This window comes from Phalacrocorax carbo, chromosome 2 (genome assembly GCF_963921805.1).
Source record: "Phalacrocorax carbo chromosome 2, bPhaCar2.1, whole genome shotgun sequence".
NCBI lineage: Eukaryota > Metazoa > Chordata > Aves > Suliformes > Phalacrocoracidae > Phalacrocorax > Phalacrocorax carbo.
The window spans coordinates 25,730,003-25,872,824 of record NC_087514.1 but is presented as its reverse complement, the minus strand read 5'-3'; the positions used below and the strand labels follow the sequence as shown (position 1 = coordinate 25,872,824).

At 44.9% G+C, this 142,822-nt stretch overlaps 4 protein-coding genes across 6 annotated transcripts; 1 reads left to right on the top strand and 3 right to left on the bottom strand.

The window, feature by feature from the left end:
• Window positions 1-30,591: 30,591 nt before the first annotated feature.
• GDF6 (growth differentiation factor 6) lies at window positions 30,592-42,366 on the bottom strand. Its single transcript, XM_064442358.1, has 2 exons — window positions 41,896-42,366; window positions 30,592-32,143 (listed from the first exon to the last, which is right to left on the bottom strand). Exons 1-2 carry the CDS (start codon window positions 42,215-42,217, stop codon window positions 31,266-31,268), a joined length of 1,200 nt encoding a protein of 399 aa, XP_064298428.1. The 5' UTR covers window positions 42,218-42,366; the 3' UTR covers window positions 30,592-31,265.
• A 35,179-nt stretch (window positions 42,367-77,545) lies between these two features.
• Window positions 77,546-82,272, bottom strand: LOC104040517 (cytochrome b-c1 complex subunit 7). The gene is made up of 4 exons (XM_064442357.1): window positions 82,173-82,272; window positions 80,816-80,887; window positions 78,911-79,077; window positions 77,546-77,777 (listed from the first exon to the last, which is right to left on the bottom strand). Exons 1-4 carry the CDS (start codon window positions 82,189-82,191, stop codon window positions 77,700-77,702), a joined length of 336 nt encoding a protein of 111 aa, XP_064298427.1. The 5' UTR covers window positions 82,192-82,272; the 3' UTR covers window positions 77,546-77,699.
• A 2,754-nt stretch (window positions 82,273-85,026) lies between these two features.
• Window positions 85,027-101,250, bottom strand: MTERF3 (mitochondrial transcription termination factor 3). 2 transcript variants are annotated; one of them, XM_064442354.1, is made up of 8 exons: window positions 101,140-101,250; window positions 100,368-100,799; window positions 98,079-98,231; window positions 96,872-97,061; window positions 91,886-92,033; window positions 90,565-90,636; window positions 87,572-87,733; window positions 85,027-85,281 (listed from the first exon to the last, which is right to left on the bottom strand). In XM_064442354.1, the coding sequence occupies exons 2-8, from the start codon at window positions 100,693-100,695 to the stop codon at window positions 85,087-85,089; spliced, it is 1,248 nt and encodes a 415-aa protein (XP_064298424.1). In that variant the 5' UTR covers window positions 100,696-100,799; window positions 101,140-101,250; the 3' UTR covers window positions 85,027-85,086. The 2 variants fall into 2 exon arrangements, with proteins under 2 accessions (XP_064298424.1, XP_064298425.1); XM_064442355.1 differs by lacking the exons at window positions 90,565-90,636; window positions 101,140-101,250 and having other exon boundaries at window positions 100,368-101,132.
• Window positions 101,251-101,351: 101 nt separating this feature from the next.
• On the top strand, window positions 101,352-134,999 carry PTDSS1 (phosphatidylserine synthase 1). 2 transcript variants are annotated; one of them, XM_064442353.1, is made up of 13 exons: window positions 101,352-101,699; window positions 106,811-106,902; window positions 108,480-108,524; window positions 110,813-110,937; window positions 115,419-115,577; window positions 119,084-119,235; window positions 121,263-121,404; window positions 122,361-122,473; window positions 124,023-124,088; window positions 128,310-128,409; window positions 129,616-129,684; window positions 130,210-130,279; window positions 131,615-134,999. In XM_064442353.1, the coding sequence occupies exons 1-13, from the start codon at window positions 101,521-101,523 to the stop codon at window positions 131,722-131,724; spliced, it is 1,422 nt and encodes a 473-aa protein (XP_064298423.1). In that variant the 5' UTR covers window positions 101,352-101,520; the 3' UTR covers window positions 131,725-134,999. The 2 variants fall into 2 exon arrangements, with proteins under 2 accessions (XP_064298423.1, XP_064298422.1); XM_064442352.1 differs by having other exon boundaries at window positions 101,353-101,699; window positions 131,612-134,999.
• The last annotated feature ends 7,823 nt before the right edge of the window (window positions 135,000-142,822 follow it).

Below are 142,822 nucleotides of genomic sequence, written 5' to 3'. Positions count from 1 at the left end.
AGTGTGATTTCCCCAGTGAGGAGGCGGCAGCAGCGTGGCTGGGGGCGATTCCCGAGGTTGCAGCAGGGACAGAGCCACCTCTCCTGGCGCTGGGTGTCCCCAGGGCCCAGCCTGTCCCCCAGCGGTGCCTCGGGGAGACCAGTGAGGCCGATAGGTGCCTTTCCCAGAACCTGAAATACCAGAACCCCTCCCAGGAGGGGGGCAAAGGGGCAGAGGAGAAAGGCTTGTCAATGAGAAGGTAGAAACAGGTCACTTTTCATTATATTTCTGCTCCTGCAGGAGTATCTAGTGAAAAATACTGGGTTACACTAAGTGCTCACCTTTCCTGTAACTAATAACAACAGAAAAAGCAAATTCTTGGGGTTTGCTTGTAAACCAAAGTGAGTTCTTGTACACTGCACATTTTTGACAAGTCAGGAAAATGTAGCTTTTATCTAATGAACACCCACTGCCCCCCTCGCCCTGTGCACCGTACATACTTTCTGAATCCCAGACAACTCACGGATACCTGTACAAAGATGAAGGTAAAATAGTCATTACCTACATGGCTAGGGGGCATCTGGTGTAAAGTGCATTCCCTGGGTTTTGGCTTATGGTTTGTGAAGGAGTGCAGAACACTTTCATCTCCCCTTTCAGCCCATCTGTGGCTTCAGCTGACAGGACAAAATGTGGCACAACAGAGCCAGACAATAAACTATTGTACAGTGGAGCAGGAAGCAACAGGTAATGTTTAGAGGAATTAAATTATTTTTGGATCTGATACTGATAATCAGTTTAGGCGAGGGGTATCCAGTGCAAATTTATCCAACATTTTTAAAAGACTGGGAGCACTCAAGAGGCAGATAAGTTAAAGTGCAGTATAAATGAGCCATTCATTAACTCTGAGACTTCCTTGCCTGCATACAAAGTACATGAGAGCAAACCTTCTTGCCTGTCATCCTGGACTTTTTTTTTTTAATTAACAGTTGTGAGACATTGTTGTGCCGTTTGTCTGATACTTGGGAGAGAGCTTTATGCCTTTACAGAGGAACAGAGAGCATATTAACATGAAATTCCCAGAAATACAGAAAAGCACTGGATATCATTCTATCTTCAAATATCTGAATTTCATCCAAATGATAATGTGAAACCTTCACATGATATTCATCTATTAAAAACTGAGGCACTGGAAGTCAGGCTGATGTACAGCTATTTAAAACAGCTGCTAGAGCTATGCTTATTTAATTAATCTAAGCTTTGTGTCATCCTAGATGTCTGTGGACTGCTTCCCATCCAAAGCCATGCCACTTTTCAAGAGTGGCTACTGTTGTGATCCAAACACAGACCAGGGTCCACATCACCTGTTCTAGGCAAAAACCTTCTGGAATAACGGTGGTGTCAGTCAGTGCAGCTCTCTGCTCTCATAGTGTATGTTTATTTACAAAATACCTGGGTCTGCAGCCCTCTCTGCAGGTCTGCTTGGCTGGAGCCCTCCTCTGCAAGGCTGTGCCGGGCACTGTCACTGGCCAGGCAGCCACAGGGGAAGCAGCATTGATGCCTCCTTTCCAACAGGGCAGGGGAGAAGAAAGAAAGCAGGCTCCCCCAGTTATCTGGTAGAAGCAATAAAGTGCTTTCTACAGCTGTCAGGACGACCCAGGGAGATCTACCAGACAGCATCAGCTTGACCCTGTTTTCTGTCCCAAAGCCAAACAGTTGACACGTCAAAACCTTGCTGCCAATGCCTGCACCAGCTCAGGTCTCCACAGGGGAAGATCCTGCAAGGTGCTGAGCACCCCTGAGCAAATGCCTAGAAACCTTTTTGTCCTGACAGCAAAATGCATTAGAAAGTATCATTTGCAGTCAACGGGGCACAAAATGAACTGTTTCTTCTATCACCCCTATTTTCACTGTCACTCTGTGGTGTTTGCATTTTATGTACGTATATTTTCTATGGGGGATGTTTATCTGAGGCACCCTGTCATCCACACAAGGTAAAGCATTAACCTGGGACTATGTAACCAGACATTTGCTGAGCAAGGAGCAGCTTCAGCATTTATTCCTCTCATAGCTCCAAACCACTATTGCAAATTAGGGGAATATTTGTTTGTGCATGTTGTTTTCAGCTGGCCTGGCCCTAAGATATTATCAGTACACGTGTGTGGACAAAGTTTGTTAGGACTGAGGTTGTTCTGTTGGGGAACCTGAGAAATGTGAGGGGAAATAAAGGAAAATTCTTAACAGACGCAGCCTGAAAACAGAGCATTTTTTTAAAAGAATGCAGAGAAAAGATAAATTATTTTCTGAGGATCTGTTCTGCCTTGTCTGAAGATGTCAAAGTGTAAAACAAAGACTTTTAATTCAATTTCAAGTGAAAATTTTGACTCAAACTTTAACACAGAGCTGCTACCAACATCTTCATTTTGTAACATGTAAAGCACACATGCAACCACAGAGTTATTAATTTCCATGCACAGAAACTTTTGAAGGCACAACACCAGCTGCTTAAATATGTCTATAATTATTCACACATTAACACCTACTGAATTAGCAGCATTAGCACCTACTGAATCATCTTGTACGCATTTAAATAAATTGAGGCTGGGATTCGGTCCCTCTGGCCCGGGAGGCTGTTGTTGCTGTGTTACGGATGCAGTGCTGCTTGACCTGCCAGGCCTGCAAAGTGGGTGAAAGAAGTTACAAATGCCTTTTTAAAAAATCCTGCCCACAGATGACGGTGGTTGGCACTGGAATTTATTCCTTCTGATTCCTTGTTTTTGTTTCAGCTGAGGAAGATTCTTGTTGCCTTTTTCTTTTCCTTCTGTGCTCTTTTTACTAGGCCCCATTAGGAAACTCTCATTTCTCCATCTGTCTCAGAGCTTATTTTATGTGGAAATATTTCAAAACTCACGCAGTTCTTGCTCAACCCCATGCAATTGAAAGAAGTTCAAAGTTGGGCAGGGCACCAAGTCAGCAGACATTAATAACATTACCTTGCAACCATTCAAAACCTGTCATTTGTTAAGTCTGTCCCTCTCATCCCAGCAGGCATAAATCATATGTATAAATGAGCTCCTACCCACAAAGGAGAGCTGATTTTAACATCTAAGGCTGTGCTGTCACCATCAGGAATTCTTTTTTTTTTTTTCACTGTCTTTATTTTTGAGTCCAAAACCAGAAGGGAGGCAACTCAATGCAAATACACCCGAGGAATGTTTTAGGACAAGGAGATAAGCAACTTTTGCATGAAAACCTCAGCCCTCCCCAGCCCTTCCCACTCAGATCCCACAGACATATCCAGCATGGCAGAAGTATCCTCCACATCCCACCGTCAGCACCTGCACCAGCTGGGTAGGGAGAGGGGCTGCCTGAGGCAGGTCAGTGGCTGTCTGCACTGCCCCAGCAACGATGGGGCTCTGGAGGGACCGTCCTCCCCCACAACCTCTCCTGCTCTTGGCAACTGCTCTTCTAGCACTGCAACGTCTGTGTCCAGTGGTGTACTTCTGCAAAAGACTTGCCAAATCTGAAGAGAAAGTAAAACTTCACATCACCACATGAAATTTTCATGGGGCTGAGGGTTGTGTATTGCAGGAGAGGTTCCCACCCACCAGGCAGCCCCTTGTCCCTTCTCTTGCCCCTCTCCCGCAGGCACCAACCTGCTGCTTCCTATGAGATAGCCCCCCAGGCTCTGTGGACTGATCCCACAAATTGAAACACAAGAAATTCTACTTAAAACATAAGAAAAATCGTTTTTATGGTAATAGTGGCCAAGCACTGGCACAGGCTGACCAGAGAGGTTGTGGAGTCTCCATCCTTGGAGATACTCAAAGCCTGACTGCACACGGGCCTAGGCAACCTGCTGCAGCTGACCTTGTTTGAGCAGGGGTTGGACCAGATGATCTCCAGAGGTGCCTGCCAGCCTCAGTTTTTTTGCCATACTGTGACTCTGTGACTGTGCCTCCCAGCAACCCTCAGACACCGTATTCCTGCTGTGTGCCTCCCACCTCTAATGCAATGTTTCATCTCTAGGCCAAACCACCCTGCTGTGGTGAGAAAATGTCCTCTACTGTACTGTGAAGCAACAGCCCTGAGAGCACATTCCCCTTGGGTGGGAGTGCCTACTGTCCTGCAGGTCATGGGAAGAGAGGAGGCATCCTTCCCTTTTTATGCGTTTGTGTATACACCAACTCCTCGCTCACCTCTGGTGCCCGCAACTAGACCCTGGAGACCAGGCTCCACAATGATCTGGTGCCCAGGGTTGTGCACAGCTGCACCATTTTCCCACACAGCCTCTAAGCAGCACATATGGTTGCAGATGATCATGGCAAGTGCTGTCCTAACCACAGGCTTCCTGCCATAAGAAGTTGTAATGATTGGGAAATCATAGCATTCTGGGACAAACCATTGCAAAGCAGTTCTTTAGAGCCTACTTGAGTCGTTTACCCACCAGCAGGTCTGAATCACTCTGGCTGGCCACTTGAAAGCTACTTCAGCTACCCTTTGCTGTTCATTTGAATTTGATGTAATCTGCAAAAACACCTAAGGATGATTTTTGCTTCAGCAAGCATTGTGGGGTCTCCTTCCTTAGACATATTCTTTTTTATATCACTGGAGCTAGGTAAGCTGACTCCTCGGGACTCTAGTTTATGAGTAAGTTAAGAAAGTGCTAAAAACCATCCTATTTATCACAGTAAAATCCAGGTACTATATGACCGCTGTGACCTCCATCATCCTTCCCAGAGCCCTGATGCACCCTCTGAAGTCCTCACTTCAGCCTGTTTCTGTCAACAAGTTTCAAACCAGTTACAAGTTTCATTCAGTAACAAGTTGCTTGGGCTCCTTCCTTTTAGTGGAAAATCTTCTATGGAGTATAACAATCAGGTTAGCAAGAACCTCAGCAAAACCTTTGCAGACTAAAAACGAGGCAACTGGGCAGCTTCCCAAAGCGGGGTTATGCTTTGTAGGTGCTGCCTTCAACAGTTTCCTATCTAAGGCTTCTCCTTTTGCCGTTTTGGGAAACTTCCAGGTATGGCTCTCATTTTTTTTGCAAAGCCTCCAGCTCATATGTCCTCTTTTAATTCCCTCTCTGAAGTCTCCAACTGCTTCAAGTCTTAATTCCTACTGCAAAATCTACAGGTTTTGTTTTATATCTTGTTGTAATTTCTTCAGGTCTTTTCCTAATTCCAGACAGGCCATTTTGATACCTCCATCATTTGGTTCTTCTCAGTTCAACAAGACCATCAACTCAAGTCCTTTGCCAGGACTGCTTTTCTGCCCGACTCCACGGTTGTGCTTCCTGACCCAGGCAGCGCTGGGAGTTCTCCTGCTCGTTTCTGTTAAGAAAAGTGGATGGCTGCATCAGGGATTTCATTGATGTGAACCCATTCAGTTACAAAAATAGAAAGAGAAAACACCTTCTACAAACATGTTTGGACTCAAAGGAGCAAGATATGATTTCTTAGCTATTTCTATTCCCTTTTCCCAGGCAGTACTCTACTGCAGTCGCTCTAAGGATCACATTACAAATGCTTCCCTCTGGCTGTCTTTATCTGAACGCTGCCCTTTTTCCCTATTTTTCTGGTGATCTGGCTTCATTTTTCATGTCATGGTTCTACCACAGGTAACATCAGGTCACTGGTTACCTACCCCCAGTGAAACCTCTCTGCCTGCACAGCTTCCCTCCCACCCCTGCCTGCTGTCCACTGTTTGATCAATGGATTTTCTTGTTTTGCTTGTCTTATACCTACAACAAGCTTCACCATTTCTTAGAAGTAATCCATAGGATGATTCATGTTGTTCTGCGTTATGAGTAATCCTGGAGTTTTCCAGCCCTAGGAAATGTCCCTGGGTGAGCAGCACCTTTGCCATCAAACAGCTGTACCCAACATGCTCTCTTTCCTATCACATCAAAAAGGGAGAACTGAAAGATACTCTTACCCAAAGATAGAAGTTGTCTCCCTGCCTTTTCTCAGCTATCCTGGCAGATTTTCTGGAAAAAAAAAACTTGTAAAAAAAATGTAAAATGAAAATGCAAGGAAATGTAAAAATGGAAATAATCTATGGCCAGAAGTAACAGAGAAGAGGTATGGAGATACAGAGGAGAGGAAGAGTGGGGATGAATTCACCATTTGTTGCTTGTGACACCCATAACAGCTTTCAGGGAAATCTTGTATCATGGACTTTGCAGTCACAGGCTGTGTTTGGACAGTCTGGGTCAGGCCAGTCCTGGGCTATGGCCGGGCAGGAGTGCAACGGGGACAACACTTGCTTCTCGGGGTCAGACTGTCAGGTGACAGGATAACATGGGCACTTTCCATGACAAGTCACTTCTGCTGGGCCACCCTGTGCCCACCACCCTCAAGGATCACCTAATGTTACTCCTCCTCATGACCTGCAGCAGTGTTTGGGCTTGCTTGGGTCTACCTTGGGCAGCAGCACCAGATCCCAGCTCTTCACGCAGGCTACGCACGTTCAGTTATGGAGTCTCAAATCAGGCACTGTCCTACCCATCTCCTACCACCTCCCACCAAGGTGGGACCCCAAATCCAAGTCCTACACTTGTCCCCCTCACCAGTCCTAAAATGTAGGAGCACATCTTCTCACACCGTCCTCACCCCTCCCCTCCTGGTTACTACACTTCTTTCTTTAGCTTCTGAACTCAACCCATCCTTCTTCTCAGCCTCATATACAAATACCTGCAATGGTCCATGCAGCAGCACCAGCTCTGGACTCTGTCAAGACACCAACTTTCACTCAAGATAAAAGACACCTGCCCCACAGCATCTGTAAGAGCCCATATCAAAGCTAATAGCATTCACTGCCCCTAGCTTCAGATATGATGCTTTGAAGTGCTTCGGGCTCAGTTAGGGACCAGTTTGGGATGCCCTGCTTCTCAGCAACCTATTTGTAAGTCTTTCAAAGATAAATATATTCCCATAGCCAGATGTACATAGTTTTTGCAATATCTGCGTTTTTACTTTACCCTATATCCTGTTCCTACTAGCCCAAAAGAAAAAAAGTTGACTGCTGCTGTCCTGGGAAACCAGCAGACTGGTTAGAACACAGTTTTACTTTTCTTCTGAGCCCTCAGCAACAAAACATTGAGTTTTGCAGGGCTGCAAGAATACCAGAAAAATAGTATCAGATGCATGCAGATCTTAAACCCCCTCTTCCACCCATGCAGGCACATACACACAGAGCAGAGACCAGGAGGAATAATAAAAAGCTCTGTAGAAATATTTGTTTTAAAATAAAAGCTACACTTCAGCTCTGCACTGACTTACAGGACAGTCGCCTGTGTTTCTTCTCTGCAGGGGCCTGTGAAACATTGCCTGTAGCAGCCAAGCAGGCTGATAAAACCCTGGCAGTTCCTGCAGGGTTGGAAGGACTCTGCACAGTTCTTCTTGCAGCCAGCCAGCACTACCACTCCGTATTGACATTGGCAGTGCTGCAGAGGTCCGTCAGAGGGATGGAGGGAAACTGGTGACATCATGCAGCCTTCATCCTTCCATGGTGACCCACATCAAAGGCAATTTAATCACTGCCCAGAGGAATGGGCATTCTGTAACACACAATGAATCACGTTTTGAAATCCTTGGAGGTCAGACACAGCTTCTGGCAAACCCAGAGGAGGAAGATGATGTGGATGACAACCCTCTACAGCAGACCCCAGAGAGACTGTAACTCTGATGATGAACTAGCCCCCTCAAAGGGTTAGCCCTTGCATACCGTAATGGCTGGCTAACATGGTGTTATCAGCAGCTCTGCAGGGACACTGATACACACAGCATGGTTTTCCCAAGTGTTGACATGGCTCAAGAAAGAAAATCCTATTGCAAATATTCTTGGTCAGAAATTGTTAGGACAGTCAAATTACCTGAAGAGCCAAGTTGTCTGATTTAGCTGAGCACAGCTTGGTATCATAACAGTGCCCTAGGCTGCTTTTCCAGTCCTATGAATCCAGGTCTGGTGGGTAAAAGCATTGTCCTTTAGCCATACTTTCCACCAACAGCCAGCTCCCCTTGCCCTCTTTGCTTCAGCAGGACTTCTGCACCAGCAAGGGTGTGATCACAGAATCATGGAATTGTTTAGGTTGGAAAAGACCCTTAAGATCATCAAGTCCAGCCATGATGGAAGACCACTACTTCCCTGGCCCCATCACCCTGTACAGTTGAGACCTTGCAGGTTGTATGCTGCAATCACTGCATATCTACACCCTTATCAGCATCTTGTGGCGAGCCCACTTGGCAAAGTCAGAAGATTTGGCCTGGAAGTTTTAGGAAAGGTAAGGATATGTAAAATATTAATTAAAATATTGCAAAATGTCCAAAATATGCAGGGGAATATAGCATCCCTAAAGTTCAGCCTTATTACTCACTGCTAGCCAGACCTGTTCAGAAAAACAAGACTCTATTTTGTGCAAAACATGAAGGTTATCATACTTCATTTCTCTGTAGAATGAAATCAAAATACAACCTTCTCCATGAAAGTTTTCATGAAAAAAAATGACTCACAAGACATTTGATGGCCCCACAGCGTGGCCTGGACTCTCTAGTTTGGCTGAGGGACTTGAACCTCAGTCTCTGATATCCCAAGCTCTCTCCAAGAAAAGGTGAAATTCCTTTTGGATGTGAGAAACTTATACAGCAGCTTCAGCTAGGTACTGCTGTCTTTCAGCAAAACGTTCCACAATTATATTTTTTGGTAAATCTGTGATTCTGTGAGGAATATCATATTAAAAGCCTTGTTCAGCTGGACAACAAATGCTTTATTCTGGTTAGCTCTTTAGATTAACTCATTGGAGACAAGTCTTTTCTGTCCATGGGTACCACCTCCACTTTAGTACATCTCTGGGAGGAAAGGCCATAAACACAGGAGAGATGCAATGGGAATTTCTGGATGTCTGAAATCAAATGAACATGTGTGGGAACCTCTTAGGATCCAAGTAGATCTGTCTGCTGTTGCAGTTCCCCTTCCCAGGTCAAGCTCTGCAAGGCCAGGGAGATGGTTCGTTGGCCAGGTACTGCCACTGTGGGCCTCCAAGCCCCACCAGCCGACACCACTCTGGATTCTCAGCAGCTGACAAAACGTTACTTGCAGATACTTCAATATATTGAACATAGTAAAGAGCAGGACATTTGTGAACAGCTGCTTGGGGGACAGAGGTGAGCGGAGACCTTTGCTTTTTTTTGTGAGTATATTGCAGCTGCTGGCAGGTTTCTTTTCACAGTTGACAAAGGACCAGAGGAAAACAGAGGTTGTTGCTTACAGAGGGGAGGAGGCCTGTGTCTGCATCTGCAAGGGATTGGGAATCCAGAGATTATTCACTGCAGCTGCAAGCTTCATCATGGGCAACTTCAGCAGAAAGAGTTTTCCTACTTGCCAAAAAGATCATCTCAGTGTTTAGTTGTCCCTAGCTGTACTGAGCGAAGCAGAAATGTCATGATTTCTTTGATCAACAGTTCAAAGGAGTACTCAGAATGCTGAGGTTGTTTGCAGACTCATTTTCAGCTGAACCTAAAGAAGGTAAGGGCAGAGCTTCTTCAGAACTGATAGTTACCATGTGGTGATCTGCTCTCCTAACAAGCTTCCAGACAGAAAAGTGAGGATTTTCTCTATAAACCTGCCAAGTCACAGCTCCCCTAAGTCAAGTGAGAGAGCTGCTATTTGCATAAACTTATTTGGAAGACCTTCTATGTGTGAAGAGGGGGTTTTTTTCTGGTTTGACTCTGACCAAATCAGAACATTGCAACTGCTCAGCAGACTCACTCAAATTACTCTGTCCGTCTCAAGGGCAAAGCTATTGGTTTGAGAGGAGCTAGGGACAGATTTCCCATTGACATTGCTTTCCTGGCTGTGACAGAAAACCATGATGTCTTTATTGTTCAGGTGTTTAATGGAGTCAGAGCAGTCAGTAATAAAAAGTAACGACTCTGTGTACATATCATGGACAAAAACCCAGTGCTATGCAATTCTGTGGAGTCCTCAGGCTCCCACCATGTGCTGCTGTCAAAGGCACGCACCTCTGCTGTGCAATTCTAAAATATGTCCTTTTTTTCTTTGAAATATATTTGTCTGTGGATTTTCCTGAAGATGGTGAGAAGATTTCTCCTCTAAGGACCTCCACAGAAAGTGAACATTGCGAAACAAGGATCCAGGATTATGCTGCCTCCAGGGATTCCAGATCTCACCTACCTGTGGTGCACTGCTGCCTTCACTGAAATACCTTCTCAGAGTTCATGTCTTTTACTACCTCTACAAGTGGGAACCCTCCCAACCTTTCTCCTTTGCTGTGTGATTTAGTCAGCTTTTTTAGAAATGCAGGTTTGCAAAAAGTTGCACTTCTTAGGGCACGTCTGCACTCGTGGTTAGACCTAGACCCAGTCCTAAGGCCTGCAGACAGTATTGTCCATATTGCAAGACTAAGTTTACTGTGGGACTGGCCCCACAGTACATCTATCACTAACCCCCTTGGCCATGCCCCAGGCAATGATCAGCACTGTGCCAGGAAGCCCTCTGCACTCCTGGAGAACAACCTCAGCTCCCTTTTGGAAAAATACCGAATAGGATGTGTGTTCACTTTTCAACACAGTAAGTAGGGTTTAATTGACTCAGCATCGGTGTTTAAGGCTATTTGAGATGCCACAGCCAGCCTCACCTGGACCCCAGCAGTTGGAGAGCACAGTGTCCCATAAACCCTCTCCTCGTCAACTACCAGCTGACATCCTGGTGCCTCAGGACCTCTCCAATGGCTCTAGACACCTACAGTTGGGAAACTGCACTGACCTGGTTGATGCCTTCTCTAGGAAACTTCCAAAGTGGGTTAGGTCACTGTTGTGGTTTAGCCGGCAACTCAGCCCCCCACAGCCGCTCGCTCACTCCCCCACTGGTGGGAGAATTAACCCTTTCTCAGCCAAAACCAGCATAGTCACACATCTAAATGCTTAGAGACACATGGTTTAAAGCTGGGCTATGCATTTTCTAAAATGATTTGGAAGTGATTTTGTTGTCTGACTCAATTTGTAAATACAGACTGTAGTGAGTGCATCTGCTTACATACAGAATCATAGAATTGTTTAGGTTGGAAAAGTCTTTAAAGATCATCAAGTCCAACCATTAACCTAGCACTGCCAAGTCCACCACTAAACCATGTCCTTAAGCACCAAATCTACACATCCTTTAAATACCTCCAGAGATGATGACTCCACCACTTCCCTCAGCAGCCTGTTCCAATACCTGACAACCCTTTTGGTGAAGAATTTTTTCCTAATATCCAATCTAAACCTCCTCTGACTCAACTTGAGGCCATTTCCTCTTGTTCTATCACTTGTCACTTGGGAGAAGAGACCAAAACCCACCTCGCTACAACCTCCTTTCAGGTAGTTGTAGAGAGCCATAAGGTCTCCCTCAGTCTCCTCCAGACTGAACAACCCTAATTCATTCAGCTGCTCCTCATAAGACTTGTGCTCTAGACCCTTCACCAGCTTCATTGCCCTTCTCTGGACACGCTCCAGCACCTCAATGTTTTTCTTGTAATGAAGGGCCCAAAACTGAACACAATATTCAAGGTATGACCTCACCAGTGTCCAGTACAGGGTCACGATCACTGCCCTACTGCTGGCCACACTATTCCTGATACAAGCCAGGATGCTGTTGGCCTCCTTGGCCACCTGGGCACACTGCTGGCTCACGTTCAGCTGGCTGACAATCAACACTCCCAGGTCCTTCTGCGCCAGGCAGCTCTCCAGCCACTCTTCGCCAGGCCTGTAGCGTTGCATGGGGTTGTTGTGACCCAAGGCCAGCACTTGGCCTTGTTGAACCTCATACAGTTGGCCTTGGCCCATCGATCCGTCCTGTCCAGGTCCCTCTGTAGAGCCTGGCTACCCTCAAGCTGATCAAAACTCCTGCCCAACTTGATGCTGTCTGCAAACTTATGTATGTGAGTTTATCCTGTTCCCTTTATGTATGCCTGTCAGCAAGTGTGTGCATACCAGTCCCAGCACACAGATGACTCTCAACAAGCACCAAAAGCTGGTGGAGATGGTGCAAGTCCTTGCTTGGCTCTAGATCTAGATATTAACCCCTTCTAAATCAGGAGGTGTTGGGATCTGAGGTTTTGCAGACCTCAGCTTCACCTGCTCCCTCCTGCTGCCTCCCACCATAGAGCGGCAGAGGAAAGCAGGGAAAGCTGACTTTGCCAATTGGGCACAACCATGCACAAGGGGAAAATTCCTTCCTGGTCCCTGCAGGGGAGTTCATGTGTTTGCTGGTGCAAGAGGTCTACTTACCTCAATCTTTGCTTGCCCAGCTCCAAGTGTAATTAATTGACATAAAATTATCCAGCCATTTTTCAAATCCTGACCCATTGTTTGAATGGGTGACCTCCTGTAGTAACAAATTCCACAGGTTGGCTACATACTGTGTGAAGTAATATTTCTATCCATTTACTAGCCATTAATTTCTGGCCTTTGGGAAATCTGAAATATGTATGATCATGTGAAGGATCTTGAACCATTCATAGTTACGTGTTGTGTGAAACACATTTGCTCGTTTAACTAACTCCCAAGCTCATTTGACCCTGACTTGAGCACCAGGCAAGACAAATCAGCCCAGAAAGCAAGAGAAATAGCAAGAAGCAAACTGCCAGCTGTTAGATGAGCAAATGGGGAGCTACAGAGCTTCCCAGAGCCAAATTCTTATCTTATTTATGCTAGCATAAATCTATAGTAACTGTACTGAATTATTCTGGATTTACCCTTCTGTGAAACAGATCAGAATCTGACACTCACTTTGGAAACTTCCTTCCTCTGATTCCCATTCTTGCTAGAAACAGAATGAGACACCAATGTGCCACAGCTTTTCAAATATTTCTTTATAGAAAAGGATCAAACATCCAACAGTTTTTGGGGAAAAAAATCCTTTGCAAAACTTTCAATAATCAAAACAAATCTCAAACTTTTACAAAACCAGAGGCTGCTATGCCAAGAGAACTAGCCAGAATTAGTGTTAAGTGTCCTTTGTCTCTTTGTCTGACCCATACAAATGTCTGCTGTAAAATCCAGTTGTGGGTCTCAGCCGATCCTGTGGAGCTGAATTTGATGAGTGGGAAATGCAGAGAGCAGGAATGGAGATGTTGCAGATGAAAGGGAAAGAGTTTCAGGCAGGTTCAAACCAGAAATGCAAATGCTCACTCGTTCTTTGCTTTTTCCTGTCTTATCATTGTCCTTTACAATTGTATCATGAGGCTACTGTGACTGAGAAGCAAAATGCAAATGTTGTGAAAGAAATACAGGGCAGGCGCTGACTTATGTAATAACATGTTGTTACTAACCAGACTGTCCTGAAAAGAATATTACTGCTTCCCTCATTTCTAGTAAAGCCCCCAGCTTCATTTTTCTAACACATACTATTTTATTGCCAAGGCATTTTATGGAAGACATGCCTGATTTGCAAAAGTAGTTCTGAAAAGTTTCTTAAATGATTACCTTGCAAAACATTCTGGGACATTTAATTGAAACGGCATCACCCTATTTTAAAACATTGTAATGTTAAATAAACTTGACCTGTAGCACCAAAGCACTCATTTTTCTCCAGCTACGTCATACCCTTGAAATGCATATGTACGTATATAACACCCTGACTGCTCCAGCTGAAAGACAAATGCAAGATCCCATTTGAAAATAATGATGCTCCCACCTTTCCTTTTGCCATGGAGAATAATGGAGGAAAAGGCCCTAAGAAAGAAGTGGCTTGATTTCAATTACCAATAGAAAATGAGGTTGAACGAGACAGGTATTTTAAGCATACACTCGTGCTGTGAGTCCAGCTCTCACTTCTGCAGTTACAGAGCTCTGTCTGCAGCCCCCCGGCTGGCAGTCAGCCCTGCCTGTGCCTCTGCCCTGGGTGGGGGGGGGGAAGGAGCGGGGTCAGGGGATGCACTGGGAACATGGGGGTCAGAGCATCCCTGTGTGACAGGGCAGTGAGGGAAGAAAGCTCCCGGAAGGCGTGGGGTGAACCAGGGGTGCTCGCCGAGGCACAGCCAACGAGTGCATGGCCTCTACCTCACCCTGCCCCTAATCAGGGCTGTAGAGGTCCGAGCTGCCTGCCAGGAGACATCTTATAGCCCTCGCAAAGCTTGGTAGGGTGGGGTCCCTTCTCCCTTCTCCCTCTCGAGACCCTGCCGGCCATCCCTCCTTCAGTGCACTTTTTTTGGGTCAGAATTGAAGAAGAGGAAGGTGCAGCTCAGCACCGCTACCCAAATGGCATAGCTGTGCTGTGAGGACCAATAAAACTATTAGCTGCTGGCATCGAGCCAAGAATCCATTAATGACAGACTGGTATCTCCGCAGGAATGTAAAATGTTTTACTAAATAAACATCAAAAGCTGGAAGCATTCAACCTCTGTCACTAGGTAAAACTCCAGTGTGATTCTATCCCAAGGAGGGATAGCCAGGAGGTGAGCAAGAAAACTTTGTTTCACTGATAAAAAAACTATTTAGTACCAGGAGGAGCTGGTGAGATGTGATTTATAGTGCCTTACACAGTGTGATGAATGAGGCTCGATGCTTTCGTGGGATCAAGTCACTGACTATACGGAATGGAAAAGAAGGCAGCAGCCTGTGCAGGCAGAAGGCTCCATCACGCAGGACGACACTCAGAAAGTAGCTCACCAAATTTTGTAACTTTTTCTGGCTATAGAGGCAAAACTGAGAATGAATGAAAGGAGGAACTTTGTTAAAAGTCTGATAGGCTTTTTTTTTTTTCCTCTTTACATCTGGGGATCACTGCGGTGTGCTTTCCCCCTGTTACACCAGGGAAACATGACCAAAAAATACACAAGTTAACATTCCCTTCCCCCAGCACGTAAAATGTCCAATACCAGATGGCCCGTATCAAGGTCCTCCCAGTGCTAATGTGTGAGATCTCCATTTTGGGGTAGAAATTACTGTTCTTTAAGACAGCTGTCCACTCTGGACCCCAAAGAATGTCCACACCCAAGGCAGAGCATTGTGGCATCACTGTGCTCTTATGTGAGGTTTTCCAGTAACAGAGACCTCAAAGATGGAAATAAGGATATTTAAGTTCCCACAATCCACAAAGAGGCAACTTACCCTCTTGTAGCTGAGACAACGAAGGAATCTAATGTCTCAGGATTCGGGAGGAAAGAGAAAGCACAGTTAGATGGCTACAGGTTATGCCATTGGAAGGATTATGGTGTACAGCAGGTAGAAGGCATGATTAATAAGGCTAAGGGAAGACCTAGATGGTGGGCAGCCAAAGAGAAAAACACACAGCAAGACTTTTTTAAGTCTATCAGAAGACTTGTAAGAAAACCTGTGGCTCCTCTAAACTCATGTGGATCCAAAGTCATCGCAGGGAAGTAAAACATATGTATATGCTGCCAGCTACAGCATTGCACAGATATGAGGGCACAACGTGTATTGCGGTGCCCAGTGTAAGCTAATACCATCCTTCTTGGAAAAAGGATGGGATTTCCCACAGAAAGTGACATTTGTGGTGGCAATACTGGGTGCAGGCTCAGTGCTGGCCAGGGGAGACCCAGCTGCAGGAGTCCCACTGAGTGCTGCATACCCTGTGCAGCTCTGTCTCCAGAGAGCCTGTGGAGAAGTTTCTCTTGCCCTGTGGCCTGGGAGACAAGCTGATGGATGACAACTGGTACTCCACATGCATGCAGCCTCTTCCATCCAGGTCTGCCCCAGAGAGGGGACCTCTTTGATGAGTTTAGAACCCCAAACTCTTAGATTCTCAGCCCAGATCTGAAACTAATCCTGCAGCCTTGACAAATCATCTCATGTCTCTGGTTCACAAACTCTGTAGAAGAAAAGTCTCCTAAATCATCTTTTTACACCACATGCGGTCTTGGCCTTCCCATCCAAACCTGAAATTAAAGACTGCACAGAAACTGGTCTGAGGTTGAGATGTGTGGATGTAGACTCACCAGCAGGCCAAGCCAGCATAAGAGTCTGCTTGAGAAGCACACTCAGGGCATGAGAAGGCCGAAGGAGATGCTCTGCTGGGGGGAAATGCAGCCTGCCATCCCCAAAGGCAGCTTGCCTCTGCCAGGAGTGAGGGGAGCAGCTGCTGCTTGAGCAGAGGTTGAGAAGCAGTGGCTTGGGGCACTTGTGGGGCTATTTGAAAGGGCACAGGCAGGAAAAAACTCAGAGGGGGAGCAGTGCAGGGTCTAGATCAAGTTCTGTGGCTACTGAGATAGGACCGTCCAGATCTACAAGGTGCACACCACTTTGGTGTACTTTGGGCTAGAGGCAGGGGTTAGCTGAATGCTGACATTCATTGCTTGAAATTTTATTCCCCCATTTGTTCTCTATTGGCTCTTACACAGGATGCTCATCTGTACAGACATGTACCAATGGGCTTGACTACGGCTACATCTATGTGGGAAGAAAACAGTTTAGAGCCAGATCCTCAGCTGCAGTAAATCAAGAAGCTGTGGACTCAGGCCAACAGAGATCATACATGAGATCTCCCAGTTTCTCCTCTCAAACTGTTACATTAAATTAATCATAAGATTCAGTAGCTCCCTATCTTTGCCTTGGTTTTGCACTCTGACATTTTGTCCAACTTCATGTGCCGGGGTAAATACAAGAAAGATAATCACACCAGAATTGCATCCAAATTGTCAGTGACTCACCCACTCAGACAACTACCTCTGAAAGGAAATACGAGGACAGTTTTCACCTCTCACTGTTTTAGGAAAGCAGAGGCGTAATCCATGTGGTCTTGCAGAGATATCATCCCTGGAAGACCTTTATATTTCTAGAGAGAAAAAGAAAGAAAGCTGTAGTTATGGAGTTCAGAATCCTTGGTCTGTGGTGTAGTGTGCTGTTTTTCTGTTGCACACACAAAGTAAAACAGAACACAAAACCCCAACCTGTATCATATTATGCCCCAGTGTGCAGGATCTCAAAGCCAGCCCTACAGGTATGGCTTTGGGCAGCCCTTCCCATGGGCCATCTCTTTTGAAGCTCAGCAGTGAAGAGGTGGTGCCACCCCACAGGGTGCTGCCTGCATGGGACTGCCTAATGTCAGGATGGAGAAGCCACGGCCCAGCATTCCCCCACTTTCTGGGGCTTCAGCAGGACACCACCATGTCACCTCAAGCCACCTGGAGGCTGCTGTCACTTGTTTGATAATTTTTGCGGAGCTCAGTGGACTCTGCAAGGCATTGGTAGGAGGTGCGTTGCCGCTGCCCTTTCCACAAGCACACTGTAGTGGAAGGGGCTGTGATACAGCTTGTTCAGCAACACAAAAGGATCCCCTGGCACCAGGGGCACCTTCCACTTGTCATGCAAGCCAAATAGCAAGGTACTTTGCATTAGTAGGCACAAACATAAAGTAGCCTTTGCAGCATTGGAGATATACCTGGGAATCAGAGAGGAGCCATAAGTGCTCCAGGACACCATGAGCTGGAGCCGACCACGGCCACCCCATGAGGGCACCCATGTCACCTGCTGCACCCAGGTGGGCACCCTGCAACGAGCCCATTCCTCTGAGACTAGTTAAACTGTCTTTCATGCCCTTTTGAGAACTTCTGAGGTGCTTTGCATGAAAAACACCACCTCTATATAAGGCTCAAAGCCAGCATCAGGCCCCTTGGCTCAGATTACTTCTGGATCCCTCCTTTCGTGAGGCAGGGGTTGGAGATGAAAAAGAAAAAGATCCTGGTTTTTTCCCCTGACATCTTACAAATGGTACGGAAGCATGTATTGGCCTGGACTTCCTAACTCCATAGAGATAATTCCTGTATACAGCCCATCTAACAAACAGATGAGCAATAGCTGTGGCATCTGAAGGTGACCGGTGGCTTGCTACTTCACAGCACTCAGGGGACGCTTTTTGGCTTTCACATGTGGGCCAAGCTGTTGCATTTGTGTGACCTTTCAAAATCAGGGGAACTTTCTGTGAAATACACAGGCAGCCAAATATTTAGGTCTGCAGAGTTACTGTGGGCCATTATTTACTTATCACAAACACATGGCTCAGGAGAGACAGAGCTGTCCAAAGTTTGGCTTGCATGTCAGCTCTTCACGTTAATGTACTTTGTCTATCATTAAAGAGCAATACTAATTTTCTCTAAGACCTTAGTCAGAGCCCATTTTCGGTGGGAATAAATAACCAGCCTCCTCACCTAAGGTATTGACCAGAGCTTTCCTACAATCCTGAGGACAGCAGCATCTATGTGCCCTAATTCCAGATAATCCTCCACCTATAAAAGCCGTCCCTGTCACAACACCACCATAGGTGAGGGAAATCAAAGCTTGCTTCTCCTCACATGGTCAATAACAGCACGTTTCCCCCATGCACCACACTTATTTCTCTGGCCGGTGCAGCTGACATAAACCCCCACTGTGGGGGCCACAGAAGTCTTGTCCCCAACCAATTCTCACACAGACCTTCAGACAAAACTTGTCTGCTGGCCCTCACCACAACAGTGTTTTTTTGCTTCCCAGGAACCCTCCTCCAAGTGAGAGGTTTCATGCTTGCTGCTAAAAGGTTAAAATTGTTTAAGATGTCTTAACTTCATTAACCCCAAGTAACAAATCCAATGCTGGTTGTTGTTGGTTGATTTTTGGGTCACCTGATTTGAGACGCTTTAAGGGAGCATGACACACAAAATGTTCTGAGCATCAGTGCTGCTAAAAATCAAGTACTTTTCACAGTTTATTTCAGGCTGGGGACACAGAAGCAGAAAACCCCAATATCCCTTCATGTGTGTGGCATCAATTGCTCAGGGTTGTGCATAGCTGCAAGCACTCAGAGTTAACCCTTTGCTGTGTAGCAGCCTTTGGACTGCTTCCAGCAGCCATTTTATTTCCAGGGTCACTTCATTGCGTACACCACGCTTTCCAACAGGCATCGTTCTTCCTCGTCAATGTACTCCTCACTTCCAAGCAGATGCTGTTTGCAGAGCTCAGACCTGCTTTTTTGCTCTGGCACACGAGCCATCATCTTCACACAGATCATTCACCATTTCAGAGAAGTGACAAGCTCACGTCCTTCCAGCTTCTCCCCACCCCAAATGGGCAGCAGAGCTTTCCTCTGCAGGGTCAGGGGACCAGTGAGGGCCAGGAAGGGAACATGGTAATGAGCTCTTTGAAATCCCTCCAGCAGAGCAAGAGCCGCTCACAGTGACTAGACACACTGGAGAGCCATGATCATCTCCATCCAGTACCCCAGAGCCCCCACAGAGACCCCAGGAGCACATCTGAGCCAAAGCCTGAAGCAGAGCATTAGTTACACTTAACAACAAATGCTGTGCCTTCTCTGCTCACTCGGTGTTTATGAGCAGCTGAGTCCTTCACACACCTCTGAGCACCACCACTGCTTTTGCATTTTGATTTGATCACAGAAACTCAGAATTGGGCCTGAGCTGGTGAGCCACTGCTGGTCATATAAGTGACATGCTATCCTCTCTCCTCCCAGCACAAAAATGCAAACCCAAAGTGTGAGAGCTCTGCAGTTTGCTTTCCACCTGCCCTTTTCATTTTTTTTTTTAATTTTACATTTAATATTGTTACTAAAACTAACATTTTAAAATCTAAGGGTTTTGTTGCCTGTGGAAACCAAACTTTGCAATAATTGCGCACGAAGGGGACAGGGCATAACTACATTGGATCTGTTGCAACACGAGATGACAGAAAATGTGTTGCTATTTCCACACTCTCCGTGCTGGACAATGTTTGTCTTTGTGTCTTTGTGTTACTGTTTTCAGTCCTCACTGCAGCATGATAAACCTTTTAGAAACATTTGGTGCAATTACAGTGTTTGCCACATCAAGATACATCACAGGCTATCTGCAAGAGGGAAATACCTTGCTGCTCCAGAGGTCTCCAGCTCCTGAGCCACCTATGCCTGCCCTCAGGTCACATACATATTTCTCCGCATCCCACAGCCTTCTAGGAGGAATCTCTTTGAATTTCTGAAAACAGGATGGGTTACACCGTGCAAGTTGTGTCAGGTTAGGTCAAACAGGAGCCATCAGTGCACTCAGGAAAAGCCAGCATGGCTGAGCGTGGCACCCGGGTTTTATTACTCAGCCATGCCAGGAAAGCGTGCTCAGTGCAGCAAGGCGCAGTCCCTGCTCCTGGGGCTACCGTCGCTTCCCAGGGAGGCCCACAGTTCACCAGGGACCAGTACATTTGCTGGCACCTGGTTCCTTCAGCACTGAGACTGCCTGGCTGCCGATGCTGGCTGCCTCACCAGCTTCTGCTGTGGAGGGGAACAGCCACCAATTTAAAAAAAAAAAAAATAGAATACCAAAACCACACTGGGGTGAGGAGGGTTGTTAAGTGGCTGAGTTTTTAATGAAATGAAAATAACTTCAAGTCTTTAGGGCTTTGCCTTTTCATATTTTGCTTGGCGCATGGTATTGAAAAAGTGGAGAAGGCAGAGATGAAAGTCACAGAAAGTGATGTTTTACCTCTATCTTTGCAAAAGCCTCTTTAATACCAACAGTGAAAATTTTTCAGCGGTATTTTTCCGACATAAAAATCCCTTTTATTCTTCTTAGAAATCTGTCTTTTCCAGTGGGACGGAAGAGCTTTGCATAAAAATTTTAGACATTTTTATGTAAAAATGAGACAGCAAAAAAAAAAGGCACTGGGGTAAACAGCTTTCTTTACACACCAGAGACAAGCCTCCACCTTTGCTATCCACATTTTGCCAGATTAGTCTTGGGGCGGAGGTGGGGTAGTGAATTGAACTAGCAGGATTTCAAGGGTGCAGTGCTCCTGAAGAAAATGCAATTTTTGTAGTCCTGAGAGCGACAAGAGCTTTGGGATCTAGCAGTAGGAAGAGGTGACTAACGTGGAAAAAGCCACAACTGGGAGAGGGAGAGGCAGGAGGAATCAGCAGATGCCATCATCTTTGAGGGGTCTGAGGGCCTGTGCCCTGAGAAACCACAACATCCAGACTGGTAAGTGAATGCACAAGGTCTTGAAAGTAAAACTAAGTGCAAAAGGAACAGAGTCTGCAAAAGAAAAAACAGAAGGAAGGGTGTGAGAGGGGGACATTGTTAGCCTGAGTGAAAGATAGGGATAGTTATTTACTAGCAGTGTTTGGCTGGGACCAAGCAGAGAAACGTCAGAGTCTGGATGGGTGCAAGGGAGCAAAGCGAGTGATCAGTAGGCAGGGAATGGCAGCGCTGAAAAGGATGGATCACTCCAGGGCAATGGTTTATACTTGCTTCATTATTTAAAAGTAGGCTGAGGCAGGTAATTACTCATGAGTCTGACCACGAGGTATTTAGCAGTTGAACCACAGAAGAAACTGCACGCATAGCCTACCTCTCCCTGGCAGGAGGCGTAAGTTGATGATTAATAGAGCTTAAGTCACTTACAGCTCACCTCTCCGTGGGCCTGTTTCCCTTGAGGAACAGGTCTGCCGTGTACATCTCCACTCCTGCCAGCTTAGGGATGCTGCAAAATGAAGCCTGCACCTTGCGAGGCCATACAGGAGCCAGGCAGAACCGCAGCCCCTCTGACCAGACAGCACTCCTGGCCGGCCACTCACCACAGCGACCCAGTGAGGCTAGGCAAGACACGGGCTGAGGGTGGGTGCTGCACCCCAGGGATCACTGGAGCCCATAAGTCAGGGGCTGGTGCCTGGAAGAAGTGCTGAGCCCTGAGGCAGTGTGCACTTTGTTTCCCCTGGGGACGGGAAAGGAGAAGGCATGGGCATGCCAGCCCAAAGCCACAGCCATGCAAAGCAGTCAAGCCTGTTTGCATGCATTAGCTTCTCAACATGTACTTGGGGATGCAGAGCTCAGCAATAGCTTGTTTTCGGTTGTACTTTGCCTGTTGTGACAACAGGAGGCTTAATTTTGAACAGCACTATGAAACCAGCAAGATAGATGTTAGTATTAGCTGATACTCAATACCAGGAATGACCTGTCTTTTATGTCCTCTCACTGTTCTGGTAGAAGCCTACCAGAATGCAGGACACATGTTTTCCAACTCAATAGCAGGTATCCAGCTGGAGAAATGTGTTTCCCTGAATTATGGCCATATGCTATATATCCCACTTCAACATATCATATCATGTTCCATCTGCACAGAATTTGACACTGCATAAAACAATCTGCTTTGAATTTGAATGCATATACTTCCTCACACAAAACAAAACCCTTTTGCTAGGCTATGAGGCTAAGTCTAAATGCCCCAGAGTTTCTGATGAAGCTTGTGCCACAAGCAGAAAAGACCAGACCAAAGCTGTCGTGAGGTGAAGGCATTACCACTGGGCACCACTGTGTCATCTGAACAAATTCCACTTCGCACTGAGGGGCTTGTCCTGGTGGTTGCTGAGAGTGGCCAGAGCAGAACCTGGAGCAAGAAATATTAGCAGACACACCAGCACTATCAAGCTATACAAAGCATGATATGTAGGAGTATATCTTTCAGGCTTTCTTTAAACTGCCCTAGCCCTTTCACATGTGTAACAGTGTAATACTTAAAAGGCAGCTAGAGAATAAATGTCTCAGCAGTTTCTATTATTATAGCACTCAGAAGTATAGAAAAATTTGGAAAATTTTCATGCATGTTGAAGACAGCTTCTCCCTACACAGACTAACTGCTATGACAAGTCAATCGGGCAACACAGTGTTTTTTTGTTGTTTTTCAACAAAATGTGAATGATTTCAAATCATTTGCCATGCTTCTAATGGCCTCAGGGTGATCTCATCTGCCTCACCCTCTCAGGCATTTATTCTCTCCTAAGGAGGCCCATTCCTTTGTAGGAAGAAATGTGAAGTCAGAAACGCTCAAGAAAACCTTAAATGATAAACACTTCTTTATTTCCTCTTTCTCTCTCAAAATCTTTCAGACAGACTTGCTGTCACTGCCTTACATTTGATGGCTCTGCTGCCTGTTTCGTCAGTGATGGATTTGTTTGCACTGCCTCCCAGCAGACCAGCCTTTGGCAGAGGTACATCCCAGGTTAAATAGGTTTTTAGACTCTAGTCTAAAAGAACAAAAAGGAACAGCAACTAAATGATAGAGAAAGGTCAGCACAACTTCAGCACTGTTAATGGAAAGAGTGTGCACAGGGCTTGGCGTTAGGTATTGACAAAAAGGGACAGGGCTACGTTTTACAGACTTCCAGTTCTGGATGACAGTAGTCATTTATTTCACTCTAAAATAACAGAACAAGGCAACAAACATTTGGTAGCCTGTGGCATACTGGATGCTGATCTTCTTCACCAGTGAAAGACGCACGTGAAGGGTTTGATGAGCAGGTACGCTGTATTCAGCTCACGGCTGTGCCGAGGGCCTGCAGACACATCCAAGAACCGTTTCCTCTCAGGTCTGAAGGATTTCTGGTTCAAGATGGACCAGAGCTTTCTGTTGCTTTTATCTGGCTGAACACATCAGATCAAAAACTCCTCTCCAGAGATCTTCATCTTAACCAATATGAATAGTAAATGACAAACAGAACAGCAATGCCAAATTAAAACCCTTGAAGACATAAAACCCAGTCTCTGAAAAGTATTTGGGAGTCAGCTGCAGGACACAACAGTGCTGGGTGCAGAATAGCTGCTGGGAAGTGGAGATAACTGGTTTTAGGCAGACTGAGGTTTGGGAGTTTTTTGGACAGCATAAGCATCAACTGCAGATCATGCCTGGTGAATTCACAGAAGCCCATCAAAACAGCACATTGTTGGCATGCCATGAGCCATTGTCTGGTTTATGATGGCAACAAGAGACTCTTGCAGGACTCTACCAGAGTGGGGGCAAACAAAGTGTCTCTCTCATTCTGAAGCATTCAGCTGGCTGTATTAAACAGAATGCCTTATATAAAGTTATGGGAGACATTTATTCCACTCTGTTCAGTGCTAATGACATCCCAGCAGGAGTACTGTCCAGTTTAGGTGCCACAATAGGCATCGCAATAAATCCCCTTTTCCCATTTTAAGAGCAAATTCAGGCCTGTGTTTCTCAGGGGAGTTAATTGCAGATGAATGCATAACAGAGTTTTGAGGAGTACCATGGCATCCAATTCTCCTCGGTCTCATGCAGTTTCTGATGAAAAGACCCCAGGCACTGTGGCACTGTGGAGAGTGCTCCGTGCACCGAGCCCCTGGGAGCTTGCCTCCTTCCTCTTCCAATGATGAGGAACTGTGCAAGGCCCATCCTTGTAGACATATTTGAAAATATTTCTCAGAGCATAAAGAGAAAGAAGCTGAAGAATGCCTGGGGTGTGGACCACGACCTGCCCTGTCTTACATACATATCTGTCATGCCCAGATATATTTAGGTGCCAAGCCCTGTTAGTCTGTGGTCAGCAGATCACCAATAGTCCAGAAGACAACAGAAAATTATCTGCAAGAGCATGATCCCTAAAACCAAACACAAAACTTTACCTGAGCTCTTATCTCTCCAAAGCACTATGGAGCATTTCCCACATCTAACGTCCCAATTATTATATCCTGGAATATCCTGGGCAATAGCATCCTTTATTACCTCATATTCAGAATCCATTCCACTACAAAGCCCTGATTCTTTCTTGCAGAACCATTATCTAGCCAGATTTTGCAGCTTGTGCTTGAGGTTATCCTTTCTTAAGTGGAATATTTTGCACTTGTTTCTATTACATTTTACTGTACTTCTGTCAAACTGCCCCTTTAATGTAGCAAGATCATTTGGAAGCTCATTTTCTCAAGTGCCTGAGTTTCATTTCACACTTATCAAAGAAGAACATTAGACTAGTTTGATACAATTATTTATCTGGATAAATTCACATTGGATGTTTTTATCACGTTATCATTCTGCAGTTGCTATTACATGAAACACTTGAATTTTTTTCAATATTATTCAAAGTGTTTGACATATCTGAGACAGGTTGGCTGAACTGTAATTCTTGGTACCTCTTAATTCTTCCACGTGTTCTTAAATACACTTGTTACTATTTCAGAAATTACTGTGGTTAGTTCTTAAATTATACCAGAGCAAACGTCCCAGGACTTCCTGCTCTGAGTACCTGCACTTTATTCAAATGTTCTTTCACTTCTTGTCTGTGCCCTGCATTTCAATTCCCTTGCTAGCTCTAAGTGTGTTCAGCCTCTCATATCAGGTGTCCCCTACTTGCAAAGGTGTTTCACACTTCAGCCTGCTCTGTCATTTGTCCTTTGTTCACCATCCCCATGAAGTGATAACCTTTTTCCTTCTTCTCTTCTCGTTTCTTTTTCTGGTCCCTTTTGCATTCTTTATACTCCAGCCTTTCTCTTTTACTTTTCCTAGTACAGTGTCTTAGCTCACTTTTTGTATGATGGGTTTCTGTTGTGTGGCTCCTGACTCAGCCCCCCTGATTTCTTCCAACGCTGTCCTCTTTGCCAGCAGGATAGCTTCCTATGGGATATTTAAATAAAGACTTTTTCCAAACTGCCTATTTCCTTAAGCTCCTATTTCCTTAAGCTCCTTTCTCCTTTGGGCTCTTCCCACAGAACCTTCCCTATCAATTCCCCAATGTGAGGAAATCTGTCCTACAGGAGTCATTTGGTCCTGTTCTCCTCCTCTCAATCCTCCTTATCCACAGACACATGAGCTCCAATTGCCTTCTAGTGAGTTTCTCTTTATTAGTCCTATCTATCATAGCTTATCTGGCCATGTGTGCTGTAACTGCCTCCACTCTCTGAAACAAGTTGTCCCAACACATTCCAAAAACTTGAGGAACTGTCTGTGCTCTGCTGTTGGGTTGTGGGTTGTTGTTTTTTTTTTTTTTTCTTGCAGCAGATACCTGGTTAAAATCCTCAATTACCACTACCTCATACCCTCAGGACACTCCCAGTAGTTGCTCAGAAAAAGTGACGTTGATGGTCTCCTCCTCATTAAGTAATCTTTAGTGGAGCTTTACAGTTCCTCTTTATTTTATCTCCAACAGCTCTGTCTCTCCCCTCTTTCTGGCCTTCTACACATTCCTAATATAGCAGATAATACTATTCCCTTTTTTCCTGCCTGTCCTTCCTACACAAATTATACTCTCTCTGCTAATATCGGAGTGCTGCAATTTATTCCACTGAGCCTGTGTGATGCTGATTAAACTGTAGACTTTGTTGTGTCCCAAGACTTCTAGTTCTTCCTGTTTATTCTCCATACTCTTAGCATTAGTGTAAAGACATCTCAGATGTTTGGCAGTTTGCCCTTACGTTATCCCTTTTGTTCTTCTATGGCCCTCCTGCAATTTCCCACTTCCACTCTAGAAATGTCTTGTCAACCAGACCTCCAGTTTTCTTATTCACCTGAGGTCTTTCCTGCCCACCCAGGTGAAAACTGGTGTCCTAGGAGTCTTCTCACTCATTCTTCTCTAGTAATAAAATTCTCACATTCTGAAAAACAATGTTTTTTTCACTGATTAACAATGTTCCATAGGATGGAACTACTCCTAAGAGTCTTCCTAAAAAATGGCACAGAAAGTTGTTAGTAGGAAAGTGGTCTTATGGGATAGAAGTCCCCAGTCCAATTCCAGACTTCTCAGTTCCAGAGAAAGGGTTGACGGCGTACATAGTTTAAATGAATGTTAGTTTTGTCAAAATGTTAGTACATGGGCAAATATAGGGTCCCATAAGCTGTGTCAGGCTGGTGCCGTGAGAAATTAGCTCCAGTTACAACCTTGGGGGAAGCCTTTCTAATTCCCATCAGTACAATAAGCTAAATAGTAATGTATATTAACTAAGACAGTGGTACTTTTCAAGGCTGCAGTCTTCACAAAACAGGCAGATGATGAGCATAGCAGGGATAATATGTTGACTGTCCTCCCTCACAATTATGAACAGCTGGAAGATCCTCAGTTTACAACAGGTCTGACACTGCAATGAAACAAGAACAAATATTTGGAAATCTAATCGTATAATATAGCTGAATGCTGACAAGAGGACCCTGTTCTAGGGGAGTATACTCCTTTATAGCACATGGCCGCTATATGACAGAACAAATTACACACTATTGAAATCTGCTGTCCTGCTGCCGAGGGTGAAGTTCAGCCACTCAAATTCCTTGAAGCTTCAGATATGCTTCTGAAGCAAAGATTAAGAGGTTATGAAGGAAGATGCTTCATACAATGTGATCAACTGTGTCCTTCAGCTAAGGTTTGATGTTAAACACTGAGGTGTGAAAAATAAACATGCTTATTTTATACATTTCAGTGAACAGACTGACTGCTCATCTACATGAGATAGCGAAGAGGAAGACTGGATCTACTTTTCATGGGGGGTTTCCAGAATTTTCCCACAAAAAGTCTTTTGCAAAAATATACCCCTCCCATAAATCACTGTAAGAGGGAGTCTGCAATCCAAAAAGGAGGAGCAGTACTTACAAAGTAAGGGTGTAAGCCTCACGTTATTTTTTCATTTGCATACTCAGAATTTAATTCTTCTGATGCATATCCATACTTCAAAGATGAGCCAGTGGTTCTCTTAGGTTTCAGCCACACAGCCAGTGCAATGGATGAACCGTGTAACGTCTGCTGATACATATCACACCATCAGCCAGATCGACTTCAGCTGTCTTCTGTCCGCTGGTGTCTATTCCCACTACTTCATAGATTCTGCTCCCTCTTCTGGCCAGCAACATAATAAAAGAAATAATTTCCCCTTTTTAAATATGATTTTGAGCATGGGGAGTTGAGAAATGGAAAAGAAAATTCATATTACTTTGGCAGGACAAAGAGATCTGAGCTGCGCATCCACTGAATTTCCATATTTGGATTTCTCTGTAACAAAGGCTTGCAGTATTTGTGGTGAAAGCTGAAAAAATAATTACTGGTATTTTTTGTTCAGTTTACTGGTTAGCTCTTGCAGGGAGGGTGGGAGAGAGGAAGGGAGGCGCAGGGAAGGAAAGGCCATCGATCAGCTTTGCTGTATCTATCTTTTCACTTCTTCTCAGCACCGTACTGCTCCTTCTCAGTTTTGTGCAGAAGAATATTGCAGATCTAAAAAAGGAAATGAGCAGAGATCCCATCTTTAGGAACAGCAGACTTGCCAAAACGGCCTCAGATGATGTTATATTAGCTATAGGATCCAGAGCACATGCTCAGAAAGGCCAGTGTTTCCTCTCTTTCAGGAAGTAAAATCTGAAAGGTTTGTCTCCAAAGCAGATACTGCATATTCTGATTATTTTTGCCTTTTTTCAGGTCAGCTCACTTCCCTTGGAGGTTAATAAGCACAGACCAGACATTTGGGGCAAAGGGCTTTCAAATCTGTTCTGGCCGTTAAAGATGCCACCAAAAATTCAGTTAATGTAGGAGAAGGTACAAACTGCTCTACACTGTACATCCAAGACAGCAAAATCTTGCCTGTTGCCTCTTTGAGGACTTCCTTTGTGGAGAGATTTCTTAGGCCTCCCATGGCTGAACTTTGTCTGATGAAGCTCCCCAAAGCCACGTCTGAGGCGGAGCAGAAAGGACAGCTCAGTGACAACACCGCTGCTACCAAGCGTGCGCTGTACGGGCTTGCAACACAAGCAATATTGGTTCTTCCACAGAAAGGAAATTGCATTGAAAATCTCAGTGTATGGTTTTAGCCAAAGCATTGTCTATACACATCATAATTCACTTGCTCAGTAGACAGCAAAATAAAGAGATGATTCATTCAGCCTTCACTATCTGTGAATTTTGTAAAATTTGAGATTTTTATATCGTGTTCATTTCCAGCTGACAGCATCTTACATATCTTGGTTACCTTTCCTCAGAGAGCATATTCCAGCCTATCGGGCAACATTTTCCCTTTGCTTTCCATCATAAAGAGGGTGGGAGCTTGATCCATAGCAGAAGACTGAACCGGTGTGGATGGAGCAGCAACAGAAGTTCACACCAGTCAGAGCTGCAAACAGCAAACCCAGCTTTAAAATTAAAGCTCGTTTTAAAGCTGCGATTTCCGAATCTACTATTAGTCATGAACTTGAAACACTATTAAGTACTAAAAAGAAATGTTCCTCATGCAATTGTACCAACTCAGGGGCTGGACTCTTCCATAGGTCTCTCAGCTGCTGCTATTCAAACACTTGGGCCCGATTCTGCAATCCTTTGTTCGAGCACCAGTCCGAGGGAGTGAAAGTTGGCCAGAGGAAAACGTGTGCGTGATCAGATCTTGTGATTTGGTAAAAAAAAAAAATCCACTTTCCCTGAAAAGAACCTTGTTTCCAAACACATTCCACAAAGCGAACAGCTCTTTCAGCCCTTCTGCATATAAGATGAGGCTTTTTTTTTCGAGAGTGGAGCTCGCAGCCCCCAAACTGTCTGCACCACCTTCTCCACACGCAGTGCTGTCAGAGAGGAGGGGAATCCTTCTCTTACTGAAACAGCTACTTATTATTGAATAGTTCTTCATTATCCAAGAGATAGCCAGGAAATATTTAATAAATATATTACCCATTGCATCAAAATAAATATCATTTATAAAACATTCATTGTCTTTTGCTCGTCATCATCATACAGTGTATATAAATGTGCCCAGTACAGATGAGATTTACAAATGTGTGCCTGAATTTTTCCCCTTAACGCATTCTCCCACTTACAGTAATCATCGCATAAAATGCACAAAAACATCACGCAGCTTTATGCCACTGGCATATACCAAAGACGAAACTAAAGATCTTGCGAGAGTACAGAAAGTCTTCAGACAGGAGGAATGACTTCAGGTACGTCCTGAAGTGGCACTTGCTCCAACTCAGTGCTGCAGCATTTTAGAACTGGAGCCAATGTTTACTTGAGAACTCAGAATTACTTAACCAAATAACAGAACATATAAAAGCAAGCTGACTTTTTGGAAAAAAAAAACGTTTAATAATACAGTAATAGTTGTAGTATCGTCCAGTAAAGGTGTATTGTAAAAATGTTCTGAATATTAATTTACCTCAGATAACTTTCGAGTTGTAAATACTTGCATTATAGTGAGGTAGACAGTAAAAAAAAAAAAGTTCTTTTCTCCATTATTAGCACAGAATTTAAATCTTGTAATAATATCTTAAGGAAATGATAATGTTAAGTAAGGATGAAATATTTGATTAATGCTTAATTCTGTACAACTCAAATATAAACTTTTAAAAATATTAGAAATTATAACATTTCGAGTGCATATAATGTTTTGTACATTAAAAAAAAAGAAATGCATGTTGTTCATCTCCATTTTGCACTTTTCAGTCTGTTTAAATAAACAAATATTTACAACTTTTATATGAACAACAGTGCATCCAAAGCAAAATGTGCATTTTAAATTATTGCTCCTGGTCGAGTCTTTTTATTAGCATTTTATATTATTATTCTCTTATCTTTTTTTTTTCCACCAGTTTGTAGCTCTGCAAAACCAGATAAGCCAACAATTCTAGAAATCAGTGGGTGAAAGCCTGAAAAGCCTGAAACTACGAGCATAATAGTTACATTAAGAAAGGGCTGGGCATGCTTCGAAGTGCACTTCCCTCAGGTGAAGCCAAAGCTGAGACCAAAAGTTGGAAAGAAGCAGAAATCTTACATAAAGCGCCTTTTCCAGCACGTTTGTGGATAATACTGCCGCAGGTTGTGAGCGCTGCCGAGATAGAGCTACCTAGAGATCTGGCAGTGGCATCCTTGCACTGTTCACGAAATCCAAAGGAGTTTCCTTTCCAATCCACCCAGGTTGTGCTTTCTGTAACACTTCGCTCTTCACAGTTTTTCATCGCTGTCTTAAAATAAAACCTAACTGGTAATTACAATCTTGAGCAATTCTTTTTGTATTTTTTTTCCTTTTCTCTTTCTTTTTTTTTTTTTCCTTTGGGGGGGTGGGGGTGGGGGGCCGTAGGCTATTTCTGGCTGGTAATCTTGCAGGAATGTGAAAGAGAGAGGGCAGAAATGAAACAGCCCTTTTTCAGAACAACTTCAGAGAGAGGGATCAGTCTGCGCCCTCTCCCTCCCCCGACTCTTTTTGTACTCGGTAAATTGCCTTCACCTTTGGAGGGAGGAGGGTAGATGGCAGATAAACCCCAGGGGAGGGAAGGGAAGCGGGGAAGGGACCCGGCGGGGCCCCGCCGCCCGCCCTGCCCGCCCGCCCCTCCCCGCCCGGGCCGGCGCTGCCCGAGCCCCGCCGCCCCCCGCCGCCGCCCCGGGCGGCCGCCGCGGAACAACAGGCGCCGGGGCCGCCGCCACACGCTGCTCCGCGCCGCTCCGGAGCCCGTCCCGGTGCCCATCGCCCCCGCCGTGCCCCGGCCCGGGCGGCCGCGGACCGGTCCCCGCTGGCCGCCGGCATCTCCGCCAGACGCAGCCCCGGCTGCCGCCGAGGGGCGTCCCGCCCGCTACCTGCAGCCGCAGGACTCCACCACCATGTCCTCGTACTGCTTGTACACCACGTTGTTGCCCGCGTCGATGTAGAGGATGCTGATGGGAGTCAATTTGGTGGGGACACAGCAGCTGGGCGGCGTGGAGCCGGGGTCCATGGAGTTCATGAGGGTCTGGATGATGGCGTGGTTCGTGGGCTCCAGGTGGGAGCGCAGCGGGAAATCGCAGACCCCCTCGCAGTGGTGGGCCTCGTATTCCAGCGGGGCGATAATCCAGTCGTCCCAGCCCAGCTCCTTGAAGTTGACGTGCAGCGGCTTCTTGCTGCAGCGCAGGCGGGACTTCTTGCCGTGCCGCTTGCCGTGCCGGCTGGCGAAGGCGGTGCGCCGCTGGCGCCGGGGCGGCGGGCGGCGGGCGGTGGCGGGCGGCGGCGGCGGCGGCGGGGGCGACCCCAGCTCGGCGCGCAGCTCCCCGAGGAGGCTCCGCCGCCGGGCCCGGGTGAAGACCACCAGCAGCGCCCGCTCCTGCGGCGGCCGCGGCCGGCGTCCGAAGCCCAGGCCCCGCAGGTCCAGCCAGCGCGGCGGCCCGCGGCCCGCCGAGGCCCGCAGCTCCAGGCACAGCCGCTTCCAGGGCCGCTGCTCCCGCAGACCCTGCCGCACGTCGAAGACCTCCCAGCCGGCGGCCGGGGCCGCCCGCGGGTCCAGGGAGCGGGAGTGCAGCGGCCGCGGGGAGAGGCAGGGGAAAAGCTGTATGTGCAGCGGGGCGGCGGGCGGCGGGCGGCCGCGGGGGGCCCGGCGGAAGAGCCGCAGCTCGGCCCCCACCAGCTCCTCCGTCTCCGAGAGGGTCGATACATCAAACACATACTGCTGCCGCCTCAAGGGAGCGGGCGAGAGATCGTCTGCGAGATAAAAAATAATTACAGTCAGTTGCGCTCGGGGCGGGAGGGGGGGGATCTGGGGTGAGGTCTCCGAGGAGGGGAAGGGCGGGCATGGCCGCCGACTGCCCGGCCGGGGCCGCGCCTGCCCGCCTCACCCCCGCCTCGCCTCGCCTCGCCGCCCGCGGACCGGCACCGGGGGCTCCAGCGGGAGCCGGGAGCAAGCCGGGCCCGGGGGAGGGAGGGGAGAAGAGAAGAAGCGGGAGAAGGAGAAGAAGGAAGTGGAGGAGGAAGAAGGAAGGGAAGGGAAGGGAAGGGAAGGGAAGGGAAGGGAAGGGAAGGGAAGGGAAGGGAAGGGAAGGGAAGGGAAGGGAAGGGAAGGGAAGAGAAGAGAAGAGAAGAGAAGAGAAGAGAAGAGAAGAGAAGAGAAGAGAAGAGAAGAGAAGAGAAGAGAAGAGAAGAGAAGAGAAAGAAGAGAAGAAGGACCCGCACCAGACAGGAGACCACTCTCCCGCACCAGAGGCAGCCCCTGCTCCATGCACATCCTCTGCCCATGAGCCCCGCCAACAATGTGGGGCTGGAAACGTCTGTGTGCTCATGTACATTACGCGCTCATACATACATCTACACATACCTATTCTCCTTCAAGAGAAAAACCTGGACTTCTTTTTTGACACATTGGTGTACAAAGTGCAGCGCAGAAAGCAAACCAGATTCCCTGAGCTGCTTTCCAATAAAATGTTTACAACCCAGCAAATACAAAAATTCCCAAAGCCCCTGGGTTTCCCCAGAAGCTAGTAAAGCTTGTGTAGATTTCAACAGTAAAAGTGTCACTGGAGCCTCTGTTCAGCAGCCCCTCGCCGCTTTTCCAAGCTCAACCCGCTCCAGGGTTAGCAAGGGAGACGAAAGAAATATACAGCCCCCTGTTATTTATTGATATCAAAGGTCATTGCGATTCCTAATCAGTGTATTTCACAACCTCGGCTCTACCTGACAGGTCTGGGGGAACCTCCTGCTGGGCAGGAGGGACAACGGGGTGATTTATGCAAACCAAGACCTTCAAACGCGGTACGGCAAAGTAAAAATCAATGCAGATTAACGTGCAGTTAATCAGCGCGGATTAGCATACTCGAAGAGTCGCCCTGCCTTGCTGCGTGTTCCCCCAGACGCCAACAGGGAGACGGAGCGCGGACAGGGAGTCCGCTCCAGGCCACGGAAGCCCACGGCGGAGCCTGTCTGCCGGCCGAGCCCCGCGGGGAGCCGCCGTGGGAGGCCCCGCCGCTCGCCCGGGACGCGCCGCCGCCGGCTGCGGAGCACCCCCATCCCCGGGGTGCATCCACGCAGGGCACCGGACGGCCAGCCTCCCGCTCCAGGCTCGGCGGGTTCCCGGCGGCGAGGCTGCTCCGGCCCCGGCGAGGTGCGCAGAGCCGGCAGCGAGAGGCAGCCCCGCCGGCCAACCACCCCTCTCGGGGGATTCGGGGCGGAATCTGCTAAACTCACACACACAGCCCGAAAAATGTCGTCACAGCCCCAGGTGACGACAACAGGTGCTCGATCGATCAGCTTGAAAGAAAAGTGAATTCCAGCGGGAACTGCCTACGGGCGCTGGACGGTGTCGGCAGCGCTGCAAGGACGGAGCAGGATTTGGCCCATGGGTCGCTTGTAGGCTTGGGGGTGGTTTTCCGCCCATCGCATGCTGTGACCGGGAGCTGAGGTGCGCCTGGGGGGCGGGAGGAGGGAGCTCAGGAGAGCTCTGGGGGCCATTGTTCCTTCTTCAAGGCGGTCCCTGGCGGGACTGGGGGCTTCAGACAGAAGGGGATGTGCAAGGACACGCGGGTGCCCTTCCTCTTTCTCCTCCTCCTTCTCGCCTTTGGCTTTCCCTGCGCTCAGCATCAACAGACGCCCGGGCATCGGAGACGATGCGGCCGGCTCTCCTGGCCCCGCCGAGCTGCTCCCACCTTCCTCCAACGGCTCCCTCGACTGTCGAGGAAACCAGATCAGCGCCTTCCCCTGCCTGGGCCCACCCCCGGCTTTGGGGGTGTGGGCAGAGCCGGGCCTGGGCACGGCTCCGCTGTGAAGCCACCTCTTCTGCTTGGAGAGGGGACACACACACACACTCAGGCTGGGTTTCAAAGGGAGATGCCCATCCTGTCTGATACTCCCCTGTCGCGATGGGGTGGAGGTGGGGGGCGCTGCCTCCAGCCCGCTGTCTCTCCGGAGCGGACACCCCATCCACCCGCCTCCCCGTCCCACTCCTAGCTGGGGCCCCCGCCCTGGGGCCCCCGCATCCCTGCCGGGGTGCAGGACAAGGTGGCACTGCGCGGCCGCCCGGGCTTTCGGCGAAGGGGAGGGCAGTCCTTTCCAGTGGGGTGGGGGGACACGGAGGTGACAGCGCGGCCCCCCCAGCCAGGCAGTCCCCATGCAGGGGGACGGCTGCAGCGCGGCGACTCGGTCCCCTCGGGCGTGACATCCAGGGGTGCGGGTTAGACGGGAGGGAAGCGGGGAAAGGCTGAATTCCCCGCGGGTCTCCGCTGCTGAGAGCGGTTTATAAAGGGTGTGCAGTCCCCTGTCATGCGGGGGGGAAGCCGGCTCCGGTCCCGCGGGAGTCAGAGGCTTGCTCAGAGGGTGCGCCTACAATGCGCTCCCCAGCAGCATCCTTGGAAGCTCCAGCTTGACGGAGGTTGAAGGCACTGCAGAGCCGCTCCGGCTGGCTCGGCGGCGCGGCACGCTGGGGACACGGCCGAATGGCAGAGAAATGCGCCCCCCGGGCGAGCGGGGCTCCGAGCCGGACTTAGGCAGCGCCGACTCTGCGCTGGAAAACTCCCGGTGGCTCATGCAGCTGCCGGCTCCCGCTCCTCTCCCCGAAAGGGGCAGGGCTCCCGGTTGTTTCAAATAAGCAGCTTTGAATCCGATCAGATAAACGCTATTTATTCACTCTTGTAACCTAATAATTCCAGATGAATACATAATTCTAAACCAGTACTGGCTCGCTCCCAGCGCAGTCGAGAGGGTGGGAAAAGCAGCAGAGGGCGGGGAGGGAAAGCGGTACCTCCGGAGCCTCCGCAAACCGGGGAGAGACGGGTCCGCTTCGGGGACCTTTTGTTCCGGCGGAGCTGCCGCCTTCCCGGCACACAAAGAGCAGCAGCAGCGACGGCGTGGGGACACCCTGGCTGTCCCGCTCCCTCCGTGTGAGCAGCGCACACGCATCGCGGCTGGTCCTCTTCGGGTTTCCTTTAAACCCGAGGAGCGTCTGGGGTGAAATCCGAGGCTTCTAACAGCCAGCTCGAGATCTGCGCCTTCCTCAGGCCAGTTCAGGCTGGCATTATCGTTATTCTTGTTACCGAAATATTTGTGGAGAGAGCGGCAAAGTCATCCCGCATCCAGCCGGGCTGGGGAAAGCCGCAGAAAATGCACCGGAGAGGTGCGTTCATATTTGTAACGTTAATTTAGATGAATGTTAGTTACACGGTGAATAATAGTTTTATTTCGACTCTCCGTTGTTTATTTTTTCGGGCGAAGATAAAATATTGGGAGCGGGAAGGAGGGTGAGAAGAAGGGGGTATATCTGTCTGGAATTTAAACCAGTGTCAGGGTGGGGGACAAGAGCATCCCCGCTCTGCCCCGCCCTTCCCAAAGCGGCCGGGCAGCGGCGTGCCCGGTGCTCCCGGGGGGGCCGCGCCGGGGGGGCCGCGCCGGGACCCCGCCCGCCGCTCTCCGCCCCCGCTTTGCAGCCGCGGCGGTTTTATCATCTCCAAGGTTCAATGAATGACCGGGTTGGGAAGCCTCTCCCGCCGGCAGGCTGGGCTTTGAGGCGAGCCGGGGGTTAACGAAGGCTACACAAAGTTTCCCTTTTCATGGCAGATCAGGTACTGGGCTCCCAGCCAATTCATCAGGACTCAGATCTTAACTTTACATCACTGCAAATTATACCCAAACCACATTCAAGAAGAATTTCCCCATTCCCAAATTCTCTTTCAAGCCGTATTTAAACTCGCAAACCAAAAGCACATTTGCAGTTTAAAGACCCATTGCAGGCGTTCGCTCAATAATAATCTGGAAATTAAAATGTATATCCCTCGTAATTGCGAGGGGCTGCCCACACCTTGTCTGCGGAGTCGCAAGGCTGACAGGTAATCCTCTCGGAGCATAGCCCGAGCTGTGGAAACAAGGGGCTGACTCTCCATGTGTGGTATTTCTCCAGGTTTCAATTCCGCATCTCCCAGCGCCTGCCCGCCGTGGTTTTTTATTACACCGGGTGATTAGATTTAAACGTTTCGTTCGTTTCGCTATCGAGTAACTGGGAAAGACCACACCTTCCTCGGACGAGCTCCCGATCCTGCCAAAACCCCGGCGAGCTGACGGAGGGCTGTTGCCACCCCCATCCCCCTCCGTGCCGGAGCGGGGAGGCACCTGGCCACGATACCCCTTTGGCCACCGCCTTGCCGTACCTGCGCCGGGAAGGCTGCCGGCCCTCGCACCGCTCCCCTACTCCCCGTCGCTGCTTCCCCGGTCCCCGGATCCCCGGTTCCCACGAGCGACGCCCGGCCCTCGGGCGCAGAGGGACCGCGCAACACCCGCGGGGCATCCGGCGGGGCTCCGGGCCCCTCGCCTGCCGGCATCGCCCCGGGAGATACGCCGAGGCGGAGAGGGGCTGCCTTGGGGGCTTTCTACCTGCGGTAACCCACACTACCCGAGTCCACTTCCCTTGCCTCGTTTGCGGCCGTTTCGCTACCCGAGATACTTCAATCGAGGAGAAATAATTCCTGCGAAATGATTTGCGTTGAGAAAATCGGATTAAATAATCCCAGCCCTCGGAGCTAAGGAATGGAGCGAGGGGACGCTTTGGGGGATATTTCTGAGCCATGTACGTGGAAGCGCCGGGATAGAGCAATACAACGTACAGATCCGGCCACAACGAGCAAGGACTAAAACGTCCCCTTTCGCTCAGAAACCAGACTTCAGGCACGCAAAAACGCCCAACCTCAGTTTCATCCTGCCCCGAAATCGCGAGGAAACGAGCATTTCTCCCATCAGCTGCTATTTTTTTTCCCGTAGGACTACGAAGAGAGGAGGAAAATGAGGTGGGGGAGGCGCCCGGCGGCCGTGGGTGTTTTTTCCCCGCGGGTCGCTCGGCACGGCATCGCCCCGTGGGCGGCGGAAAATAAACACTCCCGAAGCGGAGAATTCGGTCCTACCGTCCTCCAAAAAAAAAAAAAAAAAGCACAAAAAACCCACCCCACACGCACAAAAAAAACCACGTGGCCTCTTAGCAAGCCCCTCAGGGGGTCTTTTGGGTTTAAAAAATAAAAATACAAAATCAGGAGCTACCGGAATGGATTGCTAGGATTTAATTACTCCTTCTCGTTAGCAGAGAGGGTCCGCGGCCGCGTACCGCCCCCGCCGAGCTACCTGTGCCGCGGAGTGGGCTCTGCCTTCCCCAGGCCGCCCTCCCCGCCCCACTGCGCTCCCGGGCGCAGCCCCCGCGCCTTCGCAGAAGGAAACAAACACCAAAAAAAAAAAAAAAAAAAAAAAAAAGGAAAAAAGAAAGAAACGACCCCCTCCTCGGAACCCCCCGATTTGCAAGGGGGAGAGACGAGCGGTGCGGCCGCGGATGCCGAGGGGCGGCTTGTCCCGCGCCCCGGCTCCGCGCAGCGCTCCGCTCCCTCCCGCAGCTCCCGCAGCGCGGCCGGGGGTGGGGGTGGCGGTGGGATACACACTCACACACACCCCAAACCCCTAAATATCCCCGAGGAGGATCAGGCAGCGCGGCGCCGCAGCCCGCCCCCCGACCGCTGCCGGCTCCGCGGGCGCGGAGTCTCCGCCGGGGCGGAACCGGCCGGGCCGGGCCGGGCCCGGTCGCTCCGTCCCCGGGCGGTGCAGCGGGGATGGGAAGCGGCTGCTCGCTGCCGCACTCCGGCCGTCTGGTCTGCATTAGTGCTTTTATAAGGGGCTCAAACAAATCGAATACAAGGTCACCAAATAATTAACAGTTGTGAATTCCCTCCTTCCCCATTAAAATACTTCCCTGCTTATATTTCATTTTCCTTCTGCCAACGACAACACTGCCTGGGCAAAGGCGCTGCACAGATTACACTATATTGCAGCTTTCGGTCCACCCAGAAACCCGCTGTTTTGCATAAACATGTTGCACTAGATGAACTTCAAGTGGGATTTACGCTCTTTTCTTCTGCCACATGCACAGCCGGGCCGTTTCCAGCTTCTGCACGCGGGATCCCACCTTCCTCCTGCCCCTCTCCTCACCCCCCCTCCCCACCCTGACGGCAAGAGCAAAAATAACGACGGCCAGACCCCTGCCCCTCTGAATCAGCTGCCTCCCAACTGCAAGACGAAGTTGCACAAAGAAAACGGGGAAGGAAAAATGAGACGATCTCGACCCATTTCGGTTTCCCCGTCCCCTAGGCGCGGAGCTCAACATTTCGTATGCGGGAGCCCGGCCGCGGCACCGCGGCTGCGGGCAGCTCTGCACACACAGAAGGGAAAGGCGAGGCGAACCCACGGCAGCCGGCCCCTGTGGCATTCCCTTCCCACGGGAGATCCCTTTGAAAATCGCGCTCCCTCGCACCCCGGCTATTTCTTTTTTGTTTTCGGTTTGTTCCGAGCCGTGCCGTGTTTCTTGCTAGCTGTAGATTTGCTTGTTTATAGGTCCCTTCTCCAGCTCCCTCCCGCTCTCTCTTTTTTTTTTTTTTTTTTTGTTTTCCCTGCCTGGTGGAGTCCTTGCAGCTCCTAATTGTCCTGCCTTACTGTGGAGCTCCAATGCTGGGGGTCCTGAGGCCAGCGAGAGCACCATCTGCGTTTTAATGAGTTACTTCATGTGCCAACAGTAATTTTCCTACATTCAGCTAGGTCCTGTCTGATCTTGCGACCGTAACAAGGGGGAACGAGTGGGGGGCGGGAAGGGGTGGAAAAGGGGGAATTGCAAACTCTCCCCCCCACCCCCGACGCTCTTTTTCTACCGCTGAAGGGGGAAAAAATAAATATAGATGTATATATAACGCAGTAGTGTGGCTTTCCTCCTCTCGAGCTGGCCTGAAAGCGATCTTATTAGCTTCAAGCGGGAAGGAAAGAAAGAAGAGGCGCGGAGGAGCGGCCGCCGGTGTCCGCAGCGACGCGCCGGCCCCTCGCAGCCGCGGAGGGCGGTGGGTCGGGCCGGCCTCGGGGCTGCCGCCGCCGGGGGCTGCTGCGGGCAAGAGCCGGCAGCCAAGCTGCCTTTCCCGCGGGACGCGCTCACGGACACGCAGGGACAGCAGCCCACACCGTGCGGGAAACGGCATTTCTTGGCAGGACTCAAAAGCTGCATCGCGCTCCTCTCCGGGCTGCTGTGTCCCCCGTCTCATCTTCCCCCCCCCCCCCCCCCCAAAAAAAAAAAATCCCGCGCTGAAGGATGCCGTGCTGGCAGGAGGGACGGCCACCGCCGTCTCCCCCGGAGCTGCCGCTTAGGTAAAGAACAGCCCATCTAATTGGGTCAATTTGGGCGGCTATATTGTCTGCAAATGAATTGACAGAACACCCCCCCTCCCACCCCCTCCCCGCTTTCCCTGAGCAAAGACTGTTCATCATCAGCACAACTCCAACTCGCCAATTAACTGGGCTAGGAGCCCACGGGGAGGTAGGCAGTAAAATAGCTACCACTTCAGAGGAACGGAAGCTCTCTTGAAGTTTTTTGGTGATGTGCCATTGGCTGGTCCGCTTCATTATGGGAGACTAGACAATATTTGATATGTTATGACATGAACACTCAATTAGATCACTGAGTTGAAATACTCCAATCAGTGGCTTGATGCTAAGCAACCCTCAGAAGGTCCAGCAGAAGGTCACAGCCTGTGACACATCAAATCAAAATCAATGGGGAAAAGTGAGGCTTTTCCTTAATCAAACCAGGACTTCTGTTAGCAAATCACTTCCCCCGGAGTAGAATCTCCCATGCAGCGAGATGAGCTAAATTTGTTAAATTAACTGTCTTTCTTCTGGTTATCAAGAATAAGATGATATTGAGCGCGGCTCTATTTCCCCGCGGCTCTCAGAATTAGCACCCCGTTTCCTCTCGGGGGGGGGGTGGGGTGTAGGGGGGGAAGAGGTATAGCTCTTTTCTGAGGGCTGAACTTTCGAAACCGTATTTCTAGAAAGCGAGTCCTCTCCCCCCCCCCCCCCCCCCCCCCCTTTATAACAGAGACGAAGAAAACAACTCCCAAAGGCGAAGACAGAAAGCAAAAACCTCGTGTCCCACTCCCCTCGGAAAAGGCCGGCGCTTCCGACTGCGGGGGCACCCACCGTGGGCTCTTCCACCCGAGCCCAGAGGGGCGCGACGGGCACCGGGGCGTGAGGGGAAGAGCCCGGCCGAGCCCCCCCCGCGGGGGATGTCCCCCCGAGCCGGTCGGGGGCGGGGGGGTAGCGATGGGGCGGGGGGCTGAGCCGTGGGTGCCGGCTGGGGGAGGCGGCGGAAAGCGTTGGTTTGGGTTCGGTTTGTTTTGGTGAGCCAGCGGCTCCTGGAGCTCCAGTAAGCCGGGAGGCTTTCCCGGCGCTGCGTTTTGCCCTGAAAAGGCTGGGAAGCGGGGAGGTCGGCGTGCTTCCCCGGCTCCCGGCGCCGGCAGGTACACGGGCAGGGTCCCGCGGACGGGGGTCGGACGGGAGGGCGGACGGAGGGGAGGGTCTTCAAATCGGGGAGGGGGGCAGAGAAGGAAAGAATCTTCATTAAGAACCTGTTAATTAGTCTGTCGTTAATGGCTCACAAACCAGGGTAATGTTAAAAAAAAAAAAGGGGGGGGGCGCGACATCTTGAGTCTGTTTTCCCCTGATCGTCGAGAAATCTTCACCAGCTGCCCCGAGTGGGAGGGATAAAACAACGAGAGCAAAGCAAAGCAGGGCCCCGGCCGGGGCCGCAGGTCGCTGGGGGGTCCCGGGAGCCCCGCGGCACCGCTGCTGCCCGCGGAGAGCTCCGGCAAGGCCCGGGGCCCGGCCGCCCCCAGCCCCCGCCGCCCGCCCCGGCCCCTCCGCTCCTCCGGACTCCCCCCGCGGGGCAGCCACCCCCGGCCCGGGGAGGGGCGAGGGCCGGCCCCGCACACGCCAGGCTCCAGGGACGTAGGATGTGACCCCGGAGCAGACGGCGGGTCCGGGAGTTACCTGGGCTGCAAGCTGCCCCCCGCCAGCGCAGCCGGCTGCCCCCCAGGCCCCGCTTTCAGAGGGTGCTCCTCCAGGTAACCCCGATAAAGTGACCCTAGAGAGTCGCTTGAGACCCTAGAGAGCAGCTTTAGGCAGCAAATGTTTGCCCTCCGCCTGTTTGAACTTTCTATTTGCCTTAGAGCCGAGCGATAAGAGCGATCCTTTCTTCGGCAGACGGAAAGAAACCAGAAGAGCAATTTTTTGTTTGTTTGTTTGTTTTTCCAAAGGTTGCATTTACACCCAAAGTGCGCCGGCAAAGCTGGGGCGTGTTTCCCACCACCCTGCGATGATTCGGGGATGAACACGCGTGTTTCTCGCACGCAGCATTCACGGCTGCTGCGGTCCGGGTTTAGCGCCGCGGGGCAGTTTTTGCTTGAAAATAAAACAACGCGATCCACAATTTACCGAAAGAGCCACTTTTCTGCAATACCGGGGGTGTGTGTGTGTGAAACACGAGTGACCGATGCAGCCCGCTTCCTGCCTCCCCAGCGCCCGGCCCCGCGGGACGGCAGCCACGCAACGCAGAGCCCCGCGGGAAGGGGCGCCCGCAGCCCCGGGGGGGGAAGGTGAGGGGCGCGGGGGGGGGGGGCAAAACTTACCTCGTCCCCTGTCTACAAAACTAGTGATGGTGTTGGCGGATTTGGACGACTGAAAAAAGCTGGCGTTGATGCCTAGTTTCTCCGCGATGGAGTAAGTCCTGAACAGAGACAGCATGTACTCGTGGGGTTCCGCCCGTGGGAGCGCCCGGCCCGCGGCGTGTCCCCCTTGCCGCGGGCGGTTCTCCCGTGGGGATCGCGGCACCCTGCGGCCCCGTCCGCCCTTGGAGGAGGCGGCGGGGAGAGAAGCCGGGAGGCAGCAAGGTAAATCCCAGAGGAGGCTGGCGAGCAAGGCGGCGGAGAGCAGAGCCCGGCGTGCATTCATAGCGAGAGGCGGCGGCGGTGGGGAGGAAGAGGAGGGCGGCCCGACGTGCGGCTCCGGCGGCCCACGGAGCGGCGCGGGGACTGCGCGGCGGCGTGGTGCGGAGCGGGGACTGCACCCGGGCGGGCTCGGCCCGGAGCAGCCCGCCCCGCCCCGTGGGTACCGCCCCGCCGCGGACCGCCCCGCGGGGGCGGGCTGGGTGCCCCCACGGGGCGGTCCGCGGCGGGGCGGGACACCCCGCGGTCGGGTGCTTGGGGGTCCCTTTGCTCCCTCCTCCCTGTGGACTCCACGCGGAAAGTGGACACGAAGGTCGGGGAGAGATGCTGCGCGTCTTGCTGCCACCCTTCGGGTGACGCTTCTCATCAGCCGGCCAAAGCTTTGGTGTGTTCAGGTGCCTCTTGGGTGCCGCAGCTTCGGGTGCGGGCAGACCCGTGCGACACTAACGATCTTGCTTAAGGCTCTCTGCATTTCTACGGCTATGTGCCCGCCGAGAGCTTGGCACTAAGCAGGGGGCTCTCAGGAAGGAGAATTGGGCAGAAAGCGGGGGTCTCACCGTAGGATGCTCCAGGGCCCAGCTAGCGGGCAGCCTTGAGGCAGGCCCTGCCACCCGTCAGGGAGGGAAGGGAAAGCACAGGAACGAAGAGCCAGAGACCCTTCTCCCTCTCTCAAAATCTGCACAGCCACCAAGAGGGGATTAGCCTGAGAGGAGCATGGTGCCAGGCTGGCACCTGGGAAAATGCAGTGCTGGGCAGGCAGCACCGGCGCGATAAGCAGGGCAGGCTGAGGCAGGCAGGAAAGCCCCTCAAAGCGGGGCACAAGTCCTCCTCGCACTGGTCATGCAGAAGACAGCCGTGGAGCACAAACAGGAGGATTCACCCACCACTTTTCATTTGGCTTTTCAGAGGTGCATCCTCCAGTATAGGACTGGTGTCAGCTCTCCAAATGGCTTCATCCAATATAGGGTTCACAGCCATGGACAAAACATGGTAACAAGCTTGTGTTACCCTACCTCTCGTGTTCCCTCCTTGCTTCTTCCTGACCTCATCCTCCTGCCTGAACCATGGCACTGCTGCTGCTGGCAGCCACAAGCCACCCTCCTCTGCTTCCCCACATTGCTTTCCTTTGCCCTGGGCTGAGCTTCCCTCCTCTTCTCTCCTGGTCTATCATTCTCTACTTCCTACCTCTCCTATCTGCCCCAGCTCTGCCACTGGTGGACTTTCCTTTCATTCCAGCAAGAGGTGCTGCAGCCCGAGGGTTGTGCGTGCTTAGCAGTGAAAGCTCAGTCCATACCAAATGAAGGGAATCTGGCTTCCACCCCATGTTGAATCTGACATCTCTGACTGCGGTCCTCCAACAGCAGCTGTTCTTCATGGGCCATGCAGTTGTATACTGGATTTTCTTTTCTTCCCCCTTCTCATTTTTCCACTGTATTTGGTTTGCATGGCAAGGTTTTGGTAGTAGGGGGGCTGCAGGGGTGGCTTCTGTTAGAACCTGCTAGAAGCTTCCACTATATCTGATACAGCCAATGCCAGCCAGCTCCAAGAGGGACCCACCACTGGCCAAGGCCAAACCCATCTAAGGTGGTGGTAGTGCCTCTGGGATAACTGATTTAAGAAGGGGAAAAAGTTGTTCCTTGACAGAAATTTGAGACAGAGAGAGGAGTGAGAATATGTGAGAGGAACGACTCTGCAGACACCAAGGTCAGTGAACAAGGAGGGGGAGGAGGCGCTCCAGGAGCCTGGAGGTGAAGACCGTGCTGAGGTAGGCTGTCTCCCTGCAGCCTGTGGAGGACCCCATGTCAGAAGAGGTGGGTGCCCGAAGGATGCTGTGACACTGTGGGAAGCCCACTCTGGAGCTGTGGCAGGACACCCTGGCAGGACTTGTGGGCCCATGGAGAGAGGAGCCCAATTCAGAGCAGGTTTGCTGGCAGGACTTGTGACCCCGTGGGGGACCCACGCTGGAACAGTCAGTTCCTGAAGGACTGTGCCCCATGGAAGGGACCCACACTGGAGCAGTTGGTGAAGAATTGCAGCCCGTGGGAAGGACCAATGTTGGAGAAGTTTATGGAGGACTGTGTCCCATGGAAGGGACCCCATGCTGAAGCAGGGGAAGAGTGTGAGGAGTCGTCCCCTGAGGAGGAAGGAGTGACAGAGACAATGTGTGATGAACCGACTGCAACCCCCATTCTCCATCCCCCTGTGCCGCTTGTGGGGAAGAGGTAGAGAAAATCAGGAGTGAAGTTCAGCCTGGGAAGAAGGGAAGGGTGGGGGAAGGCGTTTTAAAATTTACTTTTTATTTCTTATCATCCTACTTTCATTTGATTGGTAATAAATTAATTTCCTCAAGTCAAGACTGTTTTGCCCATGATGGTAATTGGTGTATGATCTATCCCTGTCCTTATCTTGACCCACAAGTCGTCTGTTGTATTTTGTCTCCCCTGTCCATCTGAGGAGGGGGAGGGATAGAGCGGCTTTGGTGGGCACCTGGTGTCCAGCCAGGGCCAACCCACCACATCTACCAAGACAGGGCAACTCATGCCTGGGCTTTTGGCACCCCTCTCCGTGCAACACATGCATCAGTAGGATGAGGCAAACTCAGCCAGGGCATATGGAGCAGGCATCTAGCCCAGTACGTCCCAGTTTGCCTGTAGCGAGCTCGGTCCCACCATGCTCCCCAGCTCTTGTGGAGAGGTGCTAGGGGAGATGAGAAGCATGGGGGGGGATATTCAAAGTAAGCAAGGAACTCAGGTTCCCAGTAACTCAGGCTGCATCTCCACTAGAGGAGAAGATAACTCCAAGGCAGGGGCTCACACGCTGCCCTGCAACCCTCCACACAGGGCTTAGCGAGCTCCATGGTGTGGTTTTGGCCCATGCCAGCCAGTACTTCCCCAGCCAGTGGAAAAGGCCTGTTACAAGTTATGGTTTGTGCCAGGGGCTGTCCCTGGACAGCCATTTGGATGTGACCATGTGGATGTGGGACACATCGTATAGCTTGGATTAGAGAACAGGGCTCATCATTGCCTTGGCTTCTTTTTAGTAGGATAGATGTACTGTGAGGTGCTGGCAGATGAACTGTGAAGAAACAGGGCTACAAAAGAGTATCAGTGATGGTGAAGAAATGAGGCAAGTGTTCTGCAAAACCAATTCCCACATTGCTCCGTCCGATTTTTTCACCCCGTTTTATTTATTGTGCTTTCACTCCTCCTGCCTATCCTTTGGCTTCACAGCTGCCCTCCTGACCATTCCCCTCCCTTTTCACCAGCTGCTTTCTGTTCTGGGACCTTCCCCCCTCCTCCTGTCCCTTTGGCTTCACTTTTCTGATGCCTCACTTTTCTTACTTCTGTTCCCCTTTACTGCTCCCATCCTTTCTGCTCTGTACTTAGCATTTTGACTGTTTTTCTTGCCATGACCCAGTTCCTTCCAGAGCCTTATCATCACTTTTTTGTTTCTTTCTGCCCCTTTTGTGCCCTCTTCATTTATTCCACGCTCCTGCCTGCTATCTCCAATCAGCTGCCCAGCTCCAGTTTCTTCTCTGCCAACTTCTGCCCAACCCTAGTCCCCCAGGCTCTTTCTTTTCTCTCCTGCTGCATTTCATTGTCCTATTTTCCCTTTCTGATATTGTTTCCACTTCCCACATCCCCTCCTTGCACTCCCCAGTGCTGCTGCTGCACGGCTGCCCTTTCCCACTCCCACCCCGCTGGTTTCCAGAGTCCCCTCGCTGCTCCCGGAGTGTCTGTTCCCTTCCTGCCTTTGTCTCTCGGTCTGTCTCTCCTTTTCTCTCTTTGTTCTCCGCTTTTTCCTCCCTTGGCCTCCTCCTCTCCCAAGGGAAGGTGGTTTCATACTAATGCAAAGCTGCAAGGGTCGAGTGGTCTCGAGAGCAACTTCCATCAGCCCGATTTAATTTCTACCTGCTGCTTTTGCACGTTTTAATGCATTCTCTAAAATTTATTTGGATGGCTGCTTTCCACCCTCGCTTCTTTACCGGGTGCCTGACTCAAAGCCCTCTGCAGACAACGGGGGTCTTCCCCCTGGCTCTGGAGGCCTTTCAGGCAGCACGGAGGCTGGGGTAGCCATATGCCCTGTTGTTATCACCCCAAGAGAGTGATGCTCACCAGATGACAGCGTACACAGGTAGCAGTGACAGCCATGAAACACCCGTCACTGCTTTCCTGCAGCATCAGGCCCCGTTGCTCAGGGTGTCTCCTTGCCATTTCAGAGGGCAATGACGTTGTTCACTACAGCTAATTGCCAGGACAACCTCTTAAGGGGAAAAACAGAGCATCAGGAACTGAGATGTAACAGTTGTGGCACTTTATGCAGCTACGCAGTCAGATCACTGCGAGGGACTTGAATATATCAAACCATCCTAACAGGTTTTGGTTTTGATTGGCATTGAGAAAACCATGTAGAACTGGACCTGGGAACCACAGGCAGGAGTGGGCACCTCACAGGGCAGTGTGAGAATGGATCAGTGCCTGTGAAACGCTTGGGATACTGGCTTTGGAGCTCGGCAAAGGGGGTAATAACGGCAGCAACAACAATAAGAAGAGTAAAATAATAGCAGCCACCAGAAAAGAAGAATAGCATTTTTTAAAATTATTTCCTTTCTGGTTTTCTCAACAATAAAAGTTGGCCAGATTTCAGTTTATAATTGCATTATAAATATTTTGTAACATTTCTTTATTTCAAATATGTTTCTCCAAACTAAAGCAATTTGGAGACTGCAAATCTGCGGTTTTAAAACCAGTTTCATTCATTTCCTTGCACTAGTACACAGAGTTTTCACATCTTTCAAATTTTTTCCTTTCTGTGAATTTGCTATTCTGGGGGGGGGGGGGGGGGGGAAATCAGAGGCAAATTTGAAAGCCAGGAGACAGCCAAAATCAAATGTAATTTTTTCCACCTGGAAGTTTAACGGAAATTTCTCTTGTTAAACCGAAAAATGAGCAGCAATGTTGAGGACTAATGTCAGAGGTTAAAATTCATCCCCGCACAAGTGGTCAAGCTAAGGCCTAAGCCTCACTCGTTGCATATCTGGTTTGTGGCCTTTCAGAAGACTTACTGTGGTGCATAAGTGGCATTAGTACAGAGCTGATCAGGTTGTAGAGAGTCCCTCTTAATATCTTTTATTTTTTTACAGCTAGGCTGTGGCTTATTTTAACATGAATGATCCATTGTAGGGTTTTTACCTTTTTCTGTAAACCAAAACCATTCTCTGTTAGGTTGACTAGAAAATGTACCCGCTCAAAGTATGGGCTTCTTTCCCCTTCACCACAAAAAGCTCTGAAAAGGCCGTGGTCACACCACATAATCAGGGGGTAGGGATTCCTGCTGGCAGAGCAGTGAGCGCAACATTTTCTGCAATGCCCGTGTAGTCCATATGTGCTGGTTTTCAGCAAAACACCAGCCTCCACAAGTCTTGGCTTTGAAAATGGGACTTGTCTTTCAAAAGCACCAGATCTGAGGCATTAAACTCCCATCGCTTTTACCTTCAACTTTTTTAGCACCCCTGCCTCCTTGCTGCAGTGCTCCTGAGAAGGTTGGTTTTCATCGGAAAAACGGAATTCCTGTTTTAGCAGGAATATTTGTTTTCAGAAGGTAGAGTTTGACCCAGAAGTTTCTCCCCCTTCCCCAGATGCACCCTCTCTCGTGGGTAAGGCTCCAGCTCCTCTCCCTGCCTCCCTCCTGGCGGGGCTGCCCTGCTCTCGACTGAGAGCATCCTCAGGGAGGGGGCACCAAGCTCCCTTCTCTGACACCTGCATCCTGGACCAACATGTTAACCAGACATATATATATATATTGGCTTAATACAGCAAACCATCAAATTTTTCTCAGCATATTTGTTTCAGCCAGCCTGCTCTCCAAACCGTTAATATAAACCTCAAAGGTCTAAGTGGACCAAGAATTTTAATTGTCAAAACTATGGCATGTGAACTAACAGGAGGTGAAGGAGCATACTCAAATAAATAGGGTTGCTCTAGGAGAGTCTGAACAAGCTCCCGCACTGTGGTCCTCCAAGGACAGTTCTGTTTCGCTTTTCAAGCATCCTGCAAGGCATCTGCTCCTCTCTCAGCACCCCACAGCCTGCGGGGCTCTTCCAGGCGAGTCCCCCGTGCTCTGGCTTGGTGGAAGCTTGTGCAGCCCCACAGCACGGGGATGGGCTATCCCCTTTCTCTTCCTTTTGCTCCTGCTTTTGGCCGTTAGTCTTTTCATGAGAAAAGTCGGGAGAAGCAGCAGGGCTAACCCTACGCGACACTCTTGCTTTTTACAGTGTTTTATTTTGCCACAGACCAGTGGCAACGTTGCTTCTCTGCAAGCTCTCTGCATTTTTGTCACTGCCTTAGATTAGAACCATATTGTCTCTCACACACAGTGAAAAACTTAGTATATGGGCACGAAGAGTGAAGCCACTCCTGCATTCTTGGTGCGTCAAAACACATCCTGACGTCGGAGAAGCAAGCTGTGGCATATTGAGCAGGAGAAAGGGAAGAGGTTTGCAAGAGCGGATCTGCTTTCGTTTGCTCTGGTGTAGGAAATTAAAATGATGTAGGAAATTGTCTTTCCTGTTTAGGATAGATTTGGTTTTGAAAAATTACTGCTAACTTTGTAAACATTAAAATAGAAGCAATAAAGATGTGAAATTTCACACAGGGGATCTACAATGTTTGTATAATTATAAGCATATGGTTACTTTACATGAGGTCTCTGTTGTACTTTTATTTACTAGCGCTTGGGGAAAACAGAGGTTCTCAAATTCAGTGTTTATTTACATGTATAGGGAATGTCACAGTCCCCATTAACCTGTCATAATCTGTATTTCTGTCTCGGAGCTCCAGCTATATAAACCGAACCTCCAGTTATACTATCATTTCTAATTTGTTCAGCTACACTGCTAACTCAGGCAAATTCTGTCATTTCTAAATAATGTATATCCTGCTGCCGGCGGCAGGATAAGAACCACTTACCGCCTCGGCGCCTGCTCATTCCAGATCTTGGGGGGCTAAAAGCGAAAGGCTGTTGCTTTGATGCAGTTTTCTCTCTTCTGAGGAGTTTGGTGGCATTTTAATTTATTGTTTTCTTTTTAGTCTGACTTTCCACTAGGCTGCGAACCCAGCCCTGGAAGATACTCAGCATTTCTTCTTCGGTGCAGAGTATCCACAATTCCTAATTTTGTAGGAACAAAAGGACCTCAGCCCCGCAGGATCCAGCCCTCCATTTGTGGGCTGAATTATACTATTTGTTGTCTTTAATACTTAGTGGCCATATGTCTAGGACTGCTCTTTGCTTCAGTGCAGCGAGTGCAGGATCTCATATATGCATAGTAACTTCTGACCTTAGAAAAAAATGTGGAATAATTTGCAGCCATTTCTTACAGTTTTACATTCTACATAAGGATGCTTACAGTTCTGATAAGCTAGATTTAACTGCAGGTTTTGGGGGGGTTTGGGGGTGAGAACCTCTGCTCAGGCTTCCAGCTTTGCCTTTGCTCAGGCTGGTGCTATGAAATGGTGCTCACTGTGACAAATGATCACAACCACATGTTCTGCCTGGAGAGGGACAGGGGCATACAGCAAATCCCTTTTTAAAAAAGATGAAGGAGTCCGTATGAAGTGCTGCATCATCATAGTTTGGCCTAAAAGCATGAAGGAACTTATTTGCATCCTTTTAGTTTACAATTCCTTTCTCGCTCCTGATATTTCCCTCGCTTCCTTCTTGTCACTTCAGCACTGCAAGAGCACTTTGAGCATGGCAGCCGGGTTTTCTTGCAGGCCCCGAGATCACTTTAAGGCATATTAGTTGCTGTCCTGTTGCCAGTGTCAGGATGCAGGTGAGCAGCTTACCTGAGACCCAGAAGATGTGGGCACCAATCTCATCCATACTCACACCACTTCAGGACTTTCACTCCACCTCTCCTTGCTGCTGTTTCTGCCTCATGGTTTCAACTGCAAACTCTTCAGGACAGGAGCTGCTTCCTACCATACCGTTGCTGTTTAATTTTTTTCTTGGTAGGGAAAATCTAATTTTTCCTCATGCTGATTCACTTCAAAGCTGTCCGCCAGTGCCAGCTTTGCTGAGCCCACTGGCTGTTGTTTACTGCCTTCCTGGGCAAGGACCTGCAGCTGTTTCCTCTAAAGAAATCCCTTTAGGAGCAGCACAGGAGTCTTGCCACATACAGATCCGAAACAGGTGGTGCCAATCGAGCAGCCTCTGGCAAAGGAAACAAACTCCTGGGAAGTACAAAACTCGTGTTGTCCCTTGTCAATGCTTTGGTGTTGGAAGTAGCCACGCTGCAGCAGTCCCCACGCTGGGGACATTCCCTGATCTGTGGAGGTCATGCCTCAAGATGGTGGCAGGGGAAGGGGAGGCACACACTGACCCATGTGATGGTGACAGCTGTCATGTTAATCCCCCTTTTTTCCCCCTATTCTGTTTTTTGTTGGGTTTACTGAGGAGGGAGTGAAATGCATAGAGCGGAAGAGGAGGGGATCAAGGAAGGAGAGGAAAAGGCAGGCTGGCAGCAGGTTTGTACCACAAGGTTAGCTGGCGGCTGGACCTTACCTACTAAATAGATGGGCACCCTCAGCGTGAATTCAGCTCCATCTCAGAAGACATCCCCACATGCTACTAGTATTCCTTTCACTTTGCATTTCCATTTTTGTGTTTTAAAATCTCAGTAATTTTAAAAAGCCACTTTTCATATCCCTGGTACAGTATGAGAGATGGGCACAGCACAGGGAAGCCACTGGTTTTCCCCAGGGAAACAGTTAAAGTATTTCTCCAAGGGGGCACTGCTATGGCACACAGCCCCACGCTGAGCTGGCTGCTACGGAGAGCTTCCCTCACACACAGACCAGCGATGCCCCAAGCCGAGCCAGCCGTGGTGTCCACATCCTTTCTCGGTCCCAAATTAACTCAGTTATTTGGCTGAGTAAAAGATGATTAAACAAGCAGTAAGATGTTATCATTAAAGGCTTCCTACTAAACTATGACTATAAACACTGGCACAGGGAGTATAAAGCTTCCTCAAGCTAAGCATATTAGCAGCTAATGTTTCCTTAAACATTGTCCACAAAATGCACTGGCTGACCGAAATGTTTACCAGTGCTACCTCTTAGGAAACCAAACCAGTTTATTTTCAGCTCCTCTGACTGCTTTATATTTAGTGCAGTAATGTGGTTACCTTTTACATAAAGCTGTGTCGTTAAATAGATTCCCCAAACAATTTTCAACACCACAGAGGCAAAAGACTAATACAAAAGAATGCCGAGGCTGAAAAAGAAGCATTCACCAGCCAGCACAGCAAAAACCTCTCACCCATAGCATATTTTGATTCCTTTGCAGCTTAATCATAATCCTGGATTCCCTTATTTGAAACACTTGTCCTGGGATTAATTAAACCAGCTGGCCTGATCCTTGACCTACTGATGTGTACACTTATTCTTTCTTGATGTAAAGTGGGCTTTTTTTCTATATACAGGAACAGTGGTAACAAGCCAGAGCAATGCCAGCATGCTGTAGCGAATAAATTGCTCTGAAGCAGAAGTGGGTGTCAGTGGATATTGCTCCTCCCTGCCAATGCCAACGCTGCCCTGGCACAGGGAATTTTGCTCCTGCCCCTCCTACCACCACACGTGCACGGCTGCTGGCGTGGGCAAACGCCAGCAAGGCAGGAGGGAACCGGGAGCGACAGCAGACTAAAAATGTTAGTGTATTTAAAAGCAGAAAATGTGGGCACTGGTTTTACCCCGGGTATCGTATCTATGCCAACTGAGTAGCAAAAAAGCCCTTTAGGAAAGCCAAACTGCAAACAGTGTAGATAACAACCCCCATGCTCACTGCAGAAGAAACAGAGAATAAATGTGCAGTACTTTGGGAGGTGCTGGTTTGCCTCTGAATTTCCAAAGTCCGGAGAGATTTATTCATTTTGGGCCTGAGCCCAAAGCCATCCACAGGCAAGGGGAGTCTTGGCTGGGGCAGAGGGTCAACCTTTTTATGGCAGGGCTGGTCTGCGGTGATAGGAAGAGAGCTGCTTCCGTTCAGCCCGCATCTCCTTTGCAGGGGGAAACGCGCAAATGTTGCTCTCGCTGACGTTAATGGGAATTACGGTTGCAGTTCAACTTCCTCACGTGCCAAGGTATCCCACAGGTAATGGCCCGGGTGTGTGTATACAAATTAGTTCTTAAAGCTGCATGCATTCTCCTCTTTATAAAAGAAGACCAGACGCTCTGTAACTGCTGAGAACAGGCTGTCTGAAAGGTGTTTTATTAACTAAAGTTGGGGAAGAAAATGAAACTGAAAAGAATATGACTGCATATTAAACTACATGAAGTGGTCATGACAACTGGGGATCTTGGTATCATAAAATTTTAACAGCTGGATGCAATCAATGGGGATTTTCCATTTTTCTTTTTTGTTAAGTTTAAGAAAGAAGGGGGGGGGGGGGGAAGAGAAAGGCTTCATTTTACTCAAGCAAACTCTTTATCCAGCTCAGCTTTCTTTGCTTAATATCAGAAGTTGTCTTTACTTCTTTATAAATCTCAGCGCTGCCTGCACTCGGCTGACACCGTCCTCTTCCCTGAGCAGGGATTCCACAGCAGGAGTGTTCAATATCCCCAACAGCAGTGCGACAAGGAATGGAAACCAGAGAAATGCATGTTACAGGGACACTTCCCCAGCATGTGCACAATTTTCAGAACTTACCAAATAACTAATCAGCATCAAATTTTGCCTCAAAATTCATCAAGGCTCGTTTTTGCCTGAAATCCCACAGTAGTTCTTTAGCAAAACAACCAAGTTCTAGGGTAAGTCAACAGAAACACTTCAGTGCTTGGTTGGGCATCTTCCCTTTCATCAAATGTAATCACAGCCTGGGCTTTCCCTTATATACATGTCTTCTGCCCTAGCACTGCTTCCTTCTTGGTGATGTCAACACTTGCTTTGAGGTAGCTGAAGAAATATTTCACAGACTGAGCTTTATCGAGGTATAGAAAAGGAGAGCATTGGCCAAAATATTGCAACGGGCTTCTTACCAAAAAAATAATGCATATATTTAGAAAACAAGTCCAGAATTGTGTATAACTTACTGGGATCATGTTCCTTGATAGCTCCATCGAGGACTGCCTTATTCATTCAGGGAGTAACAGGATATTATTCAGCATAAGTAAGTCTGATGGCTCTCAGTCTGACTCATATGGCTTTGCTCAGGCAGCCTTACAAACAAGCATGTTTCCTTAGTTTGTTGTTATTTCCGCGTCTGTTAAAATGCAAACCAACTCCAAACTTCTGACTTCACCTTCCAGTGGTTACTTGTGAATGTTTGTTTATTAAAATAACTTCATTTTTCATTTACCAATGCCTCATGAAGCCTGCAACAGCACCCACGCATCTGAAGAAAATCTGCTGCTCTCACTGAATTTTCAGCCGGTCCAAACCCCACTTGCCTCCAAAGTCACATGTTTTCCAGAGCAGAAGTTGGGTTCTGGATAAACTCCTAAGCCCCAGTTTTGAGAACTGCGGGTGGCCCTCGCCTCTCCCAAGGGACTTGGTGCTGTGTGCTCGTACCCGGGCTCAGAGCAGGGCAGGATGGAGCACTGAGGCTGCAAAAAGGGCAGATGTCAGCCTGGGGGAGCTCTCACCTTCAGTCTCCCAATTCCTTCAACAAGTTGCCCTAAATCTTGTTTTCCATGCTTCTCCCACAAAAGTAATTTGGAAACACCTGCAGGAGGGCCAAAATAAACATCAGCAGATGGCGATTGGAAAATGTCATGGGCTGCCCTTTGCCTGGGAAGGGAGTGGAGTACATCACAGGGAGACCTGGCAGTGCCCGTAGCAGTGAGCTGTGGAGAAAACAACTGATGGGTGATGAAATGCCGGCTGGACTCGGCGACTCCTGGGAGGTGTGATGGGGATCAGCTCTTTGAATTTGGGGGAACTGGACTGTGACGGACTTCTGAATCATGCACTTGCTTCAATTCCAAATGCCTCTGAACTGAAGCGAGCTGTTGCTAAATGATATGGTGAAGCTGCTGCAAGTGTCTTGGGCAGAGACGGGAGCTCAGAGCCACCGGCACAGAATAAAATGATCGGAAGGAAGAGTTGAGAAACAGACTTGTCTATGGAAGACCAGTTTATAGGAGCACCAAACCACGGTGGTTGTACTACATGATGTATTTCAGAGGCTAGCATGAGGCAGTGCGAAGGCTTTTTCTTCTCTTCCAAGAGGAACTGCTGCTTCAGAGGGCCCTTGGGAAAATCACCAAGCCCTTCCATGCGCCCCCCACAACGAATGAACAGAATGCAAGTGGAAAACCCGGGGAGCCTGTGAATAAACCCTGCCGGGGGAGGTGTTCCACCGGACACAGGGCTCGCTCTCGCACCTGATGGAGCTGCCGGAGCGCCCCGGGGGCGGGTGGGCTCAGCCGGGGGCGGCGCGGCGGGGCCGTGCCCGGGGCGACAGCGCCACCTGGCGGCCGGAGCGAGCCGCGCCGCCGCCCGCGATGCCGCCCCGGCCCCGGCCCCGGCCCCGGGGCGGCGGCGGGAGCTCGGGGGACCCCCGCCACACCCCGCCGGCTGTTCACCCTGCGCGCCCCCGAACGCCCCTGCGGCAGCCCTCCGGCCTGCCTGGGGACTGGTCACTTGATTTTGTTTAGACTTCCTGGGGTCGGGCTGTACTGGGGGCTGCGCCCTGACTTCACGAAAGTCTCTGACCTCATTTCTGTGTTCATTTGTTCTGTACGCTCATTTCTGCGCTCAAAGAAGCAGCCTGCAGGCTGATTTTTTCCCATATGATACTTGCCTTGTGCACTGCGAGGATCAAACAGGAATGACAGGAGAGATGTGAAGCAGCTACAGAGAGCATCCCAGCTGAGGAAACTAGAAGGTAAAGGTTGAAACAAGGGGCATCCATCCTGGAAATCACACAAGGCATTCACAGTGCAAGGGAATGATGAGATAAGGGCTTTTCTCACAATAATGAAGAGGAGAAATGTAGGGCTATGAAAATTGGAAAGGTATTTTCCTACACTTAGCGTAAGCCTTGAAATCGTGAACAGTTTGGGGAAAAGCAGCTCCGTATGTGCTGGTCCATGGGCATTGTCAACCTGATGCGTGCAACAGCTACGCAAGGGACTCTTGTGGCCTTTGCTGCAGGTGCTCTTGCACAGAATACAAACTTTCTGAGGACCCATGCTTCTTTGCAGGTCCTCAGAAGACAGCTTCTAAACCTTGCGAGAACTCTGGCTGAGACTACAGGTTCACAAAGGTACACCGCAAAATGATAAAGCCAGCGTGATCTTCAGGAGCGGTTCTGTAACATGTACAGGCCTGCAACCCGTGAGCACATATTCTCACGAGGCTGTGCTGGAGCCAAACCCCTGCCCTGTGTGTCACTCACCAGTCTCAGAAACACCATTTGTGTTCCCAGATTACTCTCTGTGGATGGTGTAAAGTGCTAAACTCCGAATTGTAGCAGGTAGACTCACATTGTATTCAGTTTTTGTCACCCCTGCTAGGTAGCAATGACTTCCAGCAAACTGCTGAGAAGCTGACACCTCAAATACAGTCTGTGATGACTAACAGAGCCTTTCCTGTCCACAGGACCTATGAGATATATAGGCTTAGCATCCTAACAGTCTGTGAGGTGACACATACAGCTCTGCACCTCCACTCATGCAGCCAGGCTCAGGTGCATAAGTGAAGTTCCTCTGTGGCATCTGAGCACTGCAGGACCCTGTTTTCCACTCCTTGGAAAGATTTCTTCTTGATGTAGAATGGCCGTTCAAAGATTTTTTTCTTTTCTAACATTCACATACATTTTTACTGTGAATGCAGCAGCCTGCTTTCCATTTTCACAATGTGTTTTGCCCATGAACTTAATCTTCTCATCAGATGTTGAGAGCTGCAGAGGCACTTGGAAAGCTCTCAGCTCACATGTGCTGCCCTAGACCACACCTTCTCCTTGAGGAATTCCCAGGCTTTCAACTCAAGACTGTGATCTCGGTAAACCCTTGTCTGTGATGTCTGAATATTTGTAATGCTTCTCATTGTTCAGGATTTAGCACCATCCAAGTGCATGGGGCGGCTTGCCATTCACCAGCAGAAATGCGCTGGGCTTCCTCCGGCAAATCTTCCTCACCTCCTTGAGCTCTCATGCACACACCGTCAGGCTGCCAAGGAGGGCTGGGGGCAGAAAACCATGGCCCCTTCAGCAGTCAATAGAAAACTATCTGCCGGCTTTTACTGAGTCCGTGCCATGCCTGCCATGCAGATATCTCGCCCTGCTGCCCCTGGCAGTGGTTGGGCAGCATCCCAGCTTGGCCCTTGACGAGGACTTCGGCTTCTCCCTCTTGTAAGCTGCATCCCCGTGTGGCAGAGGCTGCCGTGGCCGGGCCGCGGGTGTGAACCGTGCTTGGTGCCAGTGTCCTGCTGCGACAGCCACTGGCCACCTCTGTTAGATCCAAGGAGCTGCGCAGCTGTGGACCCTGAAGGAGTTTGTGGGTGGGAGCAGAAAGGCATCAATCGCTCTTAAACATGCTCACTCTGGGCATGAGAAATATCGAGTCTTCAAATTGTGCCTGGACTACTCAGTGCTTTGTAAGCTTTGGCGCAACAACAGGGAGAGCCTGGGAGTTCCAGTGAAAGAAAAAAGACTACGATACATAAATAAGATTTAAGACTAATCTAGCTGTAAGAACAATAATTGCAGAACTACATGCTGGTAAATTTTTATCACACAATAATACATATGGCATCAGCAAAGAGAGTCTCTGATTTCTTTGCTTAAGCATATAAAGTACCACACATTTATAAAAGCAACTGTTCCTATTCTGTTATGCTGTTCGGAATGTGTTTGAAAAGCACATTAAAGTGTGGGGAATTGTCCAAAAAAGTTGGATCGGTCTGGTTTATGACTGACAGGAAAGGCCAAGCAATTATCTGAACTCCTGATGGGACAATTTTGTTCAGATGTATTTTGGGGTCAGGAGGCAAGGATTTCATCAGAGAGAGTTCTTCAGCTTATGAAATGTACAATGTGTCCAAAACAAGGTCTGAAGTTGATTAGACATAAGTATTCAAAAGGAAATGATTTACATGACAGCCCTGGATGTATTGTCCTCTCAGTAAGATCTGACCCAGCAAGGCTGAGATAACTTATTTATGAAATAGGACTTGTGGACCCAGCTAAAAGACTCTTTTTTTCATTATAATGCTTTGCAGGGAAGTAGTATATAAATCTTCATGAACCAGGTGAAAATATAGGAACAGTTTCTCAGCTGGTGTAAATCAGCATACCTCCACCAACTGCGCTGGTTTACATCAGCACAAAAACAGGGCCGTGGTTTCTAGATGGGCTGAAAGCTTTTGCTGTGTTTGGATGCTATTTGTCAGATGCTTTGAAAGAGTCGGTTTGGGGCATTTTTACTCCATTTCTAAGTAACTACCATGGTCAAATGACAGGTTCATGGGTTTTAGTGGAGCTCCTGTAAAACAACGCCAGTGATTGCGCTCAGCATCCAAGTTGCCTGAGCTGTCCCGGCTGCCCGGGCGGTACCGGGGTCTTTCACTCCGATGCAGCCCATGCCACACACGTGCACAGCTTGTCACAGCCACTGGGCCCACGGGGTCTGCCCAGGAACAGGTGCCAAAGCTGGAAGTGATGGCTCCCTTGCCACATGGGGCTTTGCCAGGATGGGCATGCTGCAGACACCTGCAGTGGGGTTTGTGGCCGGTGCAGCATTTCCCTCTTCTTTATCACCTGGAAGACATATGGTCTAAGTGCCCTCATAGAGAAAGACTGCATAGAAGGTATTCAAAAATGAATTAGTTTTCCTGCATTTTCTCTTCTGCCTTTTTCTGTTACTTTTTTTTGGTGTTGCAGTAGACAAAGAAGCCTATTTGCAAGTGTTTTATCCTTGGTGTGTTTAAACGTTGCTGTTTATTTCTATGCCTTTTGCATTTTTGTCTTCAGATTCTGGCACACACACAGAATTTGCTTCGAAAGATGGAGGATGGATGTTTTAAAATTTGAACAGGTTCACTTCTGCAAGCTTTCTTCTTACAGGTGATAGGCCTTTCTCACACCTTCTTAGAGGGCTTTGCAAAGGTCCCTCATGCTTTTAGCAAGACAGCCTTGATTTCTCCAGAAGATTTATTATGAGTCACAACTTAATCAAGGAACCAAGAAAGATTCATTTTTCATGCAACTTGTACAGCATCATCACTTGAGAGACTCGGCACTAGTAAATCTTGCTGGCATACTGTAAAGGGTGATCCCAAATTTTCAGAGACTCCCCAAATGCAAACTGAAGGGATACACTGCTTTATGTCTCCTTCCAAGCTGAAAAGAAATATGTTTGGGAAATAAGCCCTTTGGATGGCAATTTAATTTGGGGCAGATGTGCCCAACAGCTATGACATCATCCTAAAGCAGGTCTTTTCTCCTCCTCCACTCCCTCCACCCCAGCTTTACAGGAAAGATACGGAACATAAAGGGATTTATCAGGTGTCTTATCATAAATGTGCTTTATATCCTGAAGTGCGCCTGTGAGCTGGTTCTCATAGGTAAAACCAGCTGTTAGCTCCAAATCAGGACAAATAAACAGAAAAAAAAAAGACTCTGCACAGGAAAGAAAGAATTTCCAGCAATTGTGTATGTTGTGGGAAAGAGGAATAAAATCAAATATACATCTCATTTGTCTTTAAGCATGTGATTTCTTTTGCTGTCAGAACCGTAGGTGAATTTGCTTTCATCTGAAAGTGAATTCAGCTCTGGATTTAGCAGCGAGCAGAGCTACTCATGGTGAACCTGGAGAGACTGTCTTCGACTGATAGATTAGGCTCCATCCATTTAATCATCAGCAACTCTGCTGAGGCAGCCAACGCAGATGTAAAGTAATGCTGCCTGTCATGGTGGTTTTGGCTCTCTGAACACCCCTCCTCAAATCCTCCACCCACCACCAAATTAATTTAACATAACTAACAATTACCATCATGCCTGAGAGACACTTGGATGGAAGAAGTTAGCTGCCAGGGACCTGGGAAGTACCCAAGGAATGTAGGCACCTCCTGGGACGAGACAACCCAGAGACTAAATCACAGCCTAGGATCTAGGTGGATTTTCGAGTCTGAAGTCCCAGTTTAGCTGAGCTTTAGGTGGCCTAGATCTTGCCCCTGTTTAATACCAGAAGAAACATATTAGAAGGAAGAAACATAGGGCTTCAAGACGTAGCACACATAAAGGGATTTTGTAGCATGCTTTTGTAGGTGTAGCATGCAAGGGATTTTGCCTTCATTTCCCATAGGTGTATTGGGTAGCATGGAAATCCCATAGTCTTTTCTTAGAGGTGTTTTTACATTATGCTTTTTTTGGTGTGAAGGTCGTTAGGTTTTCACAGAGCAGTAATGTCCAGCCTTTTGACAAAAATGCAGAGATCTCTTGGCAAGGGCCAGCTTGTAAAGGGGAACATGTAAGACACCCCATCACTTCAGCTGGTGCTCATGCCCCACCACGCTGAATGTGCTCCCATCACATGATGGAATACCTCTGTGCTTTCACCACCCAAAACCCACATGTTTTTTTGGGTAAGGGGGAAAAGTGCCTACCATCAGGAGAATAGCTGCCGGGAGAAGGACTGTTGCTCATCACTGCGCAGCACTTGCTGGGAGAACAAGGTGGCCCATGCTGGTGCTAGCAAGGGCCAGGGGAAGCTCTTCATGTCCATAAAATCATAAATATGTGCTTAAGTGAACAAAGAGGAGGGAAAAATGCTAAACGGCAAAAAAAAAAAAAAAGGAAGAAAAAAGCTAACTGCAGTACTTGCTCTTTTTGCTTTTTAAATATCTGCAGCCAGCAATGCTCAGAGCGAGTGCCAGGAATATGAAAAGGTTGATGAAGGGTGAGCGCCAGCAGTCTCAGCCTTTTCACACTTGTTGCTGCTGAATCACACATAACTCCACATAACTCCACTCAGCCCTCTTTGGGGGTGCGCAAGCCTTTGCCAAGATAGTGACATCTTTAGGCCAGCATAGACTTTTGGAGCGTGGAGAGCTGTGTTGACCACACTGAGGGAACTGGGGGGCAGGATTATCCAAACACAACTGAAATACGTGTGTTTGGGAAAAAAAAGAAGAGATCAGGATAGAATTAATTTTTATTGCAGCCATTTAGGCCTTGGCTTTGTGAAAACTGTTTCAAGCCATTGCCTTTTCTTAGGCAGGTCAGCGGGCCAAACCCAATGATAAATACAAAACTCTGAGATCATTATTCCCTTCTTGGATTTTAACTGATGAAAAGCTCCATTCTGTTTGGCTGGGCTATGGTCCAAAGCCCAGTGACCACCCTGCTGCAGCAAAATGCTGAATTAGGGTATTCTTGAGAACCTAAAACATCATTTATGCTTTCTGTGATAGGAAACAGGTAAAAGTCCACCTTGTCTTTATCTTTTATCATTTGTGCCTTCACAATCATCCTCCTCTAGGCCTGATAAAACCCTCTTGCAGTTGAAGGTGTAGCAGTTAGGGTGCCCAGTGCCAGCATAGATTTCTGCGCCGGGATTTCACTCCTGGAAGGCAGGGGAAGGCTGGCTGCCGGCCAGGCAGTGCATGGGCAAGGCTGCCTGAAGCCCCGCGGTGGGCTGGGGTTGTGCCACTGGCTGAGCCGTGGCTAGGACGTCCATTGCTGTACTTTTTGAAGGTGTCCACCAAAATCGAGGTTGAGACCATCATCTTTGCTGGTGTTAGCAACACCAGCTGGATCCAGGTTAATGTAATGTTTTGCTTCTGCAGGTTTTAATCAGGGGCATGAGTTCAGGGCATTTTCTGAACAGACTTAAACATTGATTTCCAGTGGTCATGTATGTCCAAGCTGGAATATTTTAATGTAAAACTCTACCTTACTTCTGATTTTAAGTGGGGATGAACATTTCAGGACAAAAAGAAACCCAAGCCCCTTAAACCTATTCACATCCACTGCAGTAGGTGAAACTTGCTTTCCACAAGAATTCCCAAGCATATTATGGCAAATTTCCCCAACCTTTCTGCAGCTGTGCTGGCAGAGGGCCAGCAGGCTAAAGGCAGTATCAAATGGAATGTAAAGGTGCAATATACATAGCCCAGAGCTACCAGCACAAAAGGCTGTGCCCCAGATCCCGCGGCTGCAGAGGCCGCTGTGACACCCAGTGCATGCCTGGCCTCGGGCAGTCAAAATATGTATTAAAAATTATTTGTCTCTTTGCTTATGATGAATAACAAAGTCTTGCCTCTCCTGGAGCATCTTCTTCAAGCTTGTGCCTGAGAAGCACAGCCAACTTTCTCCTGTGCTCTCCCAGGAGGACGTTTCTCCTCCCTCTGGGGGATCCTCCACCGAAGGAAGTTTCCCCAAGCTTTCCTTCCCTGCGGTGGTTGCCCTTCTTGGTCTGGGTAAAACAATGTCTCTCTATTTTCTGAACTCCCTGTGAGGACTGCATGGAAATGTTAGTCCTGTCTTGAATCAATAAGAATGATTTTTACCTTGAAATGACAGCAGCATAACATGCCTCAAACTTTCTGGGGATGTGGATGCTGCTTCTCTCACTGCTGGCTAGCAGAGGTGCAGGGTTTGATTTGGACTGGGCTATGGATGAACCAAGGTGAGGATTCAGGACAAGGGAAGGAGTCTTGAGACAGACTGCTGCCTGTGTGGGTTGCTGCCTTGCTCTCCTCCTTCCCTTCTTAGCTGTTTCCTTGGGTGCTAGTAGCCAACGATGCTATGGCAATACCACTAATGCGGTAGTAGCATTACAGACTCATGATCATTCCAGGCTCCAGCATTTATCAGCAGTAAGAAACACTGTATTAACAATGTGGTTTTTTACAGTTTTAAAATAGCAATTACTGAAAACTTCCCTGACTCCAGCTGACACCTGGCAACTCCTCACAGCCTGGCACGGCATATCCAAGGGAAAACTGATTTGGAAGAACAAAAATATTTCCTCTCTCTTGGCGACAGGCAGGGAGCAGCAATATGTACCTTGACTAGAGTGGGGCATTTGAATGCATCCCCTGTGATGTTCTTATAAGGCCAGCTAAGGAAACACAGACCAGATGAAATCATTCGTCAGTGGGTGCACAAGTGGTTGAAAAACATGCTGAACTTATCACGGTTTGCCATCAGATTGAAAATTCATTTTTAATGGGGTCACCCAGGGTCTGTCCGGGGCCTGTTTCTGTTTGATATTTTCATTAGTAACTCGGATAATGGAATAAAGTATGCTTATAAAATCGGCCCATCACACTAAGCCAGGAGGATTGCGAGCATATTGGGGCCCAGGATTAAAATTCAAAATAGCAATGAAAAATGGGAAAGGTTTTCCAGAATCAACAAATGGAACCAAAGGGAGACACGTGCAAAGTGCAAGGAGGTCAAAAGGACTTGGATTGAAACAGAGGGCGGCTACCCAGATGGCAGAAGAGACCTGGAATCTACTGCGGGGTAAGCACAGACTGGGTGACCACAGTGATACCCACAAGCGTACCCACGGGAATGGGAAAGCCAAGGGCTGGGTGGTAACTTCATGGCACTGGCAACTTCTCAGCTTGAGTGCTGTGTCCAGCACTGGGCATCACCTTTTAAGAAAGATGTAGTTGAAATTGAAAGCCCCGAGAGACTAACAAGGGTGTTAAGGGGTTTATAAAACCTGACCTGCGAGGAGAGGTTGAAAGAAGTTGGGGTTGTTTAGTCTAGCAAAGAGAAGATGGATGGGACTGGAGGGAGCAGGATAACTGCCTTCAAAGATTACTGTAAAAAGGATGAAAATCAGTTGCACTGATGTCCACTGAGAGTGGGATAAGGGGTAATAGGTTTAACTGGAAGCAAGGGAGATTTAGATTAGATATTAGGACAAACTTCCCTACTATAATCAAAGATAAGCTCAGGAGCAGGCTACCTTTGTGGGCTGGGAGAGTAGAGTCATTAGAGGTTTTTAAGAACAGATTAGATTAATATCTGTCAGAGACGGTCTATTATAGCTCATCTCACCTCAGCACTAGGGAATAAGCCACACAGCCCTACCTTGCTGGGATTGCTTTATCTTTCCCTGCAGTAATTTGCTGAAGTTTTGCAGGAGCTGAGGGAGCTGTCTCGATAGCTCTTTGCCTGCTGCTCGGGAAGCAGAGCCGTTCCAGCAGAAGGAAAACCCAAACAGCTACCTGGGACATGAGTGAAATGAGCACGTGGTGGTTGGTACTTACACAGGCATTAGCCACAGCTGTATGTCTTTGCTTACAGAATAGGCAGAGCTTTGTTTAACTTCAAGCTTAAGCTTCCTCACTCAGTGGGTTCCTTCCTTAAAATGTCTCCTAAGGCACCTGAAGGTAGTGATGAAGTTCTCTCAAACCTCATTTCTGATGTCTAAGCAGGTTTGGTACTCAGAGGCAGCTGTCACAGGAGCCATCTAACACCACCACAGTACTGAGGTTATAAATTTAGTCAATCTCCACAGCACAGTTCCTAATAAAAGTGCTAAAAAGTAAAGCTTCAAAGCTGCAGACAGCAAAGGCAGTCATACTGCTTTGTACATCAAACCAGTTGTACACTGGTAACTCACTGTCTTCCTATTTCCCTACCTTTTTTCAGTGTGATACAGCCTGTGATAAAACATGCTTTAAAAAGCAGATGGTTAAACAAGTTGTGCAATCTGCTTACTATTATAGCTTCTGCTCCGAGCTGTGAATCAGTGCCTCTTCTGCAACAGTCTGGGGTTATTTGAGCATACAGGTTTGTGTTCTAGGAAGCATGAAAAATTGTCTACTCAATGATAAGTAATTGCTTCTTCTTTAGAAGCACTTGTTATCACTTCCTCGTACTGAATATTTTTAGTACTAGCAAAGTATCTTCTTTTCAGCTCCCTTGAGACATCTGTTCTCCATATGGTGGACTTGCCTCTGCTTCCACAGCCTGTTTCTGGGAAGGAGACTCCCGATATGACAAATTGGAATTATTTCCAGGTCTTCAAACACTTCACTAGTTCCTGACTCATGTAATTGAGCCTAACAAATTCTGCATAATTATACATGTTTTAATCCCTCTTGCCTACCTAAATTTTGTCATATTGCTTCCTCTGTCAACAAGCTGCCCTTAAAATATCGATGCGAGGCTGTCGGCACAGACAACTGCTTAGAAGCCTGCGCTGGTGCTGAGCCCACCTAGGGTACATCGACCCACTGAGCCATCCTGCTCCTCTTCTTGAAGGAAACCTGCTGGAAGCAGAACCGTCACCCCACCCCAGTCGTGATGGTGGGGCCACTGGCACAGGAGCGCAGCCCCTTTGAGGATCCACGCCAGTCCTTAGCATAACGACTCGTGCAAGAAAAAATGGGGCCATCCCATTGCTATGGGCCACGCTGCTTGCTTTCTGTGGTTTCTAAACCTCATTCTGTGGAGTGAAGACTCCTTCTGCAACCACACAGAAAAGGGACAGCATTTTTTTTTTTCCTTTGGTTTGGCAGTGAATGCCAGAGGATGGATCAAGAGCTACAAAATAATCACTCATGTTTGTGTGTTGTGTCTATATGTATAGTTACCCTCTTATTCCCCATGGTAGCCTGTGATATATGTGTACTCTCTGACCTCACACAAGAAAACACATGCTCTGTTCAAATATATTTCCTCATGTCTTACTATAGGAACTGTCAGTTTGAATTTTTCTAGAAGCTGTTACAGTACAAAGAGACACAAAGCTCTGTCAAGTAATTCATTCTGCACAACATGATATGGCAAGTAACAGTGGAGGAAAACCACACAGCTGGTATTTTAAAGGCAAGACCTTCACAGAGAATCACGGGACAGCACTGAATATTGATACCTCTGTCTTGTAATGTTTGCATATTTTAATAACCATCAAAACATCCTTTTTCCTTCTGTGCTTACAGAAATTGTGGAAGTGCCATACCAACCCCTCAGAAGCAAGCTGCCTGTGTCAGAGGAGCAGCACCAATGCCCCACTGAGCTGCAGAGAAGTGGGGAGCGCTCCCTATCACAGACCCCCCATCATGTTGACCCCCTAACACACTGCTGGTCTTAGGTTATATTGAATGAGCTGTGATTTTTTCTTGAAAATCTAATGCTTTAAACTATCCACACGGTATTTTTTCCAATATCTACAGCTAAAACTCCAAAGATATAACATGTGACCACAAGAAATGCATCTAGCCATACTATCTTCTCTACAGTACATATTAAATCCTTCTTAATTAGAAATGAGAAGTCAGTTGTTTTGGCAGTTGAGTACCACATACAAAGTACCTAGAGAAAAAAAAAAGTACTCCAGATCCTACAGAAAATACTGGGGACAAAGTAAAAGCAGAGTAACACAGGTGAAAAAATAAAACCTGAGAAAAAAACCCAGTGTTTTTCTTAAATTTTTCATTAGTGAGAAACTCACCTACCTGTCTTTTTATCCTTTAAGTAAGATATATGGAACAAAGGTTTGTTTTCTTGCAAATTAAAATAATATGCAGACTTTAAGATAGCTCAGAAATCTGTGTTTCATGGAGATGTAAATAAGCTTTGCATATGAAGCAGCAGACAGGGCACATTCAGCAAGCATGTTATGGCCTAGCTTCTGCATATAAGACTTTCTGCAGCTAAACACTATTGAATGTTTTAGTAATTCATTGCATCATTAAGGACCTAAAGAGCAAAGACGTGTCAAACTAAGAATGCTGCTTTGTCTCAACTTTTTCTACATCCAAGGTTACAGCAGGACAGTTCAGTGGCATGTTCCCAAACACTGAGCCACTGCCAACATTTTCTTAATGGGATTAAATTGTGCCTTGTTACTGTACAAAGACATATTTTAAGTATGCTTGGCCATTTATTTGATGTATGATTATCTTTGGCTGAATTATTATCCTGGATTTGTGAGTAGTAAAGTCTTCATTTCATTACTTGCTGTAATTCTTCTCCTAAAATTTATCCAATTAGTGATAGAGATACAGAATGGAGAAGCAGGATGGGTCATTTAGAAGTTTTTCCCTTCTGTTAGTATCTCTAGCAATAATTGAATAAATACTAGGAGAAGTACAGCATCCTGATGAATGTACAATTAAAAAAATTGAAATGGTCAATAACTGTCTGAAGGACTATGCTGAGATGATACCCTGCCTCGGAGAACCAGAAGAAGGGGTTTACAGATAGCAGCAATACTAACCACAGCTAAATCAAGGCACAGGCTTGTCAGGGACAGGGATTGGAGGCTGGAACAGGGATGGGGATGGGGAGGGGACTTCTGCCAAACTGGGCCTTTGGCATCTTTCTGCCACAAGCAATGGAGCAGCAGGAATCATCGCTCCAAAGTCATCCTTGGGCCATGAACCAGGGGGAGTAGCCACAGCCACAGCAGACCGAACATGCCAAAAATATTTCTGGTTGCTGCAAATTCTAGATGAAATTGTAACTAAAAGGCAGTTTTCCCTCCCCTGAAGCTGGCCAGACAAATGTCTACAGCATGCTCAGGTTTACCAGGCTCCTTTGTGCCCAGCTCACCTATCTCCCATGAAAGCAGTAGCTCAGCCTCCCAGCTGAGCACAGCATAGGCTGGTTTCCCTTGCGCTGCTGAGCAGCCAGGGTGAGCCTGGCCTGCGCCTTGTACAGGCACAGCAGAAATGCATGCTCTGCTGCAAACTGTTTTTGAGGTTTTGTATGAAATAGTTTGTTGACTGCTGCTTTTAGGCCTATGTAACAACAGCTTGTGGACAAAGGGGACCGTTCCCTGCTCCCCCACCCTTGGCTGTGTGATGTTACTTCATCCTCAAGCCAGGACCAGCATCTGGCCTGGGCAGCCTGAAGCAGGAGAGAGCAAGTCCCTGCTACAAAGGCAGTGGGGGCTTCAATCAGGCTGAGCAAATTGTTCAAGTGCTGCCTGTTGCGGAGGTGGGGAGGAAATTGGAAAGCTGTAAATAGATGAATTTGGGGCTGCCCAGGCAGGTGACACCCATGCAGGACCCAAGCCAGCAGCGCTGGAGACCTCTGCGTGCCCACAGCAGGTGGCTTGCTAGATAGCAGCAGCACGCTAAAGCCTTACAATAGCTGCAATCTATATTAACATGGACACAAGCTCTTACTGCAGAGTTGTTAACCGTCATAAAATGTGTTCTATAATAATTTTTGAGAACTCAACACTGACTACGAACCTACCACGGCCAGGACTCGATGCTGCTTGGTTCCTGCAATTGTTCAGCAGTTGAAGTCCTTCACTCGTTTAAACATTGATTTATTAAAGACTTGATTCTGATCTTATTTCACAACTACATAATTCCACTGCTATGACGTTATGCCAAATGACTTTAAAATACAATGCATAAATGTGGAAAAATCAGGAGGATTGCCAAAAGGCACATGGACAGAACATGTATATATTTGATTTTGATGCTGAAGACCATAAGTCTGATTGTCCCCTCTTGCAGACTGGTAGAAACCAGGACGAGTGTATTGCAGTTACATTGGTTACAGGGAAATTAAGACAATTACTTATATCACAGATCAATGTTTTCTGTCTTTCTAGCTGTATTCTGAAAACCTTTCCATTTCTGTGCATAATCACCAAGGGTGAGCACTGGTGACTAACTATGCTTTATAATGAAGTAGGGCTGCACAAAGGATCTGAGATGACACTACCAAGGTCTGCACTGCTAACAAGGACTGCACCACTTCTAGCTCAAAAGCCACCATTGGTAGAATTAAAATAAATTTACGGCAAAATTTAAAACATTTATATTTTAACATCTCCAGACTTTATTAGGTGTTCTTTATACAGTCATCTGGTATGTTTAAAGAGTGAGCAATCATATAAAAGGAAATATGGTCATAACTGATTGAAGTAATAAAATCCTGAAACCAAATAACATCTCATAACTCATTACACAGCATATATTAGATTTCATTACATCAGTATATGACTTAGTAGTAAATTCTCTTGTTGGTCATAAACCTCTAAAGTGTTGTCATCCTGAAAAATGAAATTAAAATAAAGAAGACAATGCCAGGACGCTCTGGTAGTGCTTGTACTGTTACAGCACAGCCCCACCTGGTGTTGGGGTGAGCTGGCCTTGATGGGCGATGCTGGGGATGGGTGACATGTTTCTCCCCACTACTGCCATCATGTACAGGGTGAAACGGCCCCTTAGCATGGGGCAATAGCATTGCCAGGGGTTCATTTTTGCATAGCTGACCTGCTGCTGAGCTTGTCATCCCTGTGTGCTGATGAGGCTGCATGCATCTCCGCCACCGGGCAGCTCCTGCAAGGGCCATGGGTGAGCGTACCCTCCCAGTTGGCATCCTGCTCCACCGCCACTCTGCGCCGAGTTCAGTAACCCCGCTGGGCTAGTGCTGGTAAAGCAGGAACGTGCCGGGAATAGAAGCTAGAGCTGTGGGCTGGGTGCCTGTGTTCTCTCTGTCGTGGCACCTGGGAGCGTTAGCTGCTGGGGCTGTCGCTTACTGCCTCGGTCAGGGCACCCGGGGGAGTCACTGCCTGGCCACCCTCCCCTCCCTCTGCCGGAGACCATGTCACCGCAGCAGCACAGCACTGCTTCTAATTTTCACTCATCACCATTCACAGCCTGACGTACTGCTACCAGACAGCAGATGCAAGTTGGTAGCCCTGCCACGTGTCCTGGGCTTTGGGGAGCCACCACAGCTGCCTCGCCACCTAGGGAGGGGACAACCAGCACGGTGACGGGGGCATGGCTGGATCCCAGCAGCACTGCAGGCTGGGGCTGTTGGAAGAGATGTCAGAGAGACAGCTCACCATCCCATGTTACCCCATGGAAACACCAGCGCAGGGGCTTCCCTAAATCCATCCTGTTTCTGAGGTTGAAGCATCTCCCAGCACTTGGGCTGCTGAGTCCAGAAGGCTCTTCAGGGTGCTGGTGCCTTCCAGTGTCCTTCAAAGAGCTGAGTAAAGGGTTGCTGGTGGCCTAAGCGTACCCACCCCTGGGGAGGAGAGGAGCTGGGACTCATTCCTGACACAAGCTCCCCAGGTCTCATGTGCCCCACACCCACAGCTCCTCCTGTGCTCTGAGGAGCAACTGCTTCACAGAAACCACACAAAAAGGCATCCCTGAGCTGGGGATGGACTCTGGTAAGTGTCTGAGCTACCCAGCTACAGCATCAGGGTCCTGCTCCCCATCTTCTTGCAGCCCCCAAAGTCTTGAACACTTGTCCTTGTCTGAGGCTTCCTTCTCCAGCTGCACAGCCCAGGTCCAAGCAGGAAACCAGCCCTGGGGCCAGCTGAGTTGTTTCCCTGACACGTCTCCCTTCTTATCTGAGCGTCATGTCTAGCACCTCCTGCTTCAGGACCATTTGGGCTTCTGCTAGTGAGGTGGGTGGCAGGTCCCTCACTCCAGGCTGGGAGAGGCCATCAGCACAATTGTTGTGGTTTAACCCCAGCTGATAACTAAGCACTGCACAGCCACTTGCTCGCTCCCCGCAGTGGGATGGGGAAGAGAATCAGAAGAGAAAAAGTGAGTGGGTTGAGATAAAGACAGTTTAATAGGTAAAGCAAGGACACTGCATACAAGCAAAGCAAAACAAGGAATTCATTCACCACTTCCCATTGGCAGGTGTTCAGCCATCTCCAGGAATGCAGGACTCCATCACACGTAATGGTTACTTGGGTAGACAAATCACAGAATCACAGAACAGCAGGAGTTGGAAGGGACCTCTGGAGACTGCCTCATCCAACCCCCCTGCTGGAGCAGGCACACCCAGAGCAGGGGGCACAGGAACGCCTCCAGGCAGGTTTTGAATGTCTCCAGGGAAGGGACCCCACAGCCTCCCTGGGCAGCCTGTGCCCCTGCTCTGGCACCCTCACAGGAAAGGAGTTTTTTCTCATGTTCAGGTGGAACTTCCTGTGTTCCAGGTTGTGCCCATTGCCCCTTGGCCTGTCATCAGGCACCACTGAAAAGAGTCCGGTCCCATTGTCTTGACACCCACCCTTTAGATATTTATAAGCATTGATAAGATCCCCCCCCAAGTCTTCTCCAGGCTGAACAAACCCAGGTCTCTCAGCCTTTCCTTATAAGGGAGGTGCTCCAGCCCCCTGATCATCTTGGCAGCTCTCCGCTGGACTTGCTCAAGCAGTTCTGCATCCTTCTTAATATGGGGGGGCCCAGAACTGGATACAGGACTCCAAATGTGGTCTCACCAGGGCAGAGTAGAGGGGCAGGATAACCTCTCTTGACCTGCTGGCCACACTCCTTTTAATGCAGCCCAGGATATTGTTGGCCTTCTTGGCCACAAGGGCACATTGCTGGCTCATGGTCAACTTGTCCACCAGCACTCCCAGGTCCTTCTCAACAGAGCCGCTTTCTAGCAGGTCAGTCCCCAGCCTGTACTGGTGCATGGGGTTGTTCCTCCCCAGGTGCAGGACCTTGCCCTTGCTCTTGCTGAATTTCATGATGTTCCCCTCGGCCCAGCTCTCCAGCCTGTCCAGGTCTCATTGGATGGCAGCACAGCCTTCTGGCAAGTCCTAAATGCCGTAACTCTGAACATCCCCCCCTTCCTCCTTCTTCCCCCAGCTTTATATTTGGAGCATGTCATCATATGGTATGGGGTATCCCCGTGGTCAGTCGGAGTCAGCTGTCCCCGCTGTGTCCCCTCCCAGCTTCTTGTGCACCCACAGCCCACTCGCTGGTGGGGTGGTGTGAGGAGCAGAAAAGGCCTTGACTCTGTGTAAGTGCTGCTCAGCAGCAACTAAAACATCCCTGTATTATCAACACTGCTTGCAGCACAAATCCAAAACACAGCCCCATATCAGCTACTATGAAGTAAAATAACTATCCTACCCAAAACCAGTACAAAAATTTCTGATCATCCCTGGGATGACCCTGCAGCAAGCTCCTTGCTGGGGGGCTCATCCGCCATATGCAGCACACCGGAGCTTAGATATAAGGTAGGCTCTGCGACAGGTCCACAGCACTGGCCCAGCACAGCCACGCGTAAGTAGAGGCTGTTATTGCTCTAGGTATCAGCTATAAATGGTGGATCTTCTCTTCACTTCCCCAAAAAGCTTTTATGTTTCTTTCTTTGAGAACTAACTTCCCCTCCTCCATTTGACAGTTTATAATTACCCAGAGCAACCGATCGGCAACTGTGCCATTTGCAACATCTGGGAGATCTTAAGGCAGATCCCAGTCCAAGCTGCACTGATGTAATTGTTTTGCTGGGTGAAGGATGATAACTCTCCCCACGTGTGTTTATACTCCTTCAAAATAATCCAATGGTTTTTTTGAAGCTCACTTATGTCAACACATGCTTTATTGTGTCATATGTGGTTTTAAAGTGCTGGATGGAAGCAGAGCTGGAGAAGTCTCCTTTCAAAGCATACCTCCTCATGTTCTTTTTGGAGTTGTTTGTTGAATCACTATAAAGTATCAAGGCTTTAATGGCTGTTTTGAAGGTGTCCAGCCACACCAATGAGTTCAATATACATATGAAAAGTTAAGTGTAAAAATGAATCAAAGAAATCCCCAAAAGCTCCAGGGGTGGAGGTGGCTACACCCCTCCTTTCCATGAGAAACAGCAAAAGACTGTGATCAGATAAGAATGAGGCTGTGCAAATCCAGGCACTCTGCACCAAGAACCAGCACTAATAAATGGCTGCAAACCTACAAGCTGTCCAGCAGAAGATGCTGCTCCCAGCAGAAGTTGTCCTCAAGACCTGGAAAACAGGCTGGCTGGATAACAGTGCTCCTTGGGGTAAGCCAGGTCAACCTGGGCTACCACGTGCAAGCATTAGACTACAGATCTAAATTATTACATCATAATTACATCACCAGTACTCTAATGGAAATAGCAGTCTCTCTAAGACAGCTGTACTTCTGAAAGGAAATATGCCATGTTACTTTTTCCCTGGAATTTCTTTTATTCTGGGTTTGGTTTTTTTTTTTTTTGAGAAAAATAAAGCATCACTGGCTGCTGCCAGTGCAGACCTGGGTCCCAACTTTGCCCTGCTACAGCCTAAACACTCCTAGCCAGGGGTGACCACCTCCATAAAGCCCCAAAATGCTGATCTCACCCCTCCTTTGGTACCTCAGCTTTTGCAACACGCAGAGCAGAGCCAAACCTCACCTGGCAGCAGAATACATTTTGCTTTTTATCAGAGCCACCTCCACACTGCCGTGACAGTCTCATGAGCTCCAGCAGGCAGGCTGGGCGCTGAGCATCGCTGGAGGCCTGCTTATACACTAATGAAAAATTAAAGGACTTTTCTTCCGTCTTCTTCAGGGTGAGAGTGCAGCTGAGAAACATTTAGGATTTGGAGATTTTTTAATGAATTGAAGTAAACCAAACATATCTAGCTGCTTTTATGACTATTTCATAATAGTATCTTTTTAAGCTAATACTCCACCGGGGAACACAACTTGCAGACAAAAAAAAACCCCTCTGAAGTGCCTTGAAGAGATCTGAGCTTTGGACTCTGAACTTTGCTGCTTATAAACAATCATTTCAATCTGCTGGGCCGCAGCGGGAGTATGAAGCTTCATAAAAGGGCTTAGGTGTTGTAATACTGAGTGCAGCAGTGTTTAACTCCATGTCTTGCTCTCCAGCCTCCCCATGCAATCCAGAAGATTTAGACACAAAGAACCAGATCTACACAGGCCAGTGGGGAACCACTTTAGGAACCGCTGAGGAGAGCACAGCCCAGCTGTGCTGAGGTACCTTTTTCTGATCGGGTTTCAAGCCCCAGATCCTTTCCCAGCACAGGAACTGAAGCAGCACACTCTCATAAAACAGCAACAGCAATTCCAGCACTTGCTTGGGGTTTGGAAGAGAAAGATATAGTGCTCCTCTTGTGCTGCAGAGATGCGAGCACCCCAAACCCAGACCTGCCCTGGAGCTGTCGGGGCATCCTCTTGTAACCATTCTGATTTTCATGGAAAAAAACATATGAGAAACAGGTGAGGTTGGGCTAGAGGAGATGGACACTTAGGTCACATCCAGGCACTCTGGATGGAGGAAAGGACAGCTTGGGCTCCACTCCTGATACAGTTCAGTGGATGATACTTAAATGTTCTTTAGGGAAAACTTAAGCCTCAGTGAGTGCCAGGAACTTGGGGTTCCCAAAGTTAGGATGCGCAGGCATCACTGTCTGCAGTGCCCTGCAAAGCACCCTGGCCTTTGCCAGACCACCACATACCTCTCTCTTCTCACTGTCCTACTCAGTGGTCCCATTTCCCACAATGTGTTCAACCATGTTTTTCTTTCTCCCTCTTCCCAGCGGCCATCTTTGGTTCACACATGAATGTCCCAACCTCATCTCACCCTCACCACACACCCCTAAAGCAGGCAAAGGGGACTGAGGTCAACTGATTTTCCCTACACTTCTTCCAAGACACTGCACACGATTTCCTAAGCTTGGGTCTATCCCAGTCCCTCATACAAGCCCTTGGCCTAGCCCCTTGGTCCAGGTGCCAGGACTGGCTCAGGGTTCGGGTACCACAGGAGAGAGCTGAACAGGGCAGAACAGGACACTTTGGGCCTTAGACTAGCTAAAAGAGGCTGAGAAGTGAAATCACTCAAGGCATTCAAGTCAGCTGCATACCAGGTGGGACACTGTTCCAGACCCGGTCTCACCCCAGAGCAGCGGTGGCTCAGGTTGCCTCTGCCTGCTCCACAGCGCAAGGGCAGCCCTTACCCTGGACAAAATGTCAGTCCATCAAAACTGACCGGAAGGGCACAGCAGCACTGTGGCAAAATCCTGAAGGTAATCTCTGACTTTTTCTATATAGAGAGAAAATGCTTCAAGTAGGAGTGTATTTACCATATTAATGTGAAAACAGTTCCATTATAATGACAAGCATGAAGTTTCATCAAAATTCTTGCAAGATTTATATCTGCTGTAGCTCTCGTTAGGATGGAAGTTGGATGTAAAACAAGCATATGCTTCTTGTTACAGAGCTGCAAAAAATTCATTGTTTCTGGGTTGATGCATTTGAAATTTAAAGAAATCAGTCTGCCATAACAAACACGATCTTCAGCAATTAAAATGTATTCTTATATTTCACTATGTATTTAATAAAAGAACTTCAAGCAAAGTGCAGGTTTGCTTAGGTGATGAAAATGAATTCAAGCTAAAACTGTCATCAAAGCATAGGATTAGCAATATCAACTCAGGCTCTCTCTTTGACATGCATAATTTAGACGTGCCAGGGACGACGTGATCTCAAATTACAAAAATACCTCAGTAATTTATGGAATCTGTATAGATTTTATATCCAAAACCCTACGCTAACAAAGATGAAGGTTTCAAAGTCAGGTTAGGAAATGCAAGATACCTTGTGCATTATGATATGACCTTAAATTGCAGGTTCACATTTTTCCCAGTAGGAACCTCTCTCTCATCCAGGAATTCTCCTCAATCCTCTTCAGTGCATGGCTCAACCTCGCTTGCTGCACTCCGTACAGGCCACAAACGTATCAGCTTCTTTATAAGTATTTCTGCATTTACCATCAGAGGAATAAGGATTGTGAGGTCTTTTTCAAATCTGAGAGGGTCCCTGTGAGATTTGTTCCTGGAACCACCACCTGTAGCATCCATTGTGTGCATGGATGCATACTGACACTTTCGCCTACTATTTTCAGAACAGATCTACTGAACCCAGACATAGCCCCAAGCACTTAGCAAAATACTTTGTGAGTTTCTGTGAACCAAGTGTCTTGCTCAGTGTTACAGAACCACCTCATGACAGCAGCAGAAAGGAAATCCAGTTGTCCAAACTAGAATGCTCTTTCCTTCATCATCAGAACATCTTTTCGCCTCTGGCAATTTGACCCCCTTTACTGTTATCAGGCTTTTCCTTAAAATGAGGAATTTTGCAGATAGCAAGCTCATGGCTACACAGTCCTGGATCATTCACAGAGGAGCACACAGCCTACACAAGGTACATGGCAGGATCCCACAGAGAGCTGCATGCGTCAGATGAAAGCATTACAAGAAAATCACAGATCTAAAAATCCCTAATTTTTGCAAGTCCATTCCTTCCCACCCCAGATATTGTTAAGGATAAATGCAAGGATTCAAAAATGGGAATCACACTGACCAGCCAACTTGTCACCAGCAGGATTCAGATCTTTTGTACAGGAAAACTCCTGCTTCCTCTAGCTACAGATTAATGCTAGTGGCTCAGCATGCATGAGGGGAACACGAGAGGGTGAAACATGAAATGTCTTCCAAGTTACTCATCTATCAGCCAGTAGCACAAGCATCCAAATCTCACATCACATATTCTAGATAAGATTTTACAGTCTCTTAACACAAAGCTGCTACAGCTCCTGGTTCCCAGGCAGCAGATAACCCCCTCTCACACACACCTCCTTCCTCCCTGTTTCTATTTTTAGATTCTCCTAAACATCTCAAAGAATACACATCCCTCTCTACCAAAACCAAGGACATTTTCCCTACTAATATAATTGTAAAAGTATTCATTGAACTTTCTCAAAATCCTTCAACAGGAGACTACTGCACATTATGGGAACTTAAAAATGACCAATCCCAGTCAGGAGAATCTGAAAATACATCTAAATGAAAGCTGTCATGGCTTCCTTTTCTCTCCTGCCTTGAACTGCTATAAAGATCACTTGGAAAGGCCCTTCTATTACCTTCTACTACTCACCTCTGACTTTTAAAAGGTTAAACTTGAGTGTAAAGAGGTCAGTGATTTCAGGTGTGTTAGACCAATCAGAGCATGGCTGCTTTGCACCCCACTCAAAGGACAGCCTATTTTTAAGTGCCTGATGCCAACAAAACCCTTCTCTCTAAGCCAAGTAATTTTTGAGGGACTTTTGAACCACATTAATCTTGATCCAAACCTATGGTCAAATAAGCAGATGTCTTTCTACAGAATCCTACCTTTTGTAGAAGTTTGACCAGCTATGTTTTTCAGGCACTACTTCCATTAGGTAAGTCTTCTGATATTATTCAAACAGATAATAAAATAGTTCTGATTCCATTAGGAAAATTAAGTATTATCATAATTCCATAAAAAGAAGTATGAAACTTCAGGCCCTATTTGTCTCCTGGAAGAAAATTAGAAAGTTCTCAAAAATACATTAAATTATGTACACTTCAAGATTTTACTATAGGAGATGAAAGAAACCTCACATTCTTAATATAATCTCCCCATAGACTTTTAAGGAATATCAGTGTTTTACTGCATCAGGCTGTGAAGTTTTGAAATAAATGTCACCCAGGGATCACTTTATCCATCCTACAGGTGTAAGCAGCTGAAGCAAGCAGATGAAGGTTAACAACAGAATGATGAGTAAAGCTAAAATATGGTTTCCATTCAGACTTCCAGTCCAGTATTCTGCTTCTCTGGCCTGTAGTTTTGAATTGGTTTGCTCCATATTTATGTAATTTTGGTTTCTGATAAACTGCTCAAGCTTTCAGTCAATGGATTCTTGCACTTGGCAGACAAGCATGCATAACAAGAAGAAAAAACTAACCTTGGGACTATCACCAACTACCAAATATTACCAAACTACCTATTGGTACTACACACAAAGCACTGTATGATAGGCTTTGAATTTCATATGTAATACCAAAATATGTCTCAAATTAACACTACCATTAAACTATGAAAGACTAGACTCAAGGTCTTCAGCCAGCACTGGCTGGTATTTTCTGGATACAACTGAATTCCTTCCAGTTTTAAGCAGAGCCTGAATTCCACATATATCTCTAATGTCATTAAGCATGATAATTTAAAGTACTTGGTACCAATCTGTAAAAAGCATGCTTTAGGCCATGAAAAAATACATAGGAAGTTAATTACACTGTTGAAAGCATATCAGCATACCACTTTTACACTTTAAAAGGATAAAAAGTCTCAAGAATATGAAATGAGAGTCATTATGGCTTATATGAAAATAGTCTTTTAAGGTTTAACAATGTATATGGTATAAAAAGCTAGTGAAACATTTCCTAACTTTGTGATTAAGGAATCATCCATATTTTCCATTACTGTAATACTTATGTGCTTAGATGCACAGAATATTACATTCTGCTCTCTCATGATGCCACTGGAACATCAAACACAGGTCCGGTATCGTTATCTCCAGGGAGAAGTCATAAAGGAAATAAGCGCTCCCTTTTTAATTTAACAGCGCAGCTAGCACCAACAGCCCTGCCTGTACCTTACCTAATCCTACTACTGCAGAAAACAACTCTACTATGAAAAGAGTAAGAAGCAAAAAGCTGGAATGAAGTCTGCATATCACTAAGCTAATATGTAATGTGTACGTTCATAGGAAAAATCGGAACATTAGTGTGTTACATTTGCAAAGAACTCTTCCAAGTAGGTTTTATACTTTGACATGTTTATTTTAGTTGGATGAGCAGATTCAATGAACAAGCTGAAACAGCTTCACATTTGCCTCCCTGTAGACTTCTATAACTGAATGTTTAAAGAGATCAGAAATATGTGGATATTTGCATGAAGTAGTTCAAGAGTTATTTCTTGTTCCATGCTTCTCTTTCAAGTCTTTCACGGATTACTTCTTTTAGGTATGGTTCAAGATAATGCTTATCCTGAAAAAGAAGAGAATATAAACTTACAGGGAGGCCCAAAACATCTCAAGCCATCCCTACAGATAGTCAAATCTGAGGAGGAATGAGAGACAAAAACACAGCCTAACAAGAAAAAAAGCAACTCAAATATTACTTACTCCGAAAAAAGTAAACTTTGTATCTGCCAAGTCTGCAACGACAAGTTCTTTACTGCAGCAACCACTAATTCCTAACACCTCACCAACATTAACAAGCGAAGTGATGCTTCCAGCTATAAATTTAGAAACAGTGCTCTTTTGGCAGATACCCAAATATACAAGATCCACTTTAACTGGTTCAACTGTAACACTCTGGAGAAACTAATTTTGAACTTCTAAACAGCACTGTAAACTTGGATTTGATGGAACACCTTGACTGTGTTTACCACTTACAAAACAAACCACTGCTTAAGGAACTATGCAACCAGTTATTCCATGCAGCAGTTACCTAAATATCACAATAACACCACAAGAAACAGCCTCTGCTTGTACAGAGAAACATAATACCCTTACATTACCCTACAGTCAAAATTTAGTGACAAAATTCCTCTCTGCCTGGTAATTTGGAGAAAGCTGAGATGGACAGTAATGCAAAGTCTGTGAATTACAAAAAAGATAATTTAGTTACATCTGAAGAGGAAGATGTAGTTTGTTTTTCAAATTACAAGATGACACTATTTTCATGTGAGATTTCCTTTTAAATTATTCTTCCTTGGCATCTCCATGAATAAAAGCTTTGGCTCAAGATTTTTCAAAAATCCAATAAATTAATCAGAAAAGCAAGAGACCTTTTATAAGAATTTCCAAGCTAGTTACAGCTTGGAATCTGAAAGATTAGAAGACATATTTTGCCTGAATACAAACAATGTGCTATGGCTCTGAACTGTAGTTTAAGCCTTTGTCATCCCAAGCAAGATGTTATGACTTCTGCTGAAAAACCCATTTTTAAACAGCGATCAAAAGCTGTGTTTTCCAAAGGTATCCTACAAGACACACTCATTCATTCATTACAAAGAACATGTAAGTGTACATCTCTTCAGAGCCTGAAAATCCCAAAGACCAGTCACAGCAGTGCCATTTAAGACCTCCAACCTTGGAAACACTCTGTACACATACCTCTTCATACTTCACCCACTGGTCTTTTGGAAGGATCTGATGTTTCAGGCTTAAGTCAAGTGCTCGCTTTATGCGAAATATTCTTTCATTGTAAAGATGTTCTGGAAGTCTCTTCAGTGCTTCTTTTACATCGTCATCTTCATACAGTGTATCATCTCGCATTAATCCTGTACCAAGAAGATTTTATAATATCACTGAATAAATGTTCTTAAGTAAGATGTAGGATTAGCATAGGTGTTTCTACATAACATGGGCAAAACATTTCCAATGCAAAGTTACGAAGGAAAAACAAACCACTCTAGGAGAAGAGAACCACCAATTGGTCACAGTGAGCAAATGCTAAACACTGGCTTACACACACTCTATTTACTCGGTTTTACTCCTTTTCTTAAGGAGGAGTGGGGAATACCGGTGTTTGATTCAAGGTGTTTCATAAGAGTATATATACACAGACCAGTATTCTGGATCTGGATTATGCTTACCTAATTTTATATCTGCATTTAAGATTACTGTCTAGGTAAAGAGTTTAAGAGCTCTGAATCCATTAGAGTCAGTCAACCACAAACGTGACTACCTCAGTACTTAAGAATTATTATCTAAACCCCACTATGCATAGTATCTAGTTCTCCATTGACTATATTAAACTATGGAATCCTGAAGTTAGATGTTTGTGCCCAAGCTAGTTCTTTCCCACCCCACCCCAAATCAGAAGTTAAATCAGGAAGTAGTACCTAGTCTTCTCAAAGCCAAGAACACGCCCACACCATTTACTGGAATTAGGCCAACCTTGCTTTAAGTTTCAGTATTAACAACTTAGGACAAAACATTACTTCTGTAACATTCCAAGATTTATGAAGATTACAAGAGTATACCTGCTGACTTGTGGTTAGAGGTTTTGATCTCATGTGACTTGAACTGGTAGTAGTCTCCCAACAGAACATACTACTTTTGAGCTATGTATTCCTGAATTCAGTTTTGTAATTTACTTCAAAGGCACAGGGAGCACGGCCACTAGGTTAATCACTAGATTATATTTGGTGTTTCACCTCCATTTTCAGTTGTGTTGCCAGAAAAGCAGCAAAAAGTATTACTGCCTTTAAGAATTTCAACACACATATAAGAAGAGGGCCTAAGCACTGCACCTCTGGAGGAAAGACCTAAGTTTATTCCTTTACAGTTGTCTTGCAATTTTTTTCTAACTTCCCCAGGGCAGGTATGTTAACTTCCTTTAAAAGATTTGCTCATACTGCAGTCAGCAGTAAATTATAGCCTCTGGATATTCAGATTCTCCTGTCATTTAGATGCCATCCTGCCATCTAAATAGTTGAAACAAACTTGATAACAACTCTGAACAAATTGAAGACAATACCACCAAGTCAACCTCCTCACACTATTTTTACACCTACTTCACCATTGCACAGGCCAGAGACACACCAAGTGAAGTTACGGTGATACAAAGCGCAGAACTAACTAAATCCTTTTTTGCACTTTGGATACTTTGCGTAAGTATTGCAGACAGACTGACTGCTATCGGGGCAATCCCTCCAGCTTCAAGGGCAGCCTTTGGTTTAGAAGATACTGACCAGTGAAAGTGACTTGGTGGGATTAAGCTTTCAGGACTGCTTTGTGAAAGATTTCTTCCAACTGCTCTAGCTTAATCTTAGCTGTTAGAAGTTACTTCACTGAAAACAAGAGCAAACACAGAAATAACAGAAAAGCCACCGATTTGTTACTAGGTAGCAATCATGATGACTGAAGCTCTGCCAACTTTTCCCCCCTGAAAGTAGTAGCTAATTCTGATCAAAAACTTATGCCAAACTGCAGGTACATACACCAGTTATGAACCATAAGCAATATGAGGGTTGTTACCTTTGCAGAGTTTTTAAAATTCATTGAAACACTTACCAAGTTTGTTGAATCCAGCTGCATTATAATACCACTTGCGAATCCTGTCTAGCAGGCGGCCACCTCCTGCAACTGAATGCAACTATCATCAGTTGCAGAGCAAGATAAAACTCAACATTTACACAGTACTATGACAGTACACAAATACTTGCTGGCCACCTTCACACTCAGTAATGCAACACTACATCAAGTTTGAATTTGAATGTATATGACTTGGCCTCTCTGCTTTTCAGCATCCCTTAACTGACCCCAGACAGGCAGAACGAGCGCTTGTTATATACAATCATTTGACCTCTGTTTCACAGAATTTGAGTATTAGACTGCCTTAAGCCTTGAAACAATACTAACAGTTCACTGTCAAAGACAGCACCAATGCTTTTCAGCTCCATAACCACTGCTTGAGCTAAAAACAATGTTCTACATAAAGCAAAACCACTGTGCTTCTCAGATAATTTATCTAAGCTCCACAGCTCTCACTATGGGTTAATTAAATTTCAAGGCCAGCATATTATTATGTTGTTAACCTTCTGCTCTCCTCTCCAGTTACTTAATACTATTCCAGAGCTTCCTTTTTCAAAGAGCTTCCAAAGTCAACTGGAAAGTTAACAGTGAAACATCAAAACAAAATAATTGACTTTAAAAAGAAAAAATAAAACATACCACATGTAGAACATTCATCTTTCCTTATCTGTGATTTTGTATAAGAAAGGTGTTTTTACATGTAAGCACATGCAATGTAGGGCCAAATACCATTAAAGTAGCTCAACAAGGGTCTACAAACCCAGAAGCAGCACGATATGGGCAACGCAGCCAGGGCAAGCTATCTTTCTTGACCTTAAGCCAGTAGTCTTACTAAGTCACCCCATAAAATCAGTGCTACGTGTGCTACCCGTACCCCATGGGCACACTACCTCATCAGGCCTTATTCCCTCGCACGCTGGGGCTTGAGAGGAATACGCTAAACCAGCCAAGGCTGAGCCAGCATCCGGGCCGGACACCGAGCCCGAGGCCTCTCCGGGGCAGCCCAAGGGCTCCTCCGGCGCTCCCAGAAAACCTCGGTACCGGGTAGCCAGGCTCCCTCCGCCGAGGCCCCGGCCGAGGGGCCGCTGTCGGGAGGGCCGGCGAGGTGGGACGGCCGCCCGCCAGGGCCCTGCCAGCGGTGCGGTGCGCTGCCTGCGGGCGCTGCCCCCGTCAAGGGCACACGGCGCATAGCGCACACCGGCTCCCCGGCTCCCCACCTCCCCCTCACGGCCCGCCTCGCCTCCCGGCGGCGGGACAGGGCGAGCCTCAGCACTGCAAGCGCCACGGTCGCGGCCCCGCACGACCACCCCCGGCCGGCCGCCCACCGCCGCCTCACCGGGAGCCCTCGCCGCCATCTTGACCTCGGCGCGGCGCGCTGCCTTCTGGGTAACCCGCGGTATCCCGCCCCGGGGCCCGCCGCTGCCGCTGGCGCATGCGCACCGCCGGGCGGCACGCGGCTCGGCCGCGGCTTTAGGGAGGATGGTGGCGAACATCCCCAAATCAAAATACAAACCTGCGGGGCCACGGCCGTAACGCGGAGCCTCAGGAGTGCGTGTGAGCGACCGCTGGCCTCAGTTTAAGGTAATCCAGCCGTCAGTCGAGGCAGCTGAACTGATGTAACTGGGCGCTGTGAGGGCTCTTCAGACCAATAACCGCAAACGGAGGGGTAAAGGTGAATATTTGCTAAAAATTAGTTTGTAAAGCGCAGTAAGCAAAGCACCGAGCCAATCGCAGAAAGCCCTCCCCGCTCAGGTATCGCAGCTGCCGGGCGAGCGGCTGTTTCTGAGGCGCAGATCACTGCTTGTCCCCCAGCAGTTGCTTCAGACACGGACCGCTGCTTTTTTAAAAGCAATAAAATAAGTACGTGGAGTTATTCTGGAAATATTGCTACAGTAGGCAATGTCAGTCAGAAAATGACGCGGCCGAACGTGACACGCAAGCACCGCACGGCTCAGCTGCACCTCAGCGGGCCGCTGCGCGGCTTCGCCTCACCCTAGCCGGCAAGCCTCAGCTAACCAACATGCTCAGTCAAAGGCCCTTATCAAGACCAGGGGACTACAATAAGTTTGGTAATTCTAGGCCAACCATTTCCTCTAAAGAGTTTTTTTTAATCTTAAAGCCAAAAAGTATTTGGCACGATTCTCAAACAGTTCTTGTACCCTCTCTCCCGTTTCCTTTTAGTGCTCCCATAAAATCTTTTGCTTCCTTTCTTCATGGTATTTCTGGGCAGCTATTTTGGCTTAAGCTCATGCATTTAACATTTCAGAGAAACTGCTTTAGCTCTGGCAGCATTTTTAGATTTAAAAATATTAAAGGAATTAAAAGCTCAAGGTTTAAAGACATTAAAAATATACGTATTCTATAATGTAACATTATAATGGTTTGTTACATGGTAATATAGATTGTGAGGAGGACAGTGGAGTAAATCTGCAAAAGCAAACTTTACTTTGGCATTATGAACCCACACACTTACTATTAACATTAATTTTTACTAGAAAGATTAATTTTTACTAGATTGCTTGAAGATTATAGTTTGTTATTAGGCTTTAACACAATCAAAATCTAAGTAAGCATATTGAATTAGACTTAGATATTTTTATTTAAAAGGAAGGAATGGGGAAAGTGTTTAGCCATCACATTTCAGCCACCACTTTAGATGAAATATTATGCATCTCCACCAAGAACAGTCTACTCAATAGAGCATTTCAAGTGATCTTCCCAGGCCAATGGAGGGGGAAACATGAGAACGAAAGACAAAAGAGAGCATCTCAGATATATATTGCAGACAATGAATGTGGCTTTTTACTGTGTTTCAAGTGAAGATGCCCCAGTAAATCATTTTGCACCCTGCCTGTTCTGACAACATTCCTTTTCTTGGGTGTTGTAATTCAAATTCCAAATTTTCATTTTAGATAAAAGACCCACGTCATTATCCACATTTTTACTTTGGATAGAAGACCCAAGCTGTCATCCAGAGATCACTACTATTCTCATTCTTTATGAGAATAGTAAATGTCTCTTTAACCTTACTGTATTTCCCACCTATTAGGGGAATTTAACCTTTTGAATTTTATTCATCTGTCTGCATACAAAATCTTCTTCAGGCTCTTCCATGGCTCAAATTGGTATTTTAAGCTCCAACAGTAAGCTTTTAAAACATTAAGACTTTTTCATTAAATGAGCTTAAATGCAAATGAAAACATCTGGATTCCAGTTTCCTGAACTATTTAAACAGAAAGAATGGAAACTTCTAAACAATAAACTATCAGACAGTTTGCATTTGGGTTTAGTCAGTTTCTTCCCTTTGACCAAATACAGTGAACCATTTGATAATTCCCTATTAATGTGATTTGCTTACTGGCAGGATTAAGTACTTTTAATACTCCTGCGATTCCTAATGTTAGCATTTACTTCAGTTCTTATAACTGAGCAAGATCTCTGTCAGCTAAGTATATACTACAGCCTCTTTTTGTATGCTTACATACAAATCTCACCGGGGTGGGGGAAAAACTGCTTTACCTCCTCAACAAGCGGAAAAGTGACTTAAAATAAAAATACACATGTCCCTGAAATCTTAGGAGTTTATTTCCTTTCTGCAGTTTGCCTGGATTCAGCTTGCTGACTTTCTTTGATATGTCAAACTGAGTTTCACTGCACAGCTTTTAGGATATTAACTTCAGCAGCCAGCTTCACAGAGAAACACGTTTGTAACCAGTTGAAAAATGCCCTTTTGTATGAAGGGCTTCACGTGTGTAACAGTGTACTTCTTTCTACCCTACGAGGAAAAGCATACCATTATTAGCTGTTAAATAAAAGCAGGTAGTCATGCCACTTCACGACTGCATTAGCTTGTTATTCTAATTTTTGGGAGGGAGAAGACAGAGGGTGAGACAGGGAATAAGTCACTAGCCAGTGTTTCCACCTCCTAAAATTCTGAAATGATTGAAAGAAAAAAAAAATCCCCTTTAATTTACTTTTCTGTTAGTGTGCCACATCATTCACTCTCAATTAAGTTAGTAATTAGTTACAAGGACTGCATCAGTAGCAAACAACATATATTCACTTAATACTTTTGAAATATATTTCAAGTCACCATAAAGAATATTACTGACAGCCATTACATCCTACAAATGTTTCATAAGCAACTTCTTAAACCAGTAATTAAGAAGTTAAGAGACCATAAAAAGGAGTAGTTTTATAAAATGTTTACTTCATAACTTTATTCTATTCCTTTTTACATGTGTTACTAATTAAAGTGTTTTTAAGAATTTTTCAAAGTCCTGCATAGAAGCTTTGGCAACCACTGTACAAAACACCTCATCGGGCAAGGATACTAGCTGGTCCAGAGAGATGTAGCTGGGCTGTGCTGGGTCATACTGGGCTCTTCCCAAGAATGTAAGAAACATATGTCTCTCTCTGATTCGTAATAGCTTTGAGTTGAAAACCTAAGAAAGAAAGAAAGGGAAGAATGTTTTAGGCTGGCTAAATTTCAGATTCTGATTAATCTAAAGTAAGAGCATTTTTTAGACAAACTGAAGACCTAGGAAGAAAACAAATAACTTGCATCTTTTCTCCTAATTTATGTCAAACACCGGGTAGGTTACATTTATACATAAATTACCTAAATTCTAAATAAATGCTTCAATACAATATGCTGAGGTACATAGACAAGGGAAATCAGGGAGTGATAACAACTCCCTTAAGCACATTAGTTTTTTTCATTATATATGATAACTATATTACTTTTGTGTAATCACAGCCAAGAAAGAAACAGGGAGCAAGAATACCAAGGCGTTCTTCCCATACTGCCAGAAGTGTTTATTTATACTCTATATATTTCTCTACTATACATAGATTCAGGTGAGCATTGTTGTAAGGAAGAAGTGAACAGGTGACCACATGGAATAATACAAACGAGTCAATACAGTGACAAGGGAAGAGGTGAGTGGCTGCGCCTCCTGCCATAACACAGCCAAAAGGCACAATGCAGTGGTTCAGAACAACCTCTTCTGCTGCACAGCAACAGGTACCTTTGAAGATAGTTATCACAAAGACAATTCTAGACAAAGATGAGAACAATGGTAAGGGAAACATGGAGGAAATCAGTGCAATGTCTAAAAAGAGAGAGGGGCAGGGAAAACAAGAGATGCACAGTTAAGGAGTCTTAAAAGCAGAGATTTAATTGCATTTCTGGGCAGTATAACTGGAGAGAGAAGCCGCTGGTGAAAACAAGAATGCTAGAGCAATGAAAGTGAGCAGAGATTCACTAAAAAGGAGAGACTCCACCACGGAAGGAAGGACTTCCTGAGGATGCAAACTAATTTGAACTAAGACAGAAAACAAAACTACCATTTCTGCTCTGCCTTCTTTGAATTTTGAAGGGGAGTCGGAAGACAGGGAAAAAACCTTAACCACCGTTTATGGAGCTAGCTGACAGGAAGGATGGTTACAACAGCAGCTGTAACATCAGAGATTATTTGACAATAGGATGTTCTGTATGCCTCTTATTTTTAGCATTACTGTCATTCAGGATAGCAGCAGCAACAGATGAACACAAGTATGCATTTGTGAATGCCTAAGTTAATGGCCAGACCACATACAGAGTTGCACTAGCCACATCCTGGAACTCTCAGTGTTTGAGAATGGATGGGAAGAACAGGGAAGAGAGACAGTGACTGCACCAAGAACAAGGACTAGAGAAAACTCTCCACTTACCCTTCCAAACAAAGGGAAGAGAAATAATGAGGTGAACCACCACAAAGCCAACAATAAGACAACTGAGAAGGAAGTGAGCAAAACTTGTCACTTACAGGTGAAGGAGGGCAAAAGTGACACACAGATTGGAGCTATAGCAAGCATCCTTGTTAAGTAATGATATGTTAAATAGCAAGATAAGTAACCAAAATCCTGGGGAGCAGTTTTATTTCCCCATATAATTTTGGCTTTTTAGCCAGTTAGATTAGACAGTTAAATTCCCTACTAGACTTGCTTTAGGAAGAAAATCATTGCAGTTCAGAAGTTGTAATATGTGATTTGTTGTTTTTTCCCTTGTAACAAGCTAGTGTGACTGTATGTCAGCACTGGATGAAGTGACTAATGCTTTCAGCTTTTAATTTGTGAGGGAATAACATTAATGAGATTAAAAAAAAAACAAACCCAAAAGGGTCATCAAGAAACTAATCTATTTTCACTCCTGTGATTTTGTAGCTAAGGATGCAGCAACAGGAAAAATCAATGAGAATCTGATTGCCTAACTTCTCTTACATTTAAACTATGTTTTCAGATCATAGAATCTATAAAAATTATTTTTTAAATTAGACAAATCCAAAAGAAATGTTTATATATAATGTGTCTAATGAACAGATCTTCCACATGATCTGTCTTCACTTGCATGTCTTTGCTAGATAAGATTTCAGGACAAGGAACACCTAAGCAGGCAGTAATCTCTCTTGCACGAATCCAGAGGAGATGAGCATAACTACTTATGTTGAAAACTTAAAAATTCACAAGACTGGGGGTGGTGGTGCCACAAGTGCCAGGGCGAGAAGGGCACTTCCACACTGCAATCCTCACTGGTTGCTGAACTGCTAATAAAAGTTATCCCAATTACAGTAAAGGCCACAGACAAGTTGAAGAATTCATGCGTGTCCTGCATACATGAGGCTCCACCTTCAGCACCAAACTAGTGAAGCAGTTTTGCAAAAAGCACAGTTTATGCCCAGATTAACAGCTCACCTGAGGAAAGTGAGTAAGCATGTTGTGGGGAATGCCCATTATGTTGTGTAAGTAGTCAAATGTCTGTCTGAGGCTCTTTTTACTTGCAGTTAAAATCTTGGGGGTTTTAAACACGATCTGTTGAATTTCATTACGTTGAAAACCAAGTTCAATCTGGAAAACCTGAAAAAGGGCACAATTTTACCTTCAAGAGTCAGGTACAGCAAACTTAGCTTATTTTAACATGCCACTGAAACTAATGCAAAATTCTTCTACCCTTTATCACACAGCAACAAGAATGAAACCCACAATAATATCTGCCACTCCAGTTCTTCTCAAGTCAGACAGTGCAAATTATTTATCATTCTGGATTAAAGTCTAATTTGTTTATAGAGTATCCCTGAAGCAAAGATGACTTCTGTGAATGCTATGCATTTTTCAGCTTGTCTGAGATATGAACAAAAAAAGCTGTGTCTCAATATGCCTGGTAGTTACAAGCATAAAAATTCTCTCCTATGAGTCTTTTATCAGCTTCAATACCAAGCTGTCAAAAGAGACTGACTTTCTAGTTGTGGAGCTGTTGAGCTCTGTAAAACACAGCAATCAAATAGCTAGCGACTGCTTTTGTTAATGTGTTATTGCTTTTGCTAATGTATTCAAGTTATATTTTTATATTAGGGAGTATAATTTCAGTCCTGTAATCTTCAACTGAAGTCTGTTGAACCTTAAAGAGATGTGTAGAATTTGCAGTGTATTCAGTTTATTTTACAGTTAGTTAATGTCTACAGTAATACGTCTTTTTCAGAGACTGCCCTGAGTCCAATTATGGTTTCCCAAAAGGAGAAACAGAACACATTTTTTCAATAAAATCATGAACACTCCTCCTAAAGTGCAGAATGGCAAGCAGTTCATTGAGTTGTTGAGAAAGGAATTCAGCATTCAAGAGCGTCTGGTAACTCAGCCACTTCTTCTATCCTCCAGTGACATTTACAAGCAGCTTGTTTTAAGTCATGAAGTGGGCATGCTTGCCTGTCAACATAACTAGACTTTCAAATCCAACTCAGGTATTTCTTCAGTTGGCGAAAAGGTGGTGCTTTTTGTTTTTCCAGTTTGATGTGCCAGGACTGCAGCTCTTTTCCAAAACTGCCTGGCAAATACAAAGGGAAGGGCTTAGATTCTGTGTTTTGAAACTACTTTAGGACTTCCAGATCCTTGCAGGAAATTGCTGCTAGAGGTGACTATCATCAGGTCTTTCAACTCCTGGTTCTTCCTTATCTGCTTTATAAATATTTGCATATCTCAAGAAATACTAAAGAACTAAGACAGCATTCAAGTATGAAGAGTTGTGTTTGCCCTTTAGCGGTGTCTTCCACGGATGTGAGTTGGCAGGGGTAACTTGCTGCATTTAGATATACAACCGAGAGTAAGACCTGATGTTAAATCAGTGGAGATGTATAGCTGGCCCCACTATAGACAGTGGCAATTGTGGCAAGAATCTTGAGCTTTTCTTTTCTACTCTGTGAAATGGAACAGCGCTCTCTTGGCATGAATGGTGAGCTCAAGTCTAAGTTGCTTTGACTGCTCTCAGTGTGACAGCAAACATATTTAATATTCAAAGACTTTCTAGACCACATATGCTAATATCCTTACAGTGTACGCCCCAGCAATATTCAACATACTCTGTATGATTCCCACAATAGGCAGTGGTAACACAAGCTTTTCAGTTCCACCCTATCAGTGAATCTCTAACTGTACTTGAGGAAACCTTCAGAGGACTGAATAAGCCATCCTTCTGCTCACTTAGTCCATGATTGGGATCTTCTGACAACCAGTATCAGCTGCTGCTGTTGTTTCTAAGTAACAGCCCAGTCCGAAGGAGGGATACCACCAGATCACTTCTGAACTGCTCGTGTATGGTTTCACTTTCAGAGTGCTAGCTTAGGACATGCAGGTCTGAACCTGGATTCTGAGTCTGAGACATCCACCCTCCTGAAAGGCTGGAGCTTCTAAGTATCAGTAAATTTCAATAGTGAGGACCTAAAAATCCTTCCTTTCTCTCTAGAACATGTTAAAAATAAGGATGCTACACTATACACTTTTTGGTAGATAGGCAAGATAGTTGCATAGAACTGAGGATCTTAAAAACACATTCAGTATAATATACTGAATCCCTAGCCTGTGGAAACAATGTTCATTAAAAAGAAAGCACTATTAATTGGAACAGTCTGCTACTTTCCAGTCTCCTCCCTTGCCACACACACATTTCAGATTGCAAGATTCCCAGTGTTTAATAGTTTCAGAGCAGTGAGTCTGTCTGAAAATTATATATTTTAATTCATAGCTACGCGTTATAGGATAATGGGATTTCTCAAATTGTTACACTACATCATGCTGTTTGGCCTAGATGGCTTTATAGCACAATAATTAAACCAATACATAGTTACATTTTCAAAAGGGAAAGGAGTCCCTGTGGGTTTGAAGTTATTTACCCAACAGTTGTTAATAACGACCATCTGCTATCAGACAATAGGTGTCAAATGCACATTTTGGCAGCCTAGCTACCTGCCAAGAAGAAAATAATCAACTGCACATTTCTTGCTCCTAAATCCTCATGGACAATCCAAGTTAGCAAAAAAACATAATAATTAAGGAGGGGAAAAAGGAAAAAAAAAAAAGAAGAGGGAGCAGGCCTTGTTTTTCACTCATTGTAAAGAAATGGGCAGCAATTGGTGTTATCAGATGGCAACTTTTAGGAGGAAGGGGCCCAGATGAAGTTTCTAACCTACATCAGAGTAGAAGACAGAATAAGATACCGCTCCACATACACTGTAAGCTTGCAAGCTATAGCAGAAAAGAAATTGTTTTACAAAATCCTCAGTTACTTTATCTCTCCACTAAAATTATTTCACTGAATTCTTTCTGTGCAGGATTCTCCTGCAGGAATTTAACCTTCTGACAACTTTTAAAACTATGTGGATACACAATACACTTTTAATATCTACTAGTAAGCTCACCTGAAGATTTTCTTTTACAGGCCCTATTTTGCCAGTCAGTAGCCTTGGAAGACGAATTACCAGATCTTTTGTCTACAATTAAGGAAAACACACAAAGGAAAGATTATTACTGAAAACTTGTTTGTGAATCCATCTGTGAAAGAAAGATGGAGATCTCGTATAAACTCTTTTTTCCTAGTTGAAACAGGGATGCACTTTCACTTGCATTTCATTTCATTGCTACGCCAAAGCTGAGTTTGCATGCAGCAGCAGTATATTAAGATGCAAAAAATTACTCAAATATGTTCATCTGAAAAACAAAAAATAACATAGCTGTTGTAAAACAGACAGGAAGAGGGAGTAAAAGCATATCCCAAAAAAGCATATGACTGGGCTCAAGTGCCCAGTCTCTCTTGGTGCTCAAGTTGTTTCTTCCCATCTTTTTGGAAAAAAAAAAAGTGATCAAAACACTACCTGATAGAGGCTATAAAAGATTTTTCAGCTGCAGTGGAATTTGACTACCTCAGGATCTGGTTAGACCATAGTATTATGGCCATACAAGAACTCTACATCCCTTAAGCCATGTGTACAAGGAATTGACTAAACACTTTTCCAGAGAAATCTCTTACCCCAAGCATGGAAAGGCCAGCAACAGGCACTGCAACAGGCACTGTGACAGCTCAGCTAACAGAGCCATCAGAAGAACACCAGTTTCCACTTGGAATGTGACATTTATTGCAATCCCCAGCTACTGCAGGAAACAACTAACACTGCCCACTTATTCCAGGAAAGTCTAGTTACTACCTTCTCTGAAGATCCTGAAGCGTGGTTCTACATACCTGCTAAGCACATAATGCGGTAAGCACTCACCAACAAACCCAGGGGTTCCTCCTGGTGAGCTGCACATATGATTTGGCATTTAGTTTGATATGATGTTCGCAGATTAGACTATTTTTCACCAATGAGTTAAGTATGTTACAGTATCTTGAAGAGATGAAGAGTGCCGATTAATTCTTTAGAAGTTAAAACAGCTGCTTTGTGTTTCAGCAATGGATCCTCCGACCCACCTCAGATAATAAAACTGGACGCACACATGCTTGTTTGAGAATAACCTACAGCAGATCATCTTCAAGAACTGTACTTCAGGACCTTTGAATGTTAGATGTCCACATTATTTCTATAGACAGTTAAAATCATGTTCTTCTCTTGTAATGCTCTGTGTTACCATCGGTCATGTCACTAATGTTTGTGGATAACCTCCAAACACTTGAAGTACTCATGTTCCAAGGCCTTACAGTTGTCACTGTCAAAGTTCCTAAAGACTTGAGTGTATAGTCTTTACCTTTTTTACACTGAGGCCAAGTTCGTTTTTGAAGAAACCCAGTCTGTTATCCAGTCTTTCCACTGAAAACAGCAGCAAATATGGAGCTCTTGAGACCATCTGAGCAATTTCTGCCTTACCAAATTTTTTTGATTTTAGGTAAGCCACTCTAGAAAGAGAACAAAAACAAAATAAAATCCAGTGATGAAAATTTTATTGCCTCCATTTATTCAGTACTTGCTTAAATTCCTCAGTGATATCTTATAAATGGACAGATGTTCTAGCATTAACATGCAACCCTGCCAAAAATAATTAGGGGGAAATCTGCAGTTATCATAAAAGCAAAATACCATCCCTTCCAATTAATTAGAAGTAAAATAAACCTCAGAGCAGAATGTCAATACTGAAGACAGATTTTAATTCCTTCCAGCTGTACTTAAGCAGATAACTATGTTAACCTACGTTTAACTACCAGCCTGTCTCCTAGATTGCAAACACATTAATAGATCATCATAGGCTATGGACAAGAAGATATATACAGCCTTTTGCTATTTTAATGAATTCCATTTCTACTGCTGAAAGAACAGAGTACTATACCTCATACATCCCTATTTTGCCAATAGTGCTGGAGTCGAAATATCATACAACAATGCTATCTGTAGAGACATCGTCCAAAAAGACATTTCTAAATCCACTGAAGTTACTTTTGTTACAATAGGTCCCTACTTTCAGTCACTGGTCCAAGGACTTAGTTACAAAACATCTGGTTGTCAGAAAGGAAAAGGAGCTGACTAGAGTTCTTATGCTCAACAGAGCTTGCTTTCTTCCTTTCCAACTCAAAACTTTTTCCAAACTTTGTTGAATTCAGTGAAAGTGAAATCCTATTTCGATTACTACTTGCAGTAGTTTATTACCATAGCTCCCAGAAAAAGGAATGGGGGGAAATACAGCACATGAAATAAGAAGTGACATGATTAACCCATGTGATACCATTTACAAAAAACCTGAATTTGAAGAGGTTCCCTTTGGTTATAGATAAACACATACAGAAGTATTTGCTGTCAGACTAACTTAGAGTAGTCAAGAACTGAATTTATCTGGCAGTAATTAAAATACTAAATGGATTGCAGAATATTCTGCAGAAGAGGGTATTCAGCAAAAGATGGGCTGTGTGTTAAATCATGTTGTGTGGAGATTAAAAAAAAGAAAAAAACTAAAACCAAACCAAACCTTCCAGTCTTCACCACCTCCCTCTCTTTCTACAAGCCCTCAAAAATTAAGTTATCACAAGCCAAAACTCTCTAGACAGAAGATCTAAGAACAACGGGTAGAGGACCAAACCCTAGCTGAGCAGGCACACCACCACCAAAGGTAGCAGCCTTAGGCTCCAGACAGTGTTGATGGAACTGGCTGCAGGAGCCTCAGAGACAAGGAGTGGTTTGGAGGGGGAGAAATGCAGAACACAACAGTGAACAACTGCCCATTCGAAAGTTATCCCATTACATTTTGAATGCTGCAGCTTGGCTACACTATACTTCTTCCATTCAATTTTTCAAGAGGACAAGTGCCAAGTACCCTAGGAACACAGCTATATGAGTAGATTAAAAATAAAACCTTTTGGTTTTCCTGACTCCCCTCCACTTGTTTTCTCTTAACACATCATTAAGATTCACACCTGAAGCATTTCTTTGCATCCTGGAAAAGCAAGGAAAAGCTTTAGAGGGATGGCAAGATTCTAATAACCTGACTCCAGAAACCGGTATATTAAAGAAGCACAATCATCCAACCTGACCGAAGTTTGAGATAAATTTGTGAGTGTTGGCATCAAGGTTAGCCCTCGTTCTGCTACAGGGGTGAGCAGTTCTATGTAGCACATTAACGGTTTTAAGTCATCATTAACAATACCGTAAAACAAAGCATCTGGTGCAGCTGCAGTGCAGACACTGATTTGCAACTGTCAGAATTGTTATGAATTATGGAATGTTTTGACTTTTACAGTGTTTATCTGAAGTCAAATGCCAAATCCATTGAAATTTGTGTTTTGTTTCCTGGCAACATGGAATCCATAGCAATAAAACATTCCAGAGTGATGTAACCAATACCATGTCCATCTGCACCGAAGTGTTTATGCAAAGGTGATACTCAGCTTTCAAAAGACAGCTATCTGAGACACATTCACTTCATGGCCTGCCACACAGCTCCCACAGCACACTTACTTTAAAGCTTGCAGGAAAGCATTCACCAGTGCCAGAGGTAAACTCACTGAAAAACCAAGCTGCAGAAAATGAAGTACTAACCAGGCCGTACTACAGGACAGTCACTGAAAAGCAAACCTGACTTCACAGGAGAGTTAGAATGTTTATCATAGCAAAACATACTGTCTTCAGAAGAGTATAAGCAACTCCGACATTTAGATTCAAAACTACTGCTGAAAAATGACACAGGCTCTTTTTGGATACTGTTTCTGAAAGGCCACTTACAGAACAGGAAGATGGAAGAACAGAGGAGAAAGAAGAAAAGTCAGGTCTGTGTTAGACATAAGTCTACTAATGTGCCTGTCTCAAAAAAAAAAAGTATTTTCAGATTTCTGTCTTGGACAGCTACTACATGCAAAACCCAAGCAGAAAGACTTTATTTTCTGGAATTTTTAAAGGCATTTTAAGTACATTACAAAGTACACGCACACAAAAGTTGTACTGCAAAGAACTGTTGATTAATGCAAGTCTGTCTGGAGTAATTTTAAGAATTAAAGTCCATCCTGCAATTTTTTCTATAATCAACACACCTAATGGAAGTATGAATCTGAAGAATACAGCAATGCCATTTCAGAATCAAATTATTATAGGTACACACCAAACAAATACAGCTGAGTAAAGAAAGCTAGGATCTCTATGACTGTAGAACAGAGACTAGTTAAAAAAACCAAACCACCAAAACAAAACAAAACAAAACCAACCCCAAAACAAAACAAGATAAAAAAATCCAACCCTATAGTCTGGTGCTGATACCTTAAGTCTCTCATGTCTTAATGGGATCCCACCTGCAAAAATATGGAATGAAGTACTAAAGCAAAGGAATACAGAGAAGATGACTGTATCCATAAACCAAGAAGGAGGAAGACTGGAACAAGCTACCACACCATCCCTAGGGCAAAGTACCTTTGCAAAACTCATTGTGGATTCGTGAAAATATGGCCTCAAAACCTACATTCAGTTATTTCAGATAAATGAAGAATTAAGAATAACTTTTTTAAAAAAATAGATAATTTATATTATTACAATACATTATTTTAAAGATCTGGACTTTTAATTCCAGTTATTTAACTTAGGGAAGATTTTTCTTTAGAAGTAAAAGGTTTTCTGCCACAAATACAAACCTCATCTTTAAAGCTCTAGAACTAGTCCTCCAAAGTTAACAATACAAAACCACTAAGGACAGGCTTCTGCAAATAGATATTTACAGTTACAACCATAAAACCTCAACTTTACCAGCATCAGCACAGGTCTATCCATCACTGCAGGATGAAGTCCAGCATCCCAGATTAAGACCACTAATGGAACAGTTGAAATCTGCACTCAGATGCACACATATGTGACAAAACAGTACAGTGATGGCTGATTTCCAACACAGGGAGAACAGACAGCTGCTCAGAGTAACATCTTAGACCATGGCGGGTAGATCTGCCAAAGCTCCTCAATATTCTTGTTTTGACTACCTTTTCCTTTTAACTCAGCTACAGGTTTTTAAAGCTACTTTATGTTGCAGTATTATCCCATTATATCTCTAGAGCTGATCAGACAAAGATTTGTTAATGAAATAACAACTGCCATTAAAGAGGAAGTCCCACTGTTGTCAGAGAACAAGAAATACAATTATACAATTTGATTCAGACGACGCTCGAACAACTGAAATCGGCAGACTTTAGTCAACTTCTGACACAAATCCCATCATTTTCCAAGTCATGCTGCTGGAGAAGGAGGAGTATGTGTCCACAGTTATCTGATATCTTCGTGCTCACTTTCATTCAAGTAGCCTTTATATTCAGAATGCAGCATTTTCTGAAGTTAGTGTTCTCTAATAAGCTAGACCACATGAAGTACAGTGCAGCACACAGCATCTAGATTTAAGACATTAAAAAGAGCAGAGAGCAGTAGGAGAGGGTGATACAGAAAATGAAAGTTTGACAGTAAATGCAGAAAATAGCTTGTTTCCCCTGCAGCGTCAGAAGAAAGACCCATAAACACAATGGCTTTTCTTAAAAAAAAAAAAAGATTTCCACCTTTGGTGTTTTTGATACACACAGAGATAAGCTTAATAAAACAAACCAAACTCCACAGGGCAGCTAACTAAATAAGCTTTGGTTTAAGATACGAAATCTCCTAAAGAGACTGGTATTTACCCTTATGCTCAGACAAGCTGGGTGACACTGAGGAACATTCTAGGGCCATACAAGTGTGAACACTCACAAGAATTAGTTCATTGTAGTCTTGTGTTCAGTTTGAGCTGGACAACAGGGAAAAAAAGTCACCAAAACCTCTGCTGCTATTAGAAGTAGACAGAAGAGATCTGGTCTGCTTCTTTTACTGCAGAATTCACAAGGTACGGGTAGACATATAATCCAGAAGAGCAGTTTCAAAGCATCACTGAAGAGGTTAATATTGTTCTGCAAATTTAGGTAAAGCCTCAGGGACCAACATTTTGGAATCTAAGCTGACACAGGTAAAGCAAGTGGCCTAGGATGGCAAGCTGCTTCCTCTGTGGCACAGAGACAGGGATAAGCAGTAAAATTTTTTAATGGACAGTTTTCATATGGATCAGGGTGTTGACTCAACATACGATAACACCACATGTTAATGCTGACTGATGGGAAGGCACAGGAGCATGGAGCCTGGGAGCAAGTGAGAGAGGAAGCAGCAGCAACACAGGTTCAGCCAAGGTTAAGCCAACTGGAAAACCAGATCTTCAAGCCAAGGGGCTTAACACCCTGCTGCTATTTGAAAGGCTTACCTGGTTTCTAAAGCTTCCAGATCTTCAGCAAGAATGTATGGATTTTTGGTCAGGAACGGTCCCAGCTGGTTGTCTTCTACACCCACATCCTTAAGAAACAGAAGTATTTTTCTTATATCTTTTTCAAAGTCCAAGGTCAGTAAGAGTTGACCTGCCTTTTGACGTTTCTCCACCTCGGATAAGTCAACTCCTACGACAAACAAAATTAGATACTGTTTTAATTAAACACAGACCTTACTTCCTCTAAATGTTTCAGGAAGCCATCTTGAAATGGACAGGACTACTCCTTTTTTGCACTGATTTAGCATGCTTCAATTGCTCAACACAGCAAGGTCACAACACCTTGTGTGTTGTGGAACAATTTCAGACAAAACAAGCAGTCATTTTAGAAGCTTTGCTAAGTTTATATTTTGAGGGAAGACATTTGCAGTGGCATGTGAGAAATCAAGTACACTAGCATGGGCCACATGTAGAGACCTACTCTTGTGGCAAAGCAGTACACGTACAAGGAATTCCCAACTCCATTATACAAGGGGAAGGGACAATTTTGCAGTGAAGTGCCTTTGGATACTGGCTCACATATAGCGATTTGTTACTGCATGGAGCTAAATCACCCCCTCTCAAATATTGATTTCTCCAACCTCCTTCTAGTGTTCGTTGGGACTTCTGGGAGACAAGGAGGTGGCCAGCAACTGTGAACTCATCTATCCCTGCCCAGTCCAAGTGCTTTTTGATGAGAAGTAAGGTTCTCTTCCATCCCTTCCTTCTTGCCTCTCCAGTTTTCTGTGCCCCACTTCTAAAGTTCTGCACAGCAACCACTCTCCTTCCTTCCTTCCAAGGCCAGAAACCTGCAATTTCTTCTGCAGCAAATTAAAGCATCTTTAACCAGCCCAAAAGAAGAGAGACCAATGAAGTTACACAAGGTGCTCCCCACCTCTGGAAGCTATGGGCGATGCCTCCTAGCATCCACAGCACCGAGACAAAGCTAGCCAGTCTTGTCTTCAAGTAATACAGCATTGCTAGCTAGTCATGAAGTCCCGTCTCTTTTTCCATTTACCCTGGATAGCTTTCTGCTGCCCTTAGCCATTGGTCACTGTTCCTACTTTCAAGTTTACAAGGCAACCAGTAGGATCAAAACACAAATTGTAGAATCCCCAAAGCTCCAGATATAGGCAAACCACATAAACACAAACAAAATCACACATACCTAGGTGGACAAGTTTTGCCAGGGTTTCTGAGTGATCAACGTAATCTCGGAGTGTGGAAGATTGAAGGGGAAGAAGTGGTTCTGCAATGATCTGTACGGCTTCTTCCTCAGAAATCTCCTCCAAAGCAGACGAAGGTGGGATATCATCCCAGTCTAAGAAACAAATATAGAAGACCTAAATGCATTTTGTGAAAGACAAAGCTGCTCCCACCAAACACGATACAGATCTCTTAAAATTCAGTTCAAAATGCAAGAACACCACGCAATGACATGAACAGCCAATCTATTATTATTTTAAAACATAGGCTCTACTCCCAGTGTTTGTCTCTGTTCCATCTCCTTGTCACTGCCAATCAACTCTTGCTCATGTGGCCAGATCTGAGCGTAGTACCCGGCAAGCCTGCCTTTTTTCTGCTGCCTTGATCAGTGTAGACAACAGATCACATCACCTTCTTGAAAAAGAATTTTCTTTCATGTCTTTACAAATGCATGCTTGCCTGACGCTATCCAGATCAAAGGCGACTGCAAAGATTATTTTTCAAAACCTGACAAGCCTGCTACTCTCTGCCTCTCCTGAATCTGATGCCTGAACTGTGGTTGTTTTAACTTTCAAGGTATTTCACAGCCAACTCCAACTAAGCTATCGTGTCTTTATCCATTACAGAATGGCTGCTGACTGCCACCACCTCTAACAGCTAAGGAAGTCAAGCTCCATTTCCTAGTCGTTGAAGTTTCCAAGTGAATATCATTAGTTTCCCCTTAAGCATTCCAAGTCAGAGGCCAGTGTCTTTTTAAAAAAAAAAAACATTTCTCTAAACTGATCCATTTTTCCATTGATAGGGGCTCACAGAAGGTAGATCCAGATTACTGTTGTACAGGCTCACTGCTAGCATCCAATACTGACTGACAGTCCTAACTATAAACTCTTCAGGATGGTGATTTTCCATGTCCTGTACCTTTGCCCAAGGACTTCCTAGAGACTAGGGTCAAAAAAACCAAAGCCACACCAGAACTACCAAGACAGGTACCATAATAAGTAGGAAGATCCTATTGTTCTACGAAGAGTTGCACAGACCAGCTCAATAACTATTGAAGGTCTTGCCACTTCTTTTTCTCAAAGCCTCAGAAACAAAAGCACAGTAAAACAGTTTTAGCAACATTTACACCTTAAACAGTAATAAGAACTCTCTAGGAATCTATATGGATATCTAGCATTTCCCTTCAACCTGTTGAGGACTGAACCAATACACACCAAAGTCCATTCTGGAAGCATGGATGCCATTTTTTTGCTACTCTAACTTTGTTAAACATCCTATCAAGAAACACACCTCAAGTTACCACCCCCCCACCCCCACAAAAAAAAAAAAAAGTTAGCAATTATGTTTATTCCTTTATATACACTGCCAACTGGGCAAAATGCTCCACACGCGCATATACAACAGTAAGTCTGCTGGCAGATAAAAATCTGGCACGTAAATAAACTGCACCGCAGGTGCAGACACATAGGAGCTGGCTGACCTGTCAGTTCTGGTGCAGCACTGTTTCCAGAACCAGCTGCACAAACACACAGTTCTCAGTTGAAGCTCTGAGCCACCCCAAAAATAAGCTCTGTAGGATCCAAGTTGGCTGGGCTCAAAGCAGAATCTGAACATACAAGACTGCTTAGTAATCCAGAGCAAGTTTCCTCGGCATACTAGATTTTTAGAGGGTGGTATTTTTTTTTTTATCCTCACTTAGATATAAAAGTACAGAAAAGTGAGGCAATTTCCTCAGGGCAACACCACCAAGGGGGTCTCTCCTTTCCTCAGGAGACAGTTTCAGAAGCATTTCTCATGAGGGCAGTGCTTAACTTAGGCAGGCTTCACACTCTGCTGCCTCCTGTTGTTCATCCCTGGTGATTCACACGGCTGCTTTGTGTGAGCTGCTCCAGGGGTGGCCTCTCCCACTCCTGTCCCCCAAAACACAACAAACCCCTTTATTTTGTTCCAGTACAACTACAAGGGAAAGACAAATGCTCAGCTGCTGCAGGTAGAGTTACGAAGAGCTCTTCAAGCAGCAGCCTGACTGACATTTCTACCCGAAACGTATCTTTATCTTGGCTTAAAGGTATACTTCATAGGCTAGAGCGACCACACGAATTCTGCGTTAGCTACGGGGCCAAACCCAAGGGAAAGTCAGGAACTTCAGTCAAATATTTTAGATAAACAGGCCAAAAAATGGGGAGCCAAGGGTAACAGTGAAAGCATTATTTGGAGATTCGGGAGAAATGGTATCTCTAAGGCCTCTTACCTTCATACAGTATTTTTGCGTTCAGGTTAGGTAATGTTTCTGCTTTTGGTTGTTCCTGTTTTACTGGTGAGGGCAAGTTACTTTCGGGAGAAGAAAAGGATCCATCCTCGGCACCGCCAGGCGGAGAACAGCTCCCTGCAGACACCCGCCTGCAAGCCTGCGATCTCCACGGAAGAACGTCATTTCTAGAGGGCAGCAGAGCCGGAGGGGCGAGCCTGCGGCGCGCCTGTGCGCTCCTGCTGCCGCTGAGCCTCCGGGGGAAGTCCGCAGCGCGGGCCGTTTGCAGCAGGCAACGCCAGCGGGAGAGCTGCCGAGCCCACGAAGCCATCCTCCTCCTCAGCGCGGCGTCCTGCCGGGAGACCACGCCCGAGGAACAGTAACGCAGCGCTGCCTCACCTCGCCCGCAGGGCTGGGACCGTGAGCGTTAATTCCCTGGGCATTAAAGCAGTAATTACTCGTTACAAAGCGCTAAGTAGCTACTTTGAGGCTTTAAGCGCCTGACAAACGGAGGTATAACTGAGGAGACGAGCCGCCTCTGGACGCCTCCGCCCGCTCGCCCTTGCGAGCGCAGGGGGAGCCCAGCCGGGACCTACGCTCTCCCCGAAGGACGGGGCCCTCCCCGTCACTTCACAGGCCGCCCTCGCCGCTCTTTGCAGGCCGGGGGGCACGCAGCGAGTGGGGCCCGCGGGAGGACGAGAGCGATCGCGGCCGCCCCCGGCGCACCCTCCCCCCCAGCACCCCGACCATCCGCTGGGCCCCGCCGCCACCTCACCTTCCCCTCACACCGCTCCCGCCCGCCGCCCAGCCCACGTGTGTGCCCCCCGCCCCAACCCGGGCGAGACCATTCGGGGAGCGGGGGCGGGGAAGCAGACAGAGAAGGGTTCTTCCCACCGCTTGGTCGAAGGGGGAGGTGCGGCTCCGCCTCCTTCCCCCCCCACTCCGCTCTGTTCCTCCCTCCCTCCCCGCGTGGGCGCCGCGGGAGTGGCAGGGCGAGCTCCGCCCCTCGGCGAGGCGGGCGCGGCGCTTCTCCCCTCCGCGGACTCGCCTCAGTGGGAGGCGGCGCGGGCGGCCGGGCCGGGCTGGTCCCGTTCGGGCCGCCCCGTCCCGCCCCGGGGTACCCAAGCCGTGGCTGAGGCGAGGGGAAGGAGGCGAGATGGCGTCGTGCGTGGGGAGCCGGACCCTGAGCAAGGACGACGTGAACTACCGCCTGCACTTCCGCATGATCAACGAGCAGCAGGTGGAGGACATCACGCTGGAGTTTTTCTACCGGCCGCACACCATCACCCTCCTTAGCTTCACCATCCTCAGCCTCATGGCCTTCGCCTTCACCAGGTGCGGATCCCCCGCCCCGCGGCGCCCCCGGCGCCGCGGGGGTTCCTGGGGTGGGGGTCGGGGATGAGGAGGGGGTCGGTCCCGGTCCCCCGCGGGCGAGGACGGGCCCGGCGGGCCGTGGTTCCTCCCGGGGGCGGGTTAAGGGGAGCCTGGGCACGGGGCCGTGACTTGCTGCGTCCTGTGCGGGCAGTGGCGTGCATCGCTGCCGGGCCGGCGAGCACCCCGCCGGGGCGGGGGGGGCCCGGCGTCCGGAGAGCCCGGGGTCTCTCTGCTGCGTTCCCTGCGAACTTGTTGATCGTTTTGAGGCTGTCTGTTAAAGTCTCTACCGAAACGTGTGTTTCAAGCAGTTGCCAAAAATGCCTTTTATTAGACTGTCAAGAATGACATCACTCAGGCAGATAATTCGCCAAGCATTCAGTGGACACGAGCGACTGTTTCGTGTCATCGTTTTTATACAAGGCACGCTGTCTGCGGCTTAGGCCCCGGTACCGATACGCTCAGCCACATCCTTTCCCCACCACAGGAACAGCTCTGTGGTGTTCGCCACTGCAGTCATTCATGGAAATAAAGCTAAGGACGGACACAGTCATTTTTGGGAGCCTTATTTGTAAACAAAGGGTATAGCAGTGCAGTCTGAAGGGTGTCTTTCGGTGTCGGTGTTTTTCTAAGTTGTGCCAGCTTTTAATGCCTCCTGCTGAATGGGGCTGGGAAGATGATAACATCATCCTCCTTTAGGCTAAATCGTGCAGCCTCTGGGCAAAGAGTGATTCCTGAGAGTTTTTAGCTGAATTGAACATAGTGCTTTGGGCCCATTTACACTTCTGTGACATTGTATGTACACAGATTTCAGTGGCCTTGGTGATTAAACTCTGTATTTGACAGAAGAACATCATTATTTGTCCCTAGGCCTGGTATACAGTTCAGTGTGTAATCTTCTGCCTTATTCTAAGAATCCAAGTGTATAGTTTTTATCAACTGTGAAAATAATGCTCAAGCCTGGGTTGAGCTGAGAAAGGACCATAAGGGAGCGTAAAAAAGCGTAGCTGCAAATGGTCTGACGTGTGCTTTTTCTTGTTTCAACTTGTGCATGGCCCTAAGGAAGATTTTTTTTGTGAACACATCCCTTGTTCTACTTAAGTAACAAGGTCTAAGCTAAGGTAGAATGACCCAGGGATCCCTTCTTAACTCTTAAATCGGAGACATGCTTCTGTGCTTTGGTACTATGTTTAATTAGACACCTTTGCTACAAGTGCTGTTGTCCTGTCTTCTGTGACCCAGTCGCTTTTCTCGTTATGGGGCTAATTTAGGTCAAACTTGTGAGTTACTAAGGGATTCTCATCCAGACGTTGTTCTGAAGGATTGATGGAATTGATCACTCACCTTTGGAGGAGGAAAATAATTTTGCTGTCAATTCTTTCGAGCAGAGGATGAGCCAAGCAACGATTTCAGAACTATGGAGTCTTCTAGGCCCAAAGAATATTGCTTCACTTCTGAGATGTTTGTTTGCTTTTTTCCAAGGGGATTGCTAGCTTTTCTTTCCATTTGTCTTGCTAGCTTTCTAACCCTGACTTCTTCAGTTTCATTTTCTTCCCCCTGTCTGTCTCTGCTTACCCTCAATTCCTGTGTTTAAATACCCATTGACTTCTCTTTAATTCTGCTCTAGTTCTCCTGTTCTCAGGTTGTGGAAGCTACTCTGATTTTTTCCTTACCCCCTGCTATTTCCAACAATTGCCGGAGTTTCCTAAACCTTGTGGGTGATACCAGAGTACTACCTCTGTTGCCTTATTTGGGACACTACCGAAACCACATGTACTCTTTGAGAAGCTGGGAGAGAGTAGATAGCTCTCCTAGTCAATCTGTTAAGCAGGGGATTTTCTATTATACATTAATACTGATGTTAAGTAAAATTTATTTTTTTAGGAACTTCAGGGTAGGCAGAGGAAATTCTGCTTCCCTTAAAGTCTTCCTTGTCTCTTCTCTAATTGTTTTATGTCAGAACTATGTGGGGGTTCATACAAACTTAGAAAAAATTTTTCCCTTGGATGTAGCAAGCTATAACGTTGGGTTTCCCTTGGAGTCACTGACACTAGTTGATGCTGTCTTTGAGCTGCCAGGTAAAGGTGAAGATGAACTTCAGATAGCAATAATCTTCAGGTAGCAATAATAATAATAACAACCCACAAAAAAAAAATTGAGTGTGTTTAACTTCTCTGTGTTAGAGCGGGGAGTAGGGGGTATTCTCATTTTTACAGCGCATCCTTCTAGTGCTTCTACAATGGCTGCAGCTGCCTTGGTTATTTCCTGATGAATGAGCCAGACACAGACTCCTCTGATCCAGGCTGTGCCCTGGAGTGGAGGCGTGGAGTGGCTCTAGCTTTCCCTGTCCCTTTCCTGCCTGCAGAGAGGGATGTGGCCTCCTCTGGGCCTGGGGGGCAGGTGGGTGCTGGAGGGTACATTTTGTGGAGTGCAACAATGGGACTGAGGAAGAAGGTGACAGATTGGTGGCTTCTGGTGTGAAGTTGCAGGGGCTTACGGAAGCAGGAGTAAGACCTACGAGGATATAGGGCAGTTGTCTTTCACATCCCTTGATTAATGGAGTTGATTAAACTGGATTATTGTGCATTTCGGTTTGATTTGGGGAGTTTATGGAAGATTTTTTTTTCCCACACACATGCACACACACTCTAAATTTAGTGTCCTAGCTATTTTTCCTCAGCGAAGTATCCTCATTTTTTTTTTCTTCATGATGCAATAACTTACTAGTTTACATTTTTGTAATGTGCCAGTGTAATGTAGTGCTCTTGAGATGAGCAGGAGAGAGAAAAAGGTTATCCAGTTATTATGTGCTTTATTTTTTTTATTCTTCTCCAGAAAGCCACAGAATTGAAAAATGCACTGGTGAAGTGGGTTTAAACTGAGAGAGTTTTCATCTGTCCTCCCACACGAGCATTAGAAGCCTTGTTTTTGCTGCATGAACGCTTATATTTCAAAGTCAGCATCGAAGTTCCTAAGGCTAAGTGAGGAGATGATTTAGCACATTTTCCTGATTGCAGCTTTTTGTGACTGTCTTTCTTCCAACAGTTATTTTGCTCCCCTGTTCTTTTGGCATTCCCCAAAACAGTTCTTCCAAGCAAACACTATAATTCTTATTCTAACTAGTGCACAGTAGCAAGTCTCTTACTCCCACCTGTTTTTACCTGCTTCTGGCAAGAACATTGGTTGTCTATCCCTTTGAAAGGTATCTGCAAGCCAAATGAAATCCCTCTACCACTCACTGGGAATGAAATGCAGTTTAACACCGCATCTTTGTTGATCTTTGGGGGAAGTGGTGCCAACATGACTAGGACAGCTTTCCTGAAGCTAAGTAGTACTCAGAATCTTGATATATAAAGTTGAGGACCCTTCAGCCCAGCTGGCGCAACAATTAAGTAATGTAATCACAGTGTCTTTTACCTCTTTCTTGGCCACTGTGAATTGTACCGTGATGTGACTCTAGTAATCTGTTCTCTCTTAACAAAAAAACCCGAAAGAAATTCCCCCACATGCTGGCACTCGTGACAGCATATGTGTGTGTATTATTTGCATACGTTAAAACAGGAATATGGTTTTCCTATGTGAGCCATGGGAGCCTGAGGCTCTGGCTGGGAAGCGCGCTGCATGGCATGAGGCTCTTGAGATTGCCAAGGGAGCCAGGGTTAAGGTCTGGAACTTGGGCTTCAGAGCTGGTGTAAAGTGTCAGCCTGTGCAGCAAGGCTGCTGGAAAATGACTGGTAAATCTGGACTGAGCTGGTTTTAAAAAAATGCTGTGAGGAGTCCCTGAGGCCTGCAGAGAAACCATCCATGTTTAATGTACTTTTTCCTGCCATACAGTTAAGCTAACACAGTGCTTAAATGCCTCACAATGATGGAAGTCTGCTGTGGAACTGTTGAGGTTCAGTTTTGAGGGAAAGGGAAACAATTTGACAAAGTGAGAAATATTTTATAACTGCAGCAAATATCTACTGTGGAACGCATTTATGCTGTCACAGATTCTTTACTGAACCATCCAGAAATGTGACAGGTGCTCTGCCAGGGAGAGCGTTACTCCTCTAAAGTTTGCTAGGAATTTTTTCGTATCATGGGTTGGGAATAAAGAAAGGAATATATTTAAATAGATAAACTGATCCTAAGTACATGAAAATTACCCAGATGGCAAAACTTTGATTTCAGTCATAGTGGGTGATACATTACGAAATATTAGCTATGTATATTAGGTAGTCTGAAGTTTGTTTCTGTTTGTATTACTGAAGTATCTTAGAAGCTGACTGCTGGTTAGAAGACTTGGGTGGGGTTTTTTTTGTTAATCTCACTGCTGTACACTGTATGTTCTACCTGCCTGAAAAGAAGGAAGAGCTCAGTCAAGTTTGCCTTGGCATTCCAAACTGAATTCTTAGGTGCCTCTTCTGGCCACAATATGACAGTAGCACAAATAGTACTGGGTATTTTATTTGGAGCTTTAACTTAATAGATCTAAAAGCAAGTTGAGATTTTTCCCTGGTTCTTTTAAATTGTGCCATCTTTGTATTATACACGGATTCTAAGCTGTGTAATGGTTACTTCCAAAGGCTGATTGTAATCATTATTTGCCCACTCTCTGCACTCACTTCAGGCATTTGGCATTGGGAACAGGCCAAGAGAATTGAAGGGGATTGTGAGCAGCAGCAAAACAGCAGAAGCAAACCTAGGACTTGCATCCAGGCTTCCAGAGTTTTTGGTCTAGGTCTTTGTTTGCTGTGTAAAATAATTCTGATGATGTTTTTGTGAACATTAAAGCAGGAAGATTTTTTTCACCTTGTATTAAATTTAGTCATTGCTTCTGCATTGACTTCTAACAATGCTTATGGCTCACATGTATTGATTTATGTTTAACTGTCTTGTGAGAAAGGGATATGCAGAAGCGCAGAGTAAAATCATTCAGTGCATTTCCTATCTTGACTTGTTATATAACCAGCATGCTTATTTCTTGTACTTAATTTCCATGTAGTTTTATTTAAATAATATGGTATCTTCAGAGCCTTTCAACTTCATCCTTATAATGTACTTTAATACTTTGATGTTGTCTGTCTCTTCAGGGATGATTCTGTCCCAGAGGATAATATTTGGAGGGGTATCCTCTCTGTGATTTTCTTCTTTCTAATCATCAGTGTTCTAGCTTTTCCTAATGGTGAGTAAGGTATTTATTGTTTATACTTCTCTTTTTGTAACATGTGAATTTCTCTTTATTGCCGCTGTATTTGTTTTGATTTTTATTGAAGTACCAAATTTTTATTGTGTTTTTTTTCCTTTTCTTTACGCTTTTGAATTCCTTTATGTTAAGGAACAGTCTAAAAATGGGTTGCAGTCATACTGAGTGGAGATAACGGTAAAATGCAAGTTATTTATAGCTTGTCTGTATCTAACAAGAAAGTCAGGTTCTCAAAATCAGTGTCTCTATTTGCAGATGCACAGTTGCAGCTCAGATTGCCAAGTAGTGATGCTGCCAGATCCTTAAACAACGTTTGAAAGGAGTCTGCCTCAGTGTGTTTTAACAGAAGTGTCATTCTACAAATTCTTAGAGATATGTCACCTTACATAAATCATCTTACCAGAAGCTAGTGATAGTTAGAAATGGTCTAAGTCACATTACAATGTAAAACCGCAGTTTCTCAGTAGAAGCTTAAGTTGGACAAAAGTTTCGGTAATTGTGTGAGGAGCAGAGAGTGCAAAAAGGTAAAAACCCTTGCATGACACTTAATTCTGTGGAGAAAATGCTGTCTTCCTATTGGTGGTTTCGGGCTTCTTGTTTGTTTGTTTTAATTTATTATTTATTTATAATTTTTACTTATTGGCATCAGCAAGAGCATAATTCTTGTATCAAGTCTAAACTGTCTCAGGATTGGCAGTGTTCAGGAAAAAACAGTGACTGAGCTCAGGGCAGCTTTGTACTTCAAAGCTGGGATGTATTTTTCTCATATTTTAAAAGTCATTAACCATACTTTTTGAAAAGTGCTCCCTGAAAAACTGAATGCCAGAGGGAAGTGAGCTTTATGCGTACAGCGCTGAAAGAGCGGTCCACAGTGTGTGCTGAAAATATTTGTTCTTGCTCCCTAAATGTGTGATTCATGTTTAGAGATTTTCCAGTGTCACCAGGCTTACCTTCTCTGCTCTTCATGCTGAGAGGCTTTTGATCTAATAAAGTCAGTTTAATCACTGGCTCTAAAGTAAATAAAATTGATCACTGATAAAGAGCATAGGTGTCTTACTTCTTGTCAGATACATGATACTCATTTTGGAAGTTTTAGGAGGCCTGTTCGCTAACATTTCATTGTTGCCTGAAAGCTAAGCACCACGTTTCTTTGCAAGCACACAGAAATTTTTATTTGATGACTTCGTTGGGAGTAGGTTGTGTGTGAGCTGTGCTCTAGAAACCAGATGAAGAGATCCTCAGGTGACACCTGATATATGGTGCCCGCTGAGCTAACAGCATACTACTGTTCTGGGAACAACTCCATAAAAATAATGGAGAATTTTGCCTACACTCTACTGATTGGCAGTCTCCTTTTCTTCTCTGAAATCTACTGTTACCTTTTTCTTTTAACATAGAGCCCCCACTTTTGGGTATGTTACATAGTTTGATGGAGAACTCATCTGTGCTCATGCCAAATCCTCATATGAGAAATACTCAAGAATAGGAAAAAAAAAAAAAGATTATGTGGTTCTTGTTGACTGTCTTCTAATAAGATTTTTGTTTACTGTCCACAGGACCCTTTACACGTCCACACCCTGCAATATGGAGAATGGTTTTTGGTAAGTTTAAGTTGTGTCTCTGACTTTCAGTGCTTCTGCAGGACCAGCCGTTTTAACTTTCAGATGAGTGGAATTGTCATGAAACGTAATTGTGCATCAAACTTGTGTGAATGTCACTTCCCTCCCACTTCTGAGTGGTTGTTTATAATCTGTTCTTAATTATGCTTGGGAATGTTGTTGTAGTTGCTCTGTGTCAGGATGGTGTAAATTAAATCACCAGAAAGGGATCATTCATTCTGATACTCTGTTTTAATCCTGTTTTGTGTTTGTGCTTCCTAATCACCTTCCCCCACACCCTCCCTACTGCCATCTATTCCCACCTCAAAAAAGTTTTTTTTTATAGCTATTGCATGTACTATCTGCCTTCTAACTAAATCCAGTTTAGTAAGGTGCTTCTTGTCATTATTGACAAAATACGCTATTCATACGTTTGTTAAATTGCATAATTGTATAGCTTAACATACATTTGTTAATATTCTTAACGTGTATATATTCTTATAATTTCAGCAAAAATACCTGTAAATGTTAGTTGCATTTTCAGTTTGGAAAAAAAAATTCTATTAACTACAGATGCGAGTAAAAACCTGCTCTTTAAACATCTGAATTAAATGGCAAAAACATAAGGAATTTTAATTTGAAACAACTCAGGGTTCACAGAGCATATCCTTTAAGCACATTTGCAGAGAATTAGGCATATTTGATTTAAGAGCTGATCAATTTCTTTTTATGGGGAGTGAATGTTTCTCTCTCCAGCCACCTTGTATAGCTAAATAAGTAGCCTCCCAAAGTAGCTGATTACTCATCTGTTGACATTGAGAGGATACTGCTGATTAGATAGTACTCGTTAAAGAATCCTGTTCCTTTTGAAGTTTGGGCAACACAGGTCCTACCGCTGATTCCAGGTTTCAGCAAATGTAAAAGCTCATTCTCAATGTTCACACTGTCAGAGCTTGACCCCCTGTACTTCTGGGGAAAAGGCTGTATGCAAAATCAAGAGCAATGTTTTCCCAGTATAATTCTGCTCCTTCTGGCATGGCTTATTTAGCTGTTGCTGGGGTGTCAGACTTGTTCAGTAGGTGACAGGCAGGAGTAGTGTGCCTCAGCATTTCAGGATGCACCCTTGCCTGCATGCTGTACTTCTTGCAGTAGTGTGGCATCTGTTTACCTGATGTGTTTTTAGGATGTACTGCAGAGAACAGTATATATAGAATCATAGAATCATTAAGGTTGGAAAAGACCTCTAGGATCATCAGGTCTAACCATCAACCCAACAACTTTCTGTTCATGCGTGCGTACTTGCACGGAAGTTGTTCGCTAGCATATGCGGGAGGTTAATAACATGTAAGTTCTGGTTATAGTTTAAAATAACGTTTTAGAATTGCTATAGTTTATTTTGGATGGCAGATACTAAGTTTATTCACATTAATCTTTTTGCCTTCCGTGACATTGCTGCAGGATACAAGTAAGTTGGAGTGCTAGACTATGGAAATGGCGTTAGTGTTTATATGCCTCTTCCAAATGTGGTCTTAGATAGCTGTGAACTTGTGAATAATGTAAAGATATGCTCCCAACAGCAACTTTATCTACCCACAGGTCTACACCTAGGACTTTTAACTTCTTACAAGTTTTAGTTTCTTAAAAAAAAATCCATATTCAGTCATTGGGAGGAAAGAGGCAGTAGTCCCAAGTGCAACAGCCTTTCATAATTTATAATGGTGTGAAAACAAATAATAATCATCTTTATCCTTAAAAGCTTCAAACAGCAAATTTTCCAGCTCAGAAAAGTAACTCAAACATGCATTAGTTTATATTTATAACTACTCTTTACTGCCAGTATAGCTCAGAATTGCCAGGTGGAATTATTAAATTGATTCTTGTGTTGAAATCTGCATATTGGCTTAGGGACCTGCATTAGTGAGACCCAGAGTACTTAAAGCAAAGGGACAAAGCTAATCCAGTCCTGGGGTCCTAATGTATCTCTTATAAAGAGCTTCCTGATCACAGCCTTATACTACTTGTGTCTGAACTGCTTAGACTGATTGGGTTCATGCAGTCAAGCATGTATTATATCAGTTGAAACAGGAGGTGATGTGAAGGGCTGAGCGCTCAGGGGTTACCATCTGACTTGTGTCTCTTAAGCTTTTTTGCATGTAGCCACTGTATGTAGAAAACTCATTTGCGCAAACTGGGCATGTACAGAGCAACAGTTTGAAAGCAGCTTTTTGGACTCCCTGTGTCCTGAGGAGTTTTGGGAGTGAACATGATTTTAAAGCTGAGTCTTTTTGCAGGTCTCAGTGTGCTATATTTTCTGTTCCTGGTGTTCGTGCTCTTCCTTAACTTTGAGCAGGTAAAAGCAGTGATGTACTGGCTGGATCCTAATCTTCGATATGCTACAAGGGAAGCAGATATTATGGTATGTATCCATGGCACTTTATTGGACACTTTGGCTAATTTAGGTATGTTTTACGTGAGTGGGAAGGGATAAGTCCAAATTTGCTGGCATGAGCAGCGCAAGTTTGTGCCTATACTTGACAGAGTCAACAAGCCTTTTGTATCAACTGGTATTTATTTACATTGAACTCAATTGGTGTGAAAAACACCAATTTTCTGTGTTTTTCCTAATGCAGATGTTCAGATGAGCATGCAGTCAGGAGTGTGAGATATGTTTGCACTGGGGTGGCTCTGGATTCCTTTAAATAATAGATACGAGCTTGGATACTGAAAATAGACTTAGCAAGGTAGTATCTAAATAAGGCCTGTATATGTGTGTCTCCCAGATGAGTTTTTTTTTATGCTGTGATGCTGCACTCAGAGAACTTTGGTCTTGCCTTATTGCTCTAAGCTTATTACATCACTGGCATGCTACTGAGCATGTGGAAATCCAGGTACAGCAACTGCAGGGCTCTGCTGACTTCCAGCTACCCAGCTAAGCACTGGTGCCGTTACCATTGGGAAATTACTTCCACGGTCCATGGTCTGGAGTGGCATGTAAAGCCAGGCTGGTTGTTCTGCCTGTTGAGCAGCTTGCAGAAAGCTTTCAATAGAAAGAACTTTCCCCTTCAGGTGAGGGCACTAGCACAGGGAGCTGAAGTACTAAAGTGAGCCTGGGAGAAGTATGTGAGGTATGTTCGGAAGCAGGCAGAAGAGGGTGTGAGTGGCTGAGCACCAAGCAGAAGAGAGTTACTGTGTGGAGAGGCAAGAGTTGTCAGTCTTGTCCTCTTCACATCGCACCCCGTTACTGCCCAACACGTGACCAGTGTGCTTCCTTGCCCTTAGGTTTGCCATGGTCACCTGTTGTGTAGTAGGTGCTGTTATGAGACTCGTGCCTCAAGAGTAAGAAAATACACCAACTGTCTTTGGCAAATACCAGTTTACTGCATATGCAAACTACTGCACAACACCTCATCAGCAGTGGCTGCAAACTCCTGCCCTGTAGCACATAGGAGGGAATGGAAATCTTTACAGCGCAGTGAGCTTACATTCGTTGATTGGTATTGAGGGCTGCATACAGGCTCCTTACCTGGAAAACTCTGGATGCTTCAGGTGTTGCACCTCAGCTGCTCAGCAGTACGTGTTGTGCATCTCCAGCATCCAGAGTAGGGATGTGACTTTCTGTTCTGCAGGAGAAGTGAGGTGTGGGCAGCCTGCTGTAAGGGTGGTGGGAGGACATGCTGCTAAATGGAGTATGAGCATGGGAGGTAGTGATGTTGCTGAGCAACAAAAGGGAGCTGAGATGAGGAGTCTGTTGGTAAGTCAGATTCACCTGGGATTCCTGTCATTTAAGTTAGAAATTGATTCAAGTTAGGGGAGGACTAGTATTACTACAGGCATAGAGTGACAGTACAGCAGATTCCCTGACTGTAACAGTCAGTGGAAACTTACTCTGTACTACTTTGCAATCCTGATACTGTCACTTAAAGTTGGAGTAAATTTTTAAAGTGCAACTATAATGAAGGCTGCAGCTTGGTTTCTTGCACAGGGTTAGTAAAGTTGCTTGAGTATAAAAGTTCAACACATTTCACTGTATGACTGGCAGAGCTGCAGCTGGAAAGATGAGATAGCAGCAGCAAAAGCCCAGTAAGAATAAAAGCAAGAGCCCTGGAAAAAAGCTTACTTTCGGAGTAACCTCATTGTGTTCAGTCATCATAGAGTTTCAGATACCACGGTGCAGCTGGGAGCCTGCACCTTCCGTTGTACATTCTGTGCTTCTCATGCTGACAAATGAGCCAGTTTCAGATCTTTTTGGTGGGTACATGCACTGAAGCTGCAGCTTTGCTATCCTTAGGACAGGTAGTGCACCCTTCTCTGAATGACCAGCAGCACTGGCATGTGTCAGAAGCAATACCACGCTTTCACTTCAGGGAGAACCAGCAGTAAGGGTTAGTTACAGTTTCATAGTGAGACTTAACTGCCTGCTGATTTGTGTGAAATTGTGCATCCTTCTCTTTATGGAGACCAGGATTTAAATCTTTCTCTGCCATCCCCTTTTCAACTTGATCACTGTTCTTTTGTGCAGTATTAGCAAAATTCTGGCCTGAAAGAGAATCCTTTCTTAGTTCAACAGCACTGAGCAGTGTTGTGTTGTCGCCTGCAGGTGGCAATATATATTTTAGGAGGGTTGGAAAGTTGAGAACTTTTTTAAATATGTGTTTCCAGTTGGGAATAGTTCAGTTTGTGCCCAGTGACGAGACAGAACCCCACAGATGCAGCCGCCTGGTGACCTACAGATATTTTTTTGTTGGGCAGTGATTTCTAGCACTTGCTGTACAACATGATGAGAGAACACATTTCCTTTGTTATTGACGACTAGAATATTAATTCATATTCTTGAGGAATCTGCCACTCATCAGTGACAAAACAGTTGCAAGTTCCCTTTGATTCCACACACACCCCACCCCCACCCCAATTCAGCCCTGTGACTGAACTCTCTCCATATCATTTAACCTGAGCATCACTTCATTAAGGTTGGAAAGGTCATCGAGTCTAACCGTCAACCCAGTATCACCAGGTCTCCTAAACCATATCCAGAAGTGACATGCCTACACGTTTTTTTGAACACCTCCAGGGTTAGTGACTCCACCACCTCTCTGGGCAGCCTCTTCCAATGCTTGACCACTCTTTCAGTAAAGAAATTTTTCCTAATATCCAATGTAAACCTCCCCTGATACAGCTTGCGGCCATTTCCTCTTGTCCTATCACTAATGACTTGGGAGAAGAGACCAACACCCACCTGGCTACAGCCTCCTTTCAGGTAGTTGTAGAGAGCGATAAGGTCTCCCCTCAGCCTCCTCTTCTCCAGGCTAAACAACCCCAGTTCCCTCAACCTCTTCTCATCAGACCTGCTCTCCAGACCCTTCACCAGCTTCATTGCCCTTCTCTGGACACGCTCCAGCACGTCAATGTCTTTCTTGCACTGAGGGGCCCAAATCTGAACACAATATTCAAGGTGTGGCCTCACCAGTGCTGAGTACAGGGGCACTATCACCTCCCTGCTCCTGCTGGCCACGCTATTCCTGATACAATCCAGGACGCTGTTGGCCTTCTTGGCCACCTGGGCACACTGCTGGCTCATATTCAACCAGCTGTCAACCAACACCCCCAGGTCCTTCTCTGCTGGGCAGCTTTCCAGCCACTCTTCCCCAGGCCTGTAGCGTTGCATGGGGTTGTTGTGACCCAAGTGCCTGACCCAGCGCTTGGCCTTGTTAAACCTCATACAGTTGGCCTTGGCCCATCGATCCAGCCTGTCCAGGTCCCCCTGTAGGGCCTTCCTACCCTTGAGCAGATCAACACTCCTGCCCAACTTGGTGTTGTCTGCAAGCTTACTGAGGGTGCACTTGATCCCCTCATCCAGATCATTGATAAAGATGTTAAACAAGACTGGCCCCAACATGGAGCCCTGGGGAATCCCGCTCGTGACCGTCCACCAACTGAATTTTAGCTCGGTTCACCACAACTCTCTGGCCTTGGACATCCAGCCAGTTTTTTACCCAGCAAAGAGTACACCTGTCTAAGCCATGAGCCTCCAGCTTCTTTAGGAGAATGCTGTGGGAGATGGTGTTAGAGGCTTTGCTAAATTCCAGGCAAACAACATCCACAGCCTTTCCCTCATCCGCTAGGTGGGTCACCTGGTCATAGAAGGAGATCAGGCTGGTCAAGCAGGACCTGCCTTTCATGAACCCATGCTGGCTGGGCCGGATCCCCTGGTTGTCCTGCACTTGCCTGGTGAGCACACTCAAGATGATCTGCTCCATGACCTTCCCCGGTACTGAGGTCAGGCTGACGGGCCTGTAGTTCCCCAGATACTCCTTCCAGCCCTTGTAGATGGACATCACATTGGAAAACAATGCAGAATATGAATGTGTTCTGGAAAATTGCTTTCATGAGGAAAATAAGACACAAAAGATACTTAAATGAACATTTTGGTGAGTAACATAACATTATAAACTGATGAGGATTAGCCACTGATAAGCCACATCTGAACACCAGACAGCATGAAAATGGGCAAATGTGGTTATTTCAGATCAAGACCCCAAAGAATAGCAAATAACTATTTTCTGGAGTATTGTTTGCTGGTTTTATTTTTATTGAGTTTTATTGCTCCTGCTGTTCCTCTGTCATGTAAGAAATAAATGCTTTTTCAAGCATCAAGGTCTATTCTAACTCCCTTCAAATTAAAGCTGTACTTTGATGATATTGAATCTTAATACTGAAAGTTTTCCTGCAGAGTTTAGAAGGACAAGAAAGTAGAGTAATGCCTATTTTAATATTCTTATAATTTCAGGCTTATTGAAGAAACTTCTTTCTATCCAGTGCATTCTAGTGTTTCTGAAGCTGCCTGTTGATTGAGGTTTTGTGGTTTTTATTTATTTTTTTTAATCTTTCTTTCATTAACAGGAGTATGCTGTGAACTGTCATGTCATCACCTGGGAGAGAATCCTCAGCCACTTTGATATATTTGCTTTTGGGCATTTCTGGGGCTGGGCTATGAAGGCTTTGCTGATCCGCAGCTATGGGCTGTGCTGGACTATTAGCATCACCTGGGAGCTCACTGAGGTAGGCCACCCATTTCTCTTAATTATAAGCAAATGTTTGAGACTTGAATTGTTCTTGGGGGAAATGTGAGTGTTACTAGAAAGATGACTCACTAGTTCTCAGTATAGATTCACATTTTAAGGCTTATGAACCAGATGCTGAGCAATCGATGCAGTTGTATTAGTGGACAACAGCAAGCTGGGGTTTAGGTAAGTGATGTAATACTACTTGAACAGGAGGGAAGTCTAGACCAGCCTATTGGTGCCATCCGTAATTTGGTTTTCTGCTGTTACGGCAGTCAACACTCATGCTACTTCAGATGTTGACTAATATACCCTGATTAAGAGCAATTGTCCTCCTTTTTCACCTTGCAATATCTGTGATCTACTGTCACGATCCCTTACCCCAAATACAACAGTGTTACACATTGTGTATAGTCATGCATTCTGTACAGTGAAATGGAGTTGAGGGATCCCTAAAGAAAATGTGAAGATCTGTGAGGAGAAGTCTGTATGGAATGGCAAGACACCATTCTGTGCGTTGTTTTCTGTCATGAGGCCTGAGTGCGTGGCCCTTCTTTTGTTAAATTGTACTCCACAGACCAAGTTTATTCATGTTCACTGACATAAAAACGTGATTTTCACTAGACCTGGGTCTAAGCTAGATCATGTGTGGTGTAGTGCCCTGCACCATGGTTTGGAGTCCCACTGACTTATTTTTGTTGTCTAGCTTTACTGCAGTTCTCCCAAGCACATGCTTAAGTCATTTGACTGTTGGCACTTTTAATCCAAAATAGGATATGAAAAAAATACAAATACTTGTCTTGATTCAGTTAATTGAGTGGTTCTAGGACTGCTGGTCCTTATTGTTAGATCTGTTTTAAGACTTCAAGCTGATTAATTGGTACTCCAAATATTTTCATTTCCATGTAACCTAGAGCTTGATTAGTAGAATATGTGTCACCTAAAATCCAAGGATGTGTTTCCATAAAAATGAATTTAACTTCATTATATTCTCTGGACAATTCTGAAAAAAAAAAAAATAATCAAATTTTTATCAGCTTTTGGGACATCATGGTCTAACCTGTCACACTTAGTATTTTAAGTGTAGATGTAAACACCTGAATTTAGTCCTTGAAGTGATAGTTTTCTGTAGAGCTTGCTGCCTTGAGAATGCTTGGCTCATCTGACAAGACATTTGTAATTCAGAAACATAGATAGGGATTCAGTTGTCTAAAATTAAATTTCTGGGTTTGAAAATACTGGTGCCATAAGTTCCGTTTCAAAACGTGTTTTTGTTCTGTGGCATTGGCTGTTTTCTAAGGTATTTTGAAACTGCTTAAGATAGGGATTTCACAAGTGCCCATCCACAGAAAACAACTTTGCTAGTTATTGTACTCATTTTTCCCTCTGGAAAAGAATAAATTTGGATTTGTTTCACACACCGTCTTATTGTTCAGTTGATCATCATGCAACCATAATCTTCAATTTGACACCACATGGGGTGTCTAGTATTCCCTGTTGTTGAAAGGCAGATTATTAGAACCGACAATATGTTGGGTAAGGTTCAGCATATAAAGAGGTTATTACCACTCAAATCGATTTTTAATGAATTAGTTAATTCAGGAGAGTCATTAGAAACCTACAGAAGTTATCAAGGCAGTTAAATAGGGATTATCTGTGCATCTCCTATTAGCATTAATGGATTTCAGCTGGCTCCCTGTTCTGAAACGGAACACTTGGCTTGTGCTTCATACTATCTGATTAAAGTTGGTGTCTTAGTCTGAGAAAACAGGTAGTACCTTAGAGATGGTCTGGATAATGCTTGTGCTCTGGTTTTTGCTGCCTTATTATCTGTAACTTCTGGTGTCTTTGGCTGGATTATTGCAGATTGAAATTAGGAGCCTAGTGACTCTTTCAGGTTCAATTAATTTAAAACATGAAAGGAAAACTTAGCAGGAATATGAGCAACATTGTATAGCTTGGGTCCTGAAGAGATATTCAAGTTTTCCTTTCTACAGGTTGAAATTCCCATAGCTTAAAAGAAGAACAAAACCCAAGTTGCTTTAATATACTTTTGCAAGAGTTTTCAAAGGAACTGTCATTGTCAATATCAGTCACTGTAATTTATTATAAATGGACCAGTATTCATTCTTGCTGTGTACAGAGAACATTCTTCATGCTCCTTTTCCCACATCTGATTTTTTCAATATTTTATTTGTACATTTGTTAACAAAAAAGAATCTTTATTACAAAATCATACCAATAGTCTTCCACAGACAGAATGTATGTACATTAACTGACGAAAACAATACTGTTTTTCTGGAGGTAAGAATATTATTTAGTTTGCTACATGTTTTGTTAAGCATCTCCTTGAGTATTCCAAAGGGACTGCTTAACACATGGCTGTCTTGATTTCCAGTCCACAGCTAATGTTTTCAGTTTATTTTTTGGGTTGCTGTGATTTTTCTTGTAGAATAGAGAATACAATTATTTTCTCCTAAAGAATGAGAGGCGCTGAATCCATTTCTAGCACTCGGTAAATTATGTTTATATCTTGGCTTAACTCTCGCCATTTGTCCTCCTTCACTCTATCAAAAGTATAAACTCACCAAATATATCTGTAAATACATTTAACTGCCTTACTAATGCCTCACAGCGGTCTTCAGTTAAATTGAGGATTCAGAAAGGAACAGATTGCTTCAGAGGTAAATGATTTGTACACTTTCCAGGGGAAATCTTTAAGGGACTGAATATGTTTTGATATATCCAGATGGTGTCAGCTTCTCAGTTTGATGTTGGTTTCTTTGTGGCCTGTTTTCCAGTATCTTCATTGTAAATATATCTTCATCTTTAGTGCTTACCAGAGACCAAGTAGGAAAGGAGAGCGGAATATCCTCTTAACTTCTTAAACTGTCCTGGATCAAGTATAACAGCAAAGCTTGTAGTATCTGAAATATTGGTGAACTCTTAATCTTTTACAGTCACTAAATTTCCTAAAAATAGTGAATGTACAAAATAATTTTGAAATAGAGCAAGTATTAAGTCCTGAACTCCAGCTGACAGCTGTTACAAATGTATCCATTCTACTTACTGCATCTTGTTGCTGGTTTAGAAAATGTGCTTCTTAAAACTATTTAGCAAAAAATAAAGATTCTCTTCAATTTACTTTTTAAAGCGCAAAGCACCTTATTTCCTCCAAGAAATGCAGTAGTTTTGCTTGTTTCATGCATTTCTATTAATGTTCTGTGTATCGTCTTTGAGAGGGCAAGATCTGGATGATATCCTTATATACAGCATTACCCCAACAGGGAATGGTGAGAAGGAAACCTCTGATGTCTTGTGTGGTTCTATCCAAGGCCTTTGGAAGTTAATGGAAGGATGCCCGTCAAGTTTCAGTGACTGTGGCTCATGTCCTTGAAGTATGACATGTACTGAAAACCTGATTTTTGAATGTGTACTTAAAAAGTGAATTTGTATGAATTCTGTGCTGTTCCTCACCCAGAATCTTTTTGCTGTATTCTGTAGCTCTTCTTCATGCACCTTCTGCCTAATTTTGCTGAATGCTGGTGGGATCAAGTCATTTTGGACATCCTGCTTTGTAACGGGGGTGGCATCTGGTTGGGCATGGTAGTTTGTCGTTTCTTGGAGATGAGGACCTATCACTGGGCAAGCTTCAAGTAGGTCTAAATTAAAGCTTGATAAACATTATATTTGATGTTATAATATTAAATTCATTTCCTTTGGAAGTAGACCTTCTTTGCATATGTAAAATGCATGTGTTATAGAAATACCATGCAATCTGCATGTGCTAACAATGCTGTAAATTTATTTCGAATTATAAAAGTCCATCTCGTAGTAATGCTACTGTACAGCATATGTTTGTAAATATAATGATGTATATATTATTTTCCTTGGCAATTGAAGTTACAACATTGATGCCAAATGAAAATACAAAGTAGTAAAGCTGTTTGGTTTTTTCAGTTTATTTTACACAATTTAAACTTTGAAGAAGGCACTGAACAAAACAAATTGTAATTGTTTTCCCATCATACAGTGTTTTTAAACTAGATTTAGGCTCAGCTTAGTGAGGCATTAGCGTGGCATTAGTGTGGCATTCTGTCAGCACTAGCTGTAATTGCAGAAGAGGGTTCAGGCTGATTGTACCTGTGCTGTGAATTGCCTTAACCCATTGCTGACCCTCTAAAATAAATGGAGTAATTGCAAAATAAAGTAACATTTGTTGTGGAAAAGGGCAACAGCTTGTGGCCTAGTGTCAGTTCCCAGTTGTCCAGCTACGGTTTCTACCATTGTATTTTGCCCCTCTCCTGCCTTCTTCCCTGCCAGTTGGTGACAAGCATTACCACGTAACTGCACGTTACCAGTGGTATAGATGAAACAGGATCAAGTACAATGAATTGCTAAATTGCTAAATGAATTGTACAAGTAGAGGATCAAGTACAATGAATTACTAAATTGCCTTGAGAGATGGAAAAGGAGCTCAAATCTACGTGAACTCCTGTGCTGCTTTCTTTTCTTACTCACAGATTTGCTAATTGCTCTGAGAACAATCCAGCCTTTAGTCTCAATTCAATTTTTCTGTGTTTCAATTCAGGAGCAATAATAAGCATTATAGAGTTGATGGTCCCTCTGTTTTCAGAGAGCTCACTGGAAGTTAAAACAGCAGAATGTCTATGGCAGGACTAGTCTTTACTGTCTTTGGAACAATTTTTCCTAACATTCTTTTAAATGCATGAGTAGATTTTTTTTTTTTTAAACTTTAATATGAAGAGGAGCTGCATAGAAGGAGAAGCTTTTGTTTGTGCCCTTTTGTTTTCTTTTTCTTTTTTCATTGAATAAACATGGATGTGAGATTAGAAGGTTCCCCCTAACTGAAGATCCCACTAGCCTAAAAGAACACAAGTATCAGAAATATCAAATCTGAATCTCCTTTTTTGTCCAGAAGGGCCAGGGAAACAACAGGGTGAAAATTGACTTCTAGCCCTGCTAGTCCTCCTTCAGAAAAGGAGACTCAGTTTTTCTTAGATTCCCTGTCCTTTGGATGCTGTTGCTCTTCTGAATTAATGTTATCAAAAGCAAGAACCAGCAACACATCTGTCAGATGAACCTCCATTCACATCCCCTTTCAAAAGGGAATTTAAAAGCCTTCTAGCTTTTAATGGTGCTATCACAACTCTCCATAAGATTTGCATGCACCTAGTATCAGAACAGCAGGGGTTATATGTCCTCTAAGTGCAGTATCTTCAAACCTGTGGAGCCAGCTCCTTATAAAATTAATGAACAATGAATCAGACAGATTCTTGAAGGACTGGTATCAGTGAGCTATAGAACAAGGAGTCTTGGGGATAAGAGTAGTGGCAGCATACACTAGGAAGAAATATCCTCTAGATTTTCCAAGGGCGGTGCAGAATTGCAAGCCTTGTTTGTTTCCTTCATGGAGAGAATGATAGATATGTTTTGTAGTAAGTTACTGAGTGAGGGTAGAAGAGGTGGGCTTTCATAGCAGAATGCACCTTGACTGAAATGCTTAATAGATCGTATTTCTTAACTCACCCTTGCTTGGTACACAGTTGTGGCTGTGAAGATCTTTGCAAAAAAGTGTGATTGTTCTGAAACATCAGTAACATGCTTTTTTTTTCCCCCTTGCATATTCCTTGTATTTACTCCAGCCATTCTCTTTTTCTAGGGACATTCACACGACCACAGGGAAAATCAAGAGAGCTGTATTACAGTTCACCCCAGCCAGCTGGACCTACGTTCGCTGGTTCGACCCAAAGTCTTCATTTCAAAGAGTGGCTGGAATCTACCTTTTCATGATCATTTGGCAGGTAAGAAATAAATTCTGTGAAATCAAAGCTGCCATCAGCTCAGTTACTTATTGGCTGTGTTTGGGTAGAAGATATTCTAATCTGTATGTCTGTCATTGAAATACACAATTAAATGAATTGATAATACAGAATTGGTCAGGGCATTGTTCATGGGAGTTACATGATAATTCAGGTGCGTAATTACAGAATCTCTGGAAAAAAACAAACGTTACAGATTGCTGTACTGGCTATCAGATTGCTCTTTGCAATTGATACAGTTTTAAAAACTGCTAGACAGTGGGGTTTTGGGTGGTGGGGTGTTTTGTTTTGCTTTTGTTGGGTGGGTTTTTTGGTTGTTGGTGGGGGGTTTTTTGTGGGTTCTTTCCCATCAACTGTTGAATGGATCAGCAATACTGAGAATTTTGGCATTGATCCAGCAAGACTCCATAATATGTCCCAATTGCTTTGGTACTTTGTCATGCCAATGCTAGCAGACTTCACTAAAACCTAAACTGTTTTAAAAATTTGATTATTTGATTAATTTAGTCTTTGAAGTGAGAACCAGAAGTTTTTGGGGTTGTTTTTTTTTTGTTAGTTTTAAAATACAATCTCTTCTATTCTTCTACCAAATTTGCCTCAGTCATTCATACCTGATTTAGGGTACAAAAGTTATCAGACAACCTCTGCAGTGTGAGTTAGTGTCTGGTCCTTTAATGGGTTTCTGGAAAGAGAGCAAATACTTTCATAGAGGTGTCTAGGGCAGAATTCTTTGTTTTGCTAGTCTATTCCTTGCTTGTCCTAGACTGGGAATCTTAGACTCTTCCAATCCCCAATCTAACCAGCACGGTTATAGTAGAGCATAAATATTTTTCCATCCCTGTTTTAGTTCCCATATTACTTATTGTACACTTTCCTGTAGTAAATCATTAAGAGTTACATAAGTTGAACACTATTAACTATTTCTTTTTTCCTTCAAGCTGACTGAGTTGAACACGTTCTTTTTGAAACATATCTTTGTGTTCCAAGCAAGCCACCCTTTAAGCTGGGGGAGAATTCTGTTCATAGGAATCATTACAGCACCCACTGTAAGGTAATTTTGTTGCCATGGTGTTTTTTCTTATGTTTAAAGTAGCTTGACTTCTAGGCACCCAAGAACTGCACACGGTTAAGTACAGCATGTTTCAAGAAATTTATACTTTTGCTGCCATGAAAAGCAAAACAATCATCACTTTTCAATAAAGTGTATTTTCTGCCAAGTAAATTAATGAAGTAAAATGTATATAAACATCTGCGTTTCCATAGGGATGTGGAACCAGTCTGTTCCATCTTCTATTTGTATAGCATCTGCCTGTGTTGTGGGTTAGCTGCATATGTTATCCTTGAGGACTCTGCCTGTGAAAGTATCCAAGTTGATGAGTCAGATGCTCACAAAAGTGTAGATGAGGAAAAACAGAGCTGTTGGTTTTTCTAACTGAGCTCCTCATTCTGTCTGTCTACAGGAAGCATTAGCATGTTATAAGAAAAGACAGAGCATTACTGTATTCTGAGTAAGAGAACAGTGTATATGCAGTGTTAGCAGTTGTGTAGAAACACTAACCTGCTTTTAGACATGCACAGTATTTCACATTGTTATGAGAGTCCCCTCAATAGTTTTTTTTTTTCTGTGACGTAGCTGGAGGTAGACAGAATGCACACAGTTTTGAAGTTAGAGGCAGGAAATTTCCCATTCATGAGTAAAGTGAAGTTATCTTGGACAGTTAAATGGCAGCTGTGAATTGGTTTATTCCTAAAATACAGCTGTTAGTGTCTCACGTTAGGTGCAGTGATTTCACAGTTAACTAAACCACCTTAAACATCCTATAAGCTCCTGTTTCAAGTTATTTTTCAAGAAAGTTTCAAGCTTTCAAGTTATTTTTATGGCACTTGCCAGCTTGTAGAAGTTTGTATTAATGCAACAGTACCAGGATTGTTTAAGAGTAATGCTTGTCTTCCCTATCAGTCAGTGGAAATGAGAGATGGAGACTAAGAAAAGGAACTTTTATCCTACTTCTTTGGAATTCCTCCCTCTAAACTCTTACAATTTAGAAGCATAAAGAACAGAGCAGAATGGTCTCCAGACTGTTTTCAAAATAGTGAGAAATTCTACTCTGTTCTTGAGAGAAAAACATGCCAGTGGTTAGAGCACTCACCCAGGATATTGAATAGCCATATTCAATTTCTTCCAAGATTTACACACGCTTCTGTCAAGAAAATGCAATTGCTAATGAACTAAAAACTGTAAAAAGTGGGGGATTCTCTAATTCTTTCAAAGCTGTTGCACTTTGCCTAAAATAATTGGAGATTCAGTGGAGAGGCAGGAGACAAATATGTAGCTTTATTAGACTACTGGTTTGGGTACTTTCCCAGTCCTTGGTCTCAGGATGGTTTTCTGCGTTGTTTCAGGCTATTCAGTCTATATGATAATCTGTCCTCCTAGAATTGAAGCCATCTGGTAGACATCCAGCACGATTGCATGTGATTTTAACCATCAGCACTTAATTTTCAGTACAGATACATTTGTAACATAAACATGTTTTCTAAGTGTAAATACTCTGGGGACTTTCAGCTTCACTCAAGGATTTTCTTATTTCCCTTCTCAGGCAATACTATGCGTACCTCACAGATACGCAGTGCAAGAGGGTGGGAACTCAGTGCTGGGTGTTCGGGTAAGTGATTTTTGCTGCATTCTTGAAGCACTTGGGCAAGTGTTAAGTATGAGTCCAGCACAGGAGCAGGCTTTGCATGAAGCCACTCCTTGTCTTGTGTTGTTTTTAGTATAAAGAACAGTATGGAAAATTCTGGATTTGGAGGTAGAATATAGGAAGTGATGGAATGAGTAAGGAGAAGAACAGAAGGAAGAGCTAGAAACTGCTGGATAAAGCTAGGCTCCTTCACAGTAGCATTGGCCTTGGTGCCCATATTCTCAGTCAGGTGAGAAAGATAAAGCTTTTGCCTCTACCACTTGCCTGTCATTGGAGCAATGTTTACCTGGCCGTCAAGGTGGGCATTGCCGCTGTTAGCGGAATCACAACAGAAGACAGTGGAACAAGCCACAGTTGTAAACTATTTCGATTCTGTTCTCAAAGAGGGAAAAGAGTAATGCTATGGAAGACAGTTATCTTGTCTAGAATCTCTTGGAGGAGACTTTTAAATGAAGAGTTTGCATGATTGCTTCTGGTGAGAACTTCCTTCTCTAGATGGCTTGACTAAAATGTACTGTTCTGGAAACCTAAAGCATATGTTATTGTAGTGTTGTGAAAGCTTCTTGTAAATAAGCAGCATAGCTGTGTCCCTTTTGACTTACGACTTGGAAGCTTACAAATGGGAAAACATAGAAGAACCTAAATCATATCGTAAAGAAAAAAAATATAATATGTAATTTAAGAAACTGTTCAAGAAGCTAATTTCTGATGGCAATGGTTTTAAACTAAAACAGCCGTTTCATTCTCTTTGTCAAGATTAGTGTATGTCATACTTCCAGAATTGTCTGAACATACTCAGATCTCATTTAGAGACAGTGCTCTGGCAAACTTATCTCATCTTTACTGTTAGTCTTGGGGATGTTAGAGTTTTAGGAACAGTGCTGGGCTGAAAGGTGTTTCCAGGTGCACTACACCACCGTAAAGAATACCCCTTTGTCAGCATTTAACTGGGATGAGAGCAGAGCATGCTGCAATGTAATTGAAGAGATTTCTACTCTTGTTTTAAATGTACCCTGGAGAATGTGACATGTCTCCTTGGGTTTGGCTGGACTTAAATATACACCTCTTTCACTGACTTATCACCTGCCTGGATGCATCTATTACTGTCTTCAACTCATGACTGTAACTTTCAATGGGCTTAAAAAAGGTAGTAATTTTATTCTTGTCTAGTTTTATTGGTGCTGAGTAGGAGTTCATGATATTTTCTGTAAGCCTAAACCTCCTTACTTAGGGAGGATCCCCCTCCTCAAAAGATGCATTTAGATTCCTAAAGAGAGTCTGTGACATACACACAGTCCTTAAAAAAGGCACTGGGTTTTTCAAACGATCATGGCAGAGCAACCTGTCTTTCTGGGTTTGGTGCGGATGGTGCTTTAGTACTGAAGATGACTAATTAGTCAGACAGTTAATATGCCTACTTAATTTACAGTTAGAATCAAATAGCCTTGCTCTGTTTGTGCATAAACATCTAGTAGTTACAGATCAACTGTATTATTATTTTGGAGATATGCATTTGGATACAGACATGTTACTGAAATCTATTTAAATGATTTAGCAATTGAGATGTTTATATGTAAAAGGAAATCTTCTCAACTATAGATGTTAATTTTGAAGTCTTATAGAAGACACATTTTAAACAATTTTATAATTTTGAGGGAAGAATTTTCAAGTTCTGCATTATGAAGAAAGAAAGATGAACTTCGGTTTCATCCAAGGGAAAGAATGTAAACGTATTCTTTTGCAAACTGAAGGGAAATGTGATGCTGAATGTTTGCCTTCTGCCTCTGAAAAATTTTTAAGGGTTACAGGCACCATCATCCTTGGTTCAAAGCTCTCACTGAACACATTAATGTAATATATGTTAATAAATAGATGCCCAAATATCTCTTTATGATCATATAACAAGAACTGCAATAGAATATGCATCTACAGTCTGATCTAATTGTGGGAGATGTGCATAGAGTAAGTATTCTCCTTGATGCTGCTTGCTTCTGTAATCTTCTAGAAAAAACAGAGTAACACGAGGAGTTCCTGTGTTTGTTGGAAAAGCAGCACTCTTCCAGTAATTTAACTACCCAGAATATAATTTCTGAAGCCATTAAAAGCAAGTATATAGAATATTCATCTGTGGTGATCAACACACATTTCTAAAGGCACAAGTTGAATTTGTAACAGCCTGACTATGGGAATAATTAAAATTAGTGCCTTGCATTAGTATGAAACTGTTCTCTCTGCAACTTGACATATACTGTAACATCACTCTCAACAGATGGACAGTAAGTCATGTAAGGCATGAACAAGGCCAGTGCAACAGGTCTGCTGGAAATTGTACCATTTTCCTCAAGATGAAGCCTTTCAGAAAGGAGTATCTGTTAGGCTGTTAGAAGACCATTCTAATTGAATAAAAATCACAGTGTCGTTAGCTCTGTTGCATATTCTCTATCACTCTTTGGTAGCACACTAACACCTTTCACTGTTACCATTCTTCTGCCTTTTGATGTATCACTTCTTTAACTGTAATAGCTGACCTATTGTACAATGTGTTTAACCCAAGTATTCTTGATAAGAATAATGGAAATAATGTATAAATGCAGCACAAACAGCTGTATTGTTTTTTGAGTCCTTGTTGAAAATAGCCTATTGTTTTGTTTATACCTTTGAGTATGTCATACCCTCATGCTTATTTCCTGACGTTGGTCTTTCTGTTCCCACTGCTGTAGTTCAGCTTTAACTATTTTTTAATATGCAGCTGGATCAGTAAGAATAATATCAAAATAGTTGGTGACCCAACAGAGTAACACTGCTCTCAAGTTTTTACTAATGTGCACCTCATTGATTTCCACTCTTGGTTAATTAGGTGTTACTTGCACAATTCTAAGTCTTGGCCCTGCTCATCATGCTGCAAGCCACAGTAGATGGTACAGAGAAAGCTTAGTTTATTATTTGCACCTGGACCATATATGCAATACCAGTAGTTAAGTCTTGCACACATCTTTCCTCCCTTTTTCATGGAGGGACCTGGGTCTTCTCTGCCAGCCAGTAGAGCTGGTTTTGGCAGCTCCCTGGACGTGGAGAGTGCTGGTAGGGAATGTGTCCTGCAGTATCGAGCTTTAAAGTATTTGAGAGTGGAACATCCTGTGATTCCTGCAGTTGAGCTTACCTTTTTGAATATTTGATACAGAAACACTTGACATGATGTTAAGTGTGCCTGCACGCTTTTCAGGAGGAGTGCTCATGCATGTGCTCGTGTAGAGACACTATTGAACAAGTTAAGTGTTAAACTTTTATAAATTTAATAGTTTTCTTCATGGTTTGCTTCAACTTGAGAAGAGTCAATTTTCTACGCGTTTGCACGAGTCACATTTTTATACTAGTATTTGTTAAAAAGATGTAATTTTGTGTCAAGGACCTACACAAACTAAGTATATTTCCATGGCAGGTGGCAGAATCTTTGGATTTCTAGCAACTTGTTCCTCACCAAGTGGTGAACAAGTCTCCATAGCTTTGAGCCTGAAAGGATGTAAACATCTGGTAACAAGTAGAGGGCTGGAGTTACTTGTTTTAATGCTTATAATGCCAGAGAGGAAAATAAATATTGCAATTTTCCCCTCACATTTCTCCCCAAATCCTCTGACACTGTAGTGTGGATGCATAAACCAGAGCAAATGTGTGGATTCTCAGAGAATTTAAAATGCTGTTTCCTGTTAATTTTCTCATTAAAATCCATCTGAAGCAAGCAAAGTAGCCTATTTAGAATTGCAGTAAATTTACATCCAGTAGCGAAATACCCAAAGCACAGTTCTAGTTCACCCAACAGGGAGTCTCTTGGTTGTTCAGCATGGAAAAGAAATGTCTGGTGAGGGCTGAAGCACAGTGGGTAGGTATAAACGGAAATTCTCTGCTATTGGCACACAATCGTGCTTGTTCCCTGGGCAAGCAGAGGTTCACAGAACTGCGAACTGCCAGTCAATCACTTCTTGTATGCTGTTTACCCTGAAGAAAAGTATAGAAAGAAAAATAAATTTCCCAAAAATTTCAGTTAATGGTGGTGTTGGGAAGGTGTGTGCTCACTGGAGTAGTGCTTGTTTAGAGCTGACAGTCTGGGGTCTGGGTTGTGAACATGTGAGTTAAATCCTTGGTGTTTGTAACCACTTTCCCCCCTGCCCTCCTTTCTTTTACCCACAGGGTTATTGCTTTCCTTGAAGCCATTGTATGCATAAAGTTTGGACAGGATCTTTTTTCCAAAACACAAATACTGTATGTTGTGTTTTGGCTTCTCTGTGTGGTAAGTGAGATTTCTCATGTGAAACATAAAGCATGGCAAAAGCATTGAAAGCATCTAAATAGCTTCCTCTCTGGAACAATGGCAGCAGGGGATCATTGCGGGGGAATGCTGGTAAAGAGTTTTATGCGTATCTGAGGAAAAACAAACGCTAGATCGTTTAGAACACACTTTGAAAGGACTAGAAGAACTTTTTCTTATTTCTTGATGTAGCAGAATATAGCCACTTTACCAGTGCTTAACAATGAAAGACGCTTTGTTTTATCACATCTGTTTTGTCATTGTAAGCACGATTTGTTTATCTTTATGAGAGAAAATGTCTGTTCAATTGAGGCTAACTTTGGTGGTGCTTGCTATAGTGCCCACTGGAAAGCAACAGGAGTTAAGGAATAGCATTAGTAAGTAATGCATATTGTTTCACACTGTTTCAACTTAAAATTACATAACCCGGCTTTATCAGGCAAATCATTCTCACCCAGCCTGCAACTTTCTGTACTTCAGTGTGATTACTGCAAATGCAGCACAAAATGCCCATTTTATAACAGTAAATAGATGTTTGTCTTGCCAGACTTGTAACTCTAATGCCAAACACATTTTTAATGGCTAGTGAAAAATACAGCGTTTATAATGGGCTGACAGATAAATACTTCTCCCTTCTAGTTGGGAACACAGTTTGAACAGGTGATAGGGAGTCAGAATTTATTGTTCTCTTATTTAGCATGATGACTGTATTCCTGAAGCTGCAGAGTAGAAAAGTATTGAATTGCTTCCTGAATCAGAGCATGGCAGAACCAAACACGTAACCCTGCCTGAAGCATGGGGCAGGGAGAAGGAGAATTCATTTTTCTCCCAGACTGGTTGTTCCTGATAATATACTTACAAGTGCCTCCAACTGCCTTTGTATGGTAACTGAACAGGATGAGGACAAAAACCATACTGACAGTGTGTCCTGTGTGTATGTGGGTGATCTGTACATATTCTCGTGCTCCCACTGAGAACTTGTCTGCATACCCCATGGTGGCAGAATGTATGTGTACCTTGAAGTTGAAGCATGAGTCTTACTTGTTCTGACAAAAGATGCAGAGAGAAACAAAGCACGAAAGTCTCTGAATGTGGAATTTCTAGGGACTCTGAGACCTTGAATCAGCAAGGAATTTGATAAAACTTCTACAGGTTTTTTTTTTTTTTTTCTTCTCCTCCCTTGTTTAGGCCTTTACAACTTTCCTGTGTTTATATGGTATGGTTTGGTACGCAGAATACTATGGCCACCGAGAAAAGGTACTTTATTAAGAAGTCTGTTTTTGTTTTATACCAGAGTTAAAACTGCAAATCTCCTAGATATTAGAATTCTTTACCAGGGCTAGTATAAATGGGGTTGAGGGGGGATGGTCCAGAGTCTAACTGAAGTCAATAGAAAGAACTCTGAATTCAGCAGGCCTTGGACAGATCCCAAATTACCCTGTGGTTTCTAAAGAATGCTGTCCTCTTAGTTACTCAAAATGAGGCTCTAATTTTAGCAAAACATTCAGGGATGAATGGTTAGCTAATGTTCCCATTGTACAGGTGGAATGCTATGGGAATATTAAGAATACTTGGTTACACAACAGATCATGTGGCAAGTGCTGAGTTCTTATATCATCTATGTTGTACCTTTTAACTAGGAAGGAAAAAGTCCTAAATACCGGTTGAATGTTTTATTAGGACTTCTGCCACAGTTTAATTTACAAGTCTAATTGCAAACAGAAGTGCTGATCACAAGAGCCACCAGCATCCCAATGACATGTGTCCTTCTTGTTTTCGCAGACCTTATCAGAAAGTGAAGACAGCCCGTACAGTCCAGATGCCTCCTGGCTTCATTCTAAATTCAGTAGAGGTATTGGCACTTTTGCACCTGTATTCTCAAAGTGGTACCATTAAGGCTCAGTACTAGGAAATGAGGCTTGAGAAACTTACCTTGGAGACAACTGGACTTATTTAAATATTCCTGCGGCAGCTACACAGATAAATCATCTGCAAAGCTATTTTCCTTTACTGCCTTTTTTCTTCTAACTCTTGGAAATGTATTTATTTTTTAATGAAGCAACTGAATTCTTCTGCCATTTTCCAGGCCATTCTTGTAGGTTTAGGGCATTATTAATTTCATAACCATTATGTTCAGAGGGGAAACCTGTCCACTGCATGTTTGATTGGAAACATATGAATGGGAATTGTGCTTTTATTCCTACTTGTTAAGAAACACTCAAGAACGTGCCCTGGAGCTTGTGTTCTTACTGACACTTGCCTAGTCAATGCAGTGCTGATGGTCATAAACAGCTTTCTCTGACCTAAGCAACAGCAGCCTCCTTCTCTGACTTCTTTTCCCTACACTAGAGGTCAGTTAAGTTACCTGCTTCCTCCATTAACTCTTTAGTGTGGTCTTGCTTATCGAACAAATATGAAGATTCACACCTGGAAGTTACCTCTGTCAGAGTTTATGCTCCAGGTGTTTGTATCATTAGAAATATTTCTTACTTATCATATGCTTGAAAAGCATCTACAGCAGAGCTTTATACTTCATACCTGATTTTTCTGGATGCTGATATTAATTTATTCTCAGTTTAGTAAATTGCTGGATTTTTATATTTTGAAGAAAAATTGCTTGCATTCAGAATGTTTTTCCCATATACATATGCCAAAGAAATCTGGCCAAGCAAGTCTTTCTCTGACTCTGTTACTTCACTAATTACAGACTTCAGCATCTTTCACGTTTTGCTCTGGAATTCTTGTTTCAGTCCCCATCATCTCCCTGTGCTTTAAACATGGTCTGTCATAAGAAAGACTAAAACCAGGAAATGTATTCTTTCAAGGATCTGTGACCTCGCTTCCATAGTTCCTAATTTCTGGTAGTAGTACCTGCCAGTAATAAAAATGTGGAGGTTTAATTATTGATTTCATTTAAAATGGAGGATTTCACCACTATATCCTGCTATAGTAAACTTCAGAATTTTTTTGGAGGAGGAAGAATTTTACAGAAGTCTTAAGAATTGCCTTTTTTTTTTTTTAAAAAAAAAAGGCCACTAGGTGGAGTACGAGTATCAACCAGTTTGTCTTAGCCTGAAATAATCCGTACCATAAACACTCCAGTTCTAGAAAGCCTTACAGTCTTTTAGACAAGAGCTTGACAATGTCAAATATATAGAGAGTAAAAAAAATATTTATTTCTCAGCAGGTGCTGACAATAGTCCACCAAAACATTCAGTCAATAGTGAAAGCCATTCATCTAGAAGGAGGAATCGGCACTCCAAATCAAAAGTAGCGAATGGAATTGGCAAGAAATAAGAACGGTCTCTGAAGACATCCTACAGCGTGACTGGGGGTGACAAAGAAAATCAGGCCTGGCTCTGAATTTCCAAATGGAAGACTGATTTTTAAATTTAAAAGTTAAAAAAGGAGGTGTTGAAGAAAAGGAAGATCAAGAGGGAGCCACCAGTGTAGTGCAAATCATTGCCTGCTGACACTTGCCATCACTGATTTAAATCTTGGTTCTTCAGCATGTGGCACTAAAAGCTAATGAAGAGCGTATCCGGAAAGAAAAGTAATTGTGTCGTAGCAGGTACACCCTGCTTTGTGTTCAGGTGTTGAAAGTACATTTTTAATATCTTAGTTGAGGACTTAAACACAACAGTTAGTAAACTGATAATCAGTTGGCATAGTTGGTTGGATTTTTTGTTTTGTTTCACTGTGGTTTTGCTGTTTTCTGGAGGAACATGCAATCCTTTGACTAAAAGCAACTCTGCCCTTCTTTCTCAGTCTCACAGCTCAAGATTTCTATATGACAGTTGGTATTTAAAATTTCCATACTTGTATCCATCTGGTTGCTTTTATGTAGGGGCTCTTTAGACCTGGTGAGAGGGTTTTACTGGTGAAGAAATGGGTCCAGGTTTCTTGTAAAGGATCTGAAACTGATCTTCAGGCATGGTTCTTTTGTTCTACATTGTCCTTCTGCTCGATAGTTACACATTCAATTTCTTCTAAGTTCCTAGAATGCTTATGTAAAAACCTGTTACAAAGTAGAGGGCCATGCCTCCTGCCCTCAGAGACAGATGTCATGTCACTTAGTTGTTATTCCGCCTTTACTACAGTGTGTTTTGCATGCTCAAGTGCAAATATGTAATTTTTTTTTCAGCTGTGTCTTGTTGTGTACATTGTTCCTTCCCACTCCCCTCTAATTTGCCTCTGCTGGAGCCAGAAGTCCCAGTGTCTTCAGACTGATATCAGAAACTGCTTTGAAGGCTCTGATGCCCTACTAAGCCTGGTGATAAGGCAGTTTTTTGCTGAAGTTGAGTTGCTTACTGCTTCCATAAACATAATTATTTTGAAATCTTACTGCAGTCTTTGGTGTCTGAGAGTCAGCATGATATTACTGTGATATACCACATTGCTTTGGTATTTCCTATCATGCAGTCAGATACCCAACAGCAAAGTCACTCTTTTCTTGCAGGTTCTTTGTGTGTTTTCTGGTTTTGTTTGTTTGTTTTTTAAATGTATTCATTCTGACACCTAGCAAAGTGGATAATTCTCCAGCAGTGAACATAGTGATTAAGTCAAGAGGTAAACAATCAAGAGCAATCAGTTCCCGTATTAAGTTATCATAATGTTTTTGTGCCAATTAGATTTTGGGATTCATGGGGTTCAGAGGTGTAGATAGCTTAAGCAAGGATAAGTAATACCCATTAGTCACTTATTCAAAGAAAAAGGAAATCCCATTTTCTTACGAAGGCTAATGTTACTGTGATTTGCCACAGGCTAAGTACTAAAAAAATGCAGCAGAGACTTTACGCAAGTGTATGATACTGTAAATAGAAAAAAGTATCCTGTGAAATCCATTAATTCCTATGTGCCACAGATTATCAGTGTTCTCAATGCACTTAAGCATTGCTGCTGAACTCTCGGAGGCCCTTCATTTCCCACCCCCCTTTTCAATCAGACATAAAGTGTACAACTTGGGAGGTAACGTAGTAGAAGCTGCTATATCATCGTTGTTACAGAGACATTAACTGTTACATGAGAAAAAAATGTTAGGAAGACTTTCAGGCTTTCCTGCAACTACTTGGTTTTCATTCATACTATAACAATTCCATATATTGCCTCCTTACTCGTAACGTACTACATATTGCTGAATGTATTTGTAGGTTTCTTTGGACACTGAGACTTGTTACTTTTTATTTTCTTTGTTAATAACTCAGTCTGTGTAAGACTGAAGAATGGCATTGTAAATTTTCTATTGATTCAATACCAAAGCAAGAGATTGGAAGCCTAATGGTTTAGGTATTTTAAGTGGTTTTCAAGGGTGGGAGCCTGTTTTGTACTTGCAAGGTGTATGCACACCAACTATGTATACAAAGCTTACGTGTGTAAGCAGATGCTGAAGTACGATATCTACTTGCGTGTGGGACAAGCACACATATTGTAAATGCAGACCTGGTGCTCATGCTGCTGAACTGCACCCTAAAAATGTTGGAAAGGCAAATATGAAGTGTTGTCTTGTTGGAAGCTGATTTCTGTATACTGTTACAACAGCTTGGCCTTGAAGAAATGTTGTTTGACAACAGCTTTAAAAATATTTCCCATGAAGTCTTTTTACTTTAATTTTTTTGTTTGGTTGGGGTTTTTTTGCTTGGTATTTTTGTTTGGTTTTAATACTTTGAAAGACGGATGGCTAGGGAGAGGGGAAACTTAAATAAACTATTCAAGTGCTGCTTGGAAAATGGCACTTTGTCCTCTGTCATCAGTTCTGGTTGGAATTCACGTGTGTTATCGGAAGTCCTCCACTGACTGACAACTGTATTTTCAGCCCCATTGTTTTGGACGTGAGCTTTGCACTGGCAGGCATTGGAAAGGTGCTTTTGATCACTGCTGTAAAATTAGTGATCTCAATGTTATCATTTACTGCGCTATTGCTGAATGCTCTATGTGTTTAACACCTACAATGACAAATCACTGAGCTGTTGAGCAACAAGCATCGATGTGTGAGTTCTGCTGCTTGAACAGTGTTTTGTAACAGTCACGGATGCGCTGTCCTGTTCTTAACTACTTGTTCTGTCACAGCCTCTCATTCCTGCTTCTGATGTTCTTTCCTTCTCTGTCCTCTCGTGATCTCCCCTGCTGCTATGGAGAGATCTGAATTGGCCCTCCAGAGGCTGTCCATCAGTGATGTCAGTCATTGAAGGGAGGCTAATTCGGGGCAGCATGGTGTAAGCAGAGGGTAGTGGCAAGAACTTTCAGTAGTGGATTAAATAAAAATGGAAAGTTTTAAAATGCTGGTATACAGTGAACCAGAGCTAGCCTTGAGTACTGGATTCCAGTACTAAAGTTACTGCATATATCATCTAATTAAATATTTGGAGTGTGATTTCAATCAGTGCTTTAGTTACTCTTCTGTGAAGATCATCATTTGATGTTCCAGCTGTTAAAACTTCAATATTTTTTACTTTGTTATCACAAGAGGACACAGATGTTACCATGTATTTAATAGTTTTTGAATAGAGTTGCTCTGTATTGATTGAAAAGTATTGTATTTTGCAATAACTCAGTAAATCAACCCATGTCACCAGTATGTGTGTTTGTCTGTACCTGCAAGGCATAGGAAGTAATTACATACTGCCTTTAGAAGCCATTACATTTTATTCTATGTAATTGTATGCTGACAAATGCGGTGGTTCGTGAGCAGCCTATGGGGCACGCTAAGGCTTTGCTGTAAATCATTTTTTCGGAGCGGCAGATCTGATAATATGAACAGTTACATTACACCTTTTGAAGTTTCTCTAGCATACAGGATAAGTCTTGTCTTAATCATTCTTTTTGGATTTGTTTTACTACTGGATGAGAGAGCTGAGGTGCAAGATGGTCTCACGACAGAACGTCAAAGAAGAAATGAGACTTCCCGTAAAAGAACTGACAGGCAGGCTATTGGCAAATAAAATCCTGCCGGTATAAAGGTGTCACTGAGTATCAGAAATGCTTTGCTTTGGCTTCCACTGCTACCATAGATTCCTCAACAGCAGTTTCCAGTTGTTTTTATACCTAAAATGTATTGTGAGCTGTTGATTGCTCCTCTGCCCTTGGTACTAGCCTGATGTCTAGTGTGTAAAGAAGCGTGGCTTTCCCTTTCTTTCTTAGCTCCTTCTCTCTACAGGCATTGAATACTGGCACCTTCTGCCTTGCTGGGAAGGGCTTTTCTTTAATATGACATTCCTTTTTGAATACTGATTTATAGAGAGCCTATAAATTCTGAGGTTGTAATAAAATTTAGAATAGCCAGGACTTAAGCTTGTTCATCCTCTGGGAAGAACAACTAAGAGGCAAGTGTTGAGTTCGTAAATCTTCTCTCAAGGCTGGGAAAATGCCTGACTGAACAATTTATAAGTGCCACCTCTCTCACCTGACGCTGCTTACTACATTGGAGAAGGCTTTTTAATGTCTTAATTCTGATCAATGAAAGCATTAAAAATGCTGGAAAAAAACCTGAAGCATTGAAAGAAACTTCCTGTAAGAAGCAACACTTGAAAAATGTGCTCCTTTGTAAGCACGGGGCTCTGCTACTTTTGAAGGATTCCTCTTTATTTTGTGTCTTGGTAGTCGCTGTTGCAGTGGCACTGTAACAAGCAGTGTCAGGGTAGGGTCAAAGGAGCCAGACAGCTTCATTTCTGCACAGTCATCCTGTGGCACAATTTGCATGCTATTTTGATAATGTGGTTTGGCACAGCCTGGAAGCTAGAGCCAAAAGCTGCCGTGGTACTGATTGAAATAGGTATTGGTGTCCATGCCTGCTTTGATGTCCGAGTGCTCACATTCAACTATGTGATGATAATATGCCCATAGGCCTAGGCGCTACTCTCCTGTGCCGCTGTTCTACTGGTAGTTCTCCATCTGACCATGCTGGAGCACTGTAAGGGTGACACCACTGGGGGCTGGGGTTTAACCAGAGGTTTCTGAGCTGGTTTTAAACCTCGTATGCTCAAAATACCTCCTGCACTAGTCTGTCTCCCTCTCCAGGTTTGCTCTGCCTTCTTCTCTACCCATTGCCACCACATAGTTTTGTTCTCTGGAGCCCTGGCAGGGACTGGTCCTACTTCAACAAATTAACGTAGTTCACTAAAGGTACAGTTTCACAATTGGATGGAAGTGTGTTTTGGGCAAACACGCACCCATTACTCACTTTGCTTTTGCTTTTTGCATGGCTGGTCAGGAATTGAGAACATACATTGTTATTCAAAGAAAGCAGGACTAGAAAGCCACAAGCTCTTCATACACTGGGCTTAAAGCACAAGGGCAACCGGACTGCTAGCTTATGTGTCCCAGCCCCCTCTGAAGCCAGCTGACATTCAAGGTCTGCCTGCTCCTAGCTCTTTTTGGAGTTAGTGATACACCTTTCCACTGCTCAGCACGTCTGGGTCCAGCAGGGCTTACCCCTGAAAGTATGATGATAGATTATAGGCTTTCAGGCTTTCTTACATTTTACATGGTACCAATCAGGCCAGTAACCTGCCTGTATATGAGAGTTCTATGCATAAACCACCAGACTGGCTCTAGAAACCCAGTTTGGGTCTGGAAGAAGTACTTTTACTTGGTTTTTTTCTGTTTTCTGGAGGACTCCAGGCCTGCTGTTGCCTTTGGTAACATACAGTTTGCTATACATCTGCAAACCATTGTGAAGAGCAGATCCTGCACAAGTTTCCTGTGGCGTGTTTTTCACCTCTCTGCTCATCAAAATGTATCAAGCTCCCTCATCCTCTAAAGGTGGGTCCAAGTCATGGGTATCTCAAAGGACTTTGGAAATTTTGGGGATCAGTTTTTATTTTCAGCTCCTTCCTATGTCTTTAATTTGGACTGCATCTGCTTGTGTTTCCATCATCTCTCAGTAAAAGACCAGAATTAGTCTCTCATGCTGGGACTTTGCTTCTCTCACAAAGCAGCAGTCCTGCCCTCAACAGTCTAAACTATATTATCATAAGACCAAGCAAGTTTTTACTTCGATTCGCAAAAAAAAAAAGTCTGGGAAAGAATGTATATTGTAAACATTGAATTCCTATAATCAGCAACAATATAAGTGCCAGACTATGCTAAGCATACACATGAGTTTAATTTTCATAGTTTTCATGGATCTCAGTTAGCAGATGATCATGAGATAACTGGATGGCTTATTTAATGTTTTTTTAGAGTAGGGGAATTTACAGCAGTAGCATTCCTATGGCCATGATCCAAAGTATGGTCTACAACCGCTGTGCCCTCCAGTTCAGTATTTCGGTGGTTCTTGCTTAAAAAATGTATAAAATACTTGTGTATATGTATATATACATATAAATCTACCAGATGAACTTTCTCTTGGTTTAGCGTAGCCTCTGTGACAGCGGCTGCTGCACGCCTGGACGTTTGGAAGTGTCCAAGTCTGTATGTACCTCTATAACATCCAGGACAATTAGGCATTTAGGGGTTGCAGCCCCTAGGTGATGCTGTAACACAAACACAGAGGACGCGATCCAGATTTTCAAGTGTTGCTTCTAATTTTGGGCTACTGGCTTTAGCCACCCTGGCTTGGTTTTAAAGGCTTCGTAACTCCTGTTGACTTTAATTACATGCGCCATACACGCAGGCCTGCAAAGTGCCCGTGTTGTCAAGCTTCCTGCAGAACAACCAAAGCAAAATAAAATCAGAAGCTTTGAGGAGGCTTTTAATTAAAGTCTTAAATGATAGCTCTAGTCTTTGGAGAGCAAGAGTGAAAGACTTCTATTTTGATTTCTACCAAACACACAGGCTACCAATTTGTTGTCTACATGTCCTGGTTTCAGTCCACATTTGAAGGGAGCTCTACTCTCTCCAGAGGATCTTCATGATGAAGCTCTGGGCAGATTCCTCTGTCTGTCCTCCTGTTCCCGCTGACCTTTGTGTAGGGCATCGGGGTGGGACTGGGTCACCATGGTTTGAAAAGGTGGTTTGGTTTTGCTCCCAGGAACTCAGCTGGAGCAGGCCACAGTCTCCAGTGCTGCATGCTCGCCTGAGTTTCTGGCTGTAGCAATGAAGCTGTGAGTTTACCTGCTTGCTCAGATGAGCCCGTCCCTCATCCTTGCCATCCTGTTTGGGAAAGAGAAGCCACTGTGCATGATTATTATTGCGTTATGTCTTTATGTGGCTCAGAGTTTGGGATGGTTCAGTACATTTCAGTAAGCGTTCAGAACTCCATACTGTGCAAAGAATTCCCACTTTTCCCAAAAGAGTCACTGAGCATTTTTTCTAAAGATATGGAAAACCCAGTTAGTCACAAACCCCCACAGGGCACCCGACTTGTACCAATTACAATGACTTCTAGCTGTTAGCACTGAGATGTTCCTACTGGACAAGGAAAAAACTTCTAGATCATTTAATTTGTATGTGGCCAGCTGAGAGAAATTGAAGCCCTCATTCCTTGCAGGAGGAAACACAGTGACCTTGCTCTTCTCAATCTGGTTCTGTACAGGGTGGCCACTAGCAGAAACTTGTACTGGTTTTGTTGTAGCCTGACTTCAGTACTTAATGGAGAGGAAAAAGAATGCAGCGAAAAATATCATTAAAGGACACATATTTCCATTAATCAAACAAATAATCTGGAAGAAACCCAGGACCTTTTATTAAATTAGCTGAGGCATACAGGGGGCTTTTTCCCATATTGATGTGCTGTAAGAGCCATAGGTGATGTATAATGATGCTTATGACTTTTAAAATATTCTTATTTCTGCCCATTTGCTGACTTTGCCATATTTGGATCCCAAATCCGGATCTGTGCATTCCGCTTACTCATATTTAAAATGCATTTGGAGTAGCAGGACAGAGGTTGGGGCGGAGAAACCAGATAGAGCTGAATTGTAATTTCCTGGTGACATGTTCTCTAAACATCCTAAAATATCTCAGGGTGAAATGTTCTACTTGTTGACTTCAGGCTTCGGCAGCACACACTGTTCAGTCAGTCCCGGTGCTTCTCACAGGCATGGTAACATGATTAACAGTAATGATCTTTCATGCTGTAGAGTTTTCTTCTGGTACTGCTTCCATGTGAAGGAATTTCTTTGAAACAATGCATAGGACATTGCAAACTTGAGGGGGGTGGCGTGTAAATTCATGTTAAAGATTAGAAATGGGGACAAAGGGTGAAGTGACTTGTCTACATTTCCTCAGGAAGCTGAAGACAAAGAGAAGAGTAAGATCCCAGACCTTCGGTTCTCATTCTGTTACCAGAAAATTATGATGTGACTTGCTAAAAAAGGGCATCTGTAGTAAATCCAAGAATCCACATCTCTTAATCCCTAAAAATGAAAACGTGCTGTGTTACATAAAGAGGGACCAGGAGTGAGGTGACACACTCCCTCCATTCATATAGTCTAGTCTTCATTTTATTTTGCTGACTTACTTCAATTTACCTACCTTTTCCAATGAGCTTTCATGACCAATACTTTGGCTGTTGATGTAAAATTACTAATGGTAGGTCAAGACGTGCAGGGCAGAGTAGAAAATCTTTGGATCTCCAAGGCATGCTGAGACACTGGTTCTGAGCCAACCTGGTGGCTCTCTGCTTTTCTTGATAACGCTCATAGTCTGATACATTTGACTTCCCAAGGTATATGATACAGGCGGGCCATTTTGCCTTTAACAGTTTACCAAGTCCAGCGATCCTGATAGAACCAGGGCTGCAGAAGGGTCAGCAGGCAGAGGTCAGGAGTGGGGTTCACATCCCATGTTTGGATCAGAACTGATTTGAAAGGGAAATCTTACTCCTTTGGAAGACTGTTGCCCCCTGTACATGAAAACATAGCAACTGGAACTGTTCTAAAATAAGTAACATTACAGCGTTTTGGTCTCATGGGCTCCTTGCTGCTTCTTTGGGTACATGCAGGGCCATACCAATTCTCCCTGCAGAGCAGCGCTCTCTACTGAGATGCTCTACATCTGTCTTGAGGTGTGAGATTATTTCAGACCTTTTGCTTCTCTTGGGTGTGTCCATTTCTCATGAGCGAGAATCAGTTTTGTCTCCCAGCTTACTGCAAGGTTGTCCTTATTGTGGACCTCCACAATGACTATCACTCGCTGCTTTCTTTTCTGACCATTTGACTCCTAGCAAGTTTCCAGAGGACCTTTCTGAGAAAAGCTGCTGTGATTAGCTGATAGCACAGTCCTCCTGTGTCTCTCAACAGCAAATCTTTCAAATTTAGCTCTCATTAGCTTGGTTATGGAGTTGGCTACAAGTACCCCTCATGCGCCACTGGCGGCTGATACTGGTGTGAAATCCAGAACAGGCTAAGAACATGGGCCACGACTCCATGCCAAACAATCCCAGTATGTCCAAGCAGCTCTTGACTCAAAATTACACAACTATAATTCACTTGGAGCACCAAGCACTGAAGCATCAGTAATCTTTCTGAAGACTTTGATGTTTGCAGAGCCCAGAGCTGGGATAAGTAGAAGTCTGGCCACCACATAAATTTAAACTTTTTCTTCTTTTTTAATGAACAATTCATTGTTGCAGAGAAACCTGTTTGGTGTGGGTTTGTGTGCCCAGGCATGCATTGCCTTCTTGCACCTGCATGTGGAAACTGTAATCTGTAGAAATGGGTGATTTTGGCACAGTCCTAGTACTAATACCAGGACCTTAAGGCCCTCATGGTTTTGAATTTATCAAAATTGCTGGGTGAGCTGGTCTCCTTTGCATCATCTGGTTTTCCCTGTTTTGTTATAGCAAGGGTAAAGGAGATTATGACCAACTGAGTTTGTACCAGGCTAAAAAGTTTCAATTTCTGCTCTGTAAATACTGTTCTCAAACCTGCCCAGACCGTGGTGGTTGCTTCCATCAGCAACGCTATTCTACCTTGACACGTCAGAGATCTTTCATCAAGGACTAATTACTTTTTGTACTTGATAGGAGGATGCCAACCACCTTAAAGTGAAAAGAAAAAGGAACCAAAATACAGCTTTTGTTTCTGAGCTGGGTTCCTGGCTCACCTCTATTCTTTCATCTGACGTGATCCCACACGGCTTCAGCTTTCAGTGGGTGACAGAGGTGTCCTGGTGACAGTCTGCTTCAGCCTCTGTGCTGCCTCACTCATAGTTTCTTTTTTACCCCTCCTCCTCAGCAGCTGTATCTCTTTCCCCCGTGCAGCAGCCAGCCGCTCCCCTTCCAGCAGTGGGAGGGGTCACCTGGATTAGTCTCCACTTGGCACGATCAATGAAAGAGCTTAAATTAGGTGCAGAGCCCCCGTAGTCTTCCTTGCCAGTCAATAATATTCAGTAGGCACCTGCAAAGACCAAGGCAGATTGTGGATGGTTTAATCACTCTCTGGAGTTGCAGGTGACCTCCGAAGGAGCCTCCACTGCCGGCAGCAAGCGTGTAGCTATGCTTGCCTTTTCATTGCAGCACCTCCTGGAAGCGCTTAAATTACAAGGGATGAGTCCAGGCCTTTGTCCCGTGTTGCTCCATTGGTCTGAGCCATCCCTTTTCTTCCCCTGTTGGTCCTCACAGTGTGATGCTGTTTTCCAAATGCAGAAATACTGTACTCCAGCGATGGATAATTCCCATCTGATGGGATGGGAATTTTTTGTCACCCCTCTTCCTGGTGGCACAGTGTGCTTTTAGGATGCCACTGATACTCTAAGCCCATTACAGGGTGAAAAAGGAAACAAAGGGATTCGTGCCAGCATGAACATATCATTCACCTGCTTTCTTACAGGACCCGCTAAATCTGAGGCCATTTTCCTGCTAGTATAATAAGTGATATTCAGCATGGGAAAAGATAAGAGACAAACCTTTCTTTCTTTTTTCTCTCAACTCTCCCAAACTGTAATTCATATTCCCCAGCTTATTTCTTTAGGAGCTAGCTGCAGCTGTTAGAAGAGGGTTAAACAATCTCACTAGGAAGCGGAGAACTTTATCATAGCTAAGGAGGATTAACGCACGCGTAATCCCCTTACAAAGCCAGTTGCCTTCCACCTCCAGTGCGTAAAAATAAAAAAAGGATTGGATCAATGTTATTTTTCTCATATCTAATTTGAGAACAATAGAGCACATTAAGTAATTAAAATGTTCACCTTTAAGGTGCTTAAAAGAAAGGCTGCTGGCAGATATATAATTAGCTCCAGTTAGGTGCTTTTGCATGTTTACTTCAGTTAATTTATCTAGTGTGGGGTCTTCAGGCTTGGAGCTTTATTTAGAAAACATTTTGTTGTTGCATAAGGTAATGAAGTGGATAGACAGGCACCAAAGACAAGCATAGAAAAAAGATAATTTTAATGTAGGACATTTCAGGTCCTCTTTGTTATGCCATCTGCAGATGCTGGCAATTTATCTTTTGTCAGAAGTATAGTTCTTAATAGGTTGGGTAAAATCACCCTGAACGTTATTAGTTTTCTTCTTTTG

Bases quoted from the DNA above. Each gene is read 5' to 3' on its own strand.
- LOC104040517 (XM_064442357.1), bottom strand. The intron at 79,078-80,815 runs GTAAGTGTTTCA...TTCTTGGTACAG, and splicing joins AGCTGGATTCAACAAACTTG to GATTAATGCGAGATGATACA. The intron at 77,778-78,910 runs GTATGTGTACAG...CTTCTTTTTCAG, and splicing joins AGTGGGTGAAGTATGAAGAG to GATAAGCATTATCTTGAACC.
- GDF6 (XM_064442358.1), bottom strand. From the start codon at position 42,217: ATGAATGCACGCCGGGCTCTGCTCTCCGCCGCCTTGCTCGCCAGCCTC. The intron at 32,144-41,895 runs GTAAGTTTTGCC...TTTATCTCGCAG, and splicing joins TTTTGTAGACAGGGGACGAG to ACGATCTCTCGCCCGCTCCC.
- PTDSS1 (XM_064442352.1), top strand. From the start codon at position 101,521: ATGGCGTCGTGCGTGGGGAGCCGGACCCTGAGCAAGGACGACGTGAAC. The intron at 101,700-106,810 runs GTGCGGATCCCC...CTGTCTCTTCAG, and splicing joins ATGGCCTTCGCCTTCACCAG to GGATGATTCTGTCCCAGAGG. The intron at 130,280-131,611 runs GTATTGGCACTT...TTTATTTCTCAG, and splicing joins TCATTCTAAATTCAGTAGAG to CAGGTGCTGACAATAGTCCA.
- MTERF3 (XM_064442354.1), bottom strand. From the start codon at position 100,695: ATGGCTTCGTGGGCTCGGCAGCTCTCCCGCTGGCGTTGCCTGCTGCAA. The intron at 97,062-98,078 runs GTATGTGTGATT...TGTTTGTCGTAG, and splicing joins GGCAAAACTTGTCCACCTAG to GAGTTGACTTATCCGAGGTG. The intron at 90,637-91,885 runs GTAAAGACTATA...CCTTAATTGTAG, and splicing joins TTGGCCTCAGTGTAAAAAAG to ACAAAAGATCTGGTAATTCG.